This window comes from Medicago sativa, chromosome 5, assembly GCF_051527215.1.
Source record: "Medicago sativa cultivar Bolivia chromosome 5, Bolivia_mono, whole genome shotgun sequence".
Classification (NCBI taxonomy): domain Eukaryota; kingdom Viridiplantae; phylum Streptophyta; class Magnoliopsida; order Fabales; family Fabaceae; genus Medicago; species Medicago sativa.
In genome coordinates, this window is record NC_140753.1 from 71,705,301 (window position 1) to 71,849,479 (window position 144,179).

General features: G+C 32.4%; 9 protein-coding genes, 2 long non-coding RNA genes and 1 pseudogene across 27 annotated transcripts; 6 read left to right on the plus strand and 6 right to left on the minus strand.

Annotated features, from left to right (window-relative positions):
• Window positions 1-2,024: 2,024 nt before the first annotated feature.
• Window positions 2,025-5,175, minus strand: LOC146924651 (G2/mitotic-specific cyclin S13-7-like). Its single transcript, XM_085709617.1, has 9 exons — window positions 4,862-5,175; window positions 4,107-4,233; window positions 3,965-4,010; window positions 3,656-3,850; window positions 3,435-3,554; window positions 3,091-3,339; window positions 2,822-2,983; window positions 2,526-2,707; window positions 2,025-2,419 (listed from the first exon to the last, which is right to left on the minus strand). Exons 1-9 carry the CDS (start codon window positions 4,908-4,910, stop codon window positions 2,278-2,280), a joined length of 1,272 nt encoding a protein of 423 aa, XP_085565743.1. The 5' UTR covers window positions 4,911-5,175; the 3' UTR covers window positions 2,025-2,277.
• Window positions 5,176-22,788: 17,613 nt separating this feature from the next.
• On the plus strand, window positions 22,789-24,923 carry ENODL18 (early nodulin-like protein 18). Its single transcript, XM_085709582.1, has 2 exons — window positions 22,789-23,098; window positions 24,216-24,923. The coding sequence occupies exons 1-2, from the start codon at window positions 22,897-22,899 to the stop codon at window positions 24,731-24,733; spliced, it is 720 nt and encodes a 239-aa protein (XP_085565708.1). The 5' UTR covers window positions 22,789-22,896; the 3' UTR covers window positions 24,734-24,923.
• Window positions 24,924-26,967: 2,044 nt separating this feature from the next.
• Window positions 26,968-58,786, plus strand: LOC146924653 (ARM repeat superfamily protein). 3 transcript variants are annotated; one of them, XM_085709584.1, is made up of 35 exons: window positions 26,968-27,245; window positions 28,063-28,230; window positions 28,494-28,583; window positions 29,563-29,699; window positions 29,817-29,907; window positions 30,379-30,461; window positions 30,590-30,696; window positions 31,568-31,720; window positions 34,089-34,153; window positions 34,902-34,989; window positions 35,071-35,149; window positions 37,738-37,846; window positions 38,829-38,888; window positions 40,569-40,687; window positions 41,508-41,877; window positions 41,944-42,128; window positions 42,229-42,298; window positions 43,562-43,709; window positions 43,807-43,976; window positions 44,434-44,784; window positions 46,584-46,751; window positions 46,871-47,164; window positions 47,766-47,942; window positions 48,806-49,069; window positions 50,144-50,242; window positions 50,330-50,514; window positions 52,069-52,404; window positions 53,311-53,464; window positions 53,570-53,680; window positions 53,794-53,961; window positions 55,034-55,148; window positions 56,900-57,058; window positions 57,141-57,253; window positions 57,332-57,391; window positions 58,121-58,786. In XM_085709584.1, the coding sequence occupies exons 1-35, from the start codon at window positions 27,054-27,056 to the stop codon at window positions 58,301-58,303; spliced, it is 5,421 nt and encodes a 1,806-aa protein (XP_085565710.1). In that variant the 5' UTR covers window positions 26,968-27,053; the 3' UTR covers window positions 58,304-58,786. The 3 variants fall into 3 exon arrangements, with proteins under 3 accessions (XP_085565710.1, XP_085565709.1, XP_085565711.1); XM_085709583.1 differs by having other exon boundaries at window positions 50,144-50,514; XM_085709585.1 differs by lacking the exons at window positions 26,968-27,245; window positions 28,063-28,230; window positions 28,494-28,583; window positions 29,563-29,699; window positions 29,817-29,907 and having other exon boundaries at window positions 30,392-30,461; window positions 30,595-30,696; window positions 50,144-50,514.
• A 1,676-nt stretch (window positions 58,787-60,462) lies between these two features.
• LOC146924654 (octanoyltransferase) lies at window positions 60,463-64,431 on the plus strand. Its single transcript, XM_085709618.1, has 6 exons — window positions 60,463-60,638; window positions 62,525-62,599; window positions 62,677-62,746; window positions 62,889-62,929; window positions 63,782-63,841; window positions 64,192-64,431. The coding sequence occupies exons 1-6, from the start codon at window positions 60,573-60,575 to the stop codon at window positions 64,243-64,245; spliced, it is 366 nt and encodes a 121-aa protein (XP_085565744.1). The 5' UTR covers window positions 60,463-60,572; the 3' UTR covers window positions 64,246-64,431.
• Window positions 64,432-66,442: 2,011 nt separating this feature from the next.
• Window positions 66,443-70,904, plus strand: LOC146924655 (hydroxymethylglutaryl-CoA lyase, mitochondrial-like). 2 transcript variants are annotated; one of them, XM_085709587.1, is made up of 9 exons: window positions 66,443-66,727; window positions 67,895-68,086; window positions 68,227-68,428; window positions 68,552-68,731; window positions 69,009-69,089; window positions 69,159-69,322; window positions 69,490-69,626; window positions 69,917-70,032; window positions 70,584-70,904. In XM_085709587.1, exons 2-9 carry the CDS (start codon window positions 67,920-67,922, stop codon window positions 70,815-70,817), a joined length of 1,281 nt encoding a protein of 426 aa, XP_085565713.1. In that variant the 5' UTR covers window positions 66,443-66,727; window positions 67,895-67,919; the 3' UTR covers window positions 70,818-70,904. The 2 variants fall into 2 exon arrangements, with proteins under 2 accessions (XP_085565713.1, XP_085565712.1); XM_085709586.1 differs by lacking the exon at window positions 66,443-66,727 and having other exon boundaries at window positions 67,393-68,086.
• A 17,204-nt stretch (window positions 70,905-88,108) lies between these two features.
• Window positions 88,109-91,570, minus strand: LOC146924656 (uncharacterized). Of its 10 annotated transcripts, none has more exons than XM_085709594.1 (9): window positions 91,083-91,502; window positions 90,097-90,352; window positions 89,909-89,980; window positions 89,513-89,777; window positions 89,326-89,422; window positions 89,015-89,227; window positions 88,793-88,922; window positions 88,479-88,604; window positions 88,109-88,378 (listed from the first exon to the last, which is right to left on the minus strand). In XM_085709594.1, the coding sequence occupies exons 4-8, from the start codon at window positions 89,622-89,624 to the stop codon at window positions 88,539-88,541; spliced, it is 618 nt and encodes a 205-aa protein (XP_085565720.1). In that variant the 5' UTR covers window positions 89,625-89,777; window positions 89,909-89,980; window positions 90,097-90,352; window positions 91,083-91,502; the 3' UTR covers window positions 88,109-88,378; window positions 88,479-88,538. The 10 variants fall into 10 exon arrangements, with proteins under 10 accessions (XP_085565720.1, XP_085565724.1, XP_085565715.1 ...); XM_085709598.1 differs by having other exon boundaries at window positions 88,700-88,922; window positions 90,097-90,346; window positions 91,083-91,467; XM_085709589.1 differs by having other exon boundaries at window positions 88,484-88,604; window positions 89,909-90,346; window positions 91,083-91,570.
• LOC146924657 (uncharacterized) lies at window positions 89,905-91,177 on the minus strand. Its single transcript, XM_085711884.1, has 3 exons — window positions 91,083-91,177; window positions 90,075-90,377; window positions 89,905-90,028 (listed from the first exon to the last, which is right to left on the minus strand). Exons 1-3 carry the CDS (start codon window positions 91,175-91,177, stop codon window positions 89,905-89,907), a joined length of 522 nt encoding a protein of 173 aa, XP_085568010.1.
• A 5,525-nt stretch (window positions 91,571-97,095) lies between the features above and the next one.
• On the plus strand, window positions 97,096-97,933 carry LOC146924658 (uncharacterized). Its single transcript, XM_085710953.1, has 2 exons — window positions 97,096-97,296; window positions 97,389-97,933. Exons 1-2 carry the CDS (start codon window positions 97,156-97,158, stop codon window positions 97,641-97,643), a joined length of 396 nt encoding a protein of 131 aa, XP_085567079.1. The 5' UTR covers window positions 97,096-97,155; the 3' UTR covers window positions 97,644-97,933.
• Window positions 97,934-110,391: 12,458 nt separating this feature from the next.
• On the plus strand, window positions 110,392-111,154 carry LOC146924659 (uncharacterized). Its single transcript, XR_015010229.1, has 2 exons — window positions 110,392-110,596; window positions 110,683-111,154. It is a non-coding gene; the product is annotated as an uncharacterized LOC146924659 (long non-coding RNA).
• Window positions 111,155-115,181: 4,027 nt separating this feature from the next.
• LOC146924660 (uncharacterized) lies at window positions 115,182-121,832 on the minus strand (annotated as a pseudogene). The gene is made up of 15 exons (XR_015010230.1): window positions 121,606-121,832; window positions 120,955-121,016; window positions 120,481-120,523; window positions 120,289-120,379; window positions 119,551-119,656; window positions 119,095-119,150; window positions 118,858-118,935; window positions 118,581-118,642; window positions 118,296-118,403; window positions 117,417-117,453; window positions 117,239-117,283; window positions 116,793-116,914; window positions 116,542-116,673; window positions 115,879-116,281; window positions 115,182-115,337 (listed from the first exon to the last, which is right to left on the minus strand). The product of XR_015010230.1 is annotated as an uncharacterized LOC146924660 (transcript).
• Window positions 121,833-130,709: 8,877 nt separating this feature from the next.
• On the minus strand, window positions 130,710-135,744 carry LOC146924661 (uncharacterized). Of its 4 annotated transcripts, none has more exons than XM_085709600.1 (9): window positions 135,377-135,744; window positions 134,529-134,655; window positions 133,915-133,972; window positions 133,817-133,861; window positions 133,515-133,596; window positions 133,066-133,200; window positions 132,842-132,987; window positions 131,855-131,934; window positions 130,710-131,354 (listed from the first exon to the last, which is right to left on the minus strand). In XM_085709600.1, the coding sequence occupies exons 7-9, from the start codon at window positions 132,963-132,965 to the stop codon at window positions 130,905-130,907; spliced, it is 654 nt and encodes a 217-aa protein (XP_085565726.1). In that variant the 5' UTR covers window positions 132,966-132,987; window positions 133,066-133,200; window positions 133,515-133,596; window positions 133,817-133,861; window positions 133,915-133,972; window positions 134,529-134,655; window positions 135,377-135,744; the 3' UTR covers window positions 130,710-130,904. The 4 variants fall into 4 exon arrangements, with proteins under 4 accessions (XP_085565726.1, XP_085565725.1, XP_085565727.1 ...); XM_085709599.1 differs by having other exon boundaries at window positions 133,817-133,875; XM_085709601.1 differs by lacking the exons at window positions 133,817-133,861; window positions 133,915-133,972.
• Window positions 135,745-136,532: 788 nt separating this feature from the next.
• Window positions 136,533-137,279, minus strand: LOC146924662 (uncharacterized). Its single transcript, XR_015010988.1, has 2 exons — window positions 136,995-137,279; window positions 136,533-136,897 (listed from the first exon to the last, which is right to left on the minus strand). It is a non-coding gene; the product is annotated as an uncharacterized LOC146924662 (long non-coding RNA).
• Between the last annotated feature and the right edge of the window lie 6,900 nt (window positions 137,280-144,179).

Below are 144,179 nucleotides of genomic sequence, written 5' to 3' on the forward strand. Positions count from 1 at the left end.
GTGATGTGTTTGTGAAAAGTTTAGTTACTTTGTAATGATGTAAACTCTTTTTTTGCTTTGTTTATTTTATTTTTTTTATTATAAGTTTTTTATATGAACAAGTTTAGAGTTGTGAAATTTGGAGCTCCACATGAAATTCTTCTTGAAACTTAAATAAATAATGGAAACTAAACACCTTAATGATTCCTCTTGCTCTAGTTTAATTTGGAATGAAAGTAGTTTAAGGAAGAGAGTTAAGCCATTGAGAAAGAAAATAAAATTAAAGGTGATAAGTGTGTGGTTGTCTTGGTATTTTTACAACAAAAATCTATTTTGGTGTCCATAGGTTATTTTCCACAAATTTAACACGTCCTTAAATTACTTTGAGACCTTTGGGGAAAGCCATCATTACTTCCCGACTTCCCGTAAAATGTTTAAGTGAATTTTTTTTCACACATACAAAGAGTTTGTCTAACATTATAATATTGGTTGAAAATTGAAATGGTGCGATGCTACATGACTAGGCTAGGATAAATATTGATCTTCTTTTTTTTTTTTGAAAGGAGGATAAATATTGATCTTCTTTTTTTTTTTTGAAAGGAGGATAAATATTGATCTAGTCTATAGGTAGATATTTACTTTTCGTTGCAGGAAAAGTATCTTCCTTTCTTTGTGATTGTGAGTAAGTATCTTCCTTTATTAATTTTATTTTATTTTTTTATGAATTTAAGAGATAATGATTTATCTTTTTTCATGACAAAAACATTTTGATAATCAATTATTCAATAAATATTTTTTTAAAATTCATAATTATATTACTTAAAATTTGAAGGTGTTTTAATCATAAATCAATGAATGCGCGTTTCTCCTTATGTTTCAAAATCACTGTCATAGCAATACACTCGTTAGCAAAACAAATTGCAACCAACCCTCATTAGAGTAAAATCATGGCAATAATCATTATCCCTCTGCAAAACCATTTGAACTATCAACCCTTCTTCTTTCTAAAAACAGTAAATATTCATATAGTAGATACCACCATCAATCGTGAATCCCAAGTTTGCTGCACCAATGATCAATTGTGTTATCAAAACATTTCAGCGATGTTGCAATCCTTTTGTTGAAATATTATTGAATTACTATACAAGTGCCAAGCTTGAAAATCGTTGGGAAATAATAACTCTCATACTTTTTTGTTTTGTTTACTCGTACTTTCTAGTAGAAGAATAAAAAAAAAATGTGATGTGATAAAATCATCATCAAAGTGAAAGAGAGAAGAAAAATCTCTAATAATTTTGATGACCATTTTGTCGCAGCACATTTTCAAGCTTCATCAAACATACATATTATAGGCTTTGGTGAAGTGAAGTGCTAAGCTCCATGGTCTAGCAGCAGTGAACGCATAAAACATGGTCAACAGCTTCTTCCAACACCAAGATATAACCATCCTACCTTCATTGTTTTAAAATGGTTCATTGCAAAAAATAAAAGTAACGTCTATCAAATAGAAGTCATTTAGCATAGTTAGCAATGAAGGAAATATGCAGCTAGCAATAAATTTGGCAAATTGGTATTAACAATTTATTTGTGGGGTTTGGTAATTTCATGTTTGAACTTATGCATACAACTACAAGATCCAGAAGAATGCTAAAACTCTTGTTAAACTTCATTCTATAACAGTTGGCTACTTTGATTCAATTTTGCACTTTAGGGCTAAACCATATTACATATAATATAACAACTATATGATTGCCATCATAACAGCAATATGAAGCCAACACTTAGCATTAAGATGCCAACAAGGCAGATAAACTACCCATTATGTTCACAATAATAAAATACACTCGGAATTCTTCCAAAAATATTAAGGACAGACAAAATTGTTGATGTTTGCTTGTTGAAAAATTTGATAATAAAATACAGTTGGGAATAGAAAGTGTTCGTTTTGTATTTTTGGCTCATGTATAAAGTTATGAATAGAAGTAAGAAAAATGGAAAGAGAAGGTAAAGTGTGTAATCACACCATAGACAAACCAACACAAGAATTAGCAAATAATAAAATTCCATTCAATAGCATATAACTACAAAAAGAATCAACCTGTGAGGCAGGGTCATGATTCTCTAAGATTGTTCCAAACTTTGTAACACACTTAAAAAAATAGCAATATGGATCATGACAGTAATGATCACTCCTAAATGAAACCAGGCATAAGTTTCAAAAGTCAATAGCTAAATCATTGTATACCGAAATAGTAGATACAATCATCCAAAAGACAACCACCCTAAACTAGAATCTAATCAAGATTCTGAAGACAAGTTTTTGGCTGGAGTCATAAGAGCAACAGCACAACGATCAGAGCTACAGAACTTCTTGTAAATTGCCCTTAGCCTGCTCTCTGGAGCAGCAGAATGAAAGCTCACCATGAGTTTGGCACAATCCCTGACAGCATAATAAATAAACAAAATGTTACTTTCTTTGACACAAAACAATTGCATAAAACAAACATTCAGTTTCATCACATATAGTTTTGCTGATATTATATTACCTTAGTTGTTCCTCAGAGTAGCCTGTGTAGTGCTTCAGAGTATCAGTCCAAAAAGGGCTCCTCTCAAGGGTTGATCTTGCCGCGTATACAGCAGAAGCAGCGATCATTGAAGGGCAGTACGAGGATACAGTAGCATAATGCATCATAGAAAGTTCAGCTAGGAAATTCACCATATTTTCCATCTACATTGACAAAAACAGAATCCACAATTAGACAAGGCCGTTCCATTCCACATTGCATCAGTCACATGACACTTAATAATTTCCACAATCAAACTATAAAGTAATGTATGTTACCTCTTTGTCAGAGGGGGTGGAGGCTTTGATGTACCGAACCAGAAAGACATAAGGAGTAGGAACTGTCAAATACCATTCCAGATTTCTCAAGATAGTTTTCTCCATAACCAGAACCTGTTCTCTAATATATGCATTGTCTGATATGCATACAAAATCATTGACCTGTACACACAAATGAAATAAAGAGACATTCAATAAACCATATAACATATTATTGTTTCATCATAGACACATTCGATAAACCGTATAAAAAATAAAGGGAGTTCTACCTCTGGTGCCCAAATCTCTTCATACTTGGATGCAATAAGCATTGAGCTTATGCCAACAAGCTGAAGTTCCTTTCTAGGTACAGCCTCTGTGGACAAGAATCGGTCAACAATGTTGAGAGTCAGATAGAAAGTTTCTGGCATGAGTTCAAATTTCCTATGCACTTCAATCAACCAGTCAATAAGAATTGCTCTCATCTTAGCATTTATATCTGGCTGTGAACCCATGTAATCATGCACACGAACATCATCCTGTGTCATTCATCAAAGTCAAAATATTAGAGAATGTTAAAAAATAATAGATTTATATATAGAGAAGAAACACAAAATAAAGCATAGAACATTACTTCAGAGAGTTTGTAATACTTGTAGATGTCATCAATATACTCAGTTGCAGCCAATTCATTATCCTTATCAGATACATCAATGTTCTCAACCAATTCCTTGGGCACAACTCTACAAGCAGCCTGTGTTTGACAAATTATGTTCATATTTATTATTAGTCTACATTGAAAAATGGCACCACAAGTCACATAAACCATATTTCACAAGATTAAAAGAAATTAACCTTGCTTCTAGCTGAAAGCACCGAACTAAAGGTCTTGACAATTTTCTTGGTGGATCTTTCTCTAATTTTTCTTCCTCTAACAGCTTGTTTCTCCTTCACTTCCTCAGATTCTTCATCAGAGCTGATGACAATAACTTCAGGTTCTGCAGGCTTCTGAGCATGTTCCACCCTTGTTGTAGGAGCAGGAACAAAGTTCTACAACAACAAGAAAAGTTCCATCAAAACAAATTTCGAGATACAATGTATTAAGGAAACACAACCTTTGAAAATGGAACAAAGTAGACATGATAACAGCAACAACAAATGTACCTTGTTCTTCTCGGCTGCGGCTTGAGCAAGAGCCGCTAACTGAGCCCTGCAACAACAACATAAACAAATAAAATCAGGCAAATTAAAAAGATAAGCATGAGGTCATAATTTAATTTCAATTGTAAAATTATCAAACCAGCACCTTGTGAGGCGTTTGGTGACATTAGCATTAGCACCAAGATCTGCTGGGTTGATCACAAGATTTTGGATATCTTGAAGTACTTTTCTGTTTCTTCCTTCAACCCCCATATTCTTTTGCTTATTCTCACCTAATTCCATTAACAAAAATCATAGATCAGGACATTAATTCACTGAACTTTTTCCAGAGAATCACGTAAACACTAATACTTAAAACTAAACCACCCTCAGACCCATTTACACACTGAACAAATAATAATCACACAAAGATTCAAACTTTGATTGATAAATAGAAAATCAACATTTTCTAGAAAATTATATAAACCATAAATACTTAATAAAAACTACCAAAATCACCCTCATATTTCATCTCAGAAAACAAATCATCGCAAAAGATTCAAATTTTAGACAATAAACAAACAAAAAACCAAAACTTTACAGAAAATCAAATAAACCCTAATAACCAAAATTACCAAATCACCCTCATATTTCATCTCAGAATCAAATCAAAGATATCATAAATAAGTAATCACAGAAAGATTCAAACTTTAGAAAACAACGAGGTAATCCATTTAATTTAAACAGTGAACAAATAATCACAGAAAGATTCAAACTTTAATAATTAAAAAATCAACATGTTCAAGAGAATTAATCAATCGCATAAACCCTATTAACTAAAATTACTAAATCACCTTCAATCCTCAATTTTTCAGAATCAAATCAAACACAGCAAAAAACGTAAGAAAAGAGAAAACAAACCTCTGGGTTGGTTTTGTTCGGTAGGAGCAATGACAGCTCTAGAAGCCATAGCAGAAATATTATGAGATTCTTGAAGATTAGATCCAAAAACACCACCAAGACTAGAGAAGATCGACGAAAGAAACACGTGAATTCGACTGTTCCTCGTCTCACCTTCTCCTCCTTCCCCTCCTCCTCTTTCTTCGTCTGTAGTCGCCACCCTCAACAACGTAATCAACTTTTGTAACCTTAACACACACCCACAAAGATTTCTTGTTTGTTCTCTCTGTAACAATAACGATGATGATTTTTTGAGAGTGTGTGTGTTCTGTTTTGTGATTGCAACGTTTGGGTTTGTTTTATAAATGATGATTCTAACGGTCGAATTGTGGATTGATTTAAACCGTTGGATCTTTGGATTTGTTATCCAACGATTGTCGTTCACGTTTTTAACACTTTTTCCTTTCTTTGTACTTTTTTCTAGCCGTTACTTCATTGCTTTCTAACCGCTCCTATTTTGACCCTTTTTCATTTTTTTTACTCACTTTTTTCTTTTATAATTTTTTTGATTTATTTGACTAGTATTTTTTTATAAATTATTTGACTATTTATTTATTCAAAAAATATATATTTGACTAGTTATTATTGTATTATATTATTATTATTATTATTATTTAGATAAATGCTATATTATTATTATGGCCGTTGGGTTGATTTTCAAATTAACCAATAATATATGATCTCTTATTTATTGACAATTGATTTTTTTATTAATTTTTGTCAAAGAAAAGAGTTTTCATTATTGTTTTAAAAGTTTGGTAAAAAAATAATATCTACTAACTATTTATTAAAAATTTATTAAAATTGATGCCATATGAATTTCCAATTTTGCCCCTAGGAGGGGCAATTTGGTAATACCATATTTCCTTAACTTGGAGAGTGCCACCTCATCCAAATTATTTTCTTTTTTATTATTTTATAATTATATTCTTTTTTATTTTATTTTTTTTATTTAATATTTTTTTAGAAGAATAAAAATAATTCTAAATTCAGTTGCTTCTACATTGCCGTTGTGGGAGATTAAGGTATCGTTTGACCCTGCTTTTTTTCAAATTCTCTACATTTTTAAGGAGAAGTTAGGCCAAACACAATATCAATTAAGTACTTACTAAAAAAATGCTTTTTTTAATGCCTAAAATTGAATGGAATAAATTGAATGGAATGAGCTTTGGCCAAAAGTTGTTGAATGTTACTTTAAAAAACTACTTCTCGATAATTTATTTCACAAACACCGCTTTTCAACTCACGCTCGGAATCTTTTCTTTTATTTTTTAATATTATATTTCAATATGTTTTTTTTATTCAATTTAACTTTATTTTATTTTATTTTTGAACCGTTCCATTTAATTTTTTAAGGAGGTTCCATTTAATTTTATTATCTTTTTATCAAAGGAATTTTATTGTCTTTTTATCACTTATATATTTAATTTCAATATCGTTTAATCATCACAACCTCACAAATATTTTTATTCACGCTGTCATTTAATGATACCAAATATTTTTATTTCTTTTCTTCAACCTCGCGAATATATACACACACATTAACGTTTAGAGTAATATTTTATGTTCGTCTGTCTGTTTTTTTGTTACGCTAATGCATATAATTTTTTTTAGTGTTGCTTGGTTGAGTGCTACCTCACTTTTTTTTTTAACTATTTTCCATTTTTTTTATTTATAAAAACTTTTAACTACTTTCCAATTTTTTATTTTTAACTATTTTCCAATTTTTTCTCTCAAATTCAGTTGTTTCTACATTGCCGTTGTGGGAGATTAAGATACCGTTTGACCCGGTTTTTTTCCAGTTTCTCTACATTTTTAAGGAAAAATTAAGCCAAATACAATATCAATTAAATACTAACTAAAAAAGGTACTTTTTTTAATGCATAAAATTGAATGGAATGAGCTTTGGCCAAAAGTTGTTGAATGCTACTTCAAAAAACTACTTCTCGACAATTTATTTCAAAAGTATCTCCAATTCACGTTGGGAACCTATTCTTTAATTTTTTAATATTATATTTCAATTATTTTTTTTTCTTCCATTTAATTTTTTTTGAACCGTTAAATTTAATTTTATTACCTTTTTTTCAAAGGAATTTTATTATCTTTTTATCACTTATATATTTAATTTCAATATCGTTTAATCATCACAACCTCACAAATATTTTTATCCACGTTGTCATTTAATCATCACAACCTCGCTAATACACACACACACATTAGCGTTTAGAGTAATACTTTATGTGTGTCTATTTTTTTGTTACGCAAATGCGTATCATTTTTTTTGGCGTTGCATAATGTGTTTGATTATTTTTATAAAATTTTGATTTTAATTAAAAGTAAAATTGTGGATGTCTTTTCTTCAAAAAAAGGCATAGATGCCTAAAAAATTTATACTTATATATATATATATATTGCACCTTTATATTGTAACAAACTATGCATATCTTTTTCTTATTCCAAAAAACTAAACATATCTGTTTCCACGACACCAACAATGTAACAAATATAATATCATATAATATAAATTCTTATATTTTTTAAAGACACCAGAAATATGGTATTCTTATAACGAAATTTGTTATAGAGTATAATTGAAATAGAAAAAACCAACTATTTTGATATTATTTATGTTATTATTTCAGGCTCCTTAAATTGTTTCTCCTATTCAAATATTTAACAAGTCATTTATATGATGATACAAATTTGTATTCATGTTACACAAAATAAACGTTATTGAGTAAATATAGTATTTGTAAAAAAAAAATATCTTTTATTTCTTAAGATCTTTAGCCTTCAGAAAATATTTTAAACATTTTTTTATTTATTATGTTAATTCATAATAAATTCAAAGTTTTGTCCTCGTGAGCTTAGCTCAGTTGATAGCAACAATGCATAAATATATGCCAAGTCCGGGGTTCGAAACCCGGACACCGTAAAAAAAAAATCAAAGTTTGTACAATATTTCGCCAAACAACATTTAACTTAAAAATAGCTTTAAAATTAAAAAAAAAACTAAGAAACCAAACAACTTTAGCTTCTTTCTTAAAGACCATTATTTTAACTTTGTTTTGAATTAACTTTTAGACCGTAAAAAACCTTGGCCAAACGGTATCTAAGTTTAACTGGGAACACTGTTACACTTTCTTCTTTGTAAGAGATCATTTTCTTCCATTTTTCATGGTTCTGAGACCATGCATGACTTGAGTTGACTGATTTTTATGGCTTGAGGTGTTCATTTTTCGATACTGTTTTAGTTTTTGCTTCATCATGGGTGGTTTTCTTCCTTTTTTTCACGATTCTGCATTTTAAGGGTTTTATTTTTTGTTTTTTTAATTGTTAGTGGATTATGTACCAGAAATTGTTATGTTGCATGGCTGTAGAAAAATCTTCCTTTGTTATGTGGAGTATAGTAGAGGTCGTGATGATTGAATTTTAGCTTATGGTAAGGTTTTGACACAATTGTTATTTTAGCTTCTGATACTGTAGTTGAAATTTTTTTGATGCATGTGAGTTATTTTAGTTTTTGTGAGTAATCCTAAAGTTGTAACAGTTTTCATATTTGGTTTATTCTTTCCTATATCATTGAGTCGTACGAAAGTTAATTGGTGTAAATTTGTTTTAGTCACATCATTGAGATCCAGAAAGTTGATGATACAGAAATTTGTGCATTTAAGATCAGGTTGATTTGATGATACAAAAATTGATCACATAGAAATATGTTAGCTTCTTTCGATATAAGAATGAACAAAGTGAATAAAATTAAATGATGTATTATTGTATTTCCATATAGGACTTTCAATGTCAAGGGTCTATGACTACATTAAGGATCTCAAAAATGATTTGGACATTTGGAAAATAGGATTTCGACTGTTGGATTCTAGGATTGCGACTGGTAGTAATGAGAATCAACTTATGAAGCTCATTATTTTTTATGCAAAGGTTAGATGAATTAATTAAGATTTGTTGTAATTTCCTTTATGATTTATCAATGTTACTTATTAGTGTACATTTTGATTTATTTATATTTTTTGGTTTCTTTCTCGAATTTAGGGTGATCGAGTTCATGTAATAACTCGATATAGAGAATTGGAGCATTGGAAGGCTTTGATCGAGGAAAACAGGATTTATAATTTGTATAATTGTCATGTGTTTGACAATGACATTGCATTTAATCCCTTTAAGGTTGTTTTTGGTTATGGTACAAAGGTACAGAAGTATGACAAGTTAACTAATGTTCTTACTCATGAATTTCACTTTAAGTCATTTAAGGAAATTCAAGATGGAAAATTCAAAACTAACGTTTTATATGGTATAGTTATGTGCTTTAATTCATTATTTTGTTTTCTTCGATTATAATGTTCTTATAGATGTAATTTTTTTTTTTTAAGAAATCATCGGGTTTCTTCATGAGATTGTAAAGACAACGCAAATTGGGACTGGAAAGAAATTGTGTTGAAAGATAAAAGGTATTATTTTCTAATTTGTCAGCATCAGATGATAAGATTTTGTATAAGTTTGATAATGACCTGAAAGATGTATTTTCTTATGCAATGGGAATATGATTGATGTTACACTATGGGAAAAAATACTTCGTAGCTTTATCATTTACCATCTATTTACCTTGAGTTCTTTCCTTCCATTTTGTAGTCAATGACAACCTAAATATATGTAACAATTGGTCAGGTTCGAGGCTGCTCATCAACCTACATCATCCGGTTGTTGAAAAGTTTAAGACTTAGTAAGTTTGCATTATGATTTCACAATACAGTGTTAGAATAACTTATTATTTCACAATCTGATTTGATTGTTTTTTGACCATATTTCTTGAATTGTTGTCGCGACCTTAACACTTCTCAAGCTCAGAGTCAAAGCTTCAGTCAGAACTTAAGTCAGATTTCGACTTCTTTTCAACGTACTTCGTACAACGATTTTTCCAATCTGTCTCAAGTTAGGCCAATTGCCGAATTTATAAACTTAGTCAAGGTTTGCTTTTTTTATGCACAAACATGCTTTGAGTTTTTTTGCGCACAAATTAAAAATACATATTGCATTATTCTTTATTTCATGTGCATAATTTGTGTTAGGATACATACTGCATCACTATTTGGAAAACAACTAAATTCAATCCTAACCAGTTTGGATGGTATTATGAGAGTTGCACCAAATGTTCGAAGACATCAATGTCAAATGGTGCTATCTATAAATGCACATGCGTGAGTGATGCTTAATTTCTATTTGTTTCAACAATTTTAACTGGCCAACGGGGTACATATAATCCACATGCATGCATTTATCTAGACTTTATAGGAAGATAATAGGAAGATAAATTAGAAGTCATGGTACATTTTCTTTAGCTTAAAATCAATTATGCTACCTTCATTTTATAAATTATATGTAACTATATTCGCATACATCTTATCCATGTTAATATGCATTAGACTAATATTGCAGTTACTTTCCTGTTTAGCATTTCCCAAACGAGGTGTCAAGAACAACTCTGAAAGAAAAGCGCAAAACAATCACTCTCATTGATGACCAGACACAGAGAAAGTATAATTGTCGCCTCATTACCGCTGAAAGAGGAAGCTATGAAAAATACTTGGGTGGGCAGTGGTTCAATTTATGCAGAGAACGTGTGATGGAAGAAGGTGGTAAGCTCGTCTTTGATTTCGAAAAGTCACCGAAGAACTTGCACGTTCGAGTTGTTCCAAAATAGATCTTTGCCGCTGAACTATTTGAACTTCTACTATTTTGGCGTATCGCTTTAGACTGTAATCGTAAACAATCTTGACTTTGGGATGTCATTTGTTTTTTTTTTCATTTTGTTTGATGTAAATATTGGCAAAAATCCCTTTTTGGTTAGTCTATGACACTTGCAGTCTCTTTTATAAACCTAACTATTATGTAACGTTAATCTGCATATTGTTGGTTCCTTCATTGGTTCTAATTAGTATCATGTTAATTATAATGTTGTTTTCCTAATCTCTTGAACAAAATAGAACATGCTTTTTTCCTACAGCAAATCTTTATAATGTTTTGGTAATTTTTTTAGAAATGTACATATAGCTGAGATTTGTGCAATATGCTTGCTTGATTTTCACATTTAAGAACCGCAACAATTTCTTAGAAAAATGCAGCTATTTCCCTTAATTTGTTCATTTCTCCTTTATAACAAAGTTTTTTAAAAATACAGTAGTGATTTGTTTAGAATATCCGAGTTTGTGCAATATTCATTAATTTACTCATTTTTCCTTTGGAACAGTATTTTTACAAGATACATTATTCAACCCGTGCGAAGCACGGGTTTGTAACTAGTTGTTTTAAAAGGAAGACTTAAATCATATACAATTTCAAATTTTTGGTATAGATATACACTATTAGTTTGAACTAATTTTTTTTGTTCACAACCAATATTTTAAATGTATTTTGAAAGATTTTATAGTCACACGACCATCTTAGGCCGGACTTATATAATCCAAAACTAACCATAAATCGTCCAAACTTTGCATGTGACACTACAATCCAAATTCTTGAGTACTTTGGATTTTATAATATGAACTCATGCTCGTATTGATTCAAATTATATAATCCAGAAAATACCTACATAGTGTTAAAAACTATGATTTGAGGGGTTTGACACATTTTGAGTTATATATATTCTTAACAGTGTTTAGAACACAAAAAATAGAAATAAAAAAAAAACTATCATTAAATCAATTCTACAACAATAAGAACATAAATTAAACATAACAATTTCAACAACATAATTTAAACAAGATAAATCAACAATGAAATACAACAACGTAAAACAACATAATTTTAGTTAAACACAAACAAGATAATGGATCAGTCAAATAAATTTCTTCTTCAAATTCCTCCATGGAAGTTCTGATTTCTTCGTAGGTCTTGAGTCGAATCAAACTTTCTCGAATATGATGAAAAGATCTAACCAGGGAAGCGTCTAGCTAGATCTGCTCCTTCAAACTATACTAATCAGTTATAGAGAACATGATTCTCTTGTCGTAGTCGTTCCAGAGCTTCATCTGGGTGCGTCTAGCTAGATCTGCTCCTTCAAACTATATTAATCAGTTATAGAGAACATGATTCTCATGTCGTAGTCGTTCTAGAGCTTCATCTGGGTGAACCAGACACGCCTCTTTGAGTCGATCGACGTACGATGATACTCTACACCGTTAACCCTTCTTGTGTCGTGATGGTTGAGACGACTGTCAATTTGGTACAACTAATTCTCCAAGCCAAACAACGTGACATCAACGTGAACTCAGAAATCAGAAATCAGAATGAGCAATTGAACCCCGGTAGAAGTTAACTAAATTACTAATATTGAAAAAACTGAATATTTACGACCGACTCAATAATTAGTGTCATAGTTCTTGCATCAAATACCTATCTATTTAGTTTGTAATTGGGAAAACTTAAAGTACACATTTGATCCCTATGGTTCATTGGTTTTAACAATTTTTTTGAACGACTTTAGTCCCACTATACTTAAGTTTTTCTGGAACGATTTTGATCCATTTAATTTTTCTGGAACTATTTATCTCATCTCAATAGTCCACTAATTTGACCAATTTCTATGTGAAACACTGTTTGATTTTATGATCCAGAGATGGAGTTCTCAATTTGATTTTTTTTTTTTTTTGCCTTCCCTCTTTTGACTTGAAAAAGTGAATATCAGTTTAGCCAACTTATTCTAGTAGGCTTTCCACGGACAGTCTTGGATTATTGTCTTGCAATGTTAGGTTTATCCACCATATATTTGAGGAAGTCTGCTTTGTTTGTTTTTTTTTTTTTTTTGAAAGAATAGTCTGCTTTGTTTGGTTCTTTTGTTTGTATTTTTCCTTAAAATATTGAAGTACACCACATAGGAATAAAAAGTTAATTTGATACAGTTGATCCAAATGATAGCCGAAATAATTAAATAGCATTATGCATATTGGAATTTAGATATCATTTTCAGGGCAAAATTGTTGAATGCAAAGTCAAACCCAAGTAGTTATATACTACTATCTATTATATCTAGTTGGTGCATGATTGAATTAGCTGTGTACAATTCGAACATTGCACTAAAGACCAAAGATACATCAAATACCTGAGCTGTTGATGGAGTGTTGCATTTTATTTATATCACAAAAGATGAAATTCATGTCATTTTCAATAACCAATATGTTTATTTTCCTTGGGTTTTCCTTGAATTTTTTTTTTCTGACCTGTTCCCAAAAAAAATTTCAAATCTGACCCCTATCAGATTTATTTACCTAACTGACCCACTTTCTTTTTTTGTCGTTTTCCCCATTCCCGCCATTTGAAACGGCGGGAATGAGCCGCCGCTCTGACACATGTCAAATCCTGACTGGCCATGCAGGTTTGACTGTTTTTTTTAATTTTTTTTTCGTTACCGCCGTTTGAATTGGCGGGAATGAATATTTAATTTTTTTTTTGTTTTTTTAAATAAACAAATGTTGCCAAAAAAACAAAAAAAACGAAAAAAATTAAATATTCATTCCCGCCAATTCAAACGGCTGATGTAGTAATTTTGCATCAAACAAAGTAAGTATTTTAATATCGTCTCCACAGGGAGTTGCGTAATTCATAAGCGTCTTCACAATAGTTCACATTAAGATATCGAGTATAAGTTGTTTGTTTGTAAAACTATGTTCCTAAACGACATAAAAGTAAAAACGAGATGAGATCGAACTATTTCGCTTGCGGTATAAGATAACGAGCAAGCATAACAGCAGCAATCTCTCGATCGATTAACAGACTCTAGCTTTATAACCAATATTATCACAATCATTTCTACAACATCCTTCGTGTCCAAAGCGATATCGTTATTTCTAAATTATCGTTTAAACATTCGTGTCCAAATCCCTTAAACGATAACAAAGTCGATCGGATAACTTAATCGACCGTGTCCAGCCTGATTAAGCGTCCGAAAGCATTAAAATCTTGATTAAAAGTAATTATCAAAGGTTTACAAACTTGTCAAGAGTGATATAACTTAAGATAGTTTGTTATTCTAGTTCTAGATTCAAGAGTTCGTGTCCAAATCATCTTGAATCTCTTTGATAGCATTAAAAGCAAGAATAACAACAATATTGAATCATTAAGCTAGAACCTTATACATTAAAAGATCAAAAGATTACATAATAGCTTGTTTGATTACCTCAATACTACAAGTAGATGATAGCTACACATAGACATGTAAACTATGCAAGAGATGAAGAAAGATGAAGATTCCATGTCAAGATCCTTCGTGTCCAAAGCGATCTTGAATTGAATCTACTCCTAAACCAATTGCTTTGTGTTTCTCTCTTTGAAATAGCTCTAACCTCTCTCTAGAATGTATGAAAAATAACAATGGAATAATAGTTAATCCTAAAAGAGAGGTAAAAAATCTATTTAAAAGGGGCTGCACTCGTGTTGGACGCTTTCGCGTCCTACGGACGCTTAAGCGTCCTTCACAAAAATCTCCCAGTGACCAATAGCAAACTGCCACGTATGCAGTGAAAATATCTTCTGGCATAAGTAGATGAGCACGCTTTCGCGTGCTAATGGCGTGCAGAAAGCGTCCTAGGACGGTTTGCCTCTTGAGCTTGCATGCTTTCGCGTGATGAGGACGCGAAAGCGTCCTACTTGAATCATGAAAAGCGTCCTTAAAGCGTCCTGAAAGCGTGCAATGAGTTGCATACGACATTGTGGACGCTTAAGCGTCCATAGGACGCGAAAGCGTCCTACCTTTGGTTCAAAATCTTCTTCCTTGTACCTTGCTTGTCATTTCCTGCATAAATTGGGTAGAATAGGGCTCAAAAGCATATATGACATATTTGCATAATATTTAGAGTTTTCCATGGAGAATCTTGCAAAACAAGTCACTAAAATGCCTAAACTCCTATATGAAATATATCACTTTTAAACACTTATCAAACTCTCCCCAACTTGGCTTTTTGTTTGTCCTCAAACAAATCAATTGAAAAGGAAACTAACAAGGCTTTGGACAAGGTTTTTAACATGGTGTCAAACTATTCAAAACAAAAATTTAAACAAATGGTGATTCAAAAATGATCGCGCTGGCAAGCATGAAGTCCACCGCTACTCTAGGTGCAAACTAAGAATGCAAAATATGTCCTAAGCACAAACTATACATCATAAACTTCAAAACATAAACATAACTATCTATGAACCACACCTAACACACTTCTTTAAAAGTAAATGCAATACTATGATAACAATAAGTGAGGTAATGAACACACATCCAACAATCATGCTAACATCCTATTTAAGTTAGGTGTCCATCCAAATATCGTCTCAAAAAGCATAAAAGCATGGATCAAAAGGTCTTGCAAGGGTTATAACTTGGCCGGGCTACAAAAGAAATGTCATATGTGGGGCAATTGATCAGAAAGCCTATCAAAGAGGAACATTCTTTGTAATACAACTTGAAATCCAATATCTTCCCTACCAATAATTACAACCTTTGGTGATTAACAATCAAACTAATAACCTTGACAACTTATTCTATTTTTGATTTTGTACTTTTTTTTTCTTTTTTTTTCTTTTCTTTTCTTTTCTTTATTAAATGTACAACTTTTTCTTTGATTCTATGCTGTCAGGTTATTCTAACAATTTCACCACAAACTTGACATATAATGCCTCCTTTTTCTCCCCAACTTGAATACAACAAAACTCTAATTGAATGTTCCCCTATCCTAAGGCAAGGGACAAAGTACAAAAAGGTTAAGGGTTCAACAAAGTAAAAATATCAAAGTCCTATAAGATTCAACCATGAACTGGATTTTTGAAAAATTTCAGGCAAATTCAATAAGCATTGTGCTTATGAATATTGACAGTTCATGTTTGAGGACTTGATTCATTTGGCTCAGATTGGGGTATCAGATACTCGCTCTTCTCACAGGTAGGCTTTATGTGGTCAAGTAGGTTACTCTCAATTCAAAAAGTGCCTTGATCCTTTCCATGCTTTCAAACAATTCAAAATAATTATCAAATTTAACATAACTAAAACAAGTTAGACAGTGATTATCGGTCTCCAGCATATATATACAACAGTTTGAAGTTACCTCACATTTAGGCTAAGTACTAAGTGGTTCATAAATATTTATGTTTATGACAAGAATTAAATGAGATACATTGTGTGCAAAGTACAAGTTTCAAATTCTTAGTAAAAACTTAGAATAACGGGAAACTAATACCTTGGCTTTGCGCTTTCTCACAATTAATAACATTATCACTCACCTGCTTTTGCTCAAACATTGGCTCCTTGGAGCACTTTAAACTTTGATGTTCATGAGCACTCTTTCTTTTGACGAAACACAAGCAAGATTAAACAAAAATTTTCATCCAAAGCACTAAGTTAAAAACCAAACAACAAGCTAAGTTATTTAACCCAAAATGAAATTTAACTAAACCAAAATGTTGAACACTCGAAACCGTGCTCAAAAAGTATAAGTACAAAAGCATTTAAATTGTTCCAACATCAACATAAAAACATAAACATAAATAGTCAAAGCAGAAATATCAAAGCATCACTAAAAATACAAGCTGATGCGGTCAGTTTGCCGCATCATCATCATCCATGTCATGATCATCACCCTGAGTGCCACCAAAATCTGCACCACTGCCCCCTCCTGGGTAAATTGGCCTGTCCCCAGGCCATCTGCAATACTCCAAATACTCTGCAGGAGTGAGAGTGAAACCTACCGGATCCAAGAGATGCTGATATATACCCTGATTGCTGCGAAAGACAGCAGCTGTTTGGTCCATCATATGAATGTCCCGTTGTTCCTACCTCTGAGCTCTCTCTACGGCTCGCTGCTCGTACTGAGCCATGTAGGACTGAAAAGTTGCAAAATCAAAAGAAGCAAATTGATGTGGTATATCATGCGGATGCTCCTCCTCCTGAGGTATCTCGTGCTCCTCTTCTTGGCCTGGTGCATGCTCTGGCTCGGGCTCATGTGGTAACAGTCCAGCTAGTCGTTGGGAGTGGATGAAAATGTATCGATCATCAACCATTCCTTTGATCTTTTCAACTCGGGGCTCAGGAATTTCTACACCCTGGTCTTTCAGTAGACCCATAAGAAATCCGGGGAAAGATAGCTTAGAGAGCTTGCCTATGTAACCACACAAGGCTACATGCTTCATTTGGTCAGAAATAATTCGGGCAATATCTACTTGTCCTCCTTTTATAATGTGCCAAAGCAAAGGTAGGGCAGCCATAGGTGTGGTTGTGACATGACTCCTGGGCACGACATTATGCACCAAGAATTGGAACATAATACCAGCTTCAAGTTTCATGTCCCTAAAATTAGCGGTTGTATACTCGTGGCTCTTTTTTCCTTTGTTATAAGTTTTCCCTGGTAAGAGTATGTCTCTGGCTATTTGCCTAAAGCTGTAATCTTTGTCTCGCTCCATCTCTCCATAGGCACAAAGGGTGGGGATAGTAGGATCCTCGGGTGGGTCAAGCTCTAGGGGGTTACCGAGATATGTGTTAATGGTGTCTCGGTCAAACCTCACATTGGTACCCCTAACAAAACTAGTGTATGTGAACCTAGCATCCATATCCGTTTTCTCACAATTGGGTAAAGCATTGGCGTAAAACTCTCGCACAATGTCTGGGTTGATTTGGGTTTCAGGTGTCAAAAGTTTATCCCACTTCCTAGATGTTATCATGTTAAGGATGTGGGCATAATTGCCAGCCGGGTTGATGTTGAAGGTTTTCTCGTGCCAGGTGCCCTTGTTCAATTCATTGTACCTCATGAGATGTTTCCCGGAAGAGTACCGGTTACGGTCAAAAATACGTGGTACGGGTATGGAACGCTCAATGGTTCCGGAAGTGGAACCTCTAGTTCGTTTGGTGCCGGTGGTTTTGTTTTTAGGTGCCATCTGCAAAACAACCAGAAAAGTCCATACACATATGATAAAATTCAATTAGAACACAAATGGAATCAACCTAGTTAAACAGATTTGAAAAGCACAGAAAAATAAATGACTGGGGGTAGGACGCTTTTGGGACGCTTAAGCGACCTCAAAAGCGTGCTATCATGAAGACTCTGCCATTTGCACGCTTTTTGGACGCTTAAGCGTCCTCAGAACTGATGAAAAGCGTCCTCCATCTGCACCTGCATAATTTCATCCCAAAATTCCAACACAACACCAATCCAGCATATTTTTGACAACATTAAACTTCCTAAGTCTCTAAAACTCACTAGTGATCAAGAAATTTGCACATGAACCATTCAAAACCTAAATTTTTTCAAAAGATTCAAAATGGGTAACCATTCCAAAAATTGAATGTTCATGGCAATTTGATTCAAAACTGATTCTTTTCACCACTAGATTCCTAGTACACAGTCTCTAATCATAAAAATCTAGCCTTACCCTAGCCTTTCTACAAATGCAAGAAGCATGTATGTGTTTTCTAATTAAGAGCAAGAAAATGGGAAGGAGCAACAAACCTGTCAAATCTTGTGAAAAGAGATTCAAATGAAAGAGAATGAATGCACAAATCTTTGAGTGAGTGACTTGGATTTGACAAAATGAAATTAGGTTTGTGTTTGTGAAGAGAGAAAAGTGAGAAGTTTGTTTTTGTGTTATGTAACCGAAAATGAGAGGGAAGTGGGTGAGTGTGTGTGGTTAAGGGGAGTTAATCCCCTTGGAAAACGTTATGTTTTTTTTTTCAAACCAACGCGTAGGACGCTTAAGCGACCTCCTGTCGCGAAAGCGTCCTCCCAAGTATGCTCAAAATTTTGCTTTTTACAATTCTTGCTTTGATTGCTAAATGACTAAAACTAAATGCATAACATAAAAATACTTACAAAACTGGGTGTGCCTCCCAGCAAGCGCTTGTTTTACGTCATGAGCTCGACGACTTTATCTTTGAAGAAATCACGGTTCGATTAGTGAAATCGTCGACATATTCCGATCAATTTCACCACCGAAGTAGGGCTTCAATCTTTACCCATTCCCCGTCCAGTCGGACTTTGTCATTGGGACTTCTACACTACCGTTCCATAAGGCCTTTTTTTCTTTGATTGTAAACGGATTAGACCACATAGACTTGAACTTTCCCAGGATTAACCGAGATCATGAGTTACACAGTAACACCATTTGTCCGGGCTCAAAGTTTTGTTTCACAATCCTCTTGCCATGATAGCGCTCACCTTCTCCTTGTACACTTTAGAGGATTCAACGCTTGTCGCGCATTTCTCCGCATTGTTGTATTTGAACCTTCCTCTATTCGCCCACTTACTCTTGGTCAAAATTAAAAAATCAAAACGCTTTGTGCGCACAAAACGCTTTGTGCTCTAGTTCAACCGGCAAGTGGCGCGACTTTCACATGCCTCATCAAGCTTTAATGACCAATCTATTCGTGATGCCAACACGACCTTCTTTTCTAAGATTCCTTTGAATTCTAGATTGGACACATCGACTTGACCAAGTGATTAGTAACATAAAAGAAAGTATCGGTGTATATATGTACAACAAATTTACAAAAACCAGTTTTTGTGCGAAATTGCTTAACATGACAAAATTGTTTCGATACTTATGAAATTATCCGCTACTCCCCGGCAACGGCGCCATTTTGATGTAGTAATTTTGCATCAAACAAAGTAAGTATTTTAATATCGTCTCCACAGGGAGTTGCGTAATTCATAAGCGTCTTCACAATAGTTCACATTAAGATATCGAGTATAAGTTGTTTGTTTGTAAAACTATGTTCCTAAACGACATAAAAGTAAAAACGAGATGAGATCGAACTATTTCGCTTGCGGTATAAGATAACGAGCAAGCATAACAGCAGCAATCTCTCGATCGATTAACAGACTCTAGCTTTATAACCAATATTATCACAATCATTTCTACAACATCCTTCGTGTCCAAAGCGATATCGTTATTTCTAAATTATCGTTTAAACATTCGTGTCCAAATCCCTTAAACGATAACAAAGTCGATCGGATAACTTAATCGACCGTGTCCAGCCTGATTAAGCGTCCGAAAGCATTAAAATCTTGATTAAAAGTAATTATCAAAGGTTTACAAACTTGTCAAGAGTGATATAACTTAAGATAGTTTGTTATTCTAGTTCTAGATTCAAGAGTTCGTGTCCAAATCATCTTGAATCTCTTTGATAGCATTAAAAGCAAGAATAACAACAATATTGAATCATTAAGCTAGAACCTTATACATTAAAAGATCAAAAGATTACATAATAGCTTGTTTGATTACCTCAATACTACAAGTAGATGATAGCTACACATAGACATGTAAACTATGCAAGAGATGAAGAAAGATGAAGATTCCATGTCAAGATCCTTCGTGTCCAAAGCGATCTTGAATTGAATCTACTCCTAAACCAATTGCTTTGTGTTTCTCTCTTTGAAATAGCTCTAACCTCTCTCTAGAATGTATGAAAAATAACAATGGAATAATAGTTAATCCTAAAAGAGAGGTAAAAAATCTATTTAAAAGGGGCTGCACTCGTGTTGGACGCTTTCGCGTCCTACGGACGCTTAAGCGTCCTTCACAAAAATCTCCCAGTGACCAATAGCAAACTGCCACGTATGCAGTGAAAATATCTTCTGGCATAAGTAGATGAGCACGCTTTCGCGTGCTAATGGCGTGCAGAAAGCGTCCTAGGACGGTTTGCCTCTTGAGCTTGCATGCTTTCGCGTGATGAGGACGCGAAAGCGTCCTACTTGAATCATGAAAAGCGTCCTTAAAGCGTCCTGAAAGCGTGCAATGAGTTGCATACGACATTGTGGACGCTTAAGCGTCCATAGGACGCGAAAGCGTCCTACCTTTGGTTCAAAATCTTCTTCCTTGTACCTTGCTTGTCATTTCCTGCATAAATTGGGTAGAATAGGGCTCAAAAGCATATATGACATATTTGCATAATATTTAGAGTTTTCCATGGAGAATCTTGCAAAACAAGTCACTAAAATGCCTAAACTCCTATATGAAATATATCACTTTTAAACACTTATCAACGGCGGTAACCAAAAAAATAAAAAAAAACAGTCAAACCTGCATGGCCAGTCAGGATTTAACATGTGTCAGAGCGGCGGCTCATTCCCGCCGTTTCAAATGGCGGGAATGGGGAAAACGACAAAAAAAAGGACAAAAAAAGAAAGTGGGTCAGTTAGGTAAATAAATCTGATAGGGGGTCAGATTTGAAATTTTTTTTGGGAGCAGGGTCAGAAAAAAAAATTCGTTTTCCTTTGGAAAAAGTTGATTGTGATTGTTTTTTTATCCAAGATCTAGCTACTATATCTCAAAATTTTCAATCGAATGATTAACCATCCATGTCGACAACCATAGTTGGTGATGCTAGTGTTATGTTCAGTGTCTCCAATTATTAATTCTATCTTTTATGGTTAAAATAGGATCATTCTAAGCAGAATGTCCACGACTGATGAGGAGTTTCACACTTTTCTTTTTGAGACTTATTTTTTTGATACATTCATGTTTATTAATATTCAAAAATACGGTTAATTCAGTTGAATCGATGACTAATTAAATTCACGATTAGAATTATAGCTCGCTATTATAAATCAAACACAATTTTGAACGTTGATTAAATCAATCATCTATCCAACTGAATTAATCATATTATTACACAATTAACCAAATATTACGAGTGCAAAGGAGTGTTATTGAAACATATTTGTTTTTTATATTGCACTAGAAAATAAAGCATATCCTTATTATAACCCTACGTCCCCACCCAATTATCCATATTTTTATGAGACACATGCACTGTCAGAATGCCACCGACTTACCGCTATGGCTTCTACCACGTGTCTACTTCCTTATGGCTTTATCACGTTGGGATGCTGTTACTATTACGGATTTGGATCTTCTCCATTGAAAATTTTCTCCATTTTTAATCTCCACCATTAAAACCCACTAATCACTTTTCTTTATAATTTAACACCCATTTTCTCTCTTATATTTGATGGTTGAGATTTCAATGGAGAAAACTTGAGAAAATTTTCAATGGAGAAAATCCAAATCCCGCTGAGTGAATATCATGTGACCCCTAACTCTGAGATCTATGCACTTCACTTGGGAACTTCTAATGCTTGAAACTTGGTTTTCCTTTTGACCTTTTTTTACACACAGAGATTCTGTTCCATTGCAAGTTTCTTTGTATTCTTTTAAACAAAGTGATTACTATTTTCATCTTTAAAATTATATAAATAATAAATTGGACTATATAAAGAGCTAAGAGAAAATATTAGTATTATTTTCATCTGTTCCATTGCAAATATTTACTAGAAATGAGCTTAGAGAAAATGTATTAAAGTTGACTGATACTCTATCAACTAATAGTCTGTAATTGTTATCATTGTTCCTCATACTTCTCAATGATTAAAATCATTTCATAAAGTAAGATACTAAATTATTAGATACTCCTTCTGTCCCATAATACTTGACACAGTTGACCTTATTACGCATGCCAATACATAATTTTGAGCTTTAATATCTTGAATAATATATTAGAAAAAATTATGAAAATTTGATATTTTGAAAATACTCATCGAGACAAATCTAACGACATGTTATATAATATTATTTATCTTTGTATATTAGTAGAAAAATATGGTCAAAGTAAGTTAGGTCAAAATCACACATTTTCAAATGAGTTATCTATTGCGGGACGGAGGGAGTATTAGATATTTATAATAATTTAGATACCAAAATAGCTATTATACCAAATAACATGCTTGTGGGACACAACACAAATAAAAACCGACATGAAATGAAATAGGGAGTAGTAGTATTTTAGTAATTCAACAGAAAGACAAGGCTTCTTAAATTATAAATCACATGTAACCATAGCTGGCAGCATATGAATCCTACATTCTCATCCACTGAGCCTGTCATAAAAGCTAGTACTTAGTTGTTAGTTTGCCTCTGCTAGTTGCCATTATTCACATTTCACTCACCCAAGAATAATGGAAAATAGAAGAAACTCATCATTGTTTCTATTCTCAACTCTTTCTTGTCTTTTTCTATCATGTTTCTTAGGTTCTGTTGGAGCTTACAAAAATTACACAGTGGGAGATTCTTTAGGCTGGTTTGACAATCTTGAAAAGCCAACTGTTAATTATCAGAAATGGGTTGCCAAGAAAGAATTCAGCTTGGGAGATTTCCTCAGTAAGTGATTTTATTTTTAATGTCTCCTATAGTCTTTGATTTTTTTTCATGTTTAGAGGTCTTTGGAACATATATCATGATAGAATTATAACCTATAGTACATGATCTCTCTCTGTTTTTAGTTTTTGCATTGAATTACTTCTAATGGCATGCATACTCTAGTTTCAATCCTTCGATCTGATTTCCAATTTACACTCAATTGTGTGTTTCAATTTTTTACATGGTCAATCAATTATAATCATCACATCATAGAAAAATTGACTTTAATTACAACAATCATAAAAGTTATATATATACAATTGTTTGTGATTGATTATTTGATGGTGTAAATTATTTTATAGTGTATCAAAATTAAATATTTTTAAAAATAAAATGTCAACACCACCAATAGTGGATCTACTTTCTCATTAGTAGTTTCTGAAAGGAGCATAAAATTAGATTTTGGTTGTAAACTCTCAACTATACTATTTATTATGAATTATGATCACTATAGTGTCACACCTAAGTGGTTGTGTTTTTATTTCCCAACTGTGATGTACTTATATGCTGTTTTTGGGTATGTGTTGCATTTAATCAATTTATAAAAAATTATGCTTAAATTGGAAGCACTAAGAAAAGGGATGTACTATTCTTGTTCTGGACAGTGGAATCTGTCACAACCCACATTATTCCCCAAATAGGTCCCAACTCAAGTATTCACTCTTCCATTTAGCAAAACAGATTAACACAGAAAATTACTGTTACCGTTTGTCTCTTTTGTAAAAAAGGAAGGAAAAAAAACAGAAGAATCTTATCTTATACTCAAAATGCCAAAGTGACAGTTGCTGGGCCTTTTTGTAATATTCCTTTCTTTTGGTACAAATATTCTCTTTTGATACTATGAGTGGCTACCCGTTTTCATTTCTTTAATTTGTTTGGTTTTAGGATTAAAGTTTGGTTTGTTAATTTCTCATTCGCTTTTGAAATGTTTATGTGTATTCTTAGTGTGTCTTTAGGTTTTTCTAATCACTAGTATTAACTTCAAAGTGTGGATGAAAAATATACAATCTTTATTTCTTTTATAATAATAATAATTTCACATGACATAATTTGACTTTGTTTGTTTTGTCAAATGTAGTTTTCAACACAGACAATAACCACTCTCTTGTTCAAACATATAATTTCACCACATACAAACAATGTGATTATGATGATGCCCAAGACAAGGACACAATCCAATGGTCATCAGTTGATCCGTCCAACACTGATATACATCCAGTAACAGTGGCAGTTCCTTTACTGAAAGAAGGGGCAACATACTTTTTCTCTAGTGATTATGATGGTGAACAATGCAAAAATGGACAACATTTCAAAATAAATGTGACTCATGGACAAGGTTTGCCGAAGAGTCTTCAAAAGCCATCCGAAGATTCTCCGTCTCCGGCTAGTCCAATTTCCGGTGACGATGAGTCTGCGCCAGACACAAATATTCCTTCCAATTTCAACCATCCTAAGGAAGACAGTGACGATGAAAAAACTAGTGACAAAGATAAAGATAAAGAGGAATCCAGTTCTGTTTCGATGTTAAAGTATGCAAAATTTCACAACATGTTATATGGATGCCTTGTTTTATTAGGGACATTTTTCTTTTTTTAGTCTGTGTAAGATACCTTTTATTTATTTTATAATAATTTATTATAGATTTTATTATCTTCTCAATTTAATTTTGTTGACGTGAGATGTGAGCTAGGGTATACCATCTATGTTATTGTTGTATAAAACTTCACATTATATTTATTGTGTAAATTTCAATTAATATATTGAGAAAGAACAAGAGTTCAAGAAATAGTCCCGTTGTTTTTTTTTTTTTTGAAAGACAACAGTCCTGTATTTGATTTGTTCAATTCCTTTGAGAATCCTATTGGATGATCAAGGATCGTGTTTATTTATAGTTGTATCAAAATTTTGTTTTAATATTTGCAACGAAATTGCTTGTGCTACAAGATATATGGTTTTTTTTTGAATTATGAATACGTAGATATGGTGATTGATATCTCAGATGATATCCTATGTTATCGTGAGATGTGGTGATTGATATCTCTGATGTGGTGGGGGAAGACACGATGTCTTAAGGATAGAAGGACATTCAAGAAAACGATGATTTTAATCGTATTGCATTAACAAATCTGATAGCACAAAGAGCGACAAATGAAAATGAATAAAATTAAAGGAGATCAATTAGTGAGCTACATATTTACAACTGCATGATGCAAAACAGAATGCAAGAGCATGTAGTAATTTGTTGACACGATCTGAGTGGTGATGTTGTATTTTTTTGTCAAGTAATCTAATGATCGGAAATTTACCCATTAAAATGACTAATCGAGGAATCTAAGGTTCAAATCTCATCCCTTATATATTGTAATGTCCTTTTTAATTGAGCTATGTTTACACGGATGATAATGTATTATTAAGTAGTTAACATTTAGACATATTTGTTAATTAAAGGATAACAAATTCTACGATGGACCAAAAATTAAAATTCTCTCAAATCTAAAAATTAGTTGACCCGTTATAAAGTATCTATCATAAGTATGAAGCTTGCTGGCCCGTATAGGTTGCTCGGTTGATGAGAAAATAAATGTTGAAGGAGATTTAGATGGATGTTTCAGATTCGATCCTCGAAAACTAACATTTCTCCCTCCCCTCTAACATTAAACTAACAACTAACATTTGTCTATAAAAAATAAAGTAGAAGCTCGTTATCCTCCTCTTTCTAATGAGTGAGACACCATCATTGATCTCACTAATATGAGTTTGAATAAAAAAACAAGAAAACACAATTAGACCACTTTCTCTTAGGGAGAAGAAGAATAAAAAACTTCCACATTGAAGGGATGTCATTGATCATCGTCAACATTCCGACTCAAAACAAATGTAAAAAGAAATGAAGTTAAACACAAAAGTAAATAAATAATGATCAAAGAGAATGTCAAAATTTCAAAGATTAACATCGATATCATCTTGTGTTTTCCTTAGATTGATTCTGCACTGTTAGAGAAATCACACATTCGCACGATCATCGTGCTCAAAGCCATCCAATCTTATCAAACAATTTAAATTTCTTTCATGTTCAAATTCTTTTAATTTAGGGTTAAATATGTTTTTGGTCCCTATAAAATTGAGACCTTCTAAGTTTAGTCCTTACTTAATTTTAATAGCTTTTTTAATCCCTACAAAAAAAAATTTACTTATAATTTTAGTCCCTGCTAAAATAAATTTTGTTTAATTATCCTTAAACTCTTAAATTTTTTAACGATTCTTTTGATACAAGTTTAGAACACTATGAAAGGTTCATTTACTAAAATCTATAATTTTTTAACATGAAATAAATTAAATATGAATTTTTTAAAACGACAAAAGTTTAAGATATAAGTAACAAAAATATGGACGTAGAAATCAAATTTTTGCGATATTTTTTTCGGTTGACCTTTTAATAACGTTCTTAACACGCCTGTAAAAAGTTGTTGAAAAACTTAAGAGTTTAAGCATAAATTAAACAAATTTGGATTGAGTAAGGACTAATATTGAGTGCAGAAATTTTTTGTAGGGATTAAAAATGCTATTACAATTAAGTAAGAACTAAACTTACAAGGTCACAATTTTGTAGGGACTAAAAACATAATTAACCCTTTAATTTATAAAGTTAATTCAAATCTTCATTTATCTGAATCGTATGAGTAAGATCAAATACATCGACCATGTGAATGCAAGAAGAAAGACTATAATAGACCCAAAAGTGAGACGAAACTATCTTAGAGCACAAGTAGCCAGCCAAGCCAAAACCGCACATATATATATATATAATAACTACCTCGTTCCAATTTCTCATTTTTCATTTCTCAACTAACACACCGCGAAGAAAGAAGAAAGAGTTTCACTTTGTTGCTGAACAGAATCAAATCGAAAACCAAAAATGGCGGAATCTTCATCTTCAACAGCAACAACACTCAGAGCGAAATCGGATTCAGAAATCGAAGAAATGCTGGATCGGATGTTAACTCGTTTAGCTCTCTGCGACGATGCCAACCTCGAACCCTTACTCTCCAAGCTTCTTCCTCTCACAATCTCTTCTCTCTCTTCTCCATCCATCGCAGTTCGTAACAAGGTACTTCACCGCCGAATTTCAATTCGTTGCCGGAAATTTCATTATGTAATTGTTATCAAGTTGATTAGCATGGATTTCGATTTTATGTTCCAATTGATGAATGAATCGATTGAAACTATAGTTTGTAGCATATTAGGTTTACGAGACATTTTGCTTAGTTACAGTAAGATTTCAGTTGATGAATGAACGGTTAGAAACTATAGCTTATAGCATATTAGGTTTTCGAGACATTTTGCTTAGTTACAGTAAGATTTCAATTGCTGAATGAACGGTTAGAAACTATAGCTTATTGCATATTAGGTTTACGAGACATTATGCTTAGTTACAGTAAGATTTCAGTTGCTGAATGAATGGTTAGAAACTATAGCTTATAGCATATTAGGTTTTCGAGACATTCTGCTTAAGTTACAGTAAGATTTCAATTGCTGAATGAACGGTTAGAAACTATAGCTTTTTTTTAGTTTTATCAAGTAAATTAATATATATATATATATATATATATATATATATATATATATATATATATATATATACATTCCTCCTTTTCATATTGTAATTGCTGAATGAACAAATTGAAGCTACAGCTTATAGAATACTTAGGTTTACCAAACATTTTGCTTTGTTATAGTAAGATTTTGTATTTTTATTGCATTTTTGTGAGTAACAGATTGTTTACGTGGTTGTTCTTAGGTCTTGCACAGTAGTTATTTTATTCTATTTTCCTGTAATTTTTGTTTTTAAAATTGTGGTTTTCAAGTGATGGAGAAAGTGGTTTGGTGAAAGTTTAATGGTTTAGGGAATTGTGTGTTTATGATAGGTTCTTGAGATTTTGAGTCACGTGAACAAGAGAGTGAAGCTTCAGTCTGATATTGGTTTGCCTTTGACTGAGTTGTGGACGTTGTATTCGGAATCTGGTGCTGCTCCGATGATAAGGAATTTTTGCATTGTCTATATAGAGATGGCTTTTCAACGTGTTAATGCAAAGGTTATTATTTCTTAGTGCATGTTTATTGCTTTGTTATATTTACTGTTTTGTGGTTATAAATTATAATGTGAAATTTGATACTGATAATTCCTGTTTAAGCATTTGGCTAATAAAGGATAGTAGAGCTGAGACTCTTATGAAATTTATTTTCATCTCTTTTAATAAACCGAGCGAGTGCGCACACACATACACATTATTTTTCGCTATTGAATACTTATCATGGAGCTTGTGGAAACAATCTAATGCCCTTGCAATTTGATTAGGTAAAGGAAGATTTGGCACCCGATCTATTGTTGAACATCTCAAAACTTCCTATTCAACACCAGGAAATTATCCTTAGAATCATTGTTAAGGTATCAACCTTTTTGAATCTCCATTGTTACATAACTAAATTTTGTATATTATTTCGTTAAATACTGAATACTTCTGCTTAGTTTGACTGTTTTGCAAATTGGACTTGAGGACAAAGTGTGGTATTGACTTTGGCCATTCCATTCCTCCCTTGGTCGATGATTTTATCATTTTATTTATTTATTTATCAATATTACGTTTTGTTGTAAACTAAGCAGGGTTTGCATGCTCCTTCTCTTTGATGCTTAACAGATTATTGACAGCAATTAACAGTCGTCACTAACAATTGCCTATCATAAAAGCATGACCATATACATAACAGATACATGCATATACTCAGTGCTTATATTTACAAGTAGCTGTTATGAACCCAAAAACAAGTATTGAAGATTAGAATCATAAATAGAAAGAAAGAGAATGAATCTATCATTGGTCAAAGAAGTATGAACTGAAAAAGGAGACGGTTCTCCTTCCAAGTGTTTCCCCTTTCTACGTAGACAAAGCTAATTCTCAGTTCCCAAGTGCTAAACAGAATGTATTTCCCTTTAATCTATTCCCTTGCTCTTACTATAACCACCTAACTAATTCTATTACTACTTGTAACAAATTGTACAACTTCTAGAGTCCTATCAACATGCTTCTAAAGTAAATGCCGGCACACGCAAAATTGCTTGCATAAATCAAGTTTTCCCAGTTTGTTATCTCCCAACACACACACATGAGAAGCTTGGAGTTCGGAGAACTTGAGTATTGGCATTAGTTGCACTTTATTTTGGCTGGCTTGTGAGAAAAGGAGGAATGTTTCAAGGGACTCAAAACACCCATTTACACCAGAATGCTGCTTGTCATAATTATTCTGCCCTGAACCTAGTGTAGAGTCTTATTTGCCCTGATACATGTTTGCAAGAATCATGCTTAGTTATTGATCTTTGGGATATGAGTTATGACTACTCCTTCTAATGAATTGCTGCTTGTTTTTAGGTAATTGGTGAATGCCACTCTGGTCAAATTGGTGATGAAGTTGCTGCAAAGTATAAAAAAGTGAACAATTCTCAAGATAAGGAGCTGTTTATTGAGTTTTGTCTCCATACAATGTTGTACCAGCGGGTCTCTCAAAGGTCTGGAATTGGATTTTTATTATACTGAATGGAGCTTGTGATATTTGCATTTGTTATGTCACAAATTTGGTTGATTCATTCCCATTTAATCAAATGGTAGTTTCTGTTTTGTTGTAGTGGTGGATTCCCTCCTGGCCTTTCTGTTGCTCAAGTCAATCGTGTTACAGGGAAACAACAGTTGCAAAATAATGAACTTCTATTAAGAAAGGTAATCATGTAATGGTTATACCATTATCTTACCATGTAAGGTTCAGATAGTGTATGTTGTTGATGTTATTACCATGGTTCGGAGAACTGGTAACTTCTTCCACTCCTAAATATCTTCCTTCACAATTTTTTCTCTTATCAGAAGGAACGCTGTCTAATCTGAGAGTTTCTCGTCGCCATAGGGATATTCTGTTCATTTTGTTTCATCTTTCTGAACTAGAAATTCATGAGTTCAGAACTTGATTCATAATAGGACATTATAGGTGTTGTTTGATTCACGTAGCTGACTACCTAGTGGAAAAGGATTTTGTTGATTGTTGTCATTGATTTCTAAATTTTCATTTGAATAAACATGCAAACCTGTCAGTATATTCACATTTGGATGGCTATAAGCACGTCCTATTGTGCCTTTACAAAAAAAGCTACTATGTTCTTGTCTTATTTTTTTTTTTTTCCTTTTCTGTGAGTGCAGTTGGGTATTTTGAATGTTATTCAAGCCATGGAGCTTAACCCTGAACTTGTTTATCCTTTATATGTCGCTGCTTCTGTAGATTGGTATGTTCTAGATCTCATTTTACTGAAACCGTTTTTATTCTTTCTTACTAATTTATCTTTCTGAGTTCTATCTTTGTGGTGTTTTATTTGTGAATGATAACATTTGTTGTTTGATCAATTAACTCAAGTGAAGAGCCTGTGGTAAAGAGAGGCGAGGAGCTTTTAAAGAAGAAGGCCAGTGGTGCTAACTTAGATGATTTAAATCTGATGAAGAGACTGTTTTTGCTATTTAATGGTAAGCTATTACAACTTTTGTTGAGATATATAAGGACATATGTTGTTGTCTATTATAGAGTTACAATATTTTTTAGTTTTTTTTTCCTTCAATTTTTTCATGATTATATGTATATGTGTGAAAGTTTCATATGAATCTTGAGTTTGCATGATTCTTACATAAATTAACTCTCAAATATATTCATGTGTGCTTCAGAGTCTGCTTAGTTTAAATCAGGTTTTTCCTAACTACATATTATTTTTTTCATATATCAAATAACCTTTGAGTAAAATTTTGCACACGTTCTGTATTTTGAACTGGGCCCTCTTGGGGGTCTCCAATGCTTTATTACTTGCTGCCCCCATTTTATACACTAAGTGCAATTTCAACAAAGGGAAAAAGGGCTCAAAAATCGTCCTTGTTGTTGTCATGAGGGGGCCATTAGGAAATATAAGAACACACTTAGGCATCCACTTGGTCTTTAGCATTTACCATGCAAGCAGTCTCATTAATTTCAGTCCTGTTTTTGTTTGATAAGGAGAAAAGGTGGGTATAAGGTAATTGCTTTTGTTTATGGTTATAAATTTCAAAATAACCAAGAGAAGGCACTCAACCACTCCTAATATATTTTTATTCAGTCCAAAAATTTAAAATCAAGAGAATGATTTAAGCATTGCGATTTTTTTTTTTTTTTTGGTATTTACTGCCTATCTTCTTCTAGGTCAAAACCTGTATATACACCTTTGCTAGCTAACTTAGCTATATTAAGCAAGGCATTTATTGATAAATTTTTATGTGCCTTTTCGATTGACATTTTGAACTCTTACTATATCTAGGAAGTGTTTCAGTTTTATGTTCTTTAGTATTTTTACATGATTGATGGTGAATGTAGGTACTGTTGGAGTTGAAGGTGTTGATTCAGAGTCAAGAGTGAGTCCTGGGAGTCATGCTCTAAAGGCAAAGTTGATGTCTATATTCTGCCGGTCTATTGCAGCAGCAAATAGTTTCCCATCCACTTTGCAGTGCATTTTTGGCTGCGTTTATGGTAGTGAAGTGTTTATTTATTAATCTTGATCTTTACTGTGCTAATATATGTCCTTCTGTTTAAAGTTTGCGGACTATATAATTGCAAAATTAATTGCTTAGTTATTGGTCAAGGCAGCATGATTTTATGTTCGTTCATCACACATGCACTATAATAATACGACTTGTGCACCTTATTGCCTTAATCTATTGTGTATAGAGTTATTTCATGTGTAAAGATCAAATCTTTGAAGTCATACTCTTTTTCTTTGACAATGCTTTCTGTTAAGATGAATATGAACTGTAAAGATTCAGAGAGCTTATCTTTTGAAATTGTAATTCTGATTCTGTTTCTTATTATGTGATACCTGAGTGTTGCAATCTATGTATAGAGATTCTACAGCGGAGATACAATAACAGAACAATTAACCAAGTTACTCACCACTGTCAGCAACTGAAACTAACAAACAGGGGAATTGATGCCATGTCACGCATGACCCCTTTGTGTTGTCTCACTAACCCCTCCTTGAGATCAAGTTGGTTGATCTATAGAATGAAAGTCAAGTACCTTGAGCTTGTCCCTTAAAATGATAAACTGATGGGTTCACAAGGCCTTGTGTTAATAGATTCTGCACATTGCTTTTTCTGTGGGAATTTGGAGCACCTTCAAACTCTTAAGAAAAAATCAAGTTGCATATGTTTTGTTTTCGCATGTAGAATGGGTTTGTATCAAGGCGCCACAATGCTCATATTATCACAGGAAATTGCAGGATGTGAGGTCTTGAGTCTTGGCATTCAGATCATGGAGGAGAGTTTGAATCCACCTGCTGAAGTGGCAACCAGATTCTAGACTCGGTACTCATTCGGCTTGAGTACTCGACCTAGAAACCACTGTTTGACACCAGAAACCAAATTCAGACCAAAATATTATTCAAGAGCCTGAAGTGGAGCGCCTATTATTAAGATTAGACACCCATCCAGCTTAAGAAAATCCTGTCAATAACAGATGAAATGCAGAATAGGTTGGAGATGCATGCCATGTGTGTGCCTCTCAAGTAGCGAATAATTCTTTTGACTGTTGTCCAGTGGGACTCTAGGGCTGTGATATGAACTAGCACACCTTGTTGACAGCAAAGGAGATTTCTACTTTATGATAGTGGCTTAATGGAGGGAACCCTCCGTAAGAGAGGAGATGCTTTTGGCTATTGCCAACACAGGAGGAGAAGGTGTCAACTTTCAATCAGACCAGCAGAGGAGTGGGAGGAGTTGGGGTGGGGATCTATCAGTGGCTCTTGTGACAGAGGGGGAAATTACTCGCTGTAAGAAGCCGCAAAATTATGAAGCTCTACCATGCAAAGATATACAGCGTCCTTGAATTTCAAAATTGGATCTCTGATTCTCACTATTTGATAACCAAGTTTTACAATAACTGGAACTAACTAACCGGGGAATGGATGCAGTCTGTGACACTGCATGACCCGGTTGTCTATTCTCACAAGAATATGCAGAATATTAGAAACAGCAGTCCTTAAAGACGTGAATAAAAAAGTGACAAGATAATATTCCTTTTGTGATTCAATTTTTCTTTTATTTAAACAGTTAATTCAGTGATCCTATACAAACAGGAATAATGCCTAACAACAAAGCCCCCAGTTTCTTTAGTCATCAATGATGATATCTGTTGAAATCTGGGGCCTAACTCATCCTTACAAAGCCGGTTCATAAGGTGAGGAGTGCCTCCTCATTATAAACTCTTATCAAGAGTCTTATCTATCCGATGTGGAGCTTGGGTTTTTCCCAATACACCCCCTCACGCCCAACACTCTTTTTGGGCCAATGCGTGGATAGGTAGGTGGCCCTTGAATTCGACAAGCTCTGATACCATGTTGAATTTAGGGTCTAACTCATCCTTACAAAACCGGTTCATAAGGTGAGGAGTGCCTCCTCTTTATAAACTCTTATCAAGAGTCTTATCTATCTGACGTGGAGCTTGGGTTTTTCCCAATAATATCTCTTAACAGAATAAAACAGTACACTGAATAGGGATAATAGATTATAACTCACTTTCTCTCACTCTCACTCTCTCTCTGTCAGAGAGAGAGAGAGAGAGAGGTTGTAATCTTCTTTTCTTAATAGTGGAAAAAAATGGAATCTACCTAGTTTGTAATTTTTATTTTTAAATAATTTTCTTGCTTTCATATAGGTCAGAAAATTGTAACTTTTCTCTGTTTGAATAAAATTCTTCTTCATCATCCAAAATTCTTGAGACAAACGTATATGGATTAAAGATTGGGACATTTATGCAAACTTTATTTTGTTGTCTTTTTTACCAATCTCTTTTCTGTTTCAGTGTTTATCTTTAATATTATATATATTCTTGAATTTTGTAGGTAATGGTACCACATCAAGGTTGAAGCAATTGGGAATGGAATTTACTGTTTGGGTATTTAAGCATGTGAGTATGATATTACTTGGCTTTTGATTTTTGTCGGAAGTTTTACCTGTTAAAAACAAATTCTCTTTTTGCCCAGTAGCATATTAGTTAGAATTTGTTCAGTTGAAGATACCAGATGAATTTTTTCAACTAGTAGCATGTTGAGGTGGAAGATAAATGGTGATGACCTGGGTTCCTGGGTTTGCATGGGAAGATGCTACTGGGTGGATGTGGATAAGTAGGATAGGTAGCTTTTTAGGTTTAAGGGGGTGTACCAGAGGAAGAAAAACGGAAGCTATTCTTGTGGCTATGGAAGGCAAACCCCTCATCTTGGTATAGTTTAAGGAATTTTGCTCCTCAAATCCCATTTCCAATGAGTTTAAAGAAGCGATGATTAAAAAAAAATTTAAGCCAGCATTGGTTCTAAATTCATAAGGTTCTGTTAGGTTTGAGGCAAGAGGATTTGGTGCATTGTTGCCTCAATTTCATAATGAGTCATTTGCCAAAAATATTTTTATGTGAGCACTAACTTCACCAAAATAGAAAAGTCTTGCCCTGACTGAATTGAGTTATCTTCATTTATGGATGCTACCTCTGGGTGATGAGTTCTGTTGAAGATGAACAACCACATAAATATCTAGTGAGAGTGAGATGCATTGCAACTGATTTCACATCATACTTTGTCTCATAGACTGTTATCCACATACCGTTGTCCCATACTGAACCATTGCTCCTTCATCATCTCTAATATCTGTAAATATAAATGCAGGCAAAAATCGATCAGCTTAAGTTAATGGGTCCTGTTATTCTGAGTGGAATTATGAAGTCTCTTGACAGTTATTCAAGCTCAGAAGCAGGTTTGCTTAAGGAATTAATATTATTTTTTTATTTGAATGATATTAGTCTATTTCATATTCAATTTTTAAGTATTGACTCAGATGCCAGTGCTCGGGAGGTCAAAACTTATGCTTTTCAATCAATTGGGTTGCTTGCACAACGCATGCCTCATCTTTTCAGGTCCCAGTCTCTCTATTTCTTGTAGTCAACTATATTTCCCATTTCTAAATTTATTTGTCTTTTCTGGAACTTATTTGCATTGGCGGGACCATAGTATATGGTTTTGAATTTTGATTGCAAAATGTTGCAGCACATTTGAAATAAACTATATACAATGTGTGTTTTTGTGTGTGTTAAAAGATTAGTTGATAGCTCTCCATCCTTGGGTGCATATATTCCACCAAAATAAAGCAAAAAAATAATTCCATACCATTTATTGTTTGGTCAGCCAAACTTAACATGAAATTATGATGGGGACCTAGTGACTTCCAAGCGTACTGCTCCTTTGTTATGCGGAACTGAAGCCGTCCATATTACTTTGCAAAAGAAGAGAAAAATGTAAAATTGAAACAATGGTTGAAATAAACAGTTGACCTCGTTGAACAGGAGGAACGCAGAGCAGTCTGTGTTGGGTTGGAGAAACGAAACTGGGTGATGTATCGTAGGATCTAGGAAGCTTTTCTCCAAAAATAAAAGAAGAGGAGCTTTCTAGAGAAAGTGAGTTCGAATTTGACGAAAAGGGAAGATATGTGGGATATCAATTAATTTTTAGGCAAAACTGTTGGGTGAATACTTTAAGGGATACACCATTAATTTTTCTTATATACAATTTGAGGGGGGCACTATTGGAGGTTTCGGGAGAGAAGTTACTAATTCTCACAAACCAACTTCTATGAAAGCTTACGCTAATAGGTGAGGATACAAGAATATTCTTATATCTCTAAAACACCCCTTACACATGAGTCATGAGTCCTTTGTGTATGAAGCATAGACAAAGCATAAGCCCACTTACCTTGTGCTGAAGTTCTACATTTTACTAGAGGAGTGGTGGCGGTATGTAACAACCAAACTCTAGACCACTTGAGAGGCTCTGATACCATACCATGAACCAACTATTCTTAAATCTGAAGTTACTTAAAAAAAAAGGGAAATGTTAACGTGTGCCCCCGGGGCACTCTTTAAGCACCTAAAGTGGTAAGATTTTATGAAAGTCTGCATTTATTGCATTGAAAATTGAATTTTTTAATTTTTTTAAAGAATAATTTCTTTATTAGGAATGCTTAATAAAAAAAGCTGAAGTTGTTAGGTGAAGATCCATGAATGTTTTTTTATGTTATTTCTCTAACACTTACAATGTGCTGAGTGCATATATGATTCACAATCCCTTTGTTCAAAGCTTATTGTTAGGTCTTTCTACTATGCAATTGTGAACACTCTTTGTTGGACACTGGTATTTTATAGAATTTATGGATGTCTGAATTGTAGTCCATGCAAGGCTTTTCTGCGTACTACATGATTTCAAAGCTAATATTTTTTTTTTGCAAGGATGCTTTATATACACTTAGTAAATACTGCATTGAGTATTTGAACGAGAAGATTCCAGTGTTTGATATTCTGTTGATGGTTGAAACTTTTTTTTTGAATAATATTGATGATCTGAAACTGAGAATATAGGAGGTATTTAATATTTATAGATTGCGACGCAGTTTATTGCAGCTGTTTTAGAGTGTTTACCATAGCTAATAACTACTGCCAGCTACCCGCTTACGACTATTGCTGTTACACCACTGCCAATAGTTGCTTTCTCTGTATGACCATTTCTCATTTTCAGTTGATATTTTTATTTTTTACAAAAGACAATTGCATTTGTTAGATTTGGAGGCCATGATTTGTCTATAAATATCAATGTAGTCAGGAACGAGTTTCTACGTAGGTTCGATTGGCCGGTGAAGGAACGTAAAGTCGGGGAACGTAACACGGTTCGTAAGAACCCACACAAGGGCAAAATTGTAATTTCCTATACACGCACACACAATCATATAAATATATAATACAAAAAAAAATAACATAGAAATCATAAGTACATTAAATTTAATTAATAAGTCATAATCATCAAAGTACTCAAAATAAGTCATAAGTTAAGTACTCAAAATACAGAAAAATGAAAACAGAGCATGAAAACAGAGTATTAGGTGAGGGTAGGGAGAGAGAACGACAGAAAACACGTTTAGGTGAGGGTAGAGAGAGAACGTCGGCGAGAAATTCGCTGGAAAAGAGAAATGGCCGCCGTTTTGTGCTAGCTGTTGGTGAGGAACAGCCGTTCACGTTTAGGGTTTGGGTGAGGAAGAAACAGAAAAATGAATTTTCTGGGTTTTATCTTTTATATAAAACCGGGTTATCTTTTGACCCGACCCGGTTCGTTTAGCCCAAACCACTTAAGCCAAAGCCCAGCTCGTTTTTATCTTACGTTCCTGCATCAGGAACTCGTTCCTGACAGCAAACATGGAAAAAACGAACCCAATCAAGAACGAGGCACGTTTGGGTGTGGGGAGCACGTAGGAACGGACGATCCTATGTGCTGGGACTCGTTCCTGTCTACCTTGATAAATATGATTTATGATAGAACATTATGATGTCGTTTGATTCATGTAGCCAACTTCACATAGTGGATAATGGTTGTTGTTGTTGCAGACAATTGAGTCCTTGAGTTAGGTCCTATTTAAGCTGTATTAAGTGGTTGCTAATGGAGCTATTACATGTTCTTTCAGGGAAAAGATTGACATGGCTGCTCGTCTTTTTCATGCATTGAAAGTTGAATCCCAATCTCTCCGATTTGTTGTCCAGGAAGCAACAATATCTCTTGCTGCAGCATACAAAGTAAATTACCCGCCTTTTATGTGAATCTATTTTTCATCAATAATATCTGTAATGGAAAATTTTCTTATGAAGTTTTAATCGTCACTCTATCTGATGTGAAGGTAGTTTGCAAGTAATAGTCACACTGTTGATGTTTACCTCACTTGCATATATGATACATGGCATATGAATTTATAGTATGTATCTTTAAACATTTTGACAAGTAAAAAGTAAAACCTTGTAGAGCTATGAGGATCTGATGAAATTCTTTTGTTTTGGGTATCATTTACTTTTAGTTTTAATGAGATGGAAATCATTTGTTCTCTTCTTTGTACCCTCTTTAAAATCTTAACACCTCAGCAAAAAACCATATCCCTCTCTCTCTCTCTCTCTCAAACTAACATTCCCTCTCTTTTTTGGGTGAGGTGTTATGTTTTATTCGGTGATGTTAGAATATAAGCAAGTATCTTGATATTATGTTAGCGTATCTTGAAGTATCTCATAGGATTAGATTCTAATCTTGGATTATCTAAGGACTAAGATTAGTTTCCATATTACTCAGTTATTGTCATAATTTGTTTCATGATTTTCCTATTTATCTAGGATCAGGTGTCTTGTAGCCCTAGTGTATCTCAGGTTATGGGTTGAACTTAACTCATCCTTACAAAACTGACATGTAAAAGGTGAGAGATGCCTTCCACTTACAAACACAGTTTAGGCTATATCACATACAATGTGGGACTCTCTAACAGTATAAATGGCATTTTTAGAATCCTTTTGTTTTATGACTATATTGCGGTAAGTCTTTGACTAACTTGGTGTTATAAAATGAAATTATCTTCAAATTTGAAGTGTTAAGTGGTGCTCAAGATATTTTGTTTTTTTGGACTTTGTTTCATTTTTGAAAAGATCGTATTATGATCTTGCTTATGAACTTTTGGTGGATTTGAGACTTTACCCTCCTTTCACATTCTTTTATTGACTGTATTATCTTGTATATCAGGTAGCCCCATTAGCAGTGTTACAAGATTTGGAGGTGCTTCTGCTAAACAATTCTCAAGTGGTATGACACAGCTTGTTGGCTACTCTTCTCTCCATGGGACTGTTTACATTATATATTAATTTGTTTCTTCTTTAATATGAGAGACAGAAAAATATAATCCCTTAAAACTTGAGCATTCCAAGCTTTTTATTTTCCACTTTATTCTATCAAACAATTTTTTACATATAAAACTCTTAGATTTTTATATTGGGACTAACTCGTCCTTACAAAACCGGTGTGTAAGGCGAGATTCCTCTCTTTTTAAACTCTTGTCAGACTCTATCTTTAATCATTTAGTGATGTACTAATTTAACAAGTATGTTTTCGCAAAGTGTTTGATATTTTGATACTTATGTAATTCAACACGAGTAAATGCTCGAGAGATGTGTGATGACACAGAATTAATGGTGGTAAATATGCTCGACATATTATCATGATGATACTTAAATGATTTTGATAATTTAGAATTATAACTTTAGAGATGTTCAAGAGGGAAGTTCGAGGAAAGCTTACTAGGAATTAGCAACTTGGCTAGCTGTAGTACCTCTTGAGTTTGTCAGCTTTCCAAGTTCTGGGAACGGGGATCTTTGCAAGGTTTTTGAGTCCTGTCCCTGTTTTCAGATAGATTCGATAGGGTCCTTTCTTAGAATTTGGATATAAATGGGGCTTGGTGCGTGGATATAAATGGTGGGCTGCTCGAATCGGTAGCTCTGATACCATCTTAGAATTTGCTTGTGAGGTGACAACTGCCCCCAGTTATAAATGTTTGTTTGGCCATATCATTTCCAATGCGGGACTCTTAACTAAGCATGCCGCAGAATAATAACCTATTTATTATTAATTCAGGGGCGGAGCTACCTATGGGCTAGGGTGGGCCCCTAAAAAAAATAATTTTTAATAGGTATGAATTATGAAAACATATTAGAATATGAAATTATAATATTTTGCGTCAAATGTTACAAATCGTAAGCATGTCCTAGCGGTTAATGCAACATGTCATGTACCTTCTAGATTACAGTTCGACTCCTGCCTGCTAGTTTTTTTAATTTCTTATCTTTTTTTTAAAAAATATTTATTAAAAAAATATATCACTGGGGATCGAGGATCGAACTGGCGCATACTTGAAAAATTGATGAATTCTTAGCCACCAGGACAACCACTTCATGTTAGGTTGTATTTGATTCTAGTATATATATATATATATATATATATATATATATATATATATATATATATATATATATATATTCTATATCGCTCATTAACTATTTATGTAAATTCCTTTAAAAAAAACTATTTATGTAAATAAAGCACAATTATTATTCAATTAAAAGTATATGTGAAATAAAATAAAATAATATAATATTTATGTAAAAATATTCTTAAAACATCGGTTTGGTTTAAATTATGTTTTATAGACAAAAAATTTAATAATCACTCGAATTAATTAATAAAAAAATATAAATCTACACCTATTAAAAGAATTGGCCCACCCTCAAAATTATTTTCAGCTCCGCCACTAATTATTATTAGTTCCATTGTTATGGTTATTTCCATTTTTAGCCTTGATTTGTCAGTTTTTGTTCATCCAAGGAAGATGCCCTTTCTTTTTCCGTTCTATATTCTTTTAATAATATCCTTCTTCTATCCAAATAAAATTTGAAAAGGTTCTTACAAGAACTTGTTTTGTTGTGATGACAGGAGGAAAGTGAAGTAAGATTTTGTGCTGTAAGATGGGCAACCTCTTTGTTTGATTTTCAACATTGTCCGAGTCGTTTTATTTGTATGCTAGGAGCATCAGATGCTAAATTGGATATCAGGTATAACAAATTCCTTCTGCAATGTGCTGACATGCTGTGATGAGCTAAAACACATTTCAAGGGTTTTGCTTCAAGGGATTGGGTAGCTTTGGTTAAGTGATGTTTTCCTTTGTTGTTTATGTTTTCCTTTTACTTTACGTGAGCTCATTGTCCTCCCATCTCTGTAATTATCTTCTCTCTGTCTGATTGAATTTGTTCTATAAACAAGAAAAGAAAAACCGTGTCTATTATGGTTGTATTCTCTTCATTGAAAAACTGTACAATGATTTGCCTGCATGTCTTTTCCAAAGTAGGCGCTCAGTGAGAGAACGAACCCTTTAGGCATTGTTTCTTCATTCAATCTGTAATCAAACCAATCTCATCCTTGATTTCACTGAAAATTACAGTTCTATGAAGCATGGAAACAAAACTGTAATATGTATTTTTGTTAAAATTTTAGAAGACTGCTTCCTGTAGTAGTATTGCTATTTCTTACTGATCACAACTCTTCAAACTTCTGCAGAGTAAAGATCACACTGATGAGTTGAATTTTAACCAAAAAAATCTACATTGTTATTACTTTTATTATTAGTAAAACAGTGACTCTTCACCCTGTAATGCTTTTTTTGTTGCTGTAGATAATTACTTTATCCCATAGTGATTATCTCTGAACTCCATTCATTGGACAATGTTTGAAAATTTTGAGTTGTGCTTTTAGCACTATTAGGTTTCTGAGGTGATTTAATTATGAAGTTTCTTTTGATCTGAAGTCTTGTAAATTCATTTAACTAATTTGATCTGAAATTAGTTTTTTTTTTTTTCCTTTCCCCGATTGAAACAGAGAAATGGCACTTGAAGGCCTCTGTTTGCTTAAAATTGAAAATCAAATTGATGGTTTGAAGTACCCCAAACTTGGTATGATGTTGGATTATATTCTCCGGCAACAGCCAAAGTTATTGGAGTCCACTGAAATTAGAGACCAGCACCTTCTTTTTCCTTCAAGCACATACGTTGCCATGATCAAATTTTTAATGAAGTGCTTTGAGTCAGAGTTGGAGAAGAATAAGTCCTTAGAAGGATCGACTGAACTTATGTCATCAGTCAAGACATTCTGTTCGCTCCTGGAACACTCTATGTCATTTGAAGGCTCTGTTGAGTTGCATGTCACTTCTTCTAAAGCATTACTTATAATTGGATCACACATGCCAGAGGTCAGATGTTATAGTTTCTTTATTGCTTTCTTTTTGTGTTCTTTCTGACACAATTTCTTTTTATAGGTGGTAGCATCACATTATGCTCTCAAAATTTCATGGCTTAAACAACTACTGAGTCATGTGGATTGGGACACTCGGGAATCAATTGCATGTTTACTTGGAATTGTGTCTTCTGCTCTTCCTCTCCCTGCAACATCTGATGTTATTTTTGAATTAACTTCAATATTCAGCCAAACACACAAATCGAGGTTTGTGCACTGGTGTTGTAATTTTTTAGTCCAGTTTCTGAGAACTAACCTTTTCTGAACATATTTTGTTTATGCTTATGTTGAATTAATTTATTGATAGATTTGAGATTCAGCATGGTGCGCTTTGTGCAATAGGATATATAACTGCAGATTATTTGTCTAGAGCACCTGTAAGTTTTATTTTACTGCATATTTTTTTAATTAGTAATTGAATTTGATTATATATATACTCCCTCCGTCCCTAATTATAGGACTCTTTTAGTGGGATAAGGCTTGGTTGTTGTTGTTTTTGTACTTATTTATTTTAATTGATTTTTTCAGTTATTATGTTTTCAATACCTTTACATAAGCTGTTGGTTTTATCCAAATGACTTGAGTCATGTATTGCAATTTTGATCTTGAATAACATGCCTTTTGAAAAAAAAAACTGAATTTTCTGCAAAAATATATCAAATGAAACTCAAATATCGGTTTTTGGGTATAATAAATAGTTCTTAGAATTTGGGTTGGACCTAACTCAACCCTACAAAACCAACTTGTAAGGCGAGGATTGCCCCTACTTATAAACTTGTGTTCCGGCATTATCTCATCCATTGTGAGACTCTTAACAATAATTGTGTCATTGTATTTAATATACATATCTTTCGATTTGTGTATGTTTGCATATAGTGTCTGTTCTCGTTATATTGCTGTCATGCAATGTGTTGGCGCTGCTAAGCTTGCAGATGTTAGCACAGCTACACAGTCATTTAGTGATATCAAATAATAGTCTAATAACAATTGCACAGATAGATAAAACTGCTGTATGAAAACTAGATAGTGTAACAGAGTTGTGAATCTTTGATAACCTTCAGCATGTGTTTATAATGCTGATGCTTGATTGTACCGTAAGCATTTCTTATCAAGACCATCGTCATTTTACTTTAAATTCTCAGACCCCCAAATTCTCTCGAACTTAGTTCTCTAATAAGGTAGTATCAAGAAGCGATTTTAGTCCAACTTCATGGCTTACGATAATAACCCACCACCTCTTCTGCTACCATTGGCGGGTTCTCCGGTGAACTCAACTGTATCATCATTCTAATCATACCCTAAGGGGTCCATTAACATGTATAAGGCCCACCTCAGTGTCTAGTGTTAGTGCTCAGTACTGCACTCCGATAATGTTTTTGGCAGTGCTTAGCTTGCAGCTTTTAGAACAACTGCATGGTTAATTAATGATCTAGAATATTCTAATGACACTTGTAGAGTTTGTTACAAATGTTATAAGACACCTTGATAGTGTCATAGAGCTTGACGGCTCTTTAGCCTTCTTATAAAGATGATGTAACGTAAACATTTCAGATCAGATTTGGTGTCATTTTACTCGCTATCTTTTCTGACTCCCAATCTAAAATTTAGTTTTCTAATATTGTACATAAAAATCTTGGCAGATGCCAGAAATATTTCTCCGGAAAACACTTAGATGCCTAGTTGATGTGGTTAATTCTGAAACTTCTGCTCTTGCTGCTGTTGCAATGCAAGCATTAGGTCATATCGGACTACGTATTTCATTACCTCCACTTGATGATTCTAATTCAGGTAAAGTTAATTCATATATGCTGACTGAATTCTTGTTAGATAAATAATTATTGTGCTGTTGGTTAAGAAATTATAGGAGTCTCTGATTAATCTGCAGATGGAATTCTAATAATTCTGAATGATAAATTGAGCAAGCTTCTCTTAAGTGATGATGTTAAAGCAATACAGAAGATCGTCATATCCATTGGACATATATCTGTAAAAGAATCATCATCCTCGCATCTAGATATGGCCTTAAATTTGATTTTCAGCCTTTGTCGATCTAAGGTAATTCAAATGCTCCTTCATTCTCTTTTATATGATTTCCTTGTTATGAATCAGTGATTTATATCAGAGTGAATGTTCAGTTTGCTGCTTTTATTTTCTCTACATTTTCAATTTTTTCTTTGAAGAATTTTGATATTGATTTTCTTGGATGCTTGATCTTGATTGAGAACAGCTTAAATGTTGGAAATTTCACCTTTATTGCGATCTGCCCCTATTCGCCTAATTGCGACATGAGTTGCCTCGTGTTGGCTTTGAGGGGGTGGAATTAGTCCCACATTAGTTAGATAGGACTCTTGATAAGAGTTTATAAAGAGGAGGCACTCGTCACCTTACAAGCCTGTTTTGTAAGGACGAGTTAGGCCCCAAATTTCTACATTAAGTTTTTTGTTTTTCTTTTTTTCCAATGTTTTCTTTTTGAGTTGAAGAGTGTGTTTCATGTATGTAACCATAATTTCAGGCTGAGGATATTCTTTTTGCTGCGGGGGAGGCACTTTCTTTTTTGTGGGGTGGTGTTCCTGTCAATGCTGACACAATTCTCAGAACTAACTTCACTTCTCTGTCGACTGCTTCAAATTTTCTGATGGGAGATTTAAACTCTTCTGTGTCAAAGCAGTTTCCTAATGGACAAAGTGAACATAGTGAAGAATATCATGCTTCTGCAAGAGATGCAATTATCAAAAAACTCTTTGATGTGCTTTTGTATAGTAGCAGGAAAGAAGAGCGATGTGCTGGAACCGTCTGGCTAGTATCACTTACAAAGTACTGCGGAAATCATCCTATTATTCAGAAAATGCTTCCAGAAATTCAGGTTTTGAATTTAGAAACCAAAAGTGTCCTTATTTTCTTCCCGCTTCATTTTAGTAACTTATCAAACTTGTATTGTATTGTTTTTCAAGTTCAGACATGGTTCAGAGATACTGAACTCTTCCTTTAATTTAAATACATTTCTGATGGTTCAGTTGTATATTTGTCCCATAATTTTTTCCGTATTTATATGCTAAAAGAGAGTAGATATTTCACGGAGGGTTTATTTAGTGTAAAAATGGATTGGAAGATGGGCGTTATCCTTAAAATTTTCCTTTGTCTTTATTCAAACTTGAGGAATATTGTTAAAGATGTCGACACCAATCCTTTCAGAATTTAATCATAGTGACTGATGGGGATATTTACATTACAATGCCCAAGACAAGTGCATGGTCATGGAATAATAGTCTTTATTCTTATATATGGCATCATTACTAAACTCATATTCCTTAGGTTGGACTATCTTTTGGGTGTTAATAGTTTTGAATTTGAACGTGTTTTTATTTGTCAGATGTTAAATGCATACTATGTCATCATTGGGATTACTGTTGATGTTTGGTATTAGGGATTTTCTATTCAGATAAATTTTATTAGACATGTCATCTGTGTCTGCCTTATTTTTTAGGTTGCCACTCATTGTGTTTGAAAATGCTTAATTCTGATTTAGAGGTCACGTCGTGAGCTTAGCTCAGTTGGTAGGGACAATGCATAATATATGCAAGGTCCGGGGTTCAAACCCCGGTCACCACCAAAAAAAGAGGTCACAAGGGTGTTAGGAAGTGTTTTTGTACACTCGATATTCTTGGGACATACATTATTGATTCATCTATATTGATTCTGTGGTCTGACTGTCTGAGCATATATTATGCTTGTTTTTAGTAGTGTTATCCAACCTAAACCACTAGTTTGATTTGATTATTTGAGAAACAGTTCACTATCCGCCGTCCTTTCGATCTGTAATGACAGAGATAGTAGAACCAGTCAAATTTTATGTTTGCCCAGCCAGACAATTTTAAGAACTTTATACAGCAGTTTCAGTTTATTTGACTGTCCTTGTGTGGTGTAGCTTTATGCTGCATCAGGAGTGTGGAATAGTGGGGCTCAGGCCTAGATTAAAAAAGAAGTGCAGGGTCGCGTACAGTAGGGTAGGATTTTTTATTATTGGAACAGTATTAGGCAATATGCTTATTAAAATCATTTTGCTGGGCATGGTCGAGTTGGGATTTTCCTTCGATCTTGAAACAGTTTGTATCTATCAGCTTCACAAACTTCTGACAATCCACAGATATGGTTGTGTGTGCATGTTGACCATTGATTCTAGTAATTTGTGGTTTGGGTCAGTTTTTGTTCCATTATAATATTGTAAACTTTGTTATTCTAATGAATATGGAGTTTTAGTTAACGGGAAACTAGGAAATTTTTCTTCTAATACGGGTATTCGTACCCTTGTTTATATGATGCTTTTGACGCCATATCCATTCTGTAGTAGCATCTTGGAACTTGCAATACAAGTGTGATAGATTTGGCTGCTGTAAAGTGACTATCATGAAGTCACTTTCAAGGGGAAAGTGAGGAATTGTTATGATTTTGATTTGAAAACCAACGGTTAAGATTCAAAGTTCAAACAATTCATAATATTTGAATCGTTGTACACATGTTTGCATATGATTTTAATCTCAGCCCATATTGTTTTCAATCAATGGTCACGAGACTCATAACTCTAGTCTTTACATTTTCCCTTAAAGGGTAGGAGTAATTTTTGAGGAGCCAGATCCAAGTTTGACAATTTTGATGTAAATGCAGGAGGCTTTCTCTCACCTTCTTGGTGAACAAAATGAACTCACACAAGAGTTGGCTTCTCAAGGCATGAGTATTGTGTATGACCTTGGTGATGAATCTATGAAACAAAATTTGGTGAATGCACTTGTGAATACGTTGACTGGGTCAGGCAAACGGAAAAGAGCCATCAAAGTAATTTTCTAGTATATTTTTATATTGTTTCTTTAGTGGGACGGGGATATTTTTTTTTCCATCTTTTCCTTTAATTTTCCTTTTTTTTTAAACTTGTATTCCTGAAAAATCTTGTATAGCTTGTTGAAGATTCTGAAGTATTTCAAGACGGGGCTCTTGGTGAAACTGCTACTGGTGGGAAACTGAACACGTACAAGGAGTTATGTAGCTTAGCAAATGAGATGGGACAGCCAGACTTAATCTATAAGTTTATGGATTTAGCAAATCATCAAGCTTCTTTGAACTCAAAAAGAGCAGCTGCTTTTGGCTTCTCAAAAATAGCAAAGCAAGCAGGGGATGCTCTTAAGCCACATTTACGTGCTTTGATTCCAAGGCTTGTACGCTACCAGTATGATCCTGATAAAAATGTGCAGGTAAGTTCTACCACTGGTTGAAAATCATAATGGCAGAAAATCACGGGCTTCTGCTTGTACACTTAACCTCACAATGTCCCTATATTTTGTTGTCAGTTAACTTCATTAGCTTTTACTGGATGAATATTTCCTTGTTATTCTGCAATTTACTGGATGAATATTTCCTTGTTATTCTGGAGAAATGGTAATAAAATTCATGACATGTTTTTTCAAACTCAGAGATTTTTAGTTTTCTAGTTTTAACTTTTAAATCTTATGATTGGATTTTATATCACTTATTATTGTTATTGTTTGTTTCCTGATTTCCTTTTTATTTAGAATTTAGTCTATGCACCCCTATAAAGGATTAGTTTCTTATCAAGTTATTATTAATAATACTCAAATTTCTTATTTTCTCTCTCCTCCTTTTATATAAAACCCATAACTTAAAACACTTTTAACTCTCAAATAAATCATTTGTATTTTTTAATTTCCTCAACTTTTTCTATCAACAATTCCTATTTCGTTGGATGGCTACATTATGTATGATACTCTGAATGTACGAATTCTCAAATTCATACACCAAATTTCATTTGCTTACATTTTTTATTTTGCTCTTCAGGATGCAATGGTACACATATGGAAGTCACTAGTAGCTGACTCGAAGAAAACCATTGATGAAAACTTAGATCTCATTATTGATGATTTACTAGTCCAATGTGGATCCAGGCTTTGGCGGTCACGTGAAGCATCTTGTCTTGCCCTTGCGGATATTATTCAAGGACGAAAGTTTTTTGAGGTAATTAAGATTACTCTTTATTTTAATTTTGAATGTCAAGCTCAGAATAATAGCCATGAAATTCTTAAAATCATAGCAATGCCATGTTACGACATAAACCTCACCACAATAGTGGTGTATTGTGGTGAGGTTTTTTCAGTAAAACAATTCACAAGTGTTGTGCTATTACTGTATTGTTAATTTTTGATGTTTCTCAAAGTAGTGTCAGGGTATTTGGCCATGCGTTTCTTCCTTTTCATTCTTTATGGGATTTGTTTACTTGGTTTTAATTTGTTGTTGAAACGTGGGGTTATAGGGGCTTGAAGTGTTAAAGGAATTGTCTTTCAACTATTTTTATGCCAGTTTGAACGATAACATTTTCAGTAACTTTGTGAAATATGCATTTTACAAATCCAAAATTGGAATTTCTCGTCAAGTAAATCAAGTTTAAGAAATTTAATACAATTTGAAAGCTTTTTGATGATGTTTTATAGAATCTAAATAAGTATCCGTTGTTGAATGACATGGCTTTTAATTTCTAATTTGATTGAACTTTTGTAATACATGGTCATCATAATATTCCACGATTACACCGTTGGTTTTGTTGAATTTTCATTCACAACACACGAGAAAAGTGTAATCGTATTAATGTATTGCAACCATTTTATAAGCTTGGTCTTTCCATCTTTACATCGGTATATGTCTTCATAAACATTCAGTCAGGAACTAATGTAAAACTCAAAGGAGAGCTAAAAACACGAGAAAAGTGTAATCATATTAATGTATTGCAACCTTAACACCGGTTAATATTAATATATCTGGAGTATCTTAATATGTTTTTATTCTCATTTGCATGCTTTTCTTGCATCCTCCACCGCCCACAGGTTGGAAAGCATTTAAAAAGACTATGGTCAGGGGCATTTCGTGCCATGGATGACATTAAGGAAACTGTCAGAATTTCTGGTGAAAAACTATGCCGTTCTGTAACGTCATTGACGACAAGGCTCTGTGATATCTCTCTAACTGACATGTCAGATGCGCACAAAGCAATGGATATTGTTTTACCTTTTTTGCTTGCAGAAGGTATATTAAGTAAAGTTGACAGTGTTAGGAAGGCATCAATTGGAGTTGTAATGAAGCTTACGAAGGTTTGGAATATCTTGCTATGCCATTAAGTCTTAAATCTGTGCTCAAATTCTTTCATTTTTCCGGGTTATATATTTTTGGTTTTGGAAAATCTAACATATTTTACAAGTAGTCCCTATTTAAAGTTAACTCATTTAGACTCTGGTGAAGGACAATAAAGACCACCTTTTTTTTATTTTTAAATGTAGTACTACAATCAGAAAAAATTAAATAGGAAATAAATCAATGAAACATTACATTTTTCAAAGAAAGTATATTTAATCTTTTTCTTCCAACTTTCTTGCCACCTGAAGGTGAATATTTGTGTATGCCCATGGGAATGGTCTTTTAGTTAGAAGTTTATTTATCTTATAAGGGTGTTCCAAAAAAGTTTCTAGAGGAATGCTAGAAACACTCTTTCTAACACACTCTCTTATTGGGTGAAAGACATGTGGGTCTCACCATTTTGTGTGGGATCCATTTCCATAGTGAGACCCACATGGGTTTCACCCAATAATAGAGTGAGTGCCAGAAAGAGTGTCCATATCACTCCTCAAGTTTTTATTAACGATTGGTTTTTTTGTCCCGTGCTCTATGCTGCTGTTTTTTCGTGTGGTGTTTTTGGACAGAGAGAGAGCCTCGGGGGATAAGTTGCTATTGTTTTTTCGGGCACTATTTTCTTTAGTTGTATTAGGAGTGTAACTTATCCTATTCTCTTGTACTTTTTAATTTATTAAACCAAAATTAAAATAATAATTTGCATCATAATTGCTTGTAGAATTTATTTTGCAGTAAGCATATTATTATTAGAGTAAACCTATGCTAAACTATTACAATTTTACTCTTATAAGCATCACAAATGCTGACCTGCAAATGCAATACATTACAACAAGTTTAAATAGTGTGCATAATTTTGCATATTTGTTTGTTTCGGCTGGTTATTACTTTCTTCATAATGAAGTTTATATGTATTTTGACTTTTTTTCATTGTACAAGTTTAATAGCTAATTATGACGGCATATTAAAGTTCTGTTATTTTAATAATTTCTTCTTCCGTTAAAATAAATCCGAGCAATTCTCTCTTTGTCTCTTTTCAGCACGCTGGAACTGCAATCCGTCCCCATTTGTCTGATTTAGTGTGCTGTATGCTTGAAAGTTTATCAAGCCTAGAAGACCAGGGGCTCAATTATGTTGAGGTTTTGTTGACTGATATATTTAATTCTTCCTTGAATTTTCGGTTATTAATCTTTGCATATTCATATGCTTTTTTGTATCACTTTCAGCTTCACGCAGCAAATGTTGGAATTAAGTCAGAGAAGCTTGAAAGTTTGAGAATTTCTATTGCCAAAGGTTCTCCTATGTGGGAAACTTTAGACTTGTGTATAAAAGTTGTTGATGCAGAATCATTGGACACATTGATCCCACGGCTTGCTCATTTAGTGCGATCTGGTGTTGGTCTTAACACTAGGTTTGTTATTAACATTTTATGACATCTGATACATTTTCTTTTGCATTGCCTGTCTACTTGAACTGCCTCTATTTTCTTCTTGCATTTTCCCTTTAAAATTAGAGGAGCTTATATTAATATTCAAGGGGCTTACTACAAAAAAGTTTGAAGGATTTATATTGAACAGTAGATTAGATGATTTATGTTGCAATGTTTGCCATACCAATATATTTTCATCCTTTTGATATTGTTGCTTGATGCTTATTGTTTTGATGTACTTTGTTCATGTTTCTTCGCCTTTCCTTTTTTGTGTTATGGAAGACATGCATATTATTAAGTACTTTCATCTTTTTGTAGTAACAAAATTTGTTTCTTAATTAAACATGGGAATTTATTCAAGCTATATTATTTTTCAGCTGACATTCTAATGCGGGTCATGTCGTAGTTGATCTACCATGAACCACCACTAAAAATTACATTTTAGTAATTTAGTATAGGTTTATATATTGGGCCTATCACATCCTTACAAAACCGGATTGTAAGGTGAAAGATGTCACTTTTGTTATAAACTCTTTTTAGAGTTTATCTCTTTTCAACGTCAGACTTGGGTTTTCCCAATCTTTAGTATTTTAAGTCTCTCCAATTTCTGCCTTTCTAGGTTTCTCTCCCTCTTCTGGCTTATTAAGATTTCTCATCATTCTTCTCTAAATTTGATGTTCCAAGAGGTTGGATATTCTAATACAAGGGCCCATTAGTGTCAGTAGCAAAAAATGAACTGGATTAAATAGATTGGTCTATCATGCATTTCTTAGTGTGTGCATTGGATATAATGGTCAGTTGAACCATTGAAGTGCATATGTAGTAAGTAATCACTGGTGTAACCCATTAGGGGAGCGTTGTGCTTCTCATGATTTAGTTAATTCTTTTCTGGTTTGGCCTTATTTTCAGTTTGTATATTGGTTGGAGTACCTGTTTATACTCTATATTTTATAAAACATCTCACTTTATTGTTTCAACCTGTTGAATGGGCTAGTCAGGTCTTATTTTTAGCTGTACAGAACTATACAATGTATAAAATAGGACTATAGATCTATATTGACTTCTAGGGTATGCACAAATAATTGTTGGTGATGGATTTGGAATTAATTCCAGTCAATCTCCATCTGTCCTGCACCCCTTTATGTTGGATCCTAACAGCCAGCTGTTAATTACAGTCTCGTCTCATGAACTGTTGTACTCTCTCTAGGCTAATTATACTGCCTATGTAACATTATTGTTGCAAGGGAAATAGAATTACATTTTCTACAATAATACCCTTTGGCTTGTATAGGAAACTTCTTAATATTGACAATTTGAAGTGTCGGTGGTGCTTATGCATAAATCATTCAAGATGCTTACATGTAATTTTTACTTGCACAATCATGTAATGTATTGTACAGCTTTCTAATTTCTAATCCTTATAAATGTAATCTCAGTATATTGCACTATTGGCTCTGACAAAAGCACTTCTGTTATATTCATAGGTTTTAGTACATATTTGTCTCATATTTACGGATGCTTTCTATAACTGTGCAGAGTTGGTGTTGCCAATTTCATTTCCTTGTTGCTTGAAAGTGTTGGTGTTGACATCAAGCCATATGCTAATATGCTGGTGAGATTGTTGTTTTCCGTCGTTAAAGAAGAAAAAAGTAGCGCTGCAAAACGTGCCTTTGCTGGTGCCTGTGCGAAAGTCTTGAATTATATACCAGTCTCACAAGCCCAGAAACTTATTGAAGATACTGCAGCTTTGAGTGCTGGAGACAAAACCTCTCAAATTGCATGCGCATTTCTCTTAAAGAGCTATTTTTCCAGGGCAACAGATGTTATTGGTGGGTATCTTGCAGTTATCATTCCAGTTGTCTTCCTTTCAAGGTTAGGAACATGCTTTGTAACTTTTTTTATGTGATTTATCATTGAAGTTATGTGACTTAATCTTTATGGTATATAAGGAGAGAAATGAATACCCAAAATATTAATATTGGTGTAAGTGATTGGTTGGTATTATTACAAAATAAAAAACTGTAATTTTTATACTAACAATACTATTCTAATCAAATAAGGATGCAATAATTATATTTAAAGAAATATGACAACCCATGCTTAGAGATAATCTAAGTTGAACTACATTCCCCTATAATTCAATCTGGATAATAAGGTGTTTTTTATATGATATATTCCAACACTAAAAAAATCATATGTATTAGTATTAGTTTTTGCCATTGACTGCAATGATTTATTTGCTCTTGGGACACATTGAGTGTATTATGATAACGTGGTCGTCTTTGTTAAATTATGGTACTTATGCAATAACTTTCATTGAAAACAAATTAAGTTTTCTTTTTCCTGCTTCTTATACAAAAAATTGAAAATAAACCAGTACTTTTTAATTAAAGGTAAAAATTGGAAATGAATACTGAACAACATTTTTCCAAGCCAAGCAAGTCTTATAGTAAAATGGTTAGGTGGAGACCTGGGAATAGTTTTACAATTCTATATGCCTCCTTCCTGGGAATGGTTTATACCATCTCTGTTGCTAAAATCTCTGTTTAATCTGAACAATATGGACACAGCTCTCAAAAGAATAAACCATTTCAAGGACCCACAACTACTAAAAGCCTAAGCTATTAGGTGGGGGCCACAATGGTATTTATACTTAAATGTGGTCAATGAGTACATAGATGTAAATTGTTGTAAGGTTCCAAACTTTAAAGTTGGCCAGAACCACCAGCTAATTTGTCTGCTTTTAAATGATGCTTACGTGAAAAAAATTGTATGCAGATTCGAGGATGATACCAATATTTCTAGCCAATTTGAAGAGCTATGGGAAGAATATACAAGTGGGGAACGGATCACTCTCAATTTATACTTAGGTGAAATTGTTTCACTGATTTGTGATGGCATGTCATCATCATCATGGGCAAGGAAAAAAAAAGTTAGTTGTGAATTTTGCCATCTTTTTAGCCCTTGCTCTTATGTTGATTTAAACTTGGTCATTTGTGTTTAGATGTCTGCTTATTTTATGCTGTTGTACGTGCAGTCTGCACAGGCTATATGTAAGCTCAGTGAAGTTTTGGGTGATTCTCTTTCTTCTCACCAAGAAGTTCTGCTTCAGTCTCTTATGAAGGAAATTCCCGGTCGCCTATGGGAGGTAAACAAAAAAACTAGTTTATCGAGTACAACGACACTTAAGTTTTTAACGTTACAGGAAAGATTATCTTCAAAATTTAATTGTAGACGAAATGTACTTACTGCATATAACAGGGAAAAGATGTGCTATTGCTAGCAGTAGGTTCTCTATCTACATCCTGCCATAAAGCTATCTCTGCTGATGGTTCTGCCTCTTCCATTGCCATTCTGAATTTGATATCATCAGCCTGCACCAAAAAGGAGAAAAAATATCGTGAAGCGGCATTTGCCTCTCTTGAACAGGCAAGTTATTCATTGTGGGTGCTATTGCTACAAAGTATTTTGAGAAAAGCTTTATCCTTTGGGATAAATATTTATTCCGAAACCAATGATTGTCCTTGGTCTTTGCAAAATAGCTTTGCGACAACTTTATGTCCACTGTGAAAAGTGAGATAGTAATTATGTCTCTTGTGTAAGCATTAGTAATTCCATGATTCTCATTGTTAATAGTCAGTTATCGAGTGAGTTCTTAACAGCCCTGCTTTCTCTGAAACCTTTCTAGAGAGAAGATGATTAAATGAACAAAAGGAGCTAGCTTGTACTAGAACTTTGCAAACATAATTAGGAATAGGGCCCTTCAGTTTAAATTACCACCCCTTATTGAATAAATAAATGTAGCTAGGCGGTAGCTTGACCAGGTCGGACTTTGTTTCCCTGAATGTTGAGAACATTATCCAATGGTTCAGCAAAAACAAGACGATAAACGGATAAAACAAGAGGCTGCTTGATCAGCAACTTACGAACTAGTAGTGCTGCGAACTTCAAGCGCTAAACTAATACAGATTAGTGACATCCTAAACTGAACCTTAATGAAGTCAAGCTTTGGATGAAAACTGCGACAACCATCAAGCAGTGGTTATTATTTGATGTTATCATTCATCAAGAAAGATATTGAATAAATGGTCTATCTTTAGTTATGGTACATGGCAAAACTATAAAGCCAACTCGTCCTAGTTAGAAATGGTTTTGATTTGGTTGTTTATTAGTTTCTTGTTTAGACTTACTGAACCAGAAAACCCACTGTTTTAGCATATTTGGAGAGTTGGTGTTTGACAGATGTATTGACCACGACAAACTTAAGGATCAATGTCTATTTCCTGTTTAACTTGTAGATTTTGTTGTGGTTGGGGGAGATAAGAAAATTTATGAAGAACATCTGAGGATAACTATTTGATGTTTACCTTCTTGATAAACTAAAATCATAAAATTGTCAATAATCTCAACACACGTTTGTTCTTGAATCATGTATACCTATTGTAAGTTCAGCCATTTTTAAATATTTAGATGCTTAATCATTTTTCATGTATGTTTTCAGGTTATAAAAGCCTTTGGCAATCCAGAGTTCTTTAATATGGTTTTTCCCTTGTTGTTTGATCTATGCAATTCAAAGCCCCTAAAGTCACCATTGCTCAATGATGCTGCTAAACCAGGTTATGACATACTCTAGATCTTTATTCCTATTTTGCAAAAAAATTGTTCATTATATGAGATAGTGTCGGGCTAATGTGGTGGGTAAGTTGAATTTTCTCATGCTCATTTGGTCTAGATTGCTGCAATGGCCTGAAAAGTGAGGCAAGAAGTGTGAATATTATTTTGTAATGATGATCAAGTACAGTTCGTACTATCATTATAGGAAAGTCCTCGGTTCTGTGGCATTTCCTAGGACATGTTTCCCTTTGGAGATATCAATGCCTTGTATAGAGTAGGCAGCCTCTATCCCTAAGGAAGTACTTTAGTTTTCCAGGGTCTTTCATTTTGAACCGCGTCAGTTGTTTCTCCCTTTTTGAATCACTTTTTCAATCTAATCATCACCTACAATGTAAATATCATCTTTGTAGACTAGAAGTCTGAGTTTTCATTCCAAGAATGTTTAATATGGAGTATGGTCTCCTTGAGTCTGCATGTATACCAAGGATACCATTGCTGAAGTGAACCTCTTAAACCAACAATAATAGTACTGCTCCATATAAGCAGTGTATGCAAGATTTAGAGTCACTTCGGAGGATCATGTGATCTTATGTTTAAGAACCACTCTTCTGTGCGACAATCTGAGTGGGAACAGGGTGATTGGGTTTGGAAGAGAAAGGGTGGGACTGCAGAATATCGCTGGAATTTTTTCGCTAATTTGGGTTGGGTTTTAGCCTTTTAGCAAAAAAAAGCCTAATTTCTTTAATTTTAATGGATCCGGTTCAGGTTTTGGTAAAGCCAAGGTTTTAAACGATAAAAAACAGAAATTAGAACGTTTTACTTCTTCCCCACGCAAGTCCTCTGTTGAGGCAAAACCTCTTTGTTTCTTCTCTCATCGCCTCTCACACCTTCCCCCCCGCCTTCCAAAAGTCTAAAACCTCTTCCCGTCGATTTTTTTTTTTTCCTGAGTTGGGGTTTGTTCCTTTGTTTCTTGCGAGTTGGGTGAGTCTGGTGCAGTTCCTCTGTTTTTTGTAAGTCCATCCTCTTTTTTCTTGTGTTACTGGATTTATTTTTGTTGGAACCAATTTTAACCTTAGTTTTGAGTTATTTATGAAGTTATGGTTGAGTCTGTAGAAGGATGGGTATCTTTTTTTCATCTATCATAATTTTTATGCGGGTGTCTCTCTCTCTCTCTCTCTCTATCTATCTATCTATCTATCTATCTATCTATCTATATATATATATATATATATATATATATATATATATATATATATATATATATATATATATATAATTGTATTCATTTTTTGCATTGAAACAAATACCTCTGCATAAGCGATCTCATATGTTTGTATATCCATCCCTTTACAAACTAGCCTTATACCGAACCAAAGTATCATCATATCTATATTTTATATTATACATCCATTTGCATCTCATTGTCTTTTTGTCCGTCATCTTCTAAACAACATTCCAAGTCTCATTTATTTTCCAAACACTCAAATACGTGACTGTTATAAAATAAGCTCATGAGCTCTTTCAAACACGTCGTTAGTCTGATTAGATCTTTATATAAAGCTTCCCTTGTTAGTTGTTATCATGTCGTTCTGGCAGGCACGTTTTTTTCGTTGATATAATGTATAGTATCTCCCTCAAGGAAGAAACACTGAAAAATGTAGTATCCAGCAACAAATGTATTTTGATTCTCCTAGTTAGTGTACTGTTAACAGAAAGTTTTAGTATCAGGTAATTTGACAATAGTTTTTTGCAGAGGTTGACGGTGTTGAAGAGACTTCTATTCCACATAACAAGATCATAGACTGTTTGACCTCTTGCATCCACGTGGCACATATAAATGATATTCTTGAAAAGCAAAAAGACCTAATGCACATCTATGCTGCATTCCTATTACCTGAACATAAATGGACAGGTATTCTTTATGCTTCATGTTTTGTTCAAAGACCTACCATATTTTTTCTTTTATCTTCATTACTAAAGTAATTTGTGTGCAGTCAAAACCACCGCATTTCAATCCATCAAAGAACTTTGTTCTAGGCTCCACAATGTCATAAAGGACTCCCAGGGAACTAATGAACATGCCAGTGTAACTTCCCTTGTTCAGGAGGTAATTAGGGTTCTATTTTAGTTGAACTTCAAATAATTCCAATTCTTGATTGATCCATAATCTTTTTATTTTCATCAGATGTTTCATTCTATATCCCCGAAGGTTCTACATTGTATAAGCACAATAAAAATTGCTCAGGTACGTCATGATCTTGTTTGCTTGAGCATTATTTGCAATTGTCCATGGATTCTTCCATTTGTCATAATATGAGCAATGCTCTTATTTATACATTCATTACTGTCGGTCTAATGTGCTCAAGTAAAATAGTCTTGCACCATGCACAAGTGTGTTTTTCACCAATGCAATGCATCATAAAACTAGCCTTCATTACTATAATTATGTGTGAACTTTTACCGATATTAATCATTTTCACCCAAAACAAAATATTATTAATTTGTTAAAGGCCTTACATACAATTTTGCTTTAAGTCTAAAAGTATGTTGGTTTGGCCCTATGTAAACCTGAAGTTCAAAGATTTATTTTGTTGTATATGTACTAATTTATTGTTTTTTATTTATTTATTTTTTGGGGTCAAATTGTACGTAATTTATTTGAAATCATTTGTATGAAAAGCTTCTTTTATTTTTTATTTTTTATTTTAAATTACCTTATCTTGCAAAAGTGGACCAGGGAAGAAAATTCAAGTAAAATTAAATATTTATGGAAATCTAATAATTTCAAAGTTTAAGATGCAAATTAACACTGACTGAGATTAGGATGTAAAATTTTAACTTCCTTTTTTTGACAAGCAATTTTTAACTTTCTTCAAGTGATAATCTTTGGCCGATGGTATTGGTTTCAGTTCTCTAATTGACTGTTCATAATCACAGTTTTATTTCATCTTGTGTTGTGTGTGCCCAAAATTAGGTTCATGTTTCTGCCTCTGAATGCCTTCTGGAAATCATCAAACTTGCCGTGGCCGTGCCCTTAGTTAGTGCAATCAATGAAGAATTCAAGGAAGAGCTCCTTCATCAGTATGAGATAGAGAAGAACGAAGGGGCAAAATCCTTATTAAGAACATGCGTTAATATTCTTCAAGACTGGAAATGATAAGTTGTACGAGCCATAATTCATTTCCAATGGAGTTTTGGGAGAATGAAACATTTTACAAGCTGATAAACTATATTATATTACGAGAGCTTCTTCCATCCACGATTCTCCACTCCTGTCCGAATTTACCCTTCCGGACGGGAAAAAACACCACTTTGTCCGAAGTAGATCTCTTATACCCGATGATGTCGCATGTAAACAGGTCATGTTATCAATATTAATGACATATTTAGAGTGTAGACATTCAATTTCTTGTCAATTCGTTTGGCAATTTTGGCCCTTTTGTTATTATGAATTACTATTATGTTAGTAATGCGGTCAAGTAGCCAAGTGGTTAGATTCACACACGTTAAGTGTGGATAATTGAGAACTCTCGTGTTTGAACTCAAACCCTTACATATGGTCTATGTAGCTACCAGACTGACATGGCATCATATTTATGTAATGATTAATCACATGAATGAACCAAATTAGTTCTCATAATTTCATGAATTTAACATCCAAATGTATTAGATAAATGAAGGATTTTTTTTTTTTTGAGGGAAGATAAATGAAGGATTTGAAAACTGAGTATTTAATATTACGAAATGGAGTCTTTGGTAAAAAAATATTACCAAATGTTGTGACAAGAATTAAACACATGAAACACTTTTTTATCGCACATCCAACCAAAGTCATAAAAAAACGCTTCGGCTTTCTTTGCCCAACTTGCTAAATGCGAATTCTTTGCTTCTACATGTGAATTCTTGTGTTTCATATGCTTGTTCTTTGTAATAAACGGCATAGCTCTTTAGAAATTGTACAACCCTTTTAGTCATTGGATTGTATAGATTCACTGAAGCTTAGAACTTAGAATACACAATTCATAATAAATTACTCGTGAAATTCTCTTTTTCCCCATCCCCTTCTATTTTTAAAAATTACCTCGGATTCAAAAGTTAAAAATCATAAGCATGATTTGGGTTTCAAATTTAATAATTTGAAAACAATTAGAAAACACAACATTAGAATTTTATTTTTCTTTGCTGAACACAAAACGTCATAAATTTTTCATTAAATTAATTTATACTACAACATAAAATCAACTACAACAACAATAGAAACATAAATTAAACACAAACAAAATTACTACTAATAAATCAGAAATTTATTAGTGCATATTTAAAATTTAGTTAGCATGCTACTATGATGCTGGTCTAAACAAAATTTCTACGGTAGTTTTCTTTTGTTGCAAGATTTTTTAAAATGCTATTTTTTATTGTTTTTTTAACCCTCAGAGAAAAGACAATATGTTAACTCAGAGTTTGATTTAGAGATAGTAAATTTAGCTAAAGGTTACTATTACGATAATAATAGTATTTGCTTAATAATAATAATAATAAAAATTCATAGTATTAATCATAAATAAAAAGCTTAAATATGCAAATGATACCCGTAAATATCAAACATTTTAGTTTTGGTCCTTGTAAAAGGTAACTTTTTAAAATAATTTTTTGTTTCGTTTATAGTAAAATTGATTCATATTGGATTTGCTCTTCTAATATGTATAATATATTTGATTTTAGTCCCTCAAATTAAGGATTAAAACGACTATTATAGAGATCAATTTCAATATGAATAGATTTTAGCCTAAATTATAACGAGGTCTTTAAGTTTGAGGTTTGTAACAGATTGACCCTTAAAGTTATTTTGATCACACATAAATCGAAAATGTTTACAAACTTAAAAGACTTATGTGTGACCAAAATAACTTTAGGGACAAATCTATTACAAACCTCAAACTTAAGAATTTTTATACCAACACTAATTCAAGAAATAAGTATAATAATAATTTCTTAGAACTTGTGTAATCAAATAAGTATAATAAGAATTTTTCTTAGAAAAAAAGTATATAAAAAAAAATCTTAGAACTTGTGTAATAAAATATTTAAAAGTGTGAAAAATGTTATTTTCAACGTAAAACTTATCATTTTTTTTTCCTTAACCGATGAAATATACAGTATCAATTAATTTTTTTTTTTTTTGGTATAACATTTTCTTTTTTTAAGGAAGTATCAATTAAACATTCAAAAATAACATTTGAATTTTAAACTCGTAAAATAATTAGAGGATGGGCTCCACCAAAAATAAAACAGAATGGCGTGTGTCTGTGTGTATTTGCAGCGGTGGTGTGGTTTATTCTGCAAAGGTTGGCGAATCAGTGAAGTCGAAGTCTTTCCCGTCAAGATTCACGTTCGCAAAGGTGTAGCAGTCAACCATAGCCATAGCCATGGATGAAGCTGAATTTCAACGCCTTCTCCAACTCTTCCCTTCTGTTCGTTCTCGCGATTACATCGTAACTCTCTATTCCCACTGTTTGTGTTTCTAGGGTTTAGAAAGTTATAGGTTCTTCTTGATTTTTTATTCGTATTACTCACAATCACAAATATCACTTCCCTGTTGTTTAAAGTTTCGATTTTTAAGATACCCATGTTGTGAATTTTGTGGTTTACATGCTGTTTGTTTCTTATGCCCATTTCTAAAACTTTGTTTTTAGATAGTTTTAGATTATATATTTCACAGAAAACTGAATTAGGTTTATTTGATGATGATAAGGATGTGGTATCAGTTTTGAAGTAGGGGAATTCAAATCTGTAATAATTGATGCAAAATAAATTTTATGAGATGGTGTTTATTGGGCATGACTAGAAATCACGTGGGCTTTTGCCCATGCAGTTTCGAATCCTTCTGTTCATAACTTTTCTTTAGTTACATTGTTTAAATATCTTGTGTCCTACAAGACGACGTAGAAATAAAAGGAGTAGGGCCTCAGCCGCATGTGTCTTATCTGTTACGAAAGTACCCACTTAAGTTGAAGGAATTTATTTTATGGTATAGCTATAAGACTGGTGATGTTGTACGAGACAGAGATGAGGACGTTGTGTTTGTTGTGTGGTAAGACTAGACAGGATAAGATTAGAAATGGCAACATTAGAAAGAGAGTCAGGGTAGTACTTATAGTATAATAGATGGTGGAAACTAGACTTAAATGGTTTCGGTATGTAGAGAGAAGACATGTGAATTTTGTAGTAAGGAGAGTATATCAGATGGAGGGGAGTCCAATCACTAGATCTAGAGGAAGACCTAGAAAAACTACAAGAGATTAATGATTTGGATAGAAATATGGTACTTAATAGAACATTATGGCGTTATTTGATTCATGCGGCTGACCCGACTTAGTGGGATAAGGCTTGGTTGCTGTTGTTGTTTAGTGTTATTAGTTTCAACTAGGTTTTGAAGTTACAGATTATGTAACACTTATACTTCATATTGAAGTAGTATTATTGATTGCGGATGGTAAACCATGTTGTAATTCTATAAGTCCGCCATTTGAGCTGCCATAAAACGCCATGGCGCTGCTGTCCTTCACAAATTTCTATATGCTGTTTTCAAAAAATCCGCTATGGACAATACTTGACAACACTAGATTGAAGTGCCGGGTGTCCAATACCGACATGACACTAACACATGTGGTTACATTCAATTACTTATATTTTCTCATACTATTAATATTGGTTTAGTCATTAGTGTCGGTGATATATTTGAAGTTCGTGTATGTATCATTGCTTCATAGTTTATAGAGGTGTTTGCAAGAGCAATGATGATATAACTTTATGGGGAACTTGGCATCGAATTTATAATTATTTGTTCGTTGTGGGGGTTAACAGCCAAAGTAAAAGTTTTTGAATCTGTATGACATGATGTTCTGTGTGGGGGTCAATGATTGACAGGTGCTAGGATGGTGTGCATTCACTTGCTGCTAGACCCTGGAAAATCCTCTTTCTTTCTGTTTTTTAACTGCGACTCCTTCTTTGTACTGAGTTTGGATTATGTTGGGATTGCCTAATGAATGCTACAATTTGTCCATAGAATTGTCACTTTGTTTTGCTTTGAGTTTCATTTGAGGAAAAGATTGGAATAAATGCCCATGTTTTTTCCGTTTGCATATGTAATATGATGGAAGACATTAGCATTTTATAGGAATTTTCTACCTTAAAAGCCTGCACAATGGTGAAGATTTGCATATATTTTAATTTCTGAATTTGAAATCTTGATCCCCACAACATAGTCTAAAACTATTTAAAGCAAAATTCAAATTTTGGATTTTTAGCTCAAATACTTAACATGATTCTATATATGGGATTACGCCTTGGCACCTAATTGACAACTGTTATATTTCAGGAAGAATCATCATCATCATCATCATCATCCAGACAATTAACACCTGGATCTGGATCTGGATCTGCACAGGAAGAGGTAGTTGTGGTGAAATTGCTGTGTGTATTGATGTCTGTGTAAACATATAATGCTGTCTAACAAACTTATCACTGCAGCTAAATGAATGGCATGATGCATGGAATGAAAAGGATAAGGATTTTGAGAATCAAGGAATCAACAAACATGGTATCACATATAACCTTATTGTTCAACAAATACATCAAAATTCACGAGTTTCTGAGCAATATTGTTAATTTTGTTACAACAATCAACTGGACTGTGTTTTGTAAATTAATGATTTGCTTATGTGCATTCCCCAAACTAACAGATTCATTTTGGAACAAGCTAAAGTCAGAGGCTGCTAAAAAGGTTTTTTAAATTCTCCTGCTTATTTTTACATGCATACTGATTTTTGTGCTACCATTATCCTTGTTCTTAATCATTAAAAATGGAACATAGCACATGTTTATATTGGAAATTTTCTTGTGCCCTTGTTTACTTTTTCCTTACATTTCAATCTCTATAGCAACATTATAAATTATAGGCTTTAACCTTAAAAGTTTGAAGCTGATTATATGAGCTTTTAACTGAAACTAATTGCAATGCTAGATAGATTCTCTTTATATTCAATTCTAAAGCTTTTTTTTTTCTCAACAACACTTCCAAACCCAGTTTGAATTACTTTGATTTTCATTTATGCATTAGTTAAACTTAAATATTATATTCTTAATTGATTAAACACAAACTCTGTCTTTCTATATAAAAATTCTTGTCCCATCTGGCATGTGAAAAAAATGTAGACTCTTGCATCCTTGCCTCCTTAGTCCTTCCTTTGGAACCAGTGACCAGTAGACTTGGTTTGCATGCATAATTGAAAGTTTCATTTAATGATGGACATTTATGTTGATGATTTTGTAAAGATAGGGGAGATTGTTGTTGTAGGAGAAAAGCATTTTTGTCTATCACTTATATGCATGAACATTCTTTAGTTGTCTTCTTTTTCTCTTTATCATGTTTGTGAAGGTATAATTAAACCTAAATTGTCACACGCATAAATAGGGATAAAAGATAAGTGAGAGGGGTACATGTGTGTTGGGCTAGGGTGTTATAACTGTGATGGTGATGTTGCAGAGGATTTATGTCATTTATATGTCATTGTTAAATTAGCTATCAAGAAGACTTAGAATGACACTACGCTCATTGGTTATAATGTTTCAACAGGTTGGTACAGAAGAAGCGGAAAGATTTTGCAAGGCGTTTCAACAAATTCATAAGAGACTAGTACGTTTAAATGATTATCATTTTGGGCATTCTTTCATAGAAAGTATTATGGAAGACTTTTTATTTATTTATAGAAAGTAGTTTCTTGGAAAGCATATTTATTTTCATCGAAAATGAACATTTTGTTTTTTAGGGGTCTTCTTGAAAGAAGTCTTTCATTGATTAGGAAAATAATTTTTTGAACTGCATATCTGCAACAAATATAGAAAATAATATATTTATTTTCTCCATGAAATTCCAGAAAATATAAATGAATAAAATTGATGGCTCATTAAATCAATTGAAACTGAGTTTATGTTGCTATTATATCGTGTTTAACCAAAAATTCTTTTATTGTTTTATTTCTTTAGGTCAATGAAGAGTTAAGTTTAGATGTTGCTCGAAAATTGGTAAACTCATCCTAAGATTGCAGAGTTACAAGCATTCATTCGACATTTTCTTGTGCTTCAAAAAATTGTAATTCATTTGCATTTTATCAAAGTAAGTTATCTGTGACATTTTGAGTAGTAAAGTTGGTGTGGGAATCCAAGACTAGGGATTGTATTGGAATTGTATAATGTATAATGCAAACGTGGGAGTTTCTTTCTTCATACACTGAACTATTTCTACATGCATCCTCAACAGTTAGTTGCAATGTCAAACTTAATTTTTTTTCTGTACCCATGTAAATTGATATTGAGACAAATCATTACATGTTTTCCCCAGGTGTGGCAAAAGAATAATTTAATATTTTTAATACACTGTTTCAAACTAGTTTAAAACTAGGCCGAAAAGGGGAGAGATGCGCCTATATTTAGTGTCTGACAATGTTTCGGTTATGATTATCAAAGAACTAAGCCATACAAAGTTTTTCAAGTTTAAAATACAAGGTTCAGCTATCCAACAAGGTAGAGGTTATTTGGGTTTAGGGATGATTCTTTGGATAAATTTTGTTCTCTACTGTTGGTGGAATTAATCATTTGACAATGACGTGGTTCAACAATTCAAGGTTGCCAACCCTGGATTAAGTAAATAAAGAGTAAAGCTCAATCGCTGTTTTACGTAAAGTTAACGATTATCAATGGTTCGTAGATGAACCTACTAGTTTTTCTAAAAGTGTATAATTGGTTATAATGTTTGGATGTTTTCAGTTAAATTGATTTTGCAAATACGTTGATTCTAATTTAGAATGAGAATTTGAAGCTTTTGTTTTTGAGGGGAGAATTTGATGCTATTGTTCACATTTTATAGCTTTTAAGTTTATTATCCAATTATCTTTTCTATTAACAAATGCAAATATAAATTATTTTACAATCAATTTAATTTTAGTTAAAATTAATTTATTCAAAATTAATTTTTGTTACGCCAGCTGAAACACCCACCTTAGTTGCCACTGATCTTTGATGCCTATGTTGATCTTATTGCATGGGAAGATATATATGAGTTTTTTTTATAGGGTGGATAACCAGGGATGCATTTGTTGTGGTATACTACTACTACTACTACTTTGGAAACTTAAGTATGCGGGTGAATCACCAAATAAACAATGAATAATGCCAAGAATATACTCTATAACACATATTTCAACACACTTGTTTTATTGGTTGGAATTTATGTGTCCCACCAAATTATACGGGTCTCATTTAAATTTGATGGAAGTCTTGTTAATTTCAACGAAGAGAAGAGAGTGAGTTGAGATATATGTATTAAAGAGTATATCTGGATGTTATTAGCACTCGTCCTAGATGGTATATGATGAATTTGTATCTAATCGTATTTACCTCAATAATTTATAGTTTATTCTTAGCCAATTAACCAGCAACTAAATAGTTCGTAATTACTCCCTCCGTTCCTTTTTAAGTGTCTCTTTTGGAGAAAATTTTTGTTCCTATTTAACTGTCACTTTCAAAGTTCAATGCATCATTAAATGTTGTTTTACCAATATTATCCTTTGTTATTTATTGCGGAGAGAGAAATATATGAAATGAGATATTAAATTAATAAGGTCATTATAGTAAAAGTATAACTTATTGCATCAAAAGTATAAACAATTATTCATTGTCTTGGTTTGTGTAAAATGTCAAAATGTGACAATTAAAAAGGAACGGAGGTAGTAACATATTTCACTTGTATTTAATTAAATTGTAGTCAACTCGTAACTACTTTATAGTTATTTAATCGATACATACTATGGTATTTTTTTGGACCAAAAGAATTGGTCCTCCTTAGAAGCTAGCACCAAAATATGAACATTGAACATATTACAATGGTCCAAGTTCGACAATAACTAAGACTTAGTATGAGGTTGATTCTAGTTCAAGTTCGTTAAATGTTTTGATACTTTGTGTAAAAAAATTATTAATAAAAATACGATCAGATTTCATCAAATATATCAATAAATATATCAAAAATTATTGATAAAAATTGAATAAGACTCGGGACTGCCTTTTATGCTCAACTAGATCTTCTAAAATTAATGTAGTAATGCATGGATAGGATAGGAAAGGAAGAGAAGATGAGAATAAAAAGTGACCTAAACTATAGGGTAACCTTGGGATGCCTAAAAGCATCAAATATCCTAATAAAAGTGGTTAAAAATAAAACAGAGAATTGAAAAATTATGAAAATAAAATATTTTTTAGGAATGAAAATAATAGGCAGAGAAACAGCTACCTAGTACCAACTACCACCAACTGAAAACTACTCTCTCTCTCTCTCTCTCTCTATTGAATTGAATTGAATTGAATTGAATGGAAAGTTGAAAGTTGAAAAAAAAGTGATTAATTAATGAAGTTGCACATTTCATTCCTACTTTCTTCTTCTTCATCTACCCTCTTCTTCTATTTCCATTTTCCTCAATTCCTAGGATTTCTTCATTCCCTTCAACTCTTTCTCTCCTTTTTTCAGGTCTGTTTATTTCTTCCATTTGTCTTTTTTATTGGCTCTCAAAATTGAAAAAATTATATCTTTTTTTTCTGTTTGAGTGTGATTTTTCCTTTCTATGCATTTTTGCTTTGTGTTATTTTTCAATTTGGAGCTGAAGTTCAACTTTCAACAATTGTGATCAGCTGCATTTTAATAATCTCATTAGCACAATATATCTTAGACCCTATTTGGATGAACAACTTAATTAATTGTTTATATAGTAAGTGTTTTTATCATATAAGTGTATATAGTAAGTGTTTTTATCATATAAGTGCTTATGCATTAGCTATTTCTATAACAAATGATAAAATAAAGTGAAACTTCTTCTATAAGCTATCCTGGAGAGCTTATGAAAATAGACTAAAAACAACTAATGAACATGTCATACTCATAGGTTGTTTTCATAAGCTCTCTCGAACAACCTCACAAGTGCTTATGAGTTATGCCAGCAGATAAATTCAAATCAGTCAATTCAAAAAGGGTTATGATGATCTTAAGAATGTTACATCTTCTCATTTGATATTGTGCATTAAAATAAGGCTTTGACATGATGTTGATATGATTAGAACAGAACAAGCAATGTTACATAAACAAACAAAAAAACAAGGAAATTTATATGAGCTTATAAGAAAATTGAAGAGTAGGTTATACCCTTGGCTTTTGCTGTTGATTATATTACACTCTAATACCTTTATCATCAATTCATTGTTTGAGTTGGTGGATATTTGGTAATGAAAACCACTTCACAATTGCTTTAGTACAACACAAATGTGGAGTGGTTGTAAATGGAGTACAACTCATTTACATCTCAACTACAACTATAGCATGAAAATGAGTTCAAACTTGAAGCTTGAAAGTGATTTTCTGCCCTTTGGAGCAAAAATAAGTTAAGGATTAAAAATTAAATATAGTTACATCCAATTTCATTTTCATTTCCTTCATTATTTTCCATCTACTCGGACACACATAGCCTTAGTCAATTGCAGTTAAAAATTATTTTGCATTAATTCTCAATCGTTGAATATGAATAGACACATAATATGCAGATGAAAATATGCATGACCTTACTGCCTAGAATTATTAGTAGCAAATGAGGTTTTAAATATGTTCTTCATCATGCGCGGTACTTACTCGTACATCTTTTATCAGTTCCTTTTGAGCCTTTCACTTCACCATGTCAAGTTTGGAAGAACCACTTGGTGTTGACAAGTTGCCAAGTATGGGCACCATTGATAGGATTCAGAGGTTCTCATCTGGTACTTGTCGTCCGAGAGTAGATAACATCGGTATGGGAAACTTCTGGCTCGAAGGACGAAGTTGCAGTACATCTAACAGTTGCAAGTGAGTCATCAAACATTGCAACTTAAGTTAGGCTCTCAAATACATTCAAGGGAAATGCTAACTTCTAGTATTGTATATTATTTTATTTTTTATCTCTATTAGCTTTATCGATAACACAATGTTTTCTATCTTGATTCCAGAGATGATGATGATGAGTATACAGCAGAGACATTTCCATGGAAAAGACAAACAAGAGACTTCTCCCAGGATGAATCGTTCAGCCCAAAGGCTAATACCAAAGCGAGGAACTCAGTGAAATTTGGAACAATTGATAATTCATTCTCTGAATGCCAGTATTGTCCGAATCGCAATAACAAAGACATTACAAATTTAACATATAGGGTAATTCAGTGGCTTCAGTAGATTTCAATTTTTCTGTAGTTGGTTTATACTATCATATTTCTTCGGCTTGTAGTAATCGGTATCCTTACAAATTTTTAACGATTGGACAATGGCATAATGTAGTTTCTGAATGATATACCGAAGTTTGTAAAGATTGTGGAAGTTGGTCCAAGGGATGGATTACAAAATGAAAAGAACATTGTACCTACAGCTGTAAAGATTGAATTAATTCATAGACTAGCTTCTTCTGGATTATCTGTTATAGAGGCAACAAGTTTTGTATCTCCCAAATGGGTCCCACAGGTACAATGGCACTCATCATTAGTTGTAACTTCATATTGATGATTTTTTAGATTGATTTCTGATATAAATTTTCTATCGCTTATATCAATGTATGTTTAATACGGACTCTATTGGAATATTTGTATTGGAAAAAAAATGAAATTCTTTTATCAAAATTTGAAAGATTTCTGTTGAATAAAATCAAACACATTCGCAAACTTTTGAGTTCCTTTTGTAACTATTATCTTTTCTTTTGCAGTCTGTCTGATTTTATATCTTTTATTTTTCTGGATTCCAGTTGTCGGATGCAAAGGAAGTAATGCAAGAAGTCTGTCACTTGAGAAGCATCAGATTACCAGTCTTGACCCCTAATATAAAGGTCAGTATATCTAGAATAATCATAAACAGAAAGATTTATATTCAGAACTTTGATTGGTTACTTGTATAGGGTTTTGAAGCTGCTATAGCTGCTGGTGCTAAAGAAGTAGCTGTTTTCGCATCAGCTTCTGAATCATTCTCAAAATCAAACATTAACTGTAGTGTTGAAGAAAGTCTTGCTCGTTATCGAGCTGTTACTTGTGCTGCTAAAGAACTCTCAATTCCTGTACGAGGGTATGTCTTTTACTTTTTCAAAATATTTCTTAACACTCCATCATATTACTCACCTTCTAAAACATTTCTCAAAATCAGTATTAAACATCTAAAGTTTATTTGTTATGTTTTAACTATGTTTTTATTATGTCCATTTCAATTAGCTTATTTGTTTTCAAATGTGATAGGTATGTATCATGTGTTGTTGGATGCCCGATGGAGGGACCAATCCTTCCCTCGAAAGTGGCATACGTTGCTAAAGAATTATATGAAATGGGTTGCTTTGAAATTTCCCTTGGTGACACAACTGGAGTTGGTACACCAGGTAATTGGTTAGATGAATTTTATTTTATCATTAAAATTAAATACTCCAAGCTTGATGCAGTAGTTGTGGTGTACTGGTGTTAGTGTATTTGGTTATTTTGTTGATAAACAAGAATCTCTATTATTTCTAGACCATATTTTTAATATAAAAAATTTGTAAGTAAAAAGTGACCTCCATGGAAGAATTCTCGAACAAATGTCAAACTACATATGCTTTGAATTTATGTTAAGAATTTGTTATTGATTCCATGAATATGACATATTGTTCCATGTTCGTTCTGTCATGTTCAGGAACTGTTGTCCCTATGCTCGCGGCTGTAATGGCTGTTGTTCCGATAGACAAACTTGCTGTCCACTTCCATGACACTTATGGTCAGTCCCTTTCAAATATTCTCGTGTCTCTCCAAGTAAGTCATCAACTTATAGCTTTGGCTCCTTCAAAAAAAACTTATAGCTTTGGCTTTTTACTTGTCATTTCGTGTATAAGACTTGATGAGCTTGCCACTTATACATCAAAGTTCTAATCCATGTAATGGCTATTGAAAGAGTTTGTTTTGCTGATTTCATTCAAGTTGTAATGAAAGAGTTCCAGTTATATATGTTGATATTTATAAACAAGCTTAAACCATGCCTACATTTAGGGCTTGTTTGGATTGGTTTATTTGATCTTTTCTACGGACATAAACACTTGTGAGACTATTTGGGAGAATTTGTGGAAACAATTTATGTCATGTTCATTTGTTGGTTTCATCTTATTTTCATAAACTCTCGAGGGTAGCTTGTAAAATAACTTATAGCTTATATGAAAATAAATTGACTTTATTTTATCTTTTATAATAAAAATAAATAGCTAATACGTAAGCATTTATATGATAAGCTCTTAATTAAACTATTGTTCAAGTAGGGCTTACTGTGGCACCGTCGTCTGAACAATCATTAATTTGTTTTTATTATACAGATAGGGATTAGTACAGTGGATTCCTCTGTTGGTGGTCTTGGTGGGTGTCCATATGCTAAGGGAGCTACAGGAAATGTTGCTACAGAAGATGTTGTGTACATGCTGAATGGAATTGGTGTAAAAACCAACATTGATCTTGAAAAGCTCATGTTGGCTGGAGACTTCATCAGCAAGCATTTACGGCGGCCATCCAGTTCAAAGACTTCCATTGCTTCCAACGTATATCTAATATAAATGTTATGTTCCATAATATGCATGTTTCACAGAGTGATATGATGATTACTTCATACATATTATATATATGTTCCTTTTTACTTCATACTATCTGACCCGTTTATGAGATTTTGGTAGCTTATGACAAACCTACCATTTAGGCCCTAACTAATAAGTATATAAATAATTTGAAATTTTCAAAGTGTGAAAATAATTTGCTTGAAGGTGATAGTTTTTATTTTGTTAAGAAATAATCTAATAAAAACATCAAACTTCAAACAAAAAAACATTGATTTTTTAATTTTATATCCAAATGTTCATATAAAAATATTTTCTATGGACATTTCTAGATGCAAAGTTACTAGTAATTGTAATACTTTTCACAGAAAAGATTATTTGCATCAACATTGGACATCTCCCTTTAGAATTTAAATATTGTCTTTTGTTTTGGGTTTAATGGACTTTTTTATTGTAAGGCTCAAATTTTAGATTTATTTTTTTGGATCTAGGATGGTCGTCATTTTTGTGCTCTTGGATATTACCCGACATACTCCCGAAAGATTAATATATAGTTCCACTCTCATGCTCCTGGAAGATGAATCTATAGTTTCCACTCAGATATGGATCAGTTTTGGAAAGGAAGAAGCCAAGGGGAAGACATTTTTCCTCCTAATTGTTTTTCTCTATCTTACACATGATTGTTTTGTGGAACTTATATATACATTTTTTTTATGGGAAAAAGGTGGTTAATCCTCCCAAAAAAAAAAGAGCAAAATTACTCTCCCCTAGAAAACAAGGTCCCTGACCTAAAATAGCTAAAAAAAAATAAAAAATTTGGTATAGAATTAAGACCACATTTCCATTAGTGATTGTTGTGATTTGTGATTTCCATTAGTGATTTAACAAGCGTCAAAATTACATGCTCAAAAAAAAAAAAGCGTCAAAATTACATCCCTAAAAAAAGTGTCCAAATTACATTAAAAAATAAAAATAAATATAACAAAAAAGAAAAGAGGAATTTGTTTTTCGAGCACAAGACATGTGTTTCTTTACCCACTCACTTCCAAGAGTTAATATAATGCTTTTTTTCCTTTTCCTGATATGACTAAAGTCTTCATCAAATTTACAAACTACCATAAATTAAACATGCTTTCTTTCCTTTTGAGTATTTGATTCATGCAAAACAATCACGTGGTCACTTGCATGACTTTGTTCAAACAACCTCTATCAATGAGAGGATTGTGACTATAAAATCGAAGAAGAGGTCAGGTAAGTTACACGAAAAAAATCATAAGAAAAAACTTGAGAGGAACAAGAGAAAAATACCCCAACCACCACCATTATTTTCTTCTTACCCAATCCCATTTAGAAAAACATCCAACCAAAAACAAAAGGAAAGAAGAATGAAAAGACAACAAAATAAAATAAAATCCTTTTCTCTTTATTTTTTTCTCATCTTCGTATCTCTCTTTTTCTCTCTAGTATTGTGAGACAACACACTCATCTTCTTTATGTCTATCAAGTTGCAAGAGGTAATGGTGTTTTAGGGTTCTCATTCCCTAGAACTTTCAATTTCATTGGGTAAGACTTTTCGTATTTGAACAACCATTTGATACAATTTTTATGGTAAAAAACAATGGAGAGAGAATGAGGAAGAGAGAGGGTAAAAATATAATGTAAATATGAAAGAGACAGTTGTCTAAAAGTTGTCACAAAATATTTGTACGAATATACTTTCACTTTGAAAAATTATATCCATACAACCATTTTGTGACAATATCTGAGCCAACCCTCTCTCTCATACACTCGTTATATCTTTACTTTCTTTTTTCGTGTCAATACATACATTTCTTTCTATATTCTTGGTTGTCCCATAAGTTGTTCAAATAACATACATCTTTCTTTTTAATGTATATATTTTCTTTTTCCTTGGAAAAATTCATTGTTCCAAATCATTTCTACTTTTTATTAACTATAGAATCCGAAGAGAATGAAGATAGAGTGGTTAGTTTGCTTTTCAAAGTTCATCAAGTCAAATCAAATATCTTGTAAATTAACGTGAACAACTGCAAAATAAATCAGGAACCGGCGCGGAATAACGAGCAAATGACAAACCACATAACAAATAATTCGTGACCTTTACTTTAAAATGTTGGAAAGGGGTTTTAGCATAAGTTGCATAAGTTACATACAAAATACTAGAAATAGAAGGAGAACCTTTTATCTCTAGTGCTGTTTTACGGATTCAATATTACCAAATTTAAATATAGGCATTTTTACAAATATTATCAAGAGTCTAAAATATATCAAAACAATATCAAGTTATAGTTATAGTCTAATATTTTTTTATTTCAAAAAAAAAAATATATCAATCAAATTTTACTTTCACGGTTCATCTTGCAAATCAAGTTATAGTTATAGACTAACATGTTCTAATGTTTTGTTCAAATGTTGCTTATAAAATATTCCATTGGTCATAATATAAACATTTACGATACAACATAAGGAACATAAAAATTTGTTACAATACATGTTGTGGATATGAACATATATTTATGGATGTAAGACCAGAGGAATGTCTTTGTGTGTGTATGTATGTATAGTTAAATATAATATGATCACAATGTGAGAAGACTTAGAGCCAAAATAACAACTAATATTAAACTTAGCTATTTTTTCATCATAATTCATGAAAGAGTGAACATTGCCACTATTGTAAATTATAATGTTTGTTGTAGGTGATAATTGGAAAATTGTGAGTAATATATCCTACAATCAATAAAAATTGGTCACATGAGTAAATTTGTAAGTGTAATAAAAATTAGTTTGTGGGTTCGCAAAAAGAAAAAAGAAAAAATAGTTTGTCGGTACAACTTACGAAATTTACTCATACGACTAATTTTCGTAAATTGTTAGATGAATTACCCACAAATTTTCAAGGATAGACCATTATTATAAGTAATAAATCATTTTTTAATTCTTTTCATAACTATTATATTTGACATGTAATATAGATCAAACACAATAATTATTCAATGAATTTAAAAAGTGAAATGTTGCTTATAATTGAGATTGGGGAAGTAATTGACATGGCAAAATTGGAATACATAGCATAAAATTTATGAATTGTCAACAAAATAGTTTGAGAGTTTAATTTAATAGATATAATATATTAGACCCTCAAGTTGTTGTGTTGACGTCTCATCACTTTTTAGCTTGTAATACCATTTTGCTATGTCATTGATATGTTTGTTACTACTATGTCATTCTTATTCTTTGTTGAAATATGATGCACATTTCTAAATATTTCCAGAATATATTAAAATGTTATAGAATCACTCTTGTTAGGGATAATGCACACTTGCAGATTTTTCTAGAATATTGAGAAGTCACTAGAATAAACTAATACCACATTTGTATAAGAAAATGTCATGAACGTTCTAGAATGCAATATCTAGGATATACCTCCAACATTTATAAATAGGCAAACATATATACAATTGTATTCAAGCCCTTGCGATGTAAATGTCAACAACATCGACGCTTCACCACACTATATCTCTCCTCCTAAAATATGTTAATTATTAATGTGATGCTCTTATCTCATATTACTAAACACATCATCACTAGCTCTCACACTATTTGTTTAACAATGGTAGCAGAGTTATGTTATGTCATTTACTAGACGTAGCAAAATATGATCTTTTGTCACCAATTATATATTTTTAAACTATTTATTCTATAGTATGTCTTCTATTATCCCACTAAACAAGAAAATGAGGTCTTTTACTCGAACACAAAAAGAGTACAAGTAGCCACACAACCCGACTTTATTTGAGTTCAAACCCAAAACTAAGAAGGCAAGAGAGGAGTTCATGTAGCCTAACAATTTGGCTCTCTTAAGTTTAAGTCCAATTAATGTCGTAAATCTATGACAATAAGTCTCATGTTCAGGTAGAGCACAAAGCCTAAGCAATAAATAAAAATGGAGACTTGCGGCCTTTGATGCTCAACTTCAACATAAGAAGAAAAATACAATTTCTAGAGCAAGAGCGAGACTCTATCAAGATTATTCTACTAGATTGATAAGGAGACTCACAAGAAACTATGAAGCAAGAGTGGTCCTTATCAGAAATCTTGAACAAGATCGATAAGAAGATTCACATGCAACTTAGCAGCAAGAGTGGTTCTTCTTAGAAGTCTTTAACAAAACAAACAAGGAAGATTACAAGTGCAAATAAGGAGCGATAATGGTCTTTCATACATCTTTAGCAAGGCCACAAAGAGGCTAATAACAAATATCATGGCAAAAGGTGTGCCAAAAATAGTATCACAGTGAGGTATTGCATTTCAAAATCAAATATTATATCCTAAGAGTATCAATGCAATAGGAGATAATTTCACTAACCCATATTTGAAAAATTACATACTAAACTTGAAGTTTTTGAAATATGCATCAAGGAGGAGTATTGAAATATGATGCACTTTTCTAAATATTTCAAGAATACATTAGAAAGTTATAGAATCACTCTTGTTAGTGATAAGCACACTTCTAGATCTTTGTAGAATATTGAGTAGTTAGTAGAATAAACTAATACTCCTAATGAATATCATGAACATTCTAAAATGCAACATCTATAATATAGCTCCCACATTTATAAACAAGCAAACATATGTACAATTGTATTCAAACCCTTACGATATCACCCACCCAACCCTGATAGACTTGAATAAGACAAGTATTATCACCCACCAAACCCTTGCTTGCTATAACAGGAGCACATACCATCCCTGTTCGATGACTATATCTAGGAAGAAGATGGGAATGGAAATGTTTGTTTAATATGAGTCATGTCCCTAATTAAGCATCAAAAGGAGATGGGAACAAGAAAGATTGCTTGAACTTAAACAAGATATTTGAAACACCTAGAGATGTGCCAAGATCTATCTAGGATTCTTGTCATAGGTCAAGACTTAGACTTTCCCTGGATGGAGAGCTACAGATGACCTAACCTAGTTGTGTTGCATTTTAAATATTGTGATTGTACTCCAGAAGGTGTGTCTTCACATGTTTAACATGATGTGTTGTCATGTACTAATGATATATTGTCATGTCAATTAATGAATATGACATATGTTTCATATATATTATTGACGTGACAACATATCATTGAATGCATGTGCAAAATAATTTTACATTTCCAGTGTATGATAATTAAAATCTTATAAAGAAGCTAACTATATCTTTAAAAAGTTGTTTGGCAATTTAAAAACCTTTTAATATAAAACATTAATTTATATGCATCTATGTAAAATTTGTTTTACACTATCGGTGTATACAATGTTAACCCTTATTATAATTTTAAGGGATAAATTTTGTCATTCAAAAAGACTTAGTGTGCAATTTGTTGCTCGTTTGTCTTCCACTCGTGTATAATTTTTTGTATATATAAATAAAGAGACATTTGAATTTAAAACTCTTGTAAACTTTGAACATTCCTAATTAATTACACAGTAGATTTTTTTGTTAATGTAAAGAATGTATAACGATAAATAAATGTATGCATATTATACTATTACTAGCGGAAAGATGAGCGCGTCGTTCTTTTACGGCACTTAATTATATATATATATATATATATATATATATATATATATATATATATATATATATATAAAGAGATATCAATTTTGACATATGCTCTGATCAAATACATTTCTCTGATCAAATACATTTGGCAAAAGAAATTAAAATAAGCTTCAATATTGTTCCTATTATAGCGAGCTTCATATTTTAATTAAATAGTAAACAAAATAGTTTAAATGAAGAGGAAAAATGAAATGAATAAAAGGCAACATAACTTGATTTATGATCTTTACATATTGTTGTTATAGATGACACAAAAAAATGTCAATGTTAGTTCACTTTGTAAGGAATTGACTCATATTACTGTATAGGCGTAGGTTTATATTCCTTTGCTGTCGTGACCATCTTTTTAGTGGATGATCTATAAGTATATTGGTCGATGTACATTAATGTCATCTGGTAAGACCTAAATCCAACTCATCTAAAAAAAATCTATTAAAATATGATAACAATTTCATTGCCCAAAAAGAAGTGATATTGTACCCCACAAAAAAGTTGGTATAACCCTTAAAAAAAGTTAGTATGACAATTTCAATTTCATAAAACGGGAACAGTTAAAATAAAAAACGGAAGAGTTGATGTTAAAAAAAAAATTACAAAAGATTGTAAAAAACATTCCACAGCCGGGAGTCGAACCCGGAATTCATAATCATTGAATTTGCCTGGTGTGCTACTGTGGATTCTGTGGTGATGCTTCGTCAATTATTAATATAAACTAGGTATGGTCGGCCAGGGAATTTTATTCTTCTAGCCAGTTATTTCCTTTTTTAATTTACAGATAACCACTAGTATTTTTTTTTTAATAAAGTAAACCAGTAGCTATTTTATTCGTTTATGAGAAACATAGTCAAATAATTTGCAATTTGTGTTGGTACTTGGTACAAGTTTGCAGTATGTGACATGTGAAAAATATGGTAAATATGGAAGTATAGAGCTTCGGTTTGTAGCAACTGTACTACCTAATTGACTATAGTGAGTATTAATAAATTATTAAGAAAAAAAATTCATTTTTACGCAAATGAGTTTTTCCTTCTACTCAACACTCTCTATTTATGAGAAACATAGTAAGCCTAAGTTTTATTTTTTCTATTTATATATCCTCTATTTAATGTTACTTATAAAAATGATAGACACAAGAGAAATATTAGTTAGACTATCCACTTACTACAATGGATCCCACAAATAAATAACTTGTGTATAGTATATCTCTCTTGTAAATAGATTGTAAATGGGGTAGAAAATGGAGCAAACTCAAACACATAACCTACTACCTCTTACATCATCGGCCAAAATAATATTTAAGCTAGAACATCAGCTTCACACATTGTTTAAATTTTGATTGTAATCTAAATTTTTGTTTTGAAAATAGTGATTTTTTGCCAAAAGTTATCGATTTATATTTTCTTTCACCATTTGTTGGCTAATTAAATATCTTGGTTTTGATTAAAATTGCAATGTGTAAAATTACCGAGCAAAAATATGGACAAGATGAAGATCAAAAGTTCATTTCAAAATTGAATTTGTTATTTCAACCCAAAGGATCTTGCTGCTCTTTCTGCGAAAGTGAAACAAACGCTTGTGATACAAATAATATTGTGAAGGGTAGGCCATAGTAAAATTCTTTAATGTGAATGTTAGCTAAACAAGGATCTATAACGCTCCAAAACGAAGGACAAAAATTCGTTCATTTACATCAAGCTTTCACGGAGCTCATTCAAAACTTACTCGAAGTATTTTGCAACAAAAAATAAAAAGCTTTGGTTTCGGCTCATCAGGATAGAGATAGGAAAAAAAGGGATTTTTCTAGTTTGTGAATCTCTTGAATCTAATCTTGTCCCAAGATAAATGTTTGAAATTCCAAGTGTTGTTTCTATCTCTTTTTTTTTTTTAACAAGATTTCTATCTCCTTTTTTAAAATATAAATTAAGAAAAAAAATTGTTTTAATGCATATATTTTCTTTTTTCTTGGAAAAATTAATTGTTTCCAATCCCTTTACTTGAGGGCCAAACTCACGTACTTGTTCCATTTCAAAGATAATAATGTTGTGGGTGCATTTAAAATAACCCCTTGTAGCATGAACTGACATGAAATCATGAGCAATTGATAGCCATCTTAGAGTGTGAGTCATATACACCAGGCATCTTCCTGGAAAAGTTTCCCTGTATAATACAATTATTAATTAGCATCAAAGTATAAATGGATATTAAGAGAAACAACAAGCTCATATTCACATAATTTATTAGAGATATAGGATTAGTGGTATATTAATCCAAATAGATAGTAGTATAAATAGTTTGTAACCACTCCATTAGTGGGATTCACTCATTTGTAATATTCCATTTCCATCACTGCAAAAAGTTTGTTAGATTTCTCTCATTCCTTCCATGGATGTCATGTTTCATCACATAATTATCTTAACATATTGGGAACTTGTGAATTGGTACTTGCATACCGGTTTCATGGTACTTTTGCAAATTGGTTCGCACAAATTCTCCTGTAAATTATGGAAACTGACGAATTGGGCGAACCAAGACAATTGGGTGAAGACCGAAGAAAGATGAAAACGAGGTTGGATAGGAGATAAAAGAGAAGAAAAAACCTACGACGTAGCATATTAGTTTTGCAAGAAAACCTTTTTTAAGCTTGTAGAAAGAGACCGTCTCTTAAAATAACATCGATGCAAAAGAAAAAAGTGATAAATGTATTAGTGACCAAGTGTCCCTTTAAAAAAAGGGTTAATTAAGTATTTAGTCCCTATAAATATTCACAGTTTTGTTTTTAGTCCCTACAAAATCAAATCACACTTTTTAGTCCCTGTGACATTTTCCTTAAGCATTTTAGGGACCAAAATGTTGATGGAAATTTTTGACAGGGACTAAAAATGTTAATGGAAAAATTTTATAGGGACTAAAAATGCTGATGAAAAATTTTATAGGGACTAAAAAGTGTGATTTTATTTTATAAGGATTAAAAACAAAATTCTGAATATTTATGGGGACCATTTACTTAATTAACCCTTAAAAAAAATGATATTTATTTTTGACAGAAAAAAGAAGTGATATTTTATTTCTGAATATTCTAGGAACCTTTGCATCATTCTTTTCATTGATCATGAATAAATTATTTCAAATTTTTTTGTTTACAAAAATTTAAGTGAGTTGGGGTCCGGAAGTTTATTATAGTCATGACAAACCTTAAAATTTAGAGTGTCTACAGATCATCCATCAAAGATACTCTCATATTCTCGGTGAAAGTTGAGCCCATAATCTTATGAATAAGTCAACTCCTTATCAATCGGCTCATCCTTCGTTAACTTCAAATTTTTAAGGTTGTAAAATTCTTAAAAATAAGTTTATAATTTATTATTCCCATTAATCCCATTCTTAAATATTTTTTAAAAATGTTTCTGTGAACATAACTCAGTTGATTGAGACAATGCATTGTAATATACAGGGGTCGGTGTTTGAACCACGCACACACCCTTGTTTTGTAAAAAAAAAAATTGTCAGATTATAGTAGATAGCCACAACGAAAAGCCACTTGGGTTGGCCTAGTGGTATTGGCTTGGGACCTGAGAGTGTGCTCCTCCTCAAGGTCTCAGGTTCGATTCACTCTAATGCCAATTTGGGTGGGCTAATTTAGCTTCTTCAAATAGGTTCGATTCACTCTAATGCCAATTTGGATGGGCTAATTTAGCTTCTTAAAAAAAAAAAAAAAAAGATAACCACAACGAATTGCATGAAAAAAATACTTGATTGACGGATGACTTGGTAAATCATTTTTATTTTAGGAAATTGTAATAGTTTTTTTGAAAATTAAATTTTCCCTCTTTAAAAGAAATAATTTGATTTTTTTAAAAGGAATTAATTAAATTTTGACGGTTTATATTAGTATGTGTATTCGTCTCATATATGAACAAATCTTCATCTGATTTCGAATTACATTTAAATAATTCACTTCCTTAAATTATGGGTATGATGGGATAAACAAATTATAGTGAGATGTCACATATAATGGTTTTGTCAACAAAAAGTCAAATAATTCCTTCAAAAAAAATCGAATATTAATGGCTTTTAAGCACAATTAAATCATTCTTTATATAGCCAAGAAAGACGTTTTCGTTTATTGTACAGTTTTGGCATATGTGTTCCAGGTACTGGGGATTGCAACAGAACTTAACGGCCATGGGACCTGCAATATTGATCGATGTTACTGTACCTTTCCTTTGCCCACCTTCTCAAAACTCACCCAAATACGCCAAGTTGATTCCAAACAAACCAATTGGGATATGATTTAGGAACGTTTTATGTTAGCTATACATTATGTAGTTGATCTATTATTGTTTATCATGATGAGAAATAATAAATAACAATAGATAGATGTTTCTATTACCTTAGTTTGTTTTCTATTATCTAATCTTGGGTAACAATTCACATGAACATTTGATGTTATTACAAGTGCAAGTAATTGGTAATGTACGAATATTTCTTGCGATAATTTCTTTAATTTGGTATAATACGTAGTAATGTATTGATCTCCATGTTTTAACATGTATATCTTATCTTGGCAGTGGCGGAGACACCACCCACCGATCCCGGACATTCGTACGGGTTCAGTCGATACTTTCTTTATACTAAATCAAACTCAATAGTCCGTTAACCCACTTAAAAGTAAATAAAAATTGGACAAACTCAAATATTTTTCACACGCGCACAACAAATTGTACTTTTGTTGACAAAATGATAATCTCTTTTATTTCGATTTATATATATATATATATAGGGATTTGCTAGAACACACCCACTAGTTTATATGTGGGAGTGTTTTAGCAAGCTACACCTTAAGGAGATAGCTGCACCTTGGTGATAGCTGTCTTTGAGTTCGTTCCAGATTTTGGCGGCAAAATCCATCCACATAACACTGAGCAATCTGTCAATTACAGCAGGTTTTTAAATTCCTAACTCAAAGTCAAATATTGATTTGTGTTAAAATTTGGTGAGTTAGTTTAGAAATTTTTTAAGGTTTATAATATACTCCCTCCGTCCCATATTACCTAACCTATTTAGAATATTTGCACTATTCATGTATCATGCTTTGACTCTATTTTTCTACTAATATATAAAAACAAAATATAGCATATAAGATGTTGTTAGATTCGTCTCGATTAATATTTTCAAAATATCAAATTTTCGTAATTTTTTCTACTAGATTATTAAAGAAATTTAAGTTTAAAATTGTGCATTGACATACGTGACAGAGTCAACTAGGTCAAGTAATATGGGACGGAGGGAGACTTTGAAATAAAACAAATATTTGACTTTGAGTTTCAAGATTTGTTGATCTGGCTCATTTAATTGAGCACTCAAAATAAAATCAACCACTCTATCTCCATCTTATGGTATAGCTATTAAAAAGGAGAAGATATTGGGTGCAATCAACTTTTCAATAAAACATAAACGACAACTTAAAAAATTTCTAATTTAACGTTATAAAATATAAGATAGAATATAATATCAAACATTTAGTTTCAGAGATGAAGATTATATTATATTCAGGTGACGGTGCACAATGTGCATCCACATTTTCTACTTAGTGGATATTTGGTGTTGCGTCGCCTTAAAGAAAATTTAGGGCAAAACACATGTTGATGTGGAAGCTTCAACATATAACATCGTTGTTTTCACGTCAAAAACTTCTTTAGACACGAAAATGTAGTAGTTGAATAGGTCAAACGTTAGTAAATAGTTCGTTGGATTAATATTTTACTTTCATTTTGAACTTCATGAACAATAAATTGAGGATTTTTTTAATGACAAATGTTAGTAAATAGTTTGGTGGATTAATATTTTACTTATTCGTGGAGTTTGACCTCATAATCTAAAAAAAAAAAAAAAATAGAAAATGTAAGTCCGCTTATGCAATCAATAGACATGAAAACCAATGACATTCAGGATGGAAGGCCACAATTTGGTAATGGTTTTAAGAAAAAAATGTGTTCAACAAATAACTTGAGTTATCAAAAGATAAGAAGAATATCAAAATGATTCCACCATTTGGAGAAAAGTTAACTCCATCTATAAATTGTTGTTTGGAGATTTAAAAATCTATTAAGATAATTAAGAGATTAATTTATATGCACCGACGATCTAAAACTTTTTTACACATGCATCTAATTAAATCATACATAATGTCATTTTTCGGACCTAGTTTGTAAAATAACTTTATAAATACTATATGACATGATTTGATTTGATGCATGCGTAAAAAAATTTACACTATCTGTATATACAATTTAAATCTTTTTTTTAAACAATTTAAATCCTTAAATCCGTATAAAGATTAAAATAAGCTTCAATATAGTACCTCTTATAGTGTGATTTATATTTTAATGAGAGTTGACTATTTTTTAATTAATAATTTTAATAATATTATACAAAAGATAAAGTATTAAATAGAATAGTTTTTTTTGGTTACAAATAAAATAGTTTAAATGAAGAATAAAAACGAAATGAATAAAATCCAACCGAAATTGATGTATCGTTTCATATTTTTATAGATAATATAGAAAAATTGTCATTGTTGGTACACTTTGTAAGGAATTGGCTCATATTATGCATGACGTAGGTTCAACTTCATATGTTGTCATGATCTTTTTTTTTTTTTTTGTGGTTGATTGATAAACACACATGTCAATGTACCATAAAACCTATCCTACCACATAGTGAATCACAAAATCCACTCACCTAATAAAAATTGCATATCTTCAAGCAAATATGAGAAATGGGTTGGAAATTAAGATGTATAACAATTTCATTGCCCAATAAGAAGTGATATTTTTTTTTTTTGGGTACAGGAAGTGATATTTGTTTGACGGAAGAAGAAACTTATAAAAAAAATGATAAAACGGAAGAATTGATAATAAAAAAATGATAAAATAAAGATTGCAAAAAATTTCCACAGCCGGGAGTCGAACCCGGAATTCATAATCAAAGTTGAATTTGTCTTGTGTGCTACTGTGGATTGTGTGATAGCTTTCGCCAATTATTTAATATGTAGTTTAACACTATGCGTGATCAGGGAATTTTATTCTTCTAGCCATAATTATTTTCTTTTTTAATTTACAGATAACCACTATTTTGTTTTTAATAAAGTAAACCACAAGCTCTTTTTTTTATAAGAAACCTAAAGGAAAAATTATGAACCACTACGAGGTAACCCACTACCTCGCACATCATCAGCAGGAATCATATTTAAGTTAGGAGAAATATAATCTAACATAAATCAATTGTTTCGGATTGAGTCTAGACCCAATCTTACTATCCAAAGTTCACAAAAGAAGGCTAAGATCCAATAAAGTGCTTCAAAGCATCCAAGGACTAAGTGTACCACCAAAGGCTCTGAAGTACTTAATAAGGCGCTCAAAGTTCATCCGAGTCCTCCACGCCATCAAACGGTCGCCTGAACTTTGCCCAATAAGAGTGTTACCATCAACATGCACACATTCTTGTATCTTTTTGGAATTTATAAATAGAACACCGTATTGAGTAAAATCAATGTAAATTCTTGCTTCCATTGCATCTATTTTGTTTGGATTGGTTTTAGTGAATTTTTAGCCATTCAAACAAAAAGGACGTAAATTAATCTCATAATCTGTATGTTGTTTTCATATCTCTTTTGGCTGTCAGCTTGATTAGTTATGCAATTTAAAGATATTTTAGAAACTAGCCCAAAAAAATGACATTATGTTATAATTTGATTAGATGCACGTGTAATGTTCATATTCAACTGTTTCAATTGGCTCTAACGATTGTTGTAAAATGCACGGTAGATAAAAAGAGAGCTAATATATATATTATGCAGTTATAGAAGAGTTCGTGTAAATTGATATTCAGACGATTTCAATGTTTAACTAAAACTTTATAATATATGATGGGAGTCAATAAAATTGACAAGAGAAGAAACTAACTTAGCCTACAAAAAGAAAAGTTAATAGCAGACTTGGCAAAATAAAATCAACCACTTATATGAGCCAAACAATTGGGAGTCAATTATATGAGCACTTAAAATAAAATCAACCACTCTATCTCCATCTTATGATGTAGCTATTAAAAAGGAGAAGATATTGCGTGCAATCAATTTTTCAATAAAACATAAACGACAACTTAAAACAATAAATTATTTTAAAAAATAAGATAGAATATAATATCGAACATTTAGCTTCAGAGATGAAGATTATATTCAGGAGATGGTGCACAACGTGCATCCGCATTTTCTATTCAGTGGATGTTTGGTGTTGCGTCGTGTTAAAGAAAATTACGGCAAATTACGCATGTTGATGTGGAAGATACAACGTATAACTTCTTTGTTTTTACGTCAAAAATTCTTGGGACACAAAAATGAAGTGGTTGAGTAGGTCAAACGAGGGCTATAACTTTAGGTTTGCTGAGCAGCCACCAAACCCTTTTCTTAACATCCAGACAGAAATTGGTCTCCAGACTAACAAGTGTAAAAGTAACAAGGAAGTACATTGACCTTACTTTTTAATTTGATGGTCTTTTTTTTTTCTTTCTATAAACATTGTATTTATTTGTACAAATTTTGATCTTACTTTCCGTATTTCAAGGTTGAGGAGCGGCAAAAGAAGTTAAGTTACTAGTCTATGACAAAATATTGGTTTACTTCATAAGGAATTGACTCATATTCTGTATGATATAGACTCAACTTCCGATGTTGTCGTGATCATTTTTTGTGGTTGATCGGTAAACACACACTTTAATGTACCATAAAGTCTGTTCTAACACATAGTGAACCACAAAATCCAACTCATCTAGAAAAAAAATAAAAAGATTATAATATAGAAAATTGTATAACTTCAAGCAAACATGAGAAGTGGGATGGAAACACTAAGAGGTATAACAATTTCATTGCCTAGAAAAAAGGGTTATTTGTATTTGACGTGAAAGAAAGTGATACGTACGAGTTGGCCGGGCAAAAAATGATAAAATAAAGAATGCAAAAATATATCCACAGCCGGGAATCGAACCTGGAATTCATACTCATTGAATTTACCTGGTGTGCTACTGTGGATGCTGTGATATGTTTCCGCCAATCATTAATCTATACTATGTTTTATCAGGGAATTTTATTCTTTTTACAATAGTTATTTATTTATAGACTATGAAGTTTAAAATAGAAATTTTGTATTGAAATTTGTACATTTAATATTAAATATAAATTTTTTGAATAAATAATTATTTTTTTTGAAGAAAAAGTTACTACTATTAGGTTTTTTAACATGTGCAGTGTTGCACATGTTAGACAAACCCTTTATTTATTTATATATGATCATTAGTTTTTTTATATCTAAAGTAAGAGTTAGTCTTACTTAGACACAATTATAAATAAAATTATTTGAGCGCACACACCACAATGAAAGAAATTAAAAGATAAAATAAATTAGTCACATCAATCAACATCGTTAAACCATTTTCTCTTTAAAATATTAACATTTTTGTAAGTGTGCTCAAATCTTTTTGATTTGGGTTTGTTTCCAAGCAAGAATTTCTCACCTTACTCTTTTTTATAAGAAATGGATAGGAAAAGCTAAGAACCTCAAGGTAAACTATGGGTTAGAATATGCTTTATTTACCTATCTTTAAGTTTAATTTATTATTTATTTATGAGAAAGATAGACACAAGTGAAAGGTTAATAAAAGCCACTAGCGATTTATTTATTAAAATGGATTCACTAATCAATCTCGTTGAATATCTCTCTCGTAAATAAATAGTAAATTAAGTTTAAAATATTGTGCAAATTTAGATTCGTAACCTACTACCCCTAACATTATTGGCTAAAATAATACTTAAAGGAACATAATCTAAAATGAACACTCAAACGAAGGAGAATATGGCCCATTTATGCTAGAAGGTCAGAATATTAGTTCTTTTTTGGTCAAGCCGGCTAGAGAAATTCAACTTACAAGTGAATAAGTGGGGTGTTTAAACCCTACCCCTACATATATTATGCATTATCCCTTACCAAGTGAACTAAGCTCACTGCGAGTTCTTTATCATTACTTCATAGAGATCATATACTAGTGGTTGACGGACGTATATGTCTAGATGATATTTTTATTGCGTTAATGCGTGTAAATTATAAATAATTTTTTATAAAATTTTGATTTTGATTAAAATTATATGGATAGAATTTTTGACAAAAAAATTATATGTATACATGTTTGTGACTGATTGTAGCAAACGATGCTTTTTTTTTTAATTACACAACAATATTGCAAATATAAGATAAACTTTTATCCCTTTCAATGACACCAAAAATATAACAGGTTTACTTATATCTGTGTGTGTGTGTTCATTCATAGTTTTTTCTTGATTTTTTTAACTTCTAAACGATTGCTTTGGTTGTTCAAGTATTTTTCATGTAGCGTCTTTTAAACATTGTATATAACCATAGAGATTAGTCCGCTAAATCGAATAGGACTACAATAAATGATAAACTTTCTCAAAATTCTAACGTTGCACAAAAGCGCACATGCATAACCTTAAATTAAGACGGAAAGGATATGAACCATTTTAAAAAATACTAGATCGTCTACCCGTGCTGCCGCACGGGTCATAATTAGCTAAGAACAAAACTTCTTGTTTATTATGGGTTGCGAAATGACCGTTGTGAAACGTATTTGACCGTTGCGAAATAACTTAATGTTAATAATTAATTTAATGTGGTACATGTTACATAAGTTCGAATGGGTGTGAAACTAATATAAAACCGGATCCATCAATTGGTACAATATACTATATATACTCCAGTCTGATCACCTTCGATTAGTGGCAAGGCATTGCAACATCAAGATTATTCTTATAAAACCAATATTGACGTCCTAAAGAGCTAAGTGATCGAACACCACACCTGGAAACATTAATAAATAAACAAATAAATTAGTTATTAGTGTGAAACTGGCATCCATACATGCAAACTTAGTAAATCTTTCCAATTGTTCATCGCATTGTCACATACCAAAGCTTGTTACCAAAAACAAAGTCTGCATAATTTAGAGCAGCAGCCGTAAAGCCTAAGCAGCAGCAATTCCTTGAACAAAAGTCTATATAACGTAAGGTTACGTGGGCAAGCATATGTTATTAGCATGGTTGTCTCAATAACCTTTGACATTGAAAACTTAACTTGGTTGTCTCAATGGCATACAATACCTTTTTCCTATCAACAAAACTTGAGCAGTGTGTGCACACCTAATTAATTGTTTTGGGGTATAATAATTGAAAGTTTACATTTAGAACCTGTGTTAACTACTTTTAAGTAACCACCTTGCTTTATATTCATTATTATAAAAAATAGAAACAAAATGTAGTTATGTCTTGCTTTGCATTATTCTAATCTATATACACGTGAAATCCTAACATTAATAAAATTTGGATTCTTCTAGTTTACAATTTATTGACCACTTGAATAATATAGTGGTTATTCTTTAGGTACTTACATTTTCAGCTGAAGTATATGTATTCAAATTAAGCACTTGCGCCATATGAAGTGTAACAGTTTAGTTGAGCAATATGATTATTGTTCATAGAAATTGACATTATTCCAAAATGTACCAGACTGAATTTTGTATCAGATTAAAATAGGAAATAGTAAACCAGCAATTTAATTAATACGATCTAGTTATTTACAAATGTTGAACTTCACAAACTGACAACACAAAGAACAAAACTAATTCGCACAACCTTTATTTTGTGTAGAGTCATGAACTTCTTAATTAAATCCTCATCATCAGTTGCACGCTTGACCGAATAATTTCGCCAGTTGTGTGCCAAATTCCCATCATTTAGCTCAACTTTAAAAAGCATTAGTTTCCCAACCAATGTATTCAGCTCCGGAGGATAAGTCACTGAATCCTTACTCTGCAATATAAACAACACAACGCTTGTTACAAATAGCACACATAAGTAGCTGAATAAAAAACCAACATTGTATTAGATAAAACAAAAATGGAGTGTATACATTACGTTTCCATGTGAATCAATCATGTCTTGGACGCTCTTTCCAACATAGGTTGAAACATTACGATCGAACAAAATGAAACTTGTAGATCCTGTCATATCCATCACTTGTACATGAACTTTGTACCTGTTGGATCATCAAAGGAAAGTATGAGACACACACATAACATAGAGCATCCATCAAAGTAAAATGAGCACGATGAAGACAGTCTGGACATTCACCTAGGATTGGTTACCCATTTCATTAAACCAATTTGCGCACCAAAACAAAAATTAAATGAACAGATATATTGTTAATATACTCAAGCTCCGTACATCAGTGGATTCAATCAAGTCTTCGATGGTCATCTTCTTTGATTTTAGCATATCATCTGCCAAAGGGACCACAATAGATCCTGTGACTTGACTAACACCCTGTGTCAGCTCCACATCTGTATCAGTCATCCTGTCACAAACAGCAGAACCGTTTCAGTTTTACAAAAATGACATACATCAGTAATCTCTAATTCTTAATTAAATAAATAATTGATGTCATACTTTTTACGGTATTCCTTAACATGTGGGTAATCATCGTCCAAAATGAGCTTCGTTCCATAAAATGCATTAGAGATTCCCATCACCCCATAGTATTTTTTTAGTTTGCATAGTTGTATGGCAGCCACAACAGGAGATGTTGAATCACGCACAGTCAAGTAAGCATCCATTCTCTCGGCATATGTATCCCACAAAGAACAGCGAATCCTAGTTCCCCTACATCATAGTTGACATACAAAAAAAGCCAAATTAAGAACAGTCGTAAAAAAAAGTGGATGTAATATAACCATTGGAACATGATAAAATTCACTTACGCAGTGTCCTCAAGAGTGATGTCAAGTAGCTTGCTCCTCTTTTCATTCACGTCTTTATTCTTCAAGGCGTCCTTTTCAACAACGTGCCCAATGATATCTGTGAAATTCGTGTCAAAGAAGCTTAATGTTAGAGCTCTACCCAAAAATGGTATAAAATACACAAACAATAGAAGGTTTTGAAACCAACCTACACATCTACCCTCCCGGTCACACCCCAATACATCATTGAAAGACACAAAATCAAAGTGGCTGAAAGGGATGGTAGATTCGTCAACTTTGATAAATTTGGTTCTGTCCATCAAGTTGAGCTTAAAGCTGTGTGAGGTAGTCTGATACTTGGGATCGTTGTGTGTGACCAAAAATTTTTCCACATCGTACAGAGATCCTTCCTGAACAACAGCTTTGAACTTGGGTACCAAGATCTTTTTTGCAGAGGCTTTTGTCTTACCAAGCTGCGCAGAAGATTAACAATGTGTTAGAATGGATTTTATTGAAAAACACTTATTATAAAAGAATATATTCGCATTCAATGAACATCACCTAATCATCAACGTTAAAATGAAGTGTTGTATAAATTACTTACTCAAGCTCCTCCAATGTTATGTCAAGCAGTTTGCTTCTCTTGCCATTGACTTCCTTAACCTTCAAAGTGTCTCTTTCAACGACATGGCCAATTACATTTGTGAAACACAACAAAAGCTCACTATGTCAATAGAAAACTCAATCTTATAAAACATAGCATATTTAACACGGAAATAATTACTATCTTACTTAGATGTTTATCCTCCCTGTCCTCTTCCAAAATGTCTCTAAAGGCTACAAAATTGAAGTGATTCACAGGTATGTTAGAAGCTTCAACCTTGGTAAACTTAGTTTTATCAATAAGATTGAGCTTGAAATGGTGTCCAGTGCATTGGTATTTAGGGTCATTGTGAGCTACCAATGCATTCTCAACTTCATAAGCACATCCATCATCCACCATTGCTTTGATCTTAGGCACCAAGTGCTTCTTGACAGAAGCCTGAATCTTCCCAAGTTGTGCAAGGATCAAGCTAACTAATCAAATAAACGTTTATAAAAGCACACAAACATAGTAGTTTTAAATTCAAAAATAGGTGCACCTGTTTGAAACTAAACATTAACAAAAACTCCAAAGATAATAACAAACACAAAAAAGAAGCAGTTTATTAAACAATGATTATGGATATAGTGCTTAAAAGCGCCAATTATATTTATATACTTTTCATACCCTAATGAAGGTGACGTGTTAAATACCCAAGGTCCACATTCAGTTTGACTATGTAAAAATCATCTCATTCTCAAATATATAAATTATCTAGTTTAATACTATCAAGCACTTTATTTATATCTTCCTTAAATTTAGTAGAAACTAAACCCTAAACAAAACTCCAAAGTAACTCAGTGCCTTGGTTTTCCATATACACCATAAAAATAGGAGCACCAAAAAAACACGAATTGTCAATCATCATATACATGCTTCAATAGAATACTTCATATGAACATATTTCAGCAATAATATAAGTCCCTTTCAATATATAAAAAAAAAAAAAAATCGCAGCCAAAAATCCATAATATTAAAACAAAGTTGAAGATTGTTAGCAAGGAGAGAGGAAGGCAAAACAAAATGAGGCGATGGAGCTTATATGAATAGCAGAAAAGAAGAGATGCGCTTATATTAGTTAATCAAATCAATTAAATAAAATAGTGAAATTGAGTAAAAGGGCGATAACAACTACCTGAGAGAAATCGTCGCGGAGAGTGCGAGAGAGCGATCAGTGCGACGACGATCGGCAACATTGGACTCATCAGAGTGTTCATCGTACTGGCGCATGGTCTTGGTGTTGAATGAACGGGAAGCGGAAGAGGCAGCGGGACATAGAGACCTAGAGAGGAGGCCGCAGGAGAAAATTCAACGCTAACGGTGGCGGCGGTCGAGTCGACGACGACCAGGGATGAGAGGAGAAATACGACTGTGGAGACGCTCTACCCCTGCCATGCGTTCCTTTGCATCCTTCACGGCGTGCTTCCTCCATTGTGAAGCGGTTGGATTTGGTTTGTGGTGGTTCAGATCTGGTTACGGTGTTCTCCGATTCAACACTGCATGAAATTGAAATGGGAGTGTAGATAGAGAAAGAGGAAGAGACCGTAAATGGAATGGAATGAAATTGTTGGGAAAGGAGGATAAATGTGGTAGAAAGTAATGGAATATGTTTTTCCAAGGCATACGCGTTTCCAATGCAGTAGGGATACGAGGGAATCTGAAATTCAAATTTCAAATAGTTGGAGCCAAAAAATTAGGTTTAGGGTTTAGCAATTAGGGTAAGCATGTTTGCTAGGATTAGATATAAAGGATTAACATTAAAGTAGTATTTATAAGAATTCATATTAATATTTTTTAAAAAAATTATAGTAAAAGGTAAACATTATCTAACATTTTCTACAAACTCATGATCCATTAATAAGAAGCATCGAGATTTTATCAATCTAAAAAATGAAAATGTACTCAATAATAAACAATATAAATCCAAAACATTTAATGTTCGAACACTTCCATGAATATTATACATAACAACATAAATGTTAGGAACACTCTCTTTCTAGCACTATCTCTAACATTCGCTCTCCTATTGGGTGACACTCATGTGAGTCTCACCACTTTATGTGGGATCCATTTTCATTGTATGGTACCCACATGAATTTTATCAAATAAGAGAATGAGTGTCAGAAAGAGAGTGTCCATAACACTCCTCTACGTAACAATATTATGTCTCTTAGGTCCACGAATATTGTGCTTACGATGATTTATTTTTTCATCCAAAAAGCTTAGTGGCGCAGCTTGTTGTTAGTTTGTCTTCCACTCATATGTAATTATTTTGTATATATGAAAATCAAAATAAAAATATTTTTAAAATAATATTAATATTCTTTTCAAAAAATAATATTAATATTTTTTTAAAATCATTGTTAAAAAAAAGTTACTACACAAATTAACCCTAAAAGTAAATGATCAAACTCCAACTAACATCACAATCGACAAAGAGGAGCAACCAAAGAATAAGGAGCAAAAGAGATGAACCAATACAAAGAGAATTAGGCACTAGTTCAATTGTAGGTCTTATTCAAATACTAGTTACAGTCTAACTTCTATCTAAAGGTGAAGAAGCGTTTATCATATAAGTGTTTGTGTGTAAGCTATTTCTATAACAAAAAGATAAGTGAAACTTTTTTCATAAACTATCTTACCGTGCTTATGGAAATAAGTTAAAAAAAGCTTATGTAAATATCATAAGTTGTTGTTTTCACAAGCTCTCTATAACAATCTTGCAAATGCTTATGTTAGTATATAACTGGATAATGGCATAGTGTAGTTTCTTAAAGGTATACCAAGATATGTAATGGCTGGTGTTCCGATAGACAAACTTGATGTCCACTTTCAGGATACTTATGACCAGTTCCTTCCAAATATTCTTGTGTCTGTCCAAGTAAACCATCAACTTATAGCTTTGGCTTTTTACTTGTCGTTTCGTGTATAAGGCTTGATGAGCTTGCCACTTTTCGTATACATCAAAGTTCTAATACATGCAACGACTATTGGACTAAGCTAATCAATGGAAACAATTTTCAACTCATTGGTTCATTTCAATAATTAAAAAAAAAAGTGTTTGTTTTGCTTATTCAAGTATGTAACGAAAGAGTTCTAGTTATATAGATGTTTATAGACAAGCTTAAACCATATGCTACGTTTAGGGCTTGTTTGGATTAGGGCATGTTTGGATTGGATTATTTGATCTAGTTATACAAATGAAAAAATAAAGATTGCAAAAAATTTCCACAGCCGGGAGTCGAACCCGGTACGTTTAGGGCTTGTTTGGATTAGGGCATGTTTGGATTGGATTATTTGATCTAGTTATACAAATGAAAAAATAAAGATTGCAAAAAATTTCCACAGCCGGGAGTCGAACCCGGTACGTTTAGGGCTTGTTTGGATTAGGGCATGTTTGGATTGGATTATTTGATCTAGTTATACAAATGAAAAAATAAAGATTGCAAAAAATTTCCACAGCCGGGAGTCGAACCCGGAATTCTCAATATAGGTGGAATTTGCCTTGTGTGCTACTGTGGATTTTGTGATATACTTTCGCCAATTATTTAATATGTAGTATAATACTATGCGTGATCAGGGAATTTTATTCTTCTAGCCATAATTATTTTCTTTTTTAATTTACAGATAACCACTATTTTCTTTTAATAAAGTAAACCTGTAGCTCTTTTTTTTATATGAGAAAATGAAAGGAAGAACTATGAACCATAATCACATAATTTGCAATTTGTGTTGGTATGTAGTACAGGCTCGTAATATCGACATGTGAAGAATATGGTATATATAGAAGTATAGAGCTTTGGTTCGTACTGACAATACTGCTTATTTAACTATAATAAGCTATTTTATTTTAGGGTAATTATAGTAACCTATCAATAAATTATTAAGAAAAAATTCATTTTTATACAATATGAGTCTTCCTTATGCTAACATTATATTCGCAATATGAAATTAATTTAACTGACAATACTACTTATTTAACTATAATAAGCTATTTTATTTTAGTAAATTATTAAGAAATAATTCATTTTTATACAATATGAGTCTTCCTTATGCTAACATTATATTCGCAATGTGAAATTAATTTAACTTTTAGATTTAACCATTTGTTGGCTAAATATCTTGCTTTTGACCAAAATTGCAATGTGTAAAATTATCGAGCAAAAATGTGGACGAAATATGAAGATCTAAAGTTTATTTAAAAATTTAATTTGTTTTACTTGTTACATATATTAGTTGTTTCAACCCATAGGATCCTGATGGTCTTTAATGTCAAAGTTAGTGCACAATCTCTTTAATCTAATCTTGTCCCAAGAGAAATGTTTGATATTCCAAGTGTTGTTTCTATCTTTTATCTTTTGTTTAACAAGATTTCTATCTTCTTTTTAAAAATATAAATTAAGAAAAGAAATTGTTTTGATACATGTATTTTCTTTTTTCTTGGAAAATTTCATTTTTCCAAATCACATTTTTTTTTTGTATTAACTATGGTATCTGAACAAAATGAAGATATAGTGGTTAGTTTTCTTTCCAAAGTTCATCGAGTCGAATCAAATAGCTAGAGGTCCAAACTCACATACTTGTTCCATTTCAAAGATAATATTGTTGTAAACTGATGTGGATAAACGCAAGGTAAATCACGAACTGACATAAAATCACCTCTCTGAGTTGTTTTTCCTTCTATCCTAATTGAATTTTCACATATTTTCTGTTTTCTTTCGTTTGTTTTTGTGATTTCGTAGTCTAACGACTGTGTTTGTTTTGATTTCCCATCTTTGTGCGGTGTGTTTTTGATTTTCTGTCTTAGTGCGGTGTTTATTTGATTCAGGTTGAAAGATTAGCTTTGAGCACGTGCAGATCCGATCAATGATAATGACTTTGGCGTCGTCAACGTTGTAGATCCGGAGACATGAGTATTCCGTAGACTTGAATATAGTCATATTTGTAGGCACATATACTTTGCCGTTTTATGCTATTAACATGGATGTTGTGAGTTTGTTCACAGATTCATCCTTTTTGTTTTTTGCGAATTTGGATTTGTATTGTATCGATGTACTCTATCAATTTGAATGAATGAATATCGTTTACTTTTGTCAAAAAAAAATACTACTACTATATAATATGATTTGATTAGATGCATGTGTAAAAAAGTTTTACACTATCGATATATACAATTTAAATCTTCTTTTTAAACAATTTAAATCCTTATTATAATTATAAGGGATTGCATTTATAAACTTTGAGCTTGCCTAATTAATTACACGATACTTTTTGGTTAAAGTAAAAAATATGTATTTTTTTTTTGGTAGTGAAAGTAAAAAATATGTATAACAACAAATAAATGTACTATTACTAGCAGAACCGACACATTGCTCTGTTGCTGCGTTTAATTGTATATATAAAAATATTGGGTTAAATATCTTTTTGGTCCCTATAAATATACCAACTTTTCGTTTTAGTCCCTCTAAAATTTTCTTTCAACTTTTAGTCCCTCCAAAATTTTCCATCTTCATTTTTGGTCCCTCCTTTAAAGTAAACTCATATGTAGAATTCATATTTTTGAATAAAATTTTGCAGAAAAATTCATAATATTATAATAATCTCTCCCAAAAAAATTTAGAATTTTTTAACAAAACATGAATTTAATATGAATTTTTAGGTGAATTCTAGGGTGAGGGTCCAATTAAGTCTCTCACCGGTGGACCACTTATAATAACAATTAAGAACCATTAGATTAATCCAACATATACATCCTATTATACATTGTATACACTAGATCACACACATCTTTTTCATCACCCTCCTCCTCTCCCTTCTCTGTTGGAAAATACTTGGGTGACATAATGTCACTGTGACATTAAATCTGGACTACACAAATGTACTCATGGATGTGTTGTGTGGCCCAGATGCAAATGGTAATGTCCATATCCACCAATGTTGACCTTGCATTGACATTTCTTGGGGTGCTTAATGATGGCAGCCATGGAGAAGATGAATCAAGGTATTTCCCAAATGAAAGTTCTGGAAATATTATTTGGACCAATGTAAAGAAATAAGTCCTTGGTTCATCGACACACCTCTATTTTTCCATTCAATTTTGTTTAAGAAAAAAGTAATAGAATTGAAAAAGATGTTGCAATGAAATGAAATCTTAATATATAATCCTAAGGTTCACAATGCATGCTCATTGTGAAACCCTAAACCTAAACCTAATCCTGCCATTTTTGAGTTAAAAAAAATTTCTGAAAATAGTCTCTGCAGGGAGTTGAACTCGCAACCCATAGCTTCCATCCAATCACTTTAACCACTTGACCAGTAGTTGTTTTGGTGTTATAATTTTGCTTCCACTACTACATATGTCCTGTTGCCCTAACCCTAATTTAATTTCGGTCCCACTTTAATCCATTTAATTTAATTCTGATTTTTGAACTTCATTCTGCAGTCGCGGTTACAAAGGCTATGATTGAAATGTACACAGCCACAGTCCTTTGGTTTTCTCCATTCTACAATGAATGCCTTGCGGTTACAATCATTTGAGGAGTTTTGCTCTCCTTTATAAACAACATATCAGGATTTGTCTTTCCACGATTGCACAGGCATGGCTTTCCACCATAACGACGTGGCGATGCTCTCTTACAACATGCTGATTGGTATGTATGCGCAAACTTTTCTTAAAAATATGATGCTTTCCCTATACAGTTTCCTTATTTTTGCGGTTTGAAGATGATGTTTGGTGTGTCGTTTTTTGCAGCACCGCTTGATCCCAACCCAGTGACCGAAATCGATATGATGATCAACGAGCTACGCCTTAAGTATAGGACATACATGGTTGAAGTTGACGTTGAATATGTGTGTGGTTTTGTTGTGGTATGTTCTCCTTCCATCTGTTATTCTTTTTTAAAACCCTGACAATGTTATTTGTTTCAACAGGGTGCTGTTCTGTTGCCGATGATGTTTTCCCGTGATTTTGGAGACCAGATCCAACAATATGCTACTCTGGTGGATCCAAAACACAATCAGTTTGAAGTGCTGGTTGAAAGGAATAACCAGGGGATTTATTTAACAAAGGGCTGGCAGCTATCCGTGATTTCTACAAAGTGCAGTTTGGTGCTTGGGTTACAATTGTGTTTATGGAAAATGGAAGGTTTGGTATTAGAATCAAGAACAGGTTTGGTAAGAGAATTCGTTGCCCAACCTTTAACCCACCGATGAATTTTAGGGTTCATCGCAATGCTGTTCCGGTCACCCTTGATTGGTTTGTTCAAAGGCCATTCATGCATGACGAGGTGAACTTTCAACTCACGTATGAGAAGAAGCTTGCTGTTGCTGATGTTGAAAGTGGATTTTTGGTACATGTTAGCTATCATCGTGTTAAAACAATTACAAGTATTTGTTGTGTGTTTTGTGAATAAGGCTGAGACATTTTTTTATGTTTTTTCAGGAACTTGCTGATATTGGTTTTGCTCAAATGGCTTTGGATAGAGAAACTTCGATAATAGATGTGGTGGACGAAAATGGCAACATATGGAACTGCACCCTTAGTTTTTCGATGGATCCTGCTCCGAACTTCAAGATTGGAGGTGGTTGGGAGCTTATGGTCAAGGCTAGAAGGTTCACAGAGGGTGCACGTGTGGTGATTGGTGCTCCTGCAATTGGCCTGAATTTAACCCTCTACTTCTGTGTGATTCGTCGTTGAGTCTAAGACATTTTGTACTAAGCTTTGATGTAATTTTCCATTGTGATGTTTCTGTTCTTTCTATTTTCTGTTTTCATGAATAAGATAATGCAATCCTTATATGGATGAGTTTTTTGCATTGCAGCAAGAGTTTTTGTTATATTTTTTTTTTCTGTTTTCTTTGTGCCAATGAAGCTATGTATTAATATACCTATTATGAGAATTGTGAGAACAATTTAGTGATCTATTGTCTGCTTAATTTATTTGTTGACAGAGCTGCATTGCTGCATAACTCTATTTGATTTGTCAAATTGTTGCTCAACCAGTATGTATATACACATAAACAAAATATGCTCCTATAGTGTCCATTAGGTTAAACACGGTTGGTAATGGTCCAGAACTCTATCATTTTATTGTACACATAACATAATTGTATTTGATCATCATTCCATTGTAAGCTTGAAAGTATTTGATCATCATTCCATTGTAACCTTGAAAAATTCCTTCCTTGCATTTCAATGTTTACAAGCAAGTAGCATATACAAAATCCTATGATGGATGATATACCGATGCATGTTCTGCACGTAATGTAAGAGCTATTTGTAAAGATAAAGTACAAGAAGTTGAAAGATATATAGTAAATCCTACTATCATTATACAAAAATCATGTCTTCTCCAAAAAAAAAAAATTAAAGAAGGGTAACATTGCAATCTAACACTAATAATATAAATCCTGTTACGTGTGGTCTGTATAACCCTTAAATGAATTGGCTTTAACTATTTTTTTTTTCCTTTTGGTACAATAATTGGCTTAAACTTACCATGAAATACATGGTATGATGATTGTGACCGTTTCCTTTCTATTGCAGATGCTATATAAGATAATGCAATCCTTATATGGATGAGTTTTTTGCATTTCTCCAAGAGTTTTTGTTATATTCTTTTCTGTTTTCTTTGTGCCAATGAAGCTATGAATTAATATGCCTCTTATGAGAATTGTGAGAACAATTTAGTGATCTATTGTCTGCTTAATTTATTTGTTAACAGAGCTGCATTCTTGCATTACAGAATAAAGGTTGTGTTACTAAAATTAACCCATAGCATAGGCGCTTTTGTTTATAGTGGCATGCATATAATAAAAGCTGGTATTTTTAACCTTATGGATTCTTGAATTCATGGAACATAGACTATTACTACCATGGCCTATGAATTTTAATTATAGTCGATATCTAGGAAATATTTGACACATTATTGCTATAGAGTGTACACCAAAAAAATTATTGCTACTTTAAAGCATATAGTTATTTAAGCACTAGACATATTTTTCAGCATTGCATTGACACACAAATTTTAATAAAATCAAGCAGAAGAGTCTTCTTCCCCTTAAAAAATGATTGTTTTAGTTAAAAAAATTATTTCTTCTATGTGATGTAAAAGTGGATTTTGAAAGTTTGATAAAAGTGGATTTTAGTTGATGAAAGTTTGTTTTTGGTGTTTAACAAAAAAATTAGTATAGACAAAATGATAGTGCATGGATGATGGATAGGGCTGGAAAAATTTGCCCTAGCATTATATACCGTCTTCCGTTAAAAAAATGTTGGTTTTTAATTAAAAAATTATTTCTTCCATTTGATATAAAAGTGGATTTTGAAAGTTTAGTAAAAGTGGATTTTTGTTGATGAAAGTTTATTTTTGGTGTTTAACAAGTTTTTTTTTTAATATTGTTTATAAAATTTGGGTAATCATTCATATATTGGTTTCAAGAAAGAAAAAAAACTCCTTATTGTATGTATTGATTGAAGACCGTTATTTTGTGTGAGTTGGAATATGATTGATTGAGACTTTGGCAGTTATTTTGATGGAATATTAATTGCTATAACTACTGTTAATTCTAATTATTGGGACTTTTCACTCTCAATTTTCATGGAATATCTAATTATGGAGACTTTTATGCTTGATTGAGGAAAACCGTTTTTCATTCATGCCAAAGCTGCGCCCAACAGTTAAAAAAAACTGATATTGCAAGTGACTCTTAGGTTGAGTAGTGAGATTTTAATGAGATACCACAAATTCTGGTGTATATATAGATCATGGATCATCACTCTATTATTCACTAAACATTGAAATCAAAGTTCTAGGTGAAACTCTTCCTTCGTGTGCTTGCTACTACCATGGCTCCACTCATCACTCCTGTTGCCGCCATTGTTGCTGGAAAGATCAACATCAAACTTCGAGTTCGTGTCGTTCATGTTTGGACCGTGTCTGAGTTCAACAATTCAAATGAGGATAACTCTATTCACATGCTATTGCTTGATGACAAGGTTGGTTTTTTGAAATTATATAATGTGGTCTTATATTTTGAAAATTATATTTGGCTCAGGTTGTTTTATATTTCACCTTTGTTTAACTTATAAAAACAGCTTGGAAAGATACAAGCATCTGCTAAAATTTATCATGAATTAAATTTTGTTGTGTCCCAATTGTATTAACTCACTTATAAACTATATGTTTCAAGGTTTGATACTTACTATTAAAATTTGCTTTTAGGATTTTCGCATATGCAATTTTTATGACCCGTGCGGCAGCACGGGTGCAAGGACTAGTCAAAAGAAATGAGAATAATTGCTTACTGCTCACTTTGTTTTATTTCTAATTCACTGAAATTATTAAAAGAAATTATCTATAGATATGTTTTCCATTGTTGCCTCATGCCAAGGCATCAAGGACACGAACACAAAGTTCAATTTAGGAAGGTTCAATTTCATTTTCTAGCCGCAACAATATCTTCTCTGTATGCTACTTACGTGACAACCGCGTATGAATTATTCAGATCTCCCATGAGTATTGTGGAAGATATGGGGGGCATGATTGTGTGTAGCAATCTTTCAAAGTTACTATTTTTATTTTTAAAAAATCCGAACCTTTCATCAAATCCAATGATGTATAAAAAGTGGTTCACCGGTGAGGGACTTTATTGGACCCTCACCCTAGAATTCACCGAATTTTTATATATTTTATGGTTAAAAATTCATATTAAATATATGTTTTGTTAAAAAATTCTAATTTTTTTTGAAAAATATTTTTACATTATTCTACACATATCCGCACAATTTCATTAAAAAAAATACTAAAATAAACTTAAAAATAGGGACCAAAAGTAGTGATTGAAAATTTTATAGGGACTAAAAGTTGAAGAAATTTTTTTAGAGGGACTAAAACGAAAAGTTGGTATATTTATAGAGACCAAAAACATATTTAACCCAAAAATATTTCAATCCCATCAAAAAAAAATTCAATTTTAACATATACTATGATTAAATATTTTTTTTGCAAATAAAGATTAAAATAAGCTTCAATATTGTACCTATTATAGTGTGAGTTATGTTTTAATGAGATTTGACTATTTTTTTAATTAATAATATTATACAAAAGATAAAGAATTAAATAAAATAGTTTTTTTGTTACAAATAAAATAGTTTAAATGAAAAATAAAAACGAAATGAATAAAATCCAACCTAAATTGATGTATGATTACATATTTTTATAGATAATATAGAAAAATGTCAATGTTGGTTCACATTGTATGGAATTGGCTCATATAATGCATGACGTAGGGTCAACTTTAGATGTTGTCGTGACCATTTTTTTGTGGTTGGTCAGTAAGCACACATGTCAATGTACCATAAAGTCTACCGAATCACAAAATCTACTCAACTAATAAAAATTGTATATCTTCAAGCAAATATGAGAAATGGGTTGAAAATTAATAACAATTTCATTGCCAAAAAGAAGGGATATTTGTTTGACGAGAAAAAGAAGTGAAATTGTACCCGCACAAGATAAAATAAAGAACATAAAAAAAAAATAATAAAACGGAAGAGTTGGTATTAAAAAAGTAAAGTTTGCAAAAACGAATTCCACAGCCGGGAATCGAACCCGGAATTCATAATCTTTGAATTTGCCTGGTGTGCTACTGTGGATTTTGTGGTAATCTTCCGCCAATTAGTTATATGTTGTAAAATATCATGTGTGATCAGGTAATTTTCTTTTTGCTAAGACGTATTTAGAAATTATTGAACTCTTTTATGGTAAATTGGATGTACTTGTACTTAACCACTTGGTCCGCCAAATTGAGTAGGACTACAGTAAATGATAAACTTTTTCAAGAATTTTAAAGATGCTGCAAAAGAACACCTAACCTCTAATTAAGAAAAAAGGGATTTGAACTATTTAAAAAAATATATCAACATTAAATTAGTATTTAAAAGAATTAGTGTTGATATTTTTAAAACAAAAACAAATATCTCCCACAAACTCACGATGTATTAATAGAAAACATCGAGAGTTTATCAATAAGAAACATAAAAGTACTCAATAAAATCCTTCAAAAAAAAAGTACTCAATAAAAAACAATATAAATCCAAAACTTTTAATGTTCTAACACTTTCCCATAAGTTAACGATTGCTAAGTTTTAAGCTTGTTACAAATTAATGCCTGAAAATAAAATATCATAACCAAACAAAAAGAACCAAGTAAAGAATTAGGAGCAACAAAAAAGATTGTAAAGAAGTAAGTGCCTTAGTGTTCAATTGTTGGTCTCTTATTTACTTACATGCTAGTTAGAATCTAGCTTTTATCCGGAGGCAAACCAATGAAATCGCTCATAGTCTTATTAGAGGGTCTGTATTTCAGTATAGTTCAAATATTTTGTACTCTCCTCCTCGTTGTTTTAATATACGAAAATCCTATATAGGCTCTACAAACCACTTAGGATGAATGTTTTAAATCATACAAATGGAAATACTGTCTCTTGTAGTTACATTTTGCTATTTTGATTTTATGCTTATTGTTAAGAACATATAGGTATTCCATTCTTTTATACAATTTGTTGCTTAAACTTTGTCTTTGCAGCAACAAGAAAAATCATTTGAAGTTCTGGTGGAAAAATCAAACATAGCTTCAATTTTCATTCACCTATCCAATTTCTGGTTTACTTTTTTAATCATATTTGGACTTGAGTTTAGACTCTGGCCAATTATATTTTTTTTTCACAATTATTATCTGAGGGGGTTTTAGATTCAAGCAAGATTCTTTAGAAAGGTAGGTGACTTTGTTGGTGAACTATGTTAGAACCAAACTTAATTTTAAACCCTAGAGTCAATTATGTTAATCATCAGAAATAGCAAATCAATATGCGGAAGCGTACCTGAATTCATATTCGGAGATTGTTGATGTGGTAATGGCCTTCCAGATCAACACACACTCTCACTAAGAGAACCCTTTGTTATTCTCTTGATCTCCTTGTGATGATGGGATGTCAGCAAAGAACGGCGGCTTGGTGTGTGTGACCTGGGGACCATGACCTCTTTATTTATAGCACCCAAACTAGGGTTAACTATTGGTATTTCTATTTTAGCCCATCATAAAAATAGAATTACCCATTAGTCTCTACACATTAAAGGCCCACACCCTATTAGATACTCATAAGCCCACTTTAGCCAAACCTTATTAGATCACTTTAATTGGGCCTAACTTAAATGACAGTCCACAATACATAATTATTCACATATAAGGCCAATGTTGGATTAATGATCCAACAATCTCCCACTTGGACTATATGTGCAACCTTATAATTATGCATTGTAAAAATTATCCTTATGAGCTCAAATGACTGTCGTTACAGAATGTATCTATAACCAATCCGGTCTATCAATAATGCCAACATAGGATCAAAGCAGTTTTCGTTACAACTATCGTAACTAAACCCATCAATGGTCACATATGCTAACACAAAAGAATGACATGGATCATGATGTGGATGTGTAGCATGGAATTTTCATGTCATGTGATCTAAACATGCCTAATTCCAATTGGTCCTCCTTAATCCTTAGTGAGATCAAACCTTAACCAAAATCAGAATGTAAAAATACCAAAACTTTATTTCTGCAGAAAATATTCAAAAAACCTTACATAAACTGAAATATGTCTATACCATAAAAGCATAAAAATGATAATAATAAAAACTCCCACTAAAACTGAATATCACTTAATGGCATAACACCCATACGAGCAGTATGCTCATGAAACACTTTGGGTAGTAACCCTTTAGTAAACGGATCCGCAATCATGGAGTTTGTTCCGATATGCTCTATAGACAACTGTTCATTCTGAACTCTTTCTTTAACAACAAGGAACTTGATGTCTATGTGCTTTGACTTCGTCGAGCTCCTGTTGTTATTGGAAAATAGAACTGCTGATTTGTTGTCACAAAATAACTTTAGTGGTCTTTCAATGCCATCCACTACGCGCAGCCCCGTGACAAAGTTTCTCAGCCAAGTCCCATGATTGGATGCCTCATAACATGCTATAAATTCAGCTGCCATAGTAGAAGAGGCTATAAGGGACTGTTTAGCACTCTTCCATGAGACAGCACCTCCAGATAGCAGATATATGTAACCTGAAGTAGATTTCATACTATCTTTGCATCCCGCGAAATCAGAGTCAGTATACCCAACGATCTCAAGATGATCTGACCTCCGATATGTGAGCATGTAGTCTTTTGTTCTCTTTAAATACCGCATAACCCGTTTTGCTGCTTTCCAATGCTCTAATCCTGGATTACTCAAATATCTACCCAGCATCCCAGTTATGTATGCTATATCTGGACGCGTACAAACTTGTGCATACATTAGACTCCCTATTGCTGATGCATAAGGAATCTTTTGCATTTCCTTTTCTTCAAAATCATTCTTAGGGCACTGATTTAGACTAAACTTGTCTCCCTTAACTACAGGGGTATCTATTGGTTTACTGTCTTGCATGCCATATCTTTTTAGAACTTTTTCAATATAACCCTTTTAGGATAATCCAAGAATACCATGAGAACGATCTCGGTGTATCTGAATGCCCAAAACAAAAGATGCATTTCCAAGATCTTTCATCTCAAAATTCTTAGATAGAAATCTCTTGGTTTCATGCAATAAGTCTATATCATTGCTGGCAAGCAAAATGTCATCAACATATAAAACCAGAAAAATAAACTTGCTCCCACAAAATTTATGATATATACAATCATCAACCAAATTCACCTCAAAACCAAACGAGATGATCACTTGATGAAATTTGAAATACCACTGTCGAGATGCTTGCTTGAGCCCATAGATGGATTTCTTAAGTTTGCAAACCATGTCCTCGGAATCTTTCAAAACAAAGTTTTCTGGTTGCACCATATAAATTGTCTCGTCAATGTTTCCATTTAGAAACGCAGTCTTTACATCCATCTGATGTAACTCAAGATCGAAATGTGCCACCAATGCCATTATAGTCCTAAAAGAGTCTTTCGAAGAAACTGGAGAGAAAGTCTCTTTATAATCAATGCCTTCTTTCTGTGTAAATCCTTTTGCGACAAGACGGGCCTTGTATCTTTCCACATCACCTTTCGAATCCCTCTTGGTCTTAAATATCCATTTGCAACCAATGGGTTTCGCACCTTGTGGCAATGGTACAAGATCCCAAACATCATTATCCTTCATGGATTTAATCTCTTCATTCATGGCATCAATCCACCTTTGAGAATTTGAACTTTCCATGGCTTGATGGAAGTTGATCGGATCATCATCCATCATTCCAATGTCATCCTCATGTTCAATGAGATATACAATATATTCATCAGTTATTGCACTTCTCTTTTCTCTTGTGGATCTCCTTAATGGCATAGGTTCTTGAGGTATAAGATTTTGTTCTTCTGGAACAATTTCTTGCACGGGGATTTCAACATTGTCTTGATTTATCGCATCTTGAGCAATGCCAAGGAGAGGATCCTGAGCAATGACAGTGACACCTATGGGAATATCAACATATTCCTCTTCAAAATCAATGTCTTTAACCATATCTCCCCTTGCAAATTCGATATACTCAAAGAACCGGGCATTTCCTGATTCGAAAATCGACTTATTCGTGGGATCGTAAAATTTGTACCCCCTAGACCTTTCAGAATATCCAATAAAATAGCAACTCACGGTTCTTGAGTCCAGTTTCTTTTCATTTGGCCTATAAGGCCTTGCTTCAGCTGGACAACCCCAAACATGCAGATGCTTTAAACTAGGCTTTTTACCCGTCCAAAGTTCGTAAGGAGTTTTTGTGGTTGATTTAGTTGGAACCCTGTTAAGGATATATGCTGCAGTTTTAAGCGCTTCTCCCCAGAGTGATTCTGGTAAGTTTGAATGAGCAATCATACTTCTTACCATATCCTTAAGTGTTCTGTTTCGTCTTTCAGCTACACCATTCATAGTAGGTGAACCTGGCATAGTGTACTGAGGGACGATACCACATTCCTCTAGGAATTTGGCAAATGGTCCTGGACGTTGTTCACCGGAACCGTCATATCTACCATAGTATTCACCACCACGGTCAGACCTGACGCTTTTGATTCTTTTGTTGAGTTGATTCTCAACTTCAGCCTTAAAATTTTTGAACACGTCCAATGACTTTGCCTTTTCATGAATGAGATAAATGTAGCCATATCTAGAAAAATCGTCTATGAACGTTATAAAATATTGTTGACCATTCCAAGCAACCGTAGGGAATGGTCCACAAATATCAGTATGTATAAGTTCTAAGACGTCTGAAGTCCTATTGGCCTCAAATCTCCTTTTATTGGTTTGTTTCCCCTTTATACAATTTGTACAAATATCAAAATCTGTAAAATCTAGGGGGTCTAGAATTTCATTTGACACAAGTCTCTCTATTCTCCGCTTGGAGATATGACCTAATCTCTTATGTCATAATGCAGCTGAATTCTCATTGGCTAATTTTCTTTTAACACCTTATGTACTTAGTTGCAGTGTTTCATTATACGAAGCAATTATATCAAGTGAATAAAGATTATCATAACTTGATAAAGAACCGGAACCAACCAATTTTGAATCATGAAACAAGCTAAAAATTCTATTCCCAAATGAACAAGAAAAACCAAATTTGTCCAAAGCAGAAATAGAAATTAAGTTTCGTCTAAAAGACGGTACAATAAAAGTTTCATCAAGATCCAAATAAAATCCAGTTTTTAACAATAATCTAAATTTTCCAATTGCTTCAACTTGAGCTGTCTTGCCGTCACCCACATAGATGTATCTTTCACCATCACTTGGTTTTCGGCAATTCAAGCAACCCTGCATAGACACACTCATGTGAGTTGTGGCACCAGAATCTATCCACCATGTGTCTTTAGGTACCAAAGTTAAATTAACCTCAGAACAAACCAAATTAAGAAGCATACCTTTCTTAGCACGCCATGCGTGATAGTTAGAGCAATGCTTCTTCACATGCCCTTCAGCTCCACAAAAGAAACAACCATTGCCACCTGATTCATTTGATTTCTGTTGTTTCTTTTGAGGCACTGTATCTGCAGCTTCCTTATTAAACTTTCTTTTTAGTCCCTTACCCTTAAACTTTGAGGTAGAGGCAAAATTAGCACTTTCTATCTTATCTTGCTTCAACCTTTCCTCCTCCTGAACACAATGTGAGATGAGCTCATTCAGAGATCAAGTCTCTTTCTGACAATTATAGCTCACCTTAAACTGGCCAAACTGTGCAAGAAGAGATATCAAAACAAGATATACAAGCAAGTCCTCGGGGAGGTCTAGCTTAAGTGCTTTTAGCTTTGAAGCAGTATGAGACATCTCCATGATGTACTCTCTGATATTGCCTTTACCTGTATACTTCATTGAAATAAGGCTTGCCAAGAGCGTACCTATCTCTGACTTTTCGTTCTTGACAAACCTCTTTTCAATATCTGCAAGGAACTCCTTAGCTGTAGTTATCTTTTCAGATATTGTGCCCCTGAATGCTTCTGGAATGGCCTTCTTCATGATCATTAAACACATGCGATTTGACCTCTCCCACCTTTTCATATCCTCCTTTTGTTCAGAGGTACTCTCAGCCGTAATAGGTGGGGGAGAGTCAGCCCTTAACGCAAGGTCTAAGTCCATAACTCCAAGAACTATCATGACATTTTCTTTCCAAGACTTGAAGTTTGAGCCCCTCAGCAAAGGAATAGAGTTGATGTTGGCAGTAATGTTTGCAGGATCAGTCATAGCTGAATTGAGAACAACAAACAAACAAAACATGCTCAAATTAATCCTCAAAATAAAAGTAATGATAAATTCAAATATAGGTAAATCCCATTACAAGATATCGGGAATCCGTTAACATTTTACCTTTGGATAAAATATTAACTTTTTAGTGATACCTTGGCGCAGTAATCAAACATTGATAATAAGAACATGTCAAACAATAAATTTTCCTTTGGGCCAATCTTATTTACTAAAGCTTAACCCGTAAAGCTAACCCTAAACCTAATTTTTTCCCCCCATTTTTTCATCCACTTTTCTAAACCATTGGATCTTGCGCATTTAGGCGCCATTCAATTTTAGCCATTGATCATATTATATTTATCTCTTCTATTTTCCGAAACAACTATTTCGTATTTATCTCTTCTATTTTCCGAAACAACTATTTCATATTTATCTCTAATTATAATTTTGGTCATATCCGAAATTTGTTATCAATTCACTTAAATCCGAAATTTGTTTTCCTATAGTTTTGGCCATCCGAATCCTTATTTATTAATTAACCTAACAAATTTCCCTTTCAAAAAAAAAAATTAACCTAACAAATTTCATTCGTATCCTCCTTTTTTTTTTTTTGAAACAAATATTTTCTACACTTTTACGATTGCAATTTAACATAACAAATTCCATCTAAAAAAATGCATCGCACAAATTTTATTCTTATCCTCGCCTTTTTTTTTATGAAGCAAATATTTTGGTTATATATACGAAGCCCTAAACCTGTTTCTCTCAATAAAAATAAACCCTAAACCGTGGTAAATGCTTAATCCGTAAAGCTAACCCTAAACCTAATTTTTTCCCCCCATTTTTTCATCCACTTTTCTAAGCCATTGGATCTTGCGCATTTAGGCGCCATTCAATTTTAGCCATTGATCATATTATATTTATCTCTTCTATTTTCCAAAACAACTATTTCGTATTTATCTCTTCTATTTTCCGAAACAACTATTTCATATTTATCTCTAATTATAATTTTGGTCATATCCGAAATTTGTTATCAATTCACTTAAATCCGAAATTTGTTTTCCTATAGTTTTGGCCATCCGAATCCTTATTTATTAATTAACCTAACAAATTTCCCTTTCAAAAAAAAAAAAAAATTAACCTAACAAATTTTATTCGTATCCTCCTTTTTTTTTTTTGAAACAAATATTTTCTACACTTTTACGATTGCAATTTAACATAACAAATTCCATCTAAAAAAATGCATCGCACAAATTTTATTCTTATCCTCGCCTTTTTTTTTAATGAAGCAAATATTTTGGTTATATATACGACGCCCTAAACCTGTTTCTCTCGATAAAAATAAACCCTAAACCGTGGTAAATGCTTAATCCGTAAAGCTAACCCTAAACCTAATTTTTTCCCCCCATTTTTTCATCCACTTTACTAAGAACACAAAGGTGTTGTTTGTTACTTCTTTCTTTCATACGGTATAACTATAAATACACATGACCATGGCTGTGAATGTCACCTTCATCCTTGAATTTTCTTATCCATGAAAAAGAAGAAGAAATGGTAGGTGAGAAAGCATGAGTGTGGCCTGATAAATTCTTTCTAAAGAGGACCATAGTTTTTTTTTCTTTTGATAATAAGTGGTTTGTTGTTGTTCATGTTGTAAGATGTTGAACTGCTGACATCGTTGTTTGTGTTTTAGATGAAGATTGTCACGTGCGCCCCTTCCCATTACCTTTTTCTTTTTTGTTTCTTCAATTATAATATACACATGTGGCTTTTTCTTTTAAATTTAATTGAAAAATAATGCATGTGGCATCCAACTCACTTAAGTGATGAGCCACGTGGGCGTTGATAGAGTCAAGATTAAGGGGACCTTAAAGTTGAAAAAAAAGGGTAAACTTAGGGGGTTAAAAAGTGGTTTTTTTAATAGGGGACCAAAATTGCAACTATGATAAAGTTAGGGGCCAAAAGTGCGTTTAAGTCTTTTAAATAAGATTTGGGTAGAAGAAAATCCAAAAGAAATTTGGGATCCATTTCCAATTAATATAATCCTTCTTTTATTTTTCAAAAAAAATATATAAAATCAATTCAATCAAACTCAATTTTGGTCACCGCATAATCAAACACATGCATAGTAGCTTCTAAAATTGTTTAGTTTAAGTCGATTCTCCAACATGGGTATAATCCGTTGTCGCCCTTTATCATATTTATATTCATGATTTCATATTACTATGATATTTAACTATTGTTATTGTCACACTAAATATCGTATAAGAAATTTTCCCTTTTCTTAACCATTAATTAAAATAATATTTAAACGAATTTAAAAAACACGGTAATAAAATATAGTATATATAGACATAATTATATTTTTAATTTTTAATTTATTTACATACTTTATATTTAACTTATTACAATTTATAGTTTCTTTATCTATATCTAATGAAATTTTATGTTTATAAATAAATATGTTTAGTTCCTATAAAATCACGACATTTTTAAGTTTACTCTGGAATTTTAAACGGTTGCGTGACTATTCATTTGTTTGCTAACAAATATGTGTGCTGGTATTCTCCTAATATAATTTTTGGTATACTTTTTTAATTTTATAATTGAAACTATGGTTCCCTTACTAAATTAGTTACTGATCAATCAATGTATGGTAACTGATCTGTTCGGTGAGGAATCGATGGAGGCAACAGTGGTGAAAAGTGTTCTGATACAGTGGCGATGAGTCTTTACGGTGGAATGGAAGGTGCATGCAGGCACGTTAGCTCTACGAGACTAAAGTCAGTAGAGAAACAAATACAATTAATAACTCCGACGATGGATCTGTTGTTGAGCTTAGTGTGGATTGTGCTGCGCCAAACAATTCAAATGTTCAGATGGTAATTATTACATTAATCTTTCATGAGTCCGTAAAGGTTTAATCTGTAACACAATTGATCAAATTGTTTGCCGCCAATGTCTGCAGGATGTACCAGAGGCTGAGGACTCATGCAGCAATACATGTGTGATTGACACACCAACCACCAAAACAGGTGCTAAGAGGTCCTCTAATAGCATTGACTATGTGGCTGTTGATGATGATGAAGCTGGCCAGACGTCGGCCACAAAACCTACCAGAGTTGTTCGTGTCAAAATTGAGCACAAGGACGACAAAGATGTTTAGCTTGCTCGAATGCTAGAGCCGTTTGCTTTGTTATCGAATTCCTTCAATCTGCATAAATCAGACATTAAATAATCTGTGTTTTTTCCTTTTGTTTTTTACAGTTTGGTTTTTAATTTTCTTCAAGTTGCTGTGTCGGCTATATTTACTTAGCTAAGGAAACTTTTTCCAGTCCACCTAAATAAATTTATTCATTGCCATAAGTATTAATTCAACAATTTATTATCATTGTCTTTTATTAGCGCTTCGACCTCTAAATGTACGAAATTTATTTTTAGATTTACCTCCGGAAGGTGTTAATATTTTTCTGAATGTTAGATAGTCATTCACCAAGTTGGTATGCTTGATGAAGAAAACCCAATACTGATTTGGCTTGAGTAACTAGATCCCACACATTCACATGTTAAATTAAAAGTACAGATTGATAAAATCAAGTTAGTATGCTTGCCTTTGCTTAGTATGTGTTTAAGCGAAGGAACATTTTATAATGTTTTAAACAAGTATGTAACAGATCATTAAAAAATTTAAAATTTTAAGCATAATTAAATAAATTTTAATTTAATAGGGACTAAACTACGTGCTGAAATTTTTTATAGAAACCAAAATCTATCAAAAAAATTTACGAGGACTAAAAACTAAATTTGATATATTTATAGGGACTAAAAACTTTATTAATTATTCGTTTTATTATGTATCAAATTATTCCGGCCCGTGAGACCCGTGCGTTGCACGGGTCGGCGTTCTAGTTTATTATTTCATGTAAAACCGAATAATTATCACATGTTTATTACCACATGTGTACTTGTAATTCTGTCAAATAACAACCTTCCTTTGGGCCGATTAATTATTCACATGAGTTACAAACACACTACCTTTTATATTTAAAGATAAATTAATCTCCACAAAAGAGGTCACTTTGGCGACGTAGTGCTTCAATCAACTCATCTCTAAATATATATATACATAAACTGTTCCAATATTTGAATTTAAATTACTCAAGAAAATTATTACCAAAGTTGCAAACACATGATGCAATTTTCCAGAAAAGAAAAATATAATAAGTCTGAATAAGAATAAATAAATAAATTCTGGAATGTGCTATTTAGAAAATTGCTTTGTGAATAGATAGCTTTGTTGGCTAATTTTCTTAACATAACAAAGAAAGCGTGTAACACAAAAAATTCTAAATACATACATGATGCCAATTATAAAACTAAAGGAGCAGAACATGAAAAATCATGTATACATAGGTGCAAGATGGTACGTGTTTGCCTTATATTGTATATTATATGAATTAATCAGAAAAGCCAAAAGTAATAAGAAATTAAGAATTTCAATCGAAAAGCATGAAGCACCGTCATGAGAGATTAGCCAAATAAGATACCGAAGCATGAATTAACCCAAAACCAAAATCCATTAAAGTTGAACATGAATTAAATTGCATAATAAGCGGTGCATATATAGCTGAATTCATAAAGGACAGCAACGATAAGCATAACACAATAATTAAAAAAAAAACGAACAGGATGATCAAAAACTGAAATCGCAATCAATTACCGAGAACGATTTCAAGCCAAAAATATAATATTTGCAAAACCTTATTACCATCCCAAACAACAAACAACAATCGACAGAAAACAAAAATAAGTGGATAAAACATAATACGACATAAAACAATTGATTTCTTAACGATCAAACATGATTGGCTCTGATACCACTTGTTAGAACCAAACTTAATTTTAAACCCTAGAGTCAATCATGTTAATCATCAGAAATAGCAAATCAATATGCGGAAGCGTACCTGAATTCATATTCGGAGATTGTTGATGTGGTAATGGCCTTCCAGATCAACACACACTCTCACTAAGAGAACCCTTTGTTATTTTCTTGATCTCCTTGTGATGATGGGATGTCAGCAAAGAACGGCGGCTTGGTGTGTGTGACCTGGGGACCATGACCTCTTTATTTATAGCACCCAAACTAGGGTTAACTATTGGTATTTCTATTTTAGCCCATCATAAAAATAGAATTACCCATTAGTCTCTACACATTAAAAGCCCACACCCTATTAGATACTCATAAGCCCACTTTAGCCAAACCTTATTAGATCACTTTAATTGGGCCTAACTTAAATGACAGTCCACAATACATAATTATTCACATATAAGGCCGATGTTGGATTAATGATCCAACAAACTATGCAATTGGGGAAAACAACTTGGTTTGGTATCTTACATTTGGGGGTTTTAACTTTGATTTAAATCACAGATATAGATATCATACATATATTTTTTAATGACACAAGTAATATAATAACAAATATAATATAAAGAGAAATACTAGAGAGTGTCTTTAGGGCATTAGTTAAAATGATAAAAATATAAATATTGCATTGAAAAATGGTGAAAAAAGATGAATTTAACTTTTTAAAAGTTGAAATATTGTTGAATCCAATACAAATATACTTCATTTGGTTTTATTAACAAACTAGTTACAAACCCGTGCTTCGCACGAGGGTTAGCTACTTTTTTGATAAAATATTATATCGGACGGATAGATTGCGAAATGACAGATAATTATAAACCATAACACAATATTTAGAATACTCCTGCATCACGGGTTAGAAAATGAAATGTTCAAAACGGCTTATCACGAGTAACAAATGAAAACGTCAAGGATTTTATTTGTAGAGAGAGATACAAAGCAAGTTGCAGCGAAGACAACAATTGAGAAGGCTAAACGTGCATTGGAAAAGTAGTGCCTTTCAACAACTCAATAATTGTAAAGTTAATTTAGTAGAATAATTGTGAACTGTGTACTTGATCTGATCCACCACCCGTAAATAAAAATAACAGCTATAAGAAAAAAGATACTATCAATATGATGTCCAGAACATCCCAGCAGCCACATAAACATGAAAGAAAAACATTAAATGAGATATATCATTAAAAATATCTCCTTTTACAATAAATACCTCATTTCATCTAACAGAGCATATCATCCTTTTCAATCTTAAAACATCTCTCTTCTAATCTATATTCAAACATATTCCAGATTACTTAAAAAATAAGAAGAAATAAGCATAAAAGATTTCATACACAATGGCAATTAAAAATACTTTAATTTAAATTGAAAAGAAAAAAAACATGAGATCCTCCTAATTCTTTACACAGCATTGCAGAATCCTAAATTCATACACAGTGGCAACATATCAAAATCGGTTTTTGTTTGGCCTATTAGGGGGTAAATCAAAACAAATTTTTTTTACAGGGGGGTAAATAAAAAAAAATTACAGGGGGGAAAACCGAAAATGACCTATATTACAGGGGGTAAAGACCTATTACCCTAAAAAAAATATATTCATATTGTATATGAAGGAAAATGAAAAATGATGTTCCCATAAATTATCAAGGAAAATACATGGTTTTGGACTGACTTATATTTTTTAAAGATACAAACAATACAAGAATACATGTTAAATACATGATAAAGAATTTATATTTGTTATATTGTTTGTATCTTTAAAAAAGATAAGTGTAGTTTGCACACTATTAAATGCAAAATATCTATTATCTATACCTATAATTTTAATAAAAATTTCATAAAAGTTAATGTTCGTACTTTATACGCATTAGCGTAATAAAAAAAGCTTGACAGGACTGAATGCTAGTAAAACATATAGAAACTCGAGTTTTCTAACTCTTAAGTCCTTCTTGAGCAGTATACTACTCATTGAGACTGAAATTTATGTCTTTTGGAGGATAATCTCAACTAACGGGTTCAATATATATCTAGCATGATAAGATTTGAAGCTCTTCTAAAATTGTCGCAGCTTAATAAGATTGCAATTACTCACTGTCCTAGCTTGTCATCGTTAAAGGACAGATCCTCTTACATACCACCTTCAAATTCTTCCAACATTAGGTTGTACTAAACTAAACTATACCTCAGTATATAAGAGTTAATACTTCATAAACAACATTCATCAAAAGAGAGCATATAAGTGATTGATAACATTTGAGAGCATGAATGCCAAATCAGTAGGAATTGAAAGTAATTGCTATTAGTTGTAATGTTTAATGTATCCTAAGATTTCAAAATGAAATTACAATAGTAGATTGAACAACATATGCAGTAATCATATGTTCAAGCACTCATTGTGATCACCCTCCAGTCCGTTTGCAAAGAGAGGTTAACCGCAACAGACTCTGAAGCTTTATCTTGCACATAATTGGATTGTGCAACCTCTTTTTATCATTACAATCCTTAGCTACCTTTTCAGATCAGGTCAGAGTGGAAATGCAGGATTGATTCCAAAAATTCAGGACAGAACAGGAAGTTCAACCTTGTCAGAAGAAAAGAAACTGACCCTTCCTTCTGTGACCAGACAAATTTTCAATGGAATGCCACCATATTATTTCTCAATAGCTTCAATTTCTGCTCCAGATGGAGGATGACCCCTAACAAAATACACATGAAATGACTGATTTAATAGATTTTCTAAAACCAGATAAAGGAGTAAAATGAAGGAATGCTAGAGCTAATGACAAATTTGCATAGTTGTTCACGTATAACGACCGAAAAATCAGTTTGGACTTTTTTAGTTTAAAATTTTAAATGAATACACCTAATGTGTCCTAAGTCCACACATCACTCATAGGCTTTGTTTGGGAGTTTGGAAGGGAGGGGAGGGTTTTGGAAAAAAGGAAGGAGAGAGTGGAAGAAATAGACAAACTCCGCACATCACTCTTAATAAAAAGATATTTAAGGTATTACTCCAAAATGCCTAATAATTACTCAAGAAAGCTATGAAGCACACAATTTACAATAGGAAATGGCAATTGTATCTGACAAAAGTTATTTTTAGAGATTAAATTGTAATTTCCTATTGTGGAAAGAGATTTTTAGGCCATTGCATTAGGACATTAAATTGATCACTTAACAATAAAATGTTTGAATCTAAAGTAATCACGCTGATTTGATCAAAGATTTAATATATACCTAGACAAATGCAGCAGAAAATGTGGATCGCCGGGGTAAGACTTTCTAAACCTGTTGTTAGGAAGATACACATCAAAATCTGGATTGAAATCGTTAATCTTCAAGTCACCAAATAACTTATCGATGGAAACCTCGAATTTGGAAACCATGTCTACTAATTCTTTGCGTTCTTCTGTTCCTTCAAGATCAGAAAATATAAGAAAACTTCTGATACTTTTCAAACTCCAAGCAACATCATGTCGCCCAATTATGTAGCCAAGAGACTTGAGGTGCCTGTAAGCCTCAATTAAGCTCCCAACAACATCCAAACATCCCACTATCAACTTTTTCATACATTTCTTTTAGAGATACAGTTCTATCACCATGATCTAATAGATCGAAGGCTTCTAGTTCCATAAGATACCTGTGACAAATCAAAATTTTCGTAAACATAAGTTTTCAAAACATTTTATCCTATCAAAGATGTATTATTACAAATTCCTTTTTCAGCTAATTTTGCATCTAACACACATCATATTATCTCACAAAAATTGTACACCTAACTATATAATTTGTTTCTTACACAAGGATATGGATTTAAGTACTGTGAATTCTCCCTACTTGTAAAATTTCACAAGTAGAATGTAAAAAAAAAAAAAAAAGATGGCATATGATATAACTTACAAAGTTTCCTCAATTGAAGTGTAAATCTTGCCATTACGAACAATTCCAGTTGTTACCCACATTTTTCCATTCTTTTCACACACTTCTGTCATTCCCATTTCTTCATTCCATCTTCCTTTTGATTTTGTGTTCCTGGAAGATGAAATGCAAAGAAAACATTCATTTTGAATATAATACTAAAGTGAAGAGAAGGGAAGTAGAGCCAGAAATATTTTCAGTACTAAGGCAACCATTGTTAAAACATACGTGACCTGAATTGCAAACTGGGCAAAGAAGTTGGTGAAAAGTGAAAGCCTTGTTCATCATCACTTGCAATTTGCAAATAGACCTCCTCATCATCATCATCATCAATATCTTCATTTAAAGAACATTCCTGCCACCCCCTGGAAAAGTACTTAGTCTTCAGCAAGAAATAAATAACAACAAAATCATCTCTCAAAAATATAAGCCACCAACTTGTATCTTATCTAAATGCGAAAACAGAATGGAGAAATATGAAAATTTCATGTAACATGTTTTTCAACGTTGTTACCAAAGCATGCGAAAAAAACAAAGAAACCATATGTGCAACACATTCAAACTCGATTCAGCCATGTCTTGAACAGAAGATCAACAAATTCAAAGTGTTCAAATTGTACCTTCAGTTCAGCCATGTCTTGAACAGAAGATCAACAAATTCAAAGTGTTCAAATTGTACCTTCAGCACTTGCTTGAAGAAGAGACTCATCAGTTTTACAAAAACCTAAATCAGAATAAAAACACAATTCAAATTCTATATAGAAGAAAATAAAGAATAGAAGTATTCCACATAAGATTCCATTTGGTAGCTAACAAAACGGGGGAGTCGATAAAGAAATGGTACATGGAATGCTTACCATCGAGTATAGATCTTTCAGCAGTCTTTACATCTAACTGAAACACAACACGGTCGAGAGAAAAGATGAGAAGGCAAATATAAGAATTAGAGAGCAAGAGACAGGTGAGATAAATAAATCAAGTTTGAAACAAATATCCAGAGAAGCCCGTAAAAATTCATTTCAAAGTTCAAACATTCTATTTTTCATATGATAGGTCATCATCTGTTTTTTATCCATAAAACTGAATGTTAGGTTTTGTTACTTAACAAACAACATTTAGAACAGTGTTGTCAATTGCGGATCACAGAAAATAGTGTTATTTTTCAAATTCCTCTACACTACAGTTCTATACCGCTGCCTCTATAACCACTATTTGACATAACACTTGTATAAAATTGCGTATTGCTGAACAATTTGTTCAAATTCCGCTGTGCTATAGCTCTATAGAGCGCTTATTTGACAATAATGGCTTAGAATTTACGATAACCTATTCCTACCCAATCCTTTTTTATGAATAAAAAAACTAATTAGAGATTTAGAGTCAGTCATAGTGTTGATATATAGGCTCTAATATTCAATAGCTCATGTAAACTAAACCTGGTAGAATTATAACATTACAAAGCATATATATACTGATTATACTTAGTCACTCATTCAATTGGTTTATGTCTTATTTCTTGATACCTTGGCCAGCTAAAAGATAAATAACTTTAAGTTCCAAAAAATAAGCATATTACTCTCTGAAGTATGGTTGAACAGTTATCTTTAACTGATTTTTCAAAAGGATCATACAACTTACATTTCAATGTCAGCAAATCAAATTCAAAACATTTTTTTATCTGCATTAAAAAATAAAAAAATACACATTTTTGAATTTTTTGAAAGAAAAAAAAGTACCAATTTCTACAAATTGTTGGGGTTGAACCAAAACTAACATCATGCTTGACCTCTTCTTCTACTTTCTCAACTTTCTCTTCTCTTCCAGCTGCTCTTTGCATGAACTATCTAACACCAAAACAAAACAAATCAAAGAACAACATCATTAATCAGAACATGAATTCTCACTCAATGAATCATGAATTTTCTGTCTACATCATTAATTCAAAGAAATATATTATATAATATATTCACCAAAATGATTTGTTCAAAACATATGTATCTTATAATTATCTCTGAACTAACCTGATGTATCCTCTCTTTGACCACTGGCATATGGCCTGTTAACTTTGATAGGTTGCCCGAATCTACAAACCATTGAATTGAACTACGTGTAAATCCAAACCAACCTAACACAATTATAGAAGAACTGCACTTACAGATGCCTTCCATTGAGAGTTAATATGGCCAAAGCAGCAGATATGCGATCGAAGTAATGAATGAATATCATCCATTGTGTTACAAATCCATAGTATTTCAAATCAATATTTAGACAAAGACACATGCATATACAAAAATATACCTTCTCTTTCCTAAAAAGTTTACATCCTTCAACTGGACCAGTACCAGCAAAACCTTCTTGCAGAAGTGGCTCAGTTACCTGTGTATGGACGTTGATCAATTGATTAAGTATACGTCTAGTAATAGAACTGAAGTAAAATATCAATCACAGTCTACTAAAGAAACAAAGAACGTAAAATAATCAAAACAGAAATACAAATGAACAAATGCCATGCTCTAATCTGGATCAGAACTTAACTGCAATTGATGATTTGGATATGTATTTTATGTGACTTAACTATCTACTTTAGGCACCTGTTGAAAAACACAAAGCAGTGTCATTCTAAGAAACCAAACACTTAACTAATGTTACTGCCATTTCTTTTCAGACCTAAAACAAAAGAAAACAGTAGGAAACACTTGTCATTTGTTGTTGCTTTTGCTGTGAAGATATCTTGAGAATGAATGATTCAAACTCATAGCTCCTGCAATTGGAATTTGCAGCTATGTGCCTATCAAATGCAGTTATCACCAACAATTTTGGCTTTAGTAAATGCAACCATGTGTTTATAAAATGAAGTTATCACATACCCATCAAATAGTGAAGGAAATTAATATCAGGTTCAGTAATATAAAAAACTAATCAATAAAACTACAAATTTCTATGAGCTCATTTGTTCATTGAATGAAATAATTATAGATAAAGCATTCATACCAATCATAATCATGCTTTCCTCCTTCTACAGATGACAACACATCCTCAATTTCAATTCGAGCCTATTTTGCTCCTCCAACTGATAGTCTCGCCAATTTAACAGAAACTAAATCCACAAATAGCAAAATCACTTCATATCATAAGAAAATAGAAACAAAACAAAAACTGCTAAAACCATAGACTAAAGCAACCAAATTCAGAGAAAGTTATTGAAATTAGTGTTGAGCAATCAATTACAGGTTGACATATCTATGAGCTTAGAGCCTAACTACTATGCAAAGTTACATTTGTTCTATGATAGCAGAAACCCGTGCTTCGCCTTATCAATTAGTACTATGATGGTTTCTGCTAATTAGGGAAAAATTGAATTAGTTACAATGTGTTGTAGGTTCACAAACTTCACCTTAATTAGCCTAACATCTATCAGAATACCATCAGGAGGGCTATGAACAGAAACCTTCATAGTACTACTTTTAGGACGAACAAAATGTTAGGACATGTTTTTTAAGAGAAATGCTGAAACAAATGAGCTGCTTATTAGGACCTAACTAACGAAAATTACATGTGTATTGGACCTTCACTAACTAACTTTTCATAAAAAGGGAAAATGACCATAAGTTTCTGGACATTGTGGATAAGTTTCCCAATGGCACAATGTAATTCAATATCTTGATTTGGTGTCAAATGACGAATTGTTCGAATTAAAGCATCTACTATAAACAAACAATCAGTACTCACAAGGTCCCTTCCCATTTATACTGATAAGGTCCCTTCCCATTGATAAGAGCACCATCTGGTATTCCAACGTCTTTTCCACCGTCAAGTGAGCCTATATTTATCAAACAAACATACAAAATAGCAATCAAATATCAATAAAAACACATATTCAAAATTTATAGAAGAAAGTTTAAATGAAAGGCAATAACTAACCGTGTAGTCCTCATTATACCAATCATCATGAAAATTACGTTGTCTGGCTGCGCAAAAGGAAACCCGTCCCAACAAAGAACAGAAAATACAAAGATGAAACCCTTTAAAAATGAAAAACACATCTTTTTCAAAAGAGACAATAAAACAACACTCAAACTCAAGAACATGCAAATATGTTAACCATATGATCCAAAAAATGTAATGAACTATAAAAAAAAAAATAACTAAATCAAATCCAGAGAACTGAAAAAATAATCCCTTTTAGGTTAAAAAGATACCACAAAAACCATGCAATGATCATACACTATACATCCTATCTATCAGAACCAATCATTCACAAAATTCATCCTTTGAGAAGGATAATTACATGAAAATCCAGACACAATCGAAAAAATAACATAAGCAAAACCCAGAAAATCAAAACAGTACATTCAAAGAATAATAAAACCCAGAATAATCAACTGTTAAATTAACCTTTGTTGACTGTTTGCCATCATATCAGAAGTTGCTTGTCCATCCTCAAATTCATTGTCCATCTAAAAAAACAAAATAATCAAACCCAGAATCAGAATCAGAAAATCACAAAATAATCAAACCCAAAATAATCCAACAACATTAATTAGCATAATCCAGAATCAGAAAATCAATAAAAAACAAAATAATCGAACCCAGAAAATCACAAAAAAAAAACCAATGAACACAAAATCATAGAAACAACCTGCAACATGCAACCCTAATCAAAAACTTTAATAACATTGTTTTGGCTACTTTATTTTAATTCCAGAAATTCCTTCACCATCTTTTCCTCTACTATTAATCCCCATCATAAACACAAACCAAAGTGAAACACAAAATTAGGGCACAAAATTAATTTCAAATCAAATTAAATTCAAATCAAACATAACCCTAATGAAATTCAACAACAATTTCATTGAATTCAAATTCAACAATTCAACAGTGAAATACAAAATTAGGGCACAAAACTAATCCCAACAGACAACAAACCTGAATCACTAAAACTAACCCTAAAATCAAGAAATCAAACCCTAAAATCAATAAAACAATTTTATGAACACATGCAAGCAAAATTACAACCGAAACAGATAAAATTTCTGGAAAACAAACCTTTGATAATGAAGGAAAACTGAAGAAGAGGCAGATTCCTTGATTGAATGTGGAATTTCCTTTGATGATTATTGATTGTGAGATGATTGCATGTTGATTTTGTTGATGTTTGAGTGAAGATTGGTGGCGCCGCCGTTTTTCGCCGGAGAAGGGAGGATTGTTTTTTGTTCTCTCTCGTCCCCCCCTTCTTTCTCCCGTGTTCCCGTTTCTGTCACCCTTTTCTTTTTTTTTTCTTTTCTTTTCACATATATATAGCCAAGGGGAGCTTCAATTACCAATTTACCAAAATGCCCTTAATAAGGGCAAAATCGTAAAAAGCACAGACTATTATTTTCCTATCTAGTTTAGTAGATACATAGTTTTTGAGTGACTTTTTTACTTTCAATTATGCTTTTAAACAATTAGTCAAATAATATAAGAAAATGGCAATTAATAAATTTTGGTTCTTGTAAAAAATTCGACTCATACTCCACCAGACATTTGTTCAAATTTCGCTGTGACCACCATTTAATTAATGATCTATAAATATATCTATCAATATTTTTTAGAATATGTTATGAGCTCTAATGAATTCTAAAACCAAACTTACTCAAACTTTCTTCTATCAAAATTACTATTATAATCATAGAAATGGCCCTGACATGATTTCTAAAATCCAACTTATGAAAAAAATTCTTCTATCAAAATTATTATAATATTTAAAATTAAGATTATCTACAAGCAAATACGAGAAAGGGGTAAATATTAAGCAGTACACTAACACCACAATTTGACTGTACACAATCTTGTAAAAAAAATTAATTGTACAGAACTACACAAAAAAAGGTGATATACCAATTTCAATCTAAAAATAATTAACACGGAAGAGTTGGTATTTAAAAAAATTACAAAAGATTGCATCGTAAAAAAATTGCATAATTTAATTAATTCCTTAAAAAGATTGCATAATTTAATTAATTCCTTAAAAAGTAACAAAAAAAAAAAATTAATTCCTTAAAAAGATTGCATAATTAAAAAAATTACAAAAGATTGCATAATTAATTCCAATTCCACAGCCGGGAATCGAACCCGGAATTCTGAATTCAAATCAACTGAATTTGCCTTTTGTGCTACTGTGGATCTTCTGATGAACTTCCGCCAGTTATTTATATATAGTATACTACTATGTGTGGTCAAGGTATTTTATTTAACAATTTTTTTTTTTGCCATAGTTCTTTATTTTATTTTTACAAAATATCACTAGTTCTTCTTTCTAATAAAGTAAACCATTAGCTTTTTTTTTTACGAAACCGAAAGGAAAAATTATGAACCCCTGCGAGGTAACCTACTACCTCATACATCATCGGTAAAAATCATATTTAAGGTAGGAAAAATATAATCTAACATAAATCAAAAGTTTTGGTTTCAGCGGACTAATCTCTATAGTTAAATGCAATGTTCAAAAGACGCTACGTGAAAATACTTGAACAACCAAAGCAATTGTTTAGAAGTGAAAAAAATTAAGAAAAAACTATGAATGAACATATATACACACACATACGCTAATTATTCAAGTTATATTCTTAAACAAATTTTTCTATAATAATGTTATATTGTTGGTGTCATTGAATGAGATAAGAGTTTATCTTATATTTGCAATATTGTTGTGTAATTAAAAAAAAGACATGGTTTGCTACAATCAGTCACAAACATCTATACATATAATTTTTCTGTCAAAAAATCTATACATATAATTTTAATCAAAATCTAAATTTTCTTATTTAAAATTTACATGCATTATCGCAATAAAAAGAGCATTTAGACATATATGGAGTGTCCGTCAACCACTAGTATATATAATGATCTCTCACATGAGCTTAACTCACTTGCTAAGGGATAATACATAATATATAGATGAGCCGGAATTCGAACCCCAGACACGCCACATATTCACATGTAAGGTGAATGTCTCTAGTCATTAGACTACTTGACCAAAAAAGAACTAATAATCTAATATTATGACCTTCTAGCATAAATGGGCCATATTTCCCTTCTTTTGAGTGTTCATTTTAGATTATGTTCCTTTTAAGTATTAGAATTCTGCTCTTTCCCCTGCACTTTTCGCTCGCACCCAACTAAAAAGACAATAATGCCCATGTGTTAGTTAAGTCACGCTGCGTGACTTAACTCACGCACCACTGGCATGTGCACGAGTTAACTCACGCAAGTTGGCCGGTGGTTAGAGCTCAAGAACACACGTTTTTTGGACTTTGTTCAATGCATTTTAATTGGTTTTGCACGTTTTTGTTAAGTTTTTTTCACGTTTTTTGACTATATTTATGGTAGATATAACCTATGTTACAATCTCCTCCTATAAATACACCTCTAAACTTCCTCATTTCCTCACACCATCTCAGATTCTCACTCTCCTCCTCACTCTCTCCCCCTATGAATCTTCTTTCTTTCCTTCTTTTTTTCCTTCTTTATTTTGGTGTAAAAAGAGAAAGATGCCAATTATGGGGATAAAATGATAAGTAATGAGCAGCTTTCTTGGGGAAAAGAACCAGATTGGGTAAAATTAAATGTGCAGATATAGTTTTCCCCTAGGAAGGTCGGTTTTTAGTGGTTTTCTTTTAGTTTTACCATAGAAAAGTTGGTTTTATTGTGGATTTCTTTTAGTTTTATGCCAGGGAAGTCGGGTTTCTTGTGGTTTTTATTTTTTCGCAGATTTAGTTTTACCCCATTGTAAATGTAATAAGAATTATATTAATAAAATGATATTTTATATCTATTATTTTTGTTTCTTTATTTTTGTTAATTGTTGCATTTATTTTACGATTGCGTATTGAATTAATAAATTCAAATAAAGTAAATAAATGAATTACAATAAATTCAGCGTGAATTAGAATAAAAATTGCATATTGAATAAATTCGAATAAAGTTACGTAATAAAAAATATCGAAAAAAAGGCCAAATTAAACTCAGTATGAATTCGAATAAAGTTACGTATTGAATAAATTCGAATAAAAGTTACATTACATTAGATAAACGACATGTATGTCAACTATATATGTTCATAAATATGTCCTATCATTACATTACATTCGGGTTGCACCTTCAAACTACAACAATTATCTTACCTCTGAAATGATAAATTCAAACTGGCTAAACACCACGACTCCAACATTCACCCGACATCTCTATTGTTCCATTCAAAAGAATAAATTATTGTTATGGTTAGTTTAAATAATGGTATTCAAGTGTCAAACGAATGAGGTCCATTCCTTGACACTTCAATACCTTAATTTAAACCAGCCTACCAAGAATTTAATTTTTTGAAAGAAACAATAGGAATGCTGGGGAACTGGCGTTTAGCCAAATTGAATTTCCATTTCAGGGTAAGAAAATTGCTATAGTTGGAAGGTGCATTCCAACTACAACAATTGTCTTACCTTTGAATGGGGAAAATTCAAACTTGCCAAACAACAGCTCTCAAGCATTCGCCCGGAAGTTTTATTGTTTCATTCAGAAGATTAAATTCTTGTTAGGCTTGGTTTAAATGATGGTATTCAAGTGTCAAAAGAATGAGGACCATTCCTTGACACATCAATACCTTCATTTAAACCAGCCTAACAAGAATTTAATCTTTTGAAATGAACAATAAAACTTTAGGGTGAATGCTTGGGAACTGTCGTTTGACAAGTTTGAATTACCCCATTCAAAGGAAGACAATTGTTGTAGTTGGAAGGTGCATTTCCCTACCTAATCACGATCTTCTGGCGGAATCAAACTTTTGATGATATCTTCAGTTGATCTCAGCAACGTTACACGCATATCGATCCACTTGAACATGTTGTGCTACCAAAACATGTACGTCACGTTTTCGTAGTTCTTTAATTCCACCCAAGTGAATGATACTCTCCCCTCGTCGAGCGTTGGACGTTTATACCGAACATATTCCACCCTCCTTGTGTCTCCGGGGTTGACTCCTTGGTTGAATTCATTCAGTTCAACCTTGAGACCTCTTAACGTTACACCAAGGCACCGAACCTTCTACCTCTTACGTCTCCGCCATTGAATTGTGCATGAACGTCGATCCACCCGGCCATTGCTTCAAATCAACACAATAAGAAATTAAAAACAATCACTGAAAAACTCATTCAAACATTTCATCAAACACTTGGAGTGCAAATTATACATAAACCCTAAAACTCATAACTACAACATTAACATGCAAACATCTAACCACAATTAAGCAACATAAGTCATTTACATGTAACATTGTATCATTTCTTGCAAGCAAAATCAAAATTTAAACAAACCCTAAGTCTAGAAAAAATCTATAAAACTCAAAACTACAACATAAACATGCAAACATCTAAACAATTAAGCAACACAAGTCATTTTCATGTAAACATTGTATGATTTCTTGGCAAAAAAACCAAAATTTAAACAAACCCTAAATCTAAAAAAATTCTAATTTAAGAGAAAAAATCTAACATATAAACATAAAAGGTTAATGGTGTTTGATTATGAAAACTTACCTGTTATTGGAGTGTTGTTTGATTTGAACTTGAAGAAATTTTGGTGTTGGGTGATTTGAGAGAGATTTTTGAGATTTTAGATGAGAAATGAGGAAATGAGGTGTTCTGCCTTGTTTAAGACAGCACGTAGCGTGAGTTAACTAACGCAACATTTAACACATGTGTTACTTAACTAACACAGGGGCATTTTCGGCAAGGCTGCAAGACGCGAGTGTTTTGTGCAGGGGGAAGAGCAAAATTCTAAGAGCATCTCCAATGGGGGGTCCTTACTTAACAAGGACCACTCCCCGTTAAGGACCCTCCATTGGAGGAAGAAAAATTGAGTCCCCGTTAAGGAACCGGCAACTATATAAGGACCCTCTCTCTCCTGGGTAACTAACGGGTCCCACGTTTAAAAAAGTAATAAAATGTGTACTACTTGGTCCCACTTGCATAAAGAAGTAATAAAATGTGTACTACTTGGTCCCACTTGCATTAAGAAGTATTAAAATGTGTACTACTTGGTCCCACTTGTAAAAATGAGTAATAGATAAATTATTTTTGTTTAATATGTAAAGATAGTGGGACATATTTAAGTACTTTTCATTGAAGTCCTTATTAGTGTATTGCCATTGGAGTCATTGAGTCCTTAATATGTACTTTTATTAAAAAATTATAAATGAGTGATGTGTCACGTGGGGTCCATTTAAGGAGTCCTTGTTAGGGAACTACCATTGTGGATGCTCTAAGTATTATTTTAGCCAATGATGCTAGGGATAGTAGTTTACGAATCTGAATTTGCACAATATTTTAAACTCAATTTACTATTTATTTATGAGAGAGATATACAATAAGATTGATTAGTGAATTCATTTTAATAATTAAATCACCAGTGACTTTTAGTAACCTTATAGTTGAGTCTATCTTTTTCATAAATAAATATTACTTTAAAGATATATAAATAAAGCATATTCAAACTCGTAGATTACTTTGTGATTCTTAGGTTTTCCTTTCCGTTTATTATAAAAAAGAGTAAGTAGTTTACTTTAGATATAAAAAACTAGTGCTTATATATAAATAAATAAATAAATAACTATGGTAAGAAATAACTATCGTAAGAAAAATAAAATTCCCTAACGAAACATAGTATATATTAATAATTGGCGATAGCAGCATATATCACAGCTTCCACAGTAGCACACCAGGCAAATTAAATGAGTATGAATTCCGGGTTCGATTCCCGGCTGTGGAATGGAATTCCTCGTTTGTTGAATTCCTTTTTGTGCAATCTTTACTTTTTCATCTTTTTAATACCAACTCTTCCGTTTTATTTTTACTGTAATTCTTTTTATGAGGAAGTGTACCTTATTTTTTTTCTTGTGCGGGTACAAATATCACTTCTTTTTTGGGCAATTATACCTCTTAATATTTCCAACCCATTTCTCATATTTGAAGTTATACAATTTTTTATATTATAATTATTATAATAGTTTTATTTAAAAAAAAAGTTTAGATGAGTTGGATTTTGTGATTCACTATGTGTTAGGACAGACTTTATGGTACATTGACATGTGTGCTTAACGATCAACCACAAAAAAATGGTCACGCCAACATTGAAAGTATAACCTACGTCATGCAGAATATGAGTCAATTCCTTACAAAGTGAATTAACATTCACATTTTTCTATATCATCTATAAAAATATGTAAAAATGATACATGAATGGCATGAATTTAGGTTGGATTTTATTCATTTCATTTTTATGCTGCAATGTCTGTTGATATGTTGCTGAAGTGTGGGCTGGTCTTTTGTTTCTCTTTCTTTCTTTGTCCGTAATTCCACTCAATTGGTATGCTTGGTTACGGTTTAATTTCTATATATCTATTTTAGTTTCCCTCCCTATTACATGTTTAATTATTAGCATAGGTTACAGAGAAGGAAAACTGTATGCTTGATTTGTATGTAAACCTCGATGAAAATGTTCCTTTGGTGCCAAATTTGCTCAGGAGAGAAAGCTTGATTTTAATTTCCCTCTCTATTATAAATATCAGTTTTTATGAAATTTTAATTTTGATTTAAATTATAAATATAAATATTTTATATTTTAATATTTTAACAAACTATACCTATATTTTTCAATGATACCAACAACATATAACAAATATGAGATAAAGATAAATGCTAAAGAGTGTCTTTAGAACACTGATTAAAAGGATAAAAATGGAAATATTGCATTGAGATATTGTAAAAAGAGATGAATTTAACTTCTTAAAAGTTAAAATATTGTTGAATTTAATACAAACCTACTACATTTGATTTTCTTCACAAGTGCTCTTAAGTTAACAAGCGCTCTTAAACACTTGTTAGCATAACCCTAATATAAATTCTTATCTTTTTTAATGACACCAACAATATAACATTTTATAGACAAATTGGTTTAAAAATATGATTGAAAGTAAAAAAAAGTCACTCAAAAACCATATTTTTTCTTTATATGTATATATGGTATAAATAATATAGGAAAATGTCCATAAATAAATTTTTGTTCTTGTAAAAAAATAGACTCGTCCTACACTAGACATGGGTTCAAATTTTGCCATGACCACTTTTTTTATTAAGGATCTATAAACACATCTATAAGTATTTCTTAGAGTCTATTATGAGCTATGATCAGAACCGGTCTTTGGAGGGTGCAGACAGCTCTATGAAGCTGAGCCTTCAAAATTTTGGAATCCAAAATATATTTTTTGATATATTATGCAACTAAAAAAGGCATATATAATAGTAACGTGGAAACTCTATCTGCTCCGTGTATGTGGCTGAGTTGTTTTATTTGGTTTTGAAACCCCATAATCTTGGGTTCAACTTCCCAAGGTATCAGCTCTTTGTTCTTTGATTATTTTTTTTTTATTTTTATAAATAACGGATATATTTTTAATAAAAACACAATATAACCTTTTTTTCCGTCTTATTTTTGTTAGAGTAGTTCTTGTAATTTTTTGTTCATACTTTTTGTATAAAATAGTAAAGTTCTAACAATAAACATTATAATTATTTTCTGTAAAAACACGGTAATTTTTTTTCCTCTATACAAACTAAGGAAAATAACAACCTAAAATTTTGATAAAGATGTTTGTTTGAAGTTGTATTTTTTTATTGATTAAAATATAAATCTTTTTTTTGTTAGTTACATGACTATTTTTTTTGTTTAGGGATGTTATTTTCAATTAAATAAAAGATTTTTCTTTGAAATAAAAAATTATTTGATTTTATTAAAGATCTATTTTTATTATAAGAGTTGAGTCTCGAATTTCATAGAAACGGCCCTAACTCTGATGAATCTAAAATCCAATATATCGAAACATTCTTCTATCAAAATTATTGTAATATAGAAAATTAAGATAATTGTATATCTTTTTTTTGAAATTGTAATATAGAAAATTAAGATAATTGTATATCTTTTTTTTTAAGGACGATAATTGTATATCCTATCATCGAGCAAATACGAGAAAGGGATGGGAAAGAAATATTAAGCAGTACACGACAATTTCATTGTACACAATCTTGTCAAAAAAAAATTACAAAAAATTAAGATAATTGTATATCTTTTTTTTTAAGGACGATAATTGTATATCCTATCATCGAGCAAATACGAGAAAGGGATGGGAAAGAAATATTAAGCAGTACACGACAATTTCATTGTACACAATCTTGTCAAAAAAAAATTACAAAAGATTGCAAAAATAAATCCTTCATATCAATTCATTGAATTTGCCTGGTGTGCTACTGTGGATCTTTTGATAAACTTCCGCCAGTTATTTATATATACTCCCTCCGTTTCAAAATGAGTGTCGTTTTAGGTGTTTACACACATATTAAGAAATGCAATGATTAAGAGAAAGAGAATGGTTATTTTACCAAATTATCCTTATTGACTATTGGTTAGTTTTAAAAGTAATACTTTGGAAGTAGTGTGCAAAGTATTAATTGGAGGGTACAATTGAAAAGAAAAAGTTATTATTGCATTGGAAACTGAAAGCGACACTCACACTACTAGAAAACTCAGATTTAGCGACGGCAAGTTTCCGTCGCAAAATGGGCAAAAATCCGTAGCAAACGATTTTCTGACGGATATTGCGACGCGGCCGAAATCCATCATAATAATGGGGGTCGGAAAATATTGGCGAGGGAAAATAAATTCCGTCACTCATTGCTACGGATGACAAACGGTCGCAAACCCCAAAAATCCGTCGCAAAACGTCTCATAAAATGGATGGGTGTCACCCAGTTTTCCGTCACAAAATACCGACGTTTTATTTAGCCGTCACAAATTTTCTGAGGGATAAAACCGTTGCAAATTTCTGAGAGAATACTTCCGTTGTAAAATTTCTGGGAATTTCACTAGCGTCGTACCTCTGGCGGACGCTACTGGGCAAGATAACTTTTGTGACTCTCTAAAATTCCGTCGCAAATAGGAAGTTTTTTTTTTTGCCCCTCAAAAAATTAGATTAGGAAATTTCTCAATTTCTTCTCAAAACACTTTTGGAATATAAAAAAAGTGATAAAAAATTACAATATAAAATACATTAATATGAGAAGATATGATAAAAATCACATTAATATTTGATAAATAACCTTTTTGGTTGCGTTCACAAAAAGCACACTACTTATCTTTTGCATGAAAATATATTGAAATAATTACTAAATAGTATTAGAACATTTACTTTAAATTAAAAGTTATACTAAAATTCTCAATAATATGATAAATAATCAAGTAAGTGGACACATATGTTGATCCTAACTCGAATGATGAGGTCGATAAGGAGGTAGATGTGAATGACCTTGTGTAAAAGACTCCATGAATTTCTGAAACTGCTCTCGGAGCAATCGCGAATCCTCCTGTGACTGTTGTGACTGCTCTCGAGCTAAACGTGACTCCTCCTGTGATGCACGAATCAATTCCTCATTAGTCTTCAACCGCTCCTTGAGTTCCATGTTTTCAGCTGACATTTTAGATATTGCAGTCCTCATATGCTCATATTCAGATGGTGAGATGCCGTCAGATGATCTGGATGAAGAAGGCTTGTATTTTCCTGCCTTTGTCCCCAAACCATATATGCGTCCTTTCTTGTCGACTCCTCGAACTACGTCCAAGAAGATGAAGTTGTCTGACTGATGGTCAGTAGACACATCATCCCCCTTTGTTTGCTGTGAGTTCCTTTCAAAAATCCGTCTTTCATATTCATCCTACAAAATTAGAGTTCGTCTTAATTCTTACGTACAAAAATATGAAATTAAATTAATTACTACAATTACCTTAATTAAATTCATATATAAACCAATAACAACTCAGACAAATTAAAACTAGCTTTTAATTAATAACTAAGTTATCATGACTTCTTTCCAAGTGAAGAAACATAAGATTATCACGTTTAGATGTCAGAACCTAATGAACAATAATAAGCATGCATAACATTAAAAACTATAGCACAAAGGCAGGCAACAGACAACAATATACATGATTAGATAACAAAAAACAATTATGGTAGAGTTATAGTATAGCAGCATGCATCAATACACACGAGGAAAGTTATAAATACTAATTTTAAAGTATTTCCAATTACCTTGATTATCCACCAGCATACCAAGTCCACAAAAGGATATAACTAATTCTAGAAAATTTTCAATTGTTTTATGTTTATTTGACAAAAGGCTAGAAATGATAATCTCATCGAATTGTAACTTACCGCAACCATCTGAGATTTGGAGGACACCCACTTTGATGGATCGCCTTTCATTTTGTGTCTTTTGAAACACCTCCTAACAACTTGGAGTCATGTTTGAGTCAGTTTTCTAAAGTACAAAATAAATAGATTAATATTATTATTAATTTAAATTGCAATGCTTTTGCCTACAAATATAATTTGTTTACTCACTACTCCCTCCGGTTCTATTTATAAGAAACATTTAACTTTTTTGATTCATTGCATAAATGATGTATTTGGTATATATATTCTATACCAAATACATTAATTACTCAATGAATCTAAAAAGTCAACTTTTTCTTATAAATAGGACCGAAGGGAGTAATACCTAAACATGTATCTACAATAATTTAAGCAAATATTTGTACAGGATAATTTATGAATATTCTTGAAATTGTTTCTGATGAGTGGTATGATTTCAATGTTGATTTTGTTGGCTTTTATTTCAAAATAACATAAAATGTTGAAAGAAACATACACCCATGTTGATATCTTTAATATGCATCTTTTTTTTCTACGGTTATACTTTGCACAGTTTATACATCTTGAGCTAATCACAAATGCCATATATTCATATTTATGTCAAACAAACTGATCTGAGATTGGTTGAATTCTAGAATGGCAAGAACATACCCCAACAGTTCCACCATACTCATTAAGAACGACAGCCATGTGAACCTTTCAGATTCAAACAGACATTGAATCTGCAAAGGCAAAATAAGAATTTATTCATCCAATATTACACACCATGTTAAACAGATATTGATGCGTCCATAGCCCAAACAATTCAACCAGTTTAACAATTCAATTTCGATGTGTTAAGATGAAGTCAAGTTACCAGGTAAAAAATATGCAGGCTTGTAAGCCATATCTCCAATTATGGTACTTTCTAGAGTCTCACACTTCAAAATTAAACATAATATAATTCTGTAAACAATGAGATTGAATTAATAGGTAAAGAACTTATACCTTGCAACCAATAATTGTAGTGAAATCTCCCAACCTTTTGGACATAATCCAGCAGATCCGTCGCATATGCTATACCCATCATATTATCAACATGTTGCTCAAAAACAGGAACCCTATGAAACATTTTTTTTTCTGACTAAGGAACCCTAGTAAACATGTCATGATACAATTAGCACACTGGGAAAAAAATATCGCTGAATTCAAACTGGGAATCGTTTAAATACCTTGAGTATTGATGTGTGACCCACAAGTGATGAAAATCTATAAGGCTTGAACTTGCATCAAATGCAACAACATCAACAAGAGGTGTCATAACCTCTCGAACATGTGTCTTCTATCTCCACATTTTCGATCATATCCTATAAAATATATTCAAGACACTTGTCAAAAAATGAAGAAAAAAAATGAAAACAGATTAAACACTATAAAAAAATCAAAGGGCTTTTGTAAGTGGTGTAAAGAACAACACTGAACATATGTAATTACTTAAAACAAAGAGCACATTTTCACATTAAATTTGAGGTTGCATTTTCTTAAAACAATAGTGTAGAGACAATTTTTTACAACGGAACATATTTATAAATTTTTATTTTCTCTGGAGGAGAGAAAGGGCTAATCATTTAGAAAATAAATATAAAGTGATATTATTAAAATTAAACCCAATATTAATTACCTGTTCTTCCTCTTCTATTGCTCCACTTAATTCTGCACCCCTTAGCATCAGTTTTAGCTCCTCTTCAGTTACATATGGCTCCCTAAAATAAAATATATTGCCTTTAGTGTTAAATTCAATAAAAATAAATGAACGAGTATAACCCAAGGTCATTTCTTCAACAAATGGATGCAACTCCCCAGATAAGTATAATCAACATATTCAAACCAAAAAAGCCTTTTTTTTTCACTAGGTGGGGTTGCCAATATGGCTCAAATGAGGCCAATCAATGTTCTTCATTGAAACAGACACAAATTACTCACATGATCGGATATCACTTTCCATTTATTTCCACCATCTTTGCAAGTCTAATTGAAATTCCCTGAAATTATGAACAATAACACTGGATCACAAAACTCACTACATCAACAGATTTATTGCTAGGATTTTCCTTCTTGAACCATTATTTGAACTCAGACCTAAAAGTCAACAAAAAAAAAAACAATGTAACTACAATCAATATCAAATCCAACTTTACCGCAACAATCCATTATGCTAAAATGAGAAACGATAACACTACGCACCGATTACTACCGAAATTTACATGAAAACAAAGAAATCACTTGGGGCCTCTTTGTCTTGTTTAAAAGCTTTATTCGACTGTTTCGTATAAAACAAAGACATAAATAATCAAAATAATAAAACATGTTATCACAAATCTAGATTTAACAATTGAATCGATTAAAATCACGAACATTTCACAATTGGAAGAAAAAACTCAGAATGATCTAACAATCAAATATTTGATGAGCTTTTAAAGAAAAAGAAAATCGAAGGCGGGATAAATCTCACAATAGTTGAAGAGAAATAAGGCCATATGCATGATATAAATATTTGGAGTAATGAGAGAAGAAACATGGAATCCGTATTGACACAATAATTAGGAGTCCTTGATTCCATAGCTTCAAAATATTAAAATAGAAAGATTATAATTAGGAGTTCTTGATTCACAGCTTCAAAACATTAAAAACATACCAAAACTTGCCAAGCCTGTAAAGAGGTATTCAAGGCCCACTTCCACCGAAACAAGTCACACCTACCTTAACCAATAAGAACGGCATCAATCTACCCATCTCAACTTGAAAAGTCACCTTCCTATTTACTGGAAAACATATAAAGTAAAAAAACACTTATATAAATGAACTAAAACGTGTAACCACCAAATGAAGAGTGAAATAAATCATGGAAAACAATAGATATAACAAACAAGTACATTCATGGATAGCAAAAAGATTGAATACACCCACAATACAAGCCAGTTTGAGGAACAAACAAATATTTAAGCATTCACATAGTGTGCGAAAATGCATTCAATTTGGAAAATGCATACGTGTGGGGAAAACATTTTCGCATATACCCACAAAATTATGTGTCACCAAAAACACTCCATTATTTTGTCCTCTGTATATGTATTTATTAAAAAAATTAAAATAATATATATTCGATAACAGATTATATAGCGCCATGATTTCTTCCCAAATAAATATAGTCCCTTGATCGTAAAAAATAATCGTAAAAAATATTTTTTTTTTTTACATAAATAAATTATACATCCTATCTCACGACGTTGTTCACATGGTGTATCGGCTTTCCAGCATGAAAAACATCATGACGAAGTGCTAAAGTTCTAAAATTAACTGAAATTTATAAAATTAAAGGAACAAAACAAAGCTAAAGAATAACATCACCTAAAAAACATAGAAATCAATCCATTGGTGAAGAGTGGAGAATCCAACAAACTTTAATTGCAATTCAATTGAGGAAATTAATTAATTGAGATCGATGAATGAAAGAAAAAAGTAATAGATAAATGATTTTAATACCTTCACTTTGATTGACTGGGGAACTGGATGCTATAGAGAGGGAGAGTTCAATTGCAAAACTTCAGAACGATTGTGAACCACGATAGCGATTGAGAAACTATTTAAAACATGTACAAAAGATTAAACTAACTGAAGTTTAATCTGGTACTATAGAGAGGGAGAGTTTGATGATGAATTGGAGATTCGATTGAAAGGTTTGTTTGAGGAAGGAGATAGTTCTATTGAAGGGTTTGATGGCATGGGAGTGAGGAACTGGAGAAGCAAAATTGAAAATTGATTGAAGGGATTGTACGTGGAATTTGAGAATGAATGGGATGGGTTTTGGGTAAGATTGGTGATCGATTGAAGCTTCTAGGTGAGATCGATTGACTTGAATGGGTTTTAAGTTTTTTGTTTTGTTTGAGGGACGTAAGAGTACTAAGTTGTTTGATTATTTGATTTTCAATTATATAATTATAATTAGAATTTTTTTTTCCTTCAAAAAAAAATTATTTGTTATTTTTTATATAGTGTATCCTCTTAGCGTCTCAGGTTCAATCTTCAAAATTTTAATGAGTTAATTTGATTTATTTTTTTAAAAAACAATATATCACACTCTTTTTCTTAAAATCAGGTTGCAACAATTTTAATGAGTTAATTTGATTTATTTTAAAAAAGAACAAATATATCGCACCTTTTTTTCTTAAAATCAAGTTTGCAATGATATTTACAAGTTTGCAATCGTTCTTTATTTCACACATTTTTTTTCATAAAATAAGGTATAAAATAATACTTACAAGTTTGTCACTCTTTTTCATATTTAAACTTACAAGTTTGTCACTCTTTTTCATATTTAAAATCCGTTTATTCTAAAAATCAGGTTTGGGAAGGTTAAACTCATCCAGAACCAGATTGTTGGTGAATTTCATCTGGAACCTAATTAAAACATGTACAAAAGATTTAAATTGTATAAATAATATAATTAATCTTGATCAAAATATTACGCATTAATAAAGTTACTTCAAATAAGGCTTCTGCAAGTGCAACAATTTTCGATATGCGAGCTCTAGCACCAGTGTCATCATTTGAATTAGTGTCATGGTTTCTGAATCGACGCATACAACGAGCACTTCTATGTTGACCAAACAATAATGGTTAATTGAAAGAAACCAACATCTACAATTCAAGCAATTTTATATTCTTTTTGTACATATAACATTGTATATTCCAATCAAAGACAACTCATTTTCCTCTCAAAGGAATCAAATGAGCCAACCCAAAACATGAAATCACCATATTTGTGTAAGTTCAAAGAGTATGATCGCATTTCCAAATAGATGATGTATCTGTGTTACAATGCATTTAATAAGTGGCCTTTTCAATATACTGATTAAACTCATGTAGACAAAGGACAATGTAGATAGAGATATAAATGTTCCAATAGAAAAGATAGCAACTCCAAATATCCAAGTAGGCAGTAGCTCGGCACGGCAGCATCAACGTTCTTGTGGCCGTATTTCTGAAATTCCCACTCACTGTTGTCTACACCAAGAAGAGAAACAAGAAGCCAGTAAGCAACAATATTTAATCAACTGGGTCCAACTGAAAAGGAAAGGTAAAAGGAAATTGGTCCACATACCTAAATGGAAGTGAAAAGCATGGTTACAAACTCCTTCATAAGATACGAGCATGAACGAGAAACATTTGAGTAATCCAGCTATTGCTCCGTGTCATTACAAGTATTAAATAAGATAAATTTCCAAAAAAAAATATATAGTAGCCAGTCAAAATGTCTAATTCAATCTGTCACTCTAAGACTTCACCACACTATCATGCCATCCTTTGTATTCTCTCTCCCGCTCCAAGACTAGGGTCTGCATTAATCCAGATGGCAACCTATCATTTTAGGCTTGGGAAATGTGGCATAATGATAGCAGATGGCAACCTATCATTATGCCACATTTCCCAAGCCTAAAATGATAGGTTGCCATCTGGATTAATGCATAAAGTAGGGATGAAATCTACTCCAACTGATGATGTTGATAGTGTTTCTCTATAACTCTTTAAGACTTGACCATTATCATGTCCTCCTTTGTCTTCTCTCTCCCGCTCTAAGATTAGGGCCATATCTGCTATCGTTCTGCCACTTTCCCCAGCCTAAGATGTTCTACCACAACAGTCCTCTTCCTCTGTCCATTCATTGCAGAGACATTCACCCGTGCAGTTACATGCAATTCTGAATGTGTTCCAACAATCTCAATCTTCATGGGCTTTCCATCCAAAAAAGCACATTGTTATATCGTTTAAGAGAAGCAAATGCATCACTTCTTCTATTGTAGACAACTTCAGCCGAACCCTGTTACATGGTGAAACATTTATGCTTAATAAAACAAGCCAACAACATAGTTGAAAAGCTCAAAAGTATAAAACAAAACTGCAAACACAACTACTTTACAGAACGTATATTGTGGAGTTAAAGTTGAAGAAAAGACAACATCTAAAAAATACAACTTCCCAAAACATTTGCAGACTGTTTGGTGAAGTAGTTCAACACAGAACGTGAACCTTGTTTGAGATTACTTATTGCAGAATGCGAAATGAAAATGTGAATCCTATCAGCTTTGGAAAAACATTCTTTAAGATCTTCCCACACATCTATGTCGTTGTCATGGAAAACAATGGTTTGTGTGGTGGATTCATAAACATGATTAATCAGCCAAGAATGAATAAGGTAATGACACCTTTCTCACTCACCTCGAATCAAATAAATTTGATCTAGAATTGGATCAGAACTACTGCAAAACACAAGCATGTTCTTGGCACCCAATGCATGTTGCATCAAACGACTCCATGCAAAATATTTTGACCAATTAAGCTTATGAGTAACCGTAACTGAATTAGGTCCTTCACTTGGATGAAGATAGAAAATGGAGTTGGAATCAAGTTGTTGATGTTAAATGTGAACGGAAATTTGGCGCAGAGGCATGAGGAATGTGCGTGAATAGAGATACGAAAAGTTGTTGATGAAGTAATCCAAACCAAACAATAATGATTGCAGAAAGAACGGAAAAATCTTGATAAGTTTCAAGATTTAAACCTAGAAGATGATGAAGATTCACCAAACAATTCACCGACCTTCATGAGTAACATGAATGAACTAGAATGATTCAAAGAAGCACAAAATCTTAAAAAATCAAGAACAAACTAGCAGAGAAGCTTTGCTACAAAATGAAATTTAGACAATGAATCTCAACGAAGACTATGAAGGTGAGTCGCAATATAAGAGACGAGTAACCGAAAACAGTTAGGATTGTACCTAACTGTCTCTTGAAAAGGGAGAGAAAATCTGATACCATATTATGAAAGAATCAAAATGGATGAAAGTTAAAATTTTCAATATATTACTAATCTAAGTATCTACAACACATTTAATTTATACACAAAAATCATCTACGCACTAGACTAAGGTGTACGAGCAAGTATTGGATAGGAAGAACTAATAGCTATTTTTTAGCGTATAATGCAAGTAACTATTGATATCTTACAAGTTAATTAATGAGAAAGTAACACATATCTATAGATTTAGAAAGTAACTAATAGCTATTTTTCCTTTCTTTCACAAAGGACATGGCTTCAAAAATAAATTATGCATTTTTTTATTTATTTTATTTTTTGAATTTTCTATTTCATTCTACATGGTCTCTTTTTTATTATAGATTTACAGCATCAGCTTCAATCATTATTAAATTGATTAGAAAAAAAGAAATTGAACAAAAGCACTTACACCATACAAGTCAAAAATAGGCAACTCAATCTCAACAATAAAAGGCAGAAGGCAAGTTACATTCTCAGAAATAGAAATTAAACAAGAGAGTTTAACAATCATATCACATCTGCATCCAAAATAAAATCACTAAAATATTCAAATGTAACATAGTAGTTGCCTCTCATTAAAAAGTCAAACAAGGCTTCTGTCAATACAACTTCAGAAGAAGTCAAAGAAGCTCCCAGCCAGTTCAGTGCCTGACAGTATAGCGATAATAATGAGTCATTACTACCTCATAATTTTAATCATAAACTTGTATAATTTCTGTAAACCAAGGTATCTCTCACACGCAACTATGGAGACTAATCTCTCAAGGTAACTGAGGGATTATTTGAGGACAAAGTTGTGCACAAACTATTTATAAGGACAAAATTGGAGAGACAATTGAATTTTGTATCAAAAAGTTAAAATGACATTTGATATTAAAGGAAGCAAAAAATTCACTAATGCTAAAAAATACAACAACAAAAAATTATATCTAAAAAAATGGAGGAAGGAAACTAGAGATCCAGACAAAATGAAAAGGAAAATTGAATTAAAATTTGTTGGTGTAGATTGATCCACGAGAGTTTGAGAATGGTGAGAGATTGAAAATTGATTGAAGGTTGATGGAAATGAAGTTTGTACTGTGGGTTTGGATTGGAGTGGGTGGGTGGGGATTGTTATGGAAAGGAAAATATGGCTGGGTCTAGAAAATGGTGTTCTACGGTGGAGTGGGAAATTAAAGAGTGGAGAGCTCCAGAGAGAAAGAAAGGTTGGGTGGGTAGAAAATGGAGCAAGTTGTCTGTAACACCTCCTTTGATTAACTAAAATTAGTTAAATAAAAATCATTTTCTTTAAAAACTTTTGGCAAAAATTTCGGCATGAAATATTTTAAAAATTCAACCTTTGTATGTTGTTAAAGTTGAACCTAATAGCAGTTTTAATTTTTCATAAACACGAGCTAAATAAAAGGCTCTTGCTGGTCTTATAACATCTGCCAGTCGTGAAAATAAAAATAATTAGGTACAACTATCAAATTACACTTAAGTAAACATTTAGAAGCTTTCAAAATAAAAGGAGGTCTTACGTAAGAGAACATCACAGTGTCTAAATCCAAAGGAATAAGAAAGTTCTCATAGGTATATACAAATACAACTTATATCCTTCATAGCATATTTTAATTAGAACCAACAGAGACAAACCATAACGGATTTAGTTGATCACATCATTGCTATAATCCAATCTACTTCAATTTAGGATACTAGTACTCCTAATTAATCTTCATCTTATGTTGATTCTTATATCAACTAAAACTAAAATCAAAGTCCTTGTATATATAGTCGTCCACAAATTTACTTACATTCAACAGCTAGGCATTCTTATCAAAGTAACTTCATGCTAACACTAACTCGGTCATTGGAAAAATTGTCCCTCTAATTCATAGATATGCTCCAGTGACAACTATAAAATAACTCAACTGCCATCAAGGTTTCATTACAAGTTAGAATCCTAGTTCTCTTTCAAATTCCATATCTAACATAGTTTTCAACTAACCCAGAATGTATCCTTATCATAAAAATATTCATCCTTATCAACAAAGACATCGTCAACACTATCGAGGATATCAAAATCATAATATAGTTAGCATCTCAACACCAAATTTTACAATTTTTCAATCAAAACAACACTAACAAATGCCTTAAAAGTCTTTTAACACTCTATGAACTTATATAGCTACCAATAAGAAAAGAATCTGCAACAGCATTCCAAGGCACAGTAATAACACCGGAAAATCATATCTCAAAATAATATTATTTCTCAGATTTAAAAAGGAAGTTTAAGGTGTCAATAAAATTGGGGAATATCAAATTCCAAGGTGAAAAAATATAGAGGAACTCACCTGAGTAAGAGAATGGTGAAATGGTCCCAATCACGTTTTCAGGCGCGGCAGAGGCGATTTCTGGCGCGGTGGTTGCCGAAAAAGATGGTCAGTTTAGTTTTTGCAATGGTGGCTCACGGTGGCCGAAAATCAAGAGAGAAGGTGGTGATTGAGATTTTTGAAATTTAACCAATCTAAAAATAGATGAGTGACTTTTGAAGAGGAAGAAGAGAGGAGTTCAATGGTAGTGGTTTCGTGGTCATACGATGCCCAACGGCGGCGGCGCTACAGCTCTTAGGAGGTGGTGTTCGGTGGTGGTGGGTGTGGGGCTAGAGAAACGTTTCTTCCCTGCTTCTTTCAATTGGAGAGAGAGAATCAAAAATAAAGAAAGCAGTGAAGAGAATTTATGTGATTCTATGTGATCAAAGCATGGAGGAGTAAAATCTTAGAATTAAAAGTAATAATAATTTTGATTGTCAAAAAAAAGTAATAATAATTTTTGAATCAACAAAATATTTCTCAATTGAAGAGATTTAGAAAAAGTTTTTTGACGAAAACAAAAAGTAAAGTTTATAACTACAATACTCTAAAATATATGTTTATATACTCTACTAAAAATTAAAATTAAAAGTATAATCATCCGAAAATACAATAAGATATTGAATCCAATAAAATAAATTATATTCTAAAATAATTTTATTCTACTAATCAATATCAAAAGAAATGACTTTCATGTGCTATAATTACGTTTTACAAATTCATCACAGTACACTTATTTATAAATAAAATAATAGTAAAAACAAGTAAATTATCAGGATGTTACATTGTCCAACTATTCCAATTTGTTTTTTTTTATTTTAATTTTTTAATTTTTTTATAATAATGGTCTAACGGTTGTAATTTTATTTTAAGGGTTTTTTTGACATATTAATAAAAGCAATTGAATTAAAATGCAAATTTGAATAAAAAATAAGTGATTTTTTGACATATTAATAAAAACAATAACAATCGAATTAAAATTTAAAGGCTTAAATGCAATTTTGATCCACTATTTACACATTTTTGAAGTTTTAATCCCCCTATTTTAAAAACCAATTTTTTGATCCCTCTATTAAAAAAGTCAATAATTTTTTTTGATCCCCAACAAATTTTGATGATGTGGCATCCTCGTTAATGATATGGTGCTGACCGTGTATTAATGAGGTTTAAAAAATATTTTCCATGTCGTTATCATTAATTAATATTATTATTTATATTATTTTTATATTAAAAAATCAATTAAAATGACTGTCTCCATCTTCACAATCAACATTCAACACTAACACTAGATTAATCACAATCCATCATCAACACTCTTAAAGCTCAACTCGCAAGTGTGTATGTGGTTGTTGGTTGTTGAATATGAATATTTGTTGAAGGAATTTCTATAATGAATATTAATATTGTAATATATAAATAAAATAAAAATATTTTTCAAATCATTGTGCCAAGTCAGCGTCACATCAATGAAGTTGTTGGGGGACCAAAAATATCCGTTCACTTTCTTAATAGAGGATCAAAATGTTGGTTTTTGAAATAAGGGTATTAAAACTTCAAAAATATGTAAATAAGAGGACCAAAAATACATTTAAGCCAAATTTAGATTTGAATAAAAAATAAGTAAAAATGAAGAAAAAAAATGCAAATTAGTGGGGTCATGTGTTTGTTAGTGGAAGAAAAGGAAAGATTTAAAAAAAAAAAACCTAAAATAACCAAGTACTAATAAAAAGCAATTAAAAAAAACCTAAAATAACTTAGTACTAATAAAAAACAATTAAAAGAAATAACAAATGAGTCACCATGGTGTGGTGGTATGTAGCTTTGATTGCAATTCTAAGGTCGCGGGTTCAAGTCTTATCTCACCCCATCTCACCAAAAAGTTTTAATTAATTCGCATTTTTATAGGTTTTAATAAAAAACGCGAAATTCTCTTTGAGACGACATTCAAGGACGTCGCAAACCAATTGGGGAATCTGCGAGGGAATCAGTGACGGAACAGTTATAGAAGGAACAAAACCGTCGCTAAATCCCTCACAAAACATGGGAGTCTCAAATTTCTGACGGAATTTATGACGGATATGTAGCGACGACTAAAACCCTCGCAAACTCTGTCGCTAATGACATCTTAACATATCCCTCACAAAATCCGTCACAATTAGCGACGGAATATATAACCTCACAAATTTCCGTCGCAAAATCCGATTTTTCTAGTAGTGTCAATTTGAAACAAATTTTTTTGGCTAAAGCGACACTCATTTTGAAACGGAGGGAGTAGTATACTACTATGTGCGGTGAGGGTATTTTATTTAATTTTTTTTAACCATAGTTCTTTATTTTATTTTATTTTTACAAAATATCACTAGTTCTTTTTTTTTTAATAAAGTAAACCAGTAGCTTTTTTTATACGAAAATGAAAGGAAAAATTATGAGCCACAACAAGGTAACCTACTACCTCGTACATCATCGGCAAAAATCATACTTAAATTAGGAGAAATATAATCTAACATAAATCAATTGTTTCGGATTGGTCCTAGACCCAATCTTACTATCCAAAGTTCTCAAAAGAAGGCTAAGATCCAATAAAGTGCTTCAAAGCATCTAAGGACTAGGTGCGCCACCAAAGGCTACAAAGCACTTAATAAGGCGCTCAAAGTCCATCTAAGCATACTCGTGATGCATTAATACGAAGCTTCAAGAGTTTGTCAATCAAGAACGAAAATGTACTCGATAATAAACGATGTTCAATCCAAAACATTTAGTGTTCTAACAGTTCCACTTAAACTAAAAATTGCTACTCCCTCCGTTTCAAAATGAGTGTCGCTTTAGCCAAAAAATTTGTTTCAAAATGAGTGTCGCTTTACATTTTCAATACAACTTAATTTTTTTCTTCCAACTTTACCCTCTCCAACTTTTCTCTCACACAATTTTCAATGCAACTTTAATTTTGTCTTTTTCTTATAAAGTAAGGGCAGTTTAGTAAAAACGTTATATCCAATGATTATTTCATTCTATTTCTTAATATGTGTGCCAAAGCCTAAAGCGACACTCATTTTGAAACGGAGGGAGTATATTTTAAACTTGTTACAAATTAACCCTAA

Coding starts and splice junctions, on each gene's coding strand:
- LOC146924651 (XM_085709617.1), bottom strand. CDS start 4,910: ATGGCTTCTAGAGCTGTCATTGCTCCTACCGAACAAAACCAACCCAGA. Junction 3,555..3,655: donor TGCTTTCAGCTAGAAGCAAG/GTTAATTTCTTT, acceptor TGTCAAACACAG/GCTGCTTGTAGAGTTGTGCC. Junction 3,340..3,434: donor AGTATTACAAACTCTCTGAA/GTAATGTTCTAT, acceptor TGAATGACACAG/GATGATGTTCGTGTGCATGA.
- ENODL18 (XM_085709582.1), top strand. CDS start 22,897: ATGGAAAATAGAAGAAACTCATCATTGTTTCTATTCTCAACTCTTTCT. Junction 23,099..24,215: donor CAGCTTGGGAGATTTCCTCA/GTAAGTGATTTT, acceptor TGTCAAATGTAG/TTTTCAACACAGACAATAAC.
- LOC146924653 (XM_085709583.1), top strand. CDS start 27,054: ATGGCGGAATCTTCATCTTCAACAGCAACAACACTCAGAGCGAAATCG. Junction 34,990..35,070: donor TTATTCAAGCTCAGAAGCAG/GTTTGCTTAAGG, acceptor GTATTGACTCAG/ATGCCAGTGCTCGGGAGGTC. Junction 43,710..43,806: donor ACTTGATGATTCTAATTCAG/GTAAAGTTAATT, acceptor ATTAATCTGCAG/ATGGAATTCTAATAATTCTG.
- LOC146924654 (XM_085709618.1), top strand. CDS start 60,573: ATGGATGAAGCTGAATTTCAACGCCTTCTCCAACTCTTCCCTTCTGTT. Junction 62,930..63,781: donor AGTCAGAGGCTGCTAAAAAG/GTTTTTTAAATT, acceptor ATGTTTCAACAG/GTTGGTACAGAAGAAGCGGA. Junction 63,842..64,191: donor AACAAATTCATAAGAGACTA/GTACGTTTAAAT, acceptor TTATTTCTTTAG/GTCAATGAAGAGTTAAGTTT.
- LOC146924655 (XM_085709587.1), top strand. CDS start 67,920: ATGTCAAGTTTGGAAGAACCACTTGGTGTTGACAAGTTGCCAAGTATG. Junction 68,732..69,008: donor CTCCCAAATGGGTCCCACAG/GTACAATGGCAC, acceptor TCTGGATTCCAG/TTGTCGGATGCAAAGGAAGT. Junction 70,033..70,583: donor ATATTCTCGTGTCTCTCCAA/GTAAGTCATCAA, acceptor TTTATTATACAG/ATAGGGATTAGTACAGTGGA.
- LOC146924656 (XM_085709589.1), bottom strand. CDS start 89,624: ATGGACAGAACCAAATTTATCAAAGTTGACGAATCTACCATCCCTTTC. Junction 89,228..89,325: donor ATCACTCTTGAGGACACTGC/GTAAGTGAATTT, acceptor ACTATGATGTAG/GGGAACTAGGATTCGCTGTT. Junction 88,923..89,014: donor GTTAAGGAATACCGTAAAAA/GTATGACATCAA, acceptor TGTTTGTGACAG/GATGACTGATACAGATGTGG.
- LOC146924657 (XM_085711884.1), bottom strand. CDS start 91,177: ATGCGCCAGTACGATGAACACTCTGATGAGTCCAATGTTGCCGATCGT. Junction 90,378..91,082: donor TCCGCGACGATTTCTCTCAG/GTAGTTGTTATC, acceptor TTGATTAGTTAG/CTTGATCCTTGCACAACTTG. Junction 90,029..90,074: donor AAGATAGTAATTATTTCCGT/GTTAAATATGCT, acceptor CTATTGACATAG/TGAGCTTTTGTTGTGTTTCA.
- LOC146924658 (XM_085710953.1), top strand. CDS start 97,156: ATGAATTTTAGGGTTCATCGCAATGCTGTTCCGGTCACCCTTGATTGG. Junction 97,297..97,388: donor ATGTTGAAAGTGGATTTTTG/GTACATGTTAGC, acceptor ATGTTTTTTCAG/GAACTTGCTGATATTGGTTT.
- LOC146924661 (XM_085709601.1), bottom strand. CDS start 132,965: ATGTTTCATAGGGTTCCTGTTTTTGAGCAACATGTTGATAATATGATG. Junction 131,935..132,841: donor CTACAATTATTGGTTGCAAG/GTATAAGTTCTT, acceptor CATGACTCCAAG/TTGTTAGGAGGTGTTTCAAA. Junction 131,355..131,854: donor CCAAATCTCAGATGGTTGCG/GTAAGTTACAAT, acceptor CTAATTTTGTAG/GATGAATATGAAAGACGGAT.